General features: G+C 41.2%; 5 protein-coding genes, 1 long non-coding RNA gene and 1 pseudogene across 9 annotated transcripts; 3 read left to right on the forward strand and 4 right to left on the reverse strand.

The window, feature by feature from the left end:
• Positions 1 to 8,826: 8,826 nt before the first annotated feature.
• On the forward strand, positions 8,827 to 31,900 carry LOC111963072 (ensconsin-like). Its single transcript, XM_070443307.1, is given in 20 exon segments — positions 8,827 to 8,862; positions 10,877 to 10,937; positions 11,295 to 11,525; positions 15,064 to 15,285; positions 17,318 to 17,440; positions 18,092 to 18,166; positions 18,610 to 18,768; positions 18,995 to 19,158; positions 22,465 to 22,567; positions 22,927 to 23,046; positions 24,048 to 24,157; positions 24,372 to 24,435; positions 26,082 to 26,262; positions 26,482 to 26,780; positions 27,017 to 27,167; positions 27,626 to 27,791; positions 27,932 to 28,036; positions 28,384 to 28,437; positions 28,765 to 28,967; positions 30,716 to 31,900. Coding segments are annotated over 20 exon segments (2,757 nt in total). The 3' UTR covers positions 30,846 to 31,900.
• Positions 31,901 to 34,230: 2,330 nt separating this feature from the next.
• LOC111963058 (uncharacterized) lies at positions 34,231 to 41,636 on the reverse strand. Its single transcript, XM_023986278.2, has 13 exons — positions 41,233 to 41,636; positions 40,385 to 40,504; positions 40,199 to 40,318; positions 39,323 to 39,445; positions 38,858 to 38,940; positions 38,511 to 38,636; positions 38,173 to 38,218; positions 37,926 to 38,059; positions 37,591 to 37,719; positions 37,153 to 37,267; positions 36,939 to 37,073; positions 34,836 to 34,961; positions 34,231 to 34,515 (listed from the first exon to the last, which is right to left on the reverse strand). The coding sequence occupies exons 1-13, from the start codon at positions 41,450 to 41,452 to the stop codon at positions 34,394 to 34,396; spliced, it is 1,599 nt and encodes a 532-aa protein (XP_023842046.1). The 5' UTR covers positions 41,453 to 41,636; the 3' UTR covers positions 34,231 to 34,393.
• A 504-nt stretch (positions 41,637 to 42,140) lies between these two features.
• On the forward strand, positions 42,141 to 44,918 carry LOC139027643 (uncharacterized). 2 transcript variants are annotated; one of them, XR_011479764.1, is made up of 3 exons: positions 42,141 to 42,217; positions 42,994 to 43,614; positions 44,531 to 44,918. It is a non-coding gene; the product is annotated as an uncharacterized lncRNA (long non-coding RNA). The 2 variants fall into 2 exon arrangements; XR_011479763.1 differs by having other exon boundaries at positions 42,167 to 42,232.
• A 2,790-nt stretch (positions 44,919 to 47,708) lies between these two features.
• LOC111963064 (uncharacterized) lies at positions 47,709 to 50,069 on the forward strand. The gene is made up of 7 exons (XM_070443294.1): positions 47,709 to 47,811; positions 47,916 to 47,974; positions 48,164 to 48,232; positions 48,364 to 48,520; positions 48,600 to 48,694; positions 48,927 to 49,006; positions 49,646 to 50,069. Exons 1-7 carry the CDS (start codon positions 47,751 to 47,753, stop codon positions 49,833 to 49,835), a joined length of 711 nt encoding a protein of 236 aa, XP_070299395.1. The 5' UTR covers positions 47,709 to 47,750; the 3' UTR covers positions 49,836 to 50,069.
• A 6,816-nt stretch (positions 50,070 to 56,885) lies between these two features.
• On the reverse strand, positions 56,886 to 68,846 carry LOC111963507 (MFS-type transporter SLC18B1). Its single transcript, XM_023986994.2, has 14 exons — positions 68,478 to 68,846; positions 68,029 to 68,171; positions 64,180 to 64,275; positions 62,266 to 62,339; positions 61,899 to 62,046; positions 61,389 to 61,545; positions 61,012 to 61,148; positions 60,714 to 60,815; positions 58,254 to 58,345; positions 58,067 to 58,162; positions 57,845 to 57,919; positions 57,648 to 57,741; positions 57,225 to 57,274; positions 56,886 to 57,086 (listed from the first exon to the last, which is right to left on the reverse strand). The coding sequence occupies exons 1-14, from the start codon at positions 68,518 to 68,520 to the stop codon at positions 57,029 to 57,031; spliced, it is 1,365 nt and encodes a 454-aa protein (XP_023842762.1). The 5' UTR covers positions 68,521 to 68,846; the 3' UTR covers positions 56,886 to 57,028.
• Positions 68,847 to 70,292: 1,446 nt separating this feature from the next.
• On the reverse strand, positions 70,293 to 81,187 carry tulp4b (TUB like protein 4b). Of its 3 annotated transcripts, none has more exons than XM_023987000.2 (16): positions 81,099 to 81,187; positions 80,015 to 80,108; positions 79,323 to 79,592; positions 78,767 to 78,895; positions 78,380 to 78,541; positions 77,896 to 78,076; positions 77,498 to 77,605; positions 77,172 to 77,335; positions 76,617 to 76,841; positions 76,131 to 76,365; positions 75,811 to 75,955; positions 75,424 to 75,568; positions 75,103 to 75,196; positions 74,795 to 74,938; positions 71,001 to 74,659; positions 70,293 to 70,752 (listed from the first exon to the last, which is right to left on the reverse strand). In XM_023987000.2, exons 2-16 carry the CDS (start codon positions 80,030 to 80,032, stop codon positions 70,636 to 70,638), a joined length of 5,796 nt encoding a protein of 1,931 aa, XP_023842768.1. In that variant the 5' UTR covers positions 80,033 to 80,108; positions 81,099 to 81,187; the 3' UTR covers positions 70,293 to 70,635. The 3 variants fall into 3 exon arrangements, with proteins under 3 accessions (XP_023842768.1, XP_023842766.1, XP_070299539.1); XM_023986998.2 differs by having other exon boundaries at positions 76,110 to 76,365; XM_070443438.1 differs by lacking the exons at positions 78,767 to 78,895; positions 79,323 to 79,592; positions 80,015 to 80,108; positions 81,099 to 81,187 and having other exon boundaries at positions 76,110 to 76,365; positions 78,380 to 78,670.
• A 4,338-nt stretch (positions 81,188 to 85,525) lies between these two features.
• Positions 85,526 to 86,712, reverse strand: LOC111963074 (myc target protein 1 homolog; annotated as a pseudogene).
• Positions 86,713 to 107,956: the final 21,244 nt, after the last annotated feature.

Consider the following 107,956-nt stretch of genomic DNA (forward strand, 5'->3'; position numbering starts at 1 on the left):
TACTGGTATCGTTGGCTACAGTGGCTGGTAACCTGGATCATTGTTATAGCAATTCCGCGAGCGTCAAATAAGGCCCTCCCCGCCCTTTCGGAAAAGCTGACCAGACCTCCCATTTTTGTTGATCTCCAGCCTACAAACAGAAACTAAAACAACAGCTCCCGCGCTCAGGTCTGTCACGCTGGTGCGACCAATCTGATTCCACCTTCAAGACTGCTTCGATCACGCGGATCTTGGAATATGTTCCGCATTGCGTCAACAACAACCATTGAAGAATATGCTGATTCGGTGAGCGGTTCATTAGGAAGTGCATTGACGATTCGTAGCCCAGCAAACAGATTAAACATTCCCAAACCAGAAACCGTGGATTGACGGCACATTCGCGTGAAACTGAAAGCGCGAACCACTGCTTTTAACCAGGGAAGGTGAGGAAACATGACGAATACAAACAGTTAGCTATTCTCTTCCGCAAGGCAATCAAACAGGCTAAGTCCAGTAAGAGACAAAATAGAGTCGCAATTCAACAGCTCAGACACAAAGGTATGTGGCCAGGGTCTTACAGTCTATCACGGATTACAAAAGAAAAACCAGCCCGTCGGACGGCAGGATGTCTTGCTCCTAGACAGGCTAAATAATTTTTTGCCCGTTTGAGGAATCAGTGCCACTGACACGGCCGCTACCAAACCTGCGGGCTCTCCTTCACTGCAAGCCGAGTGAGTAAACATTTAAAGCGTGTTAACTTCGCAAGCTGCAGCCCAGACGGCATTCCCCCCGCGGTCCTCAGAGAATGCGCGAGACCAGCTGGCTGGTGTGTTTACGGACATATTCAATCAATCCTTATCCCAGTCTGCGTGTTCCACATGCTTCAAGAGGGCCACCATTGTTCCTGTTTCCAGAAAGCTAAAGGTAACTGAGCTAAAACGATACCGCCCCGTAGCACTCACTCCGTCATCATGAAAGTGCTTTGAGAGACTAGTCAAAGGACCATTCACTACCTACCTAACGGACACCTGAGACCTACACTATCTTACAACTATATGCTTACTGGCGAGCTGCCATATTATGGTCCACAGCACAGGACATTGCCTATATGGGAGTGCTTAATTACGCTCAAACTGGCGAGCTTTCGCCTCGCATATTCGCCATACTGGAAAGAGGAATATACACTATGGTGAAATATTGAATCTGTGTCTTACCATGTGTACGGGGACCGGACTACTAGCTAAGAGCAAGGTTTCACTATAAGACGACCTCTCGCATAATATAGCTCACGATGCATCATCAAACATCAGTGAGTCAATAATCAAATTGGAAAGCCGTTAGTATGAGAGGTATAATCCTGACGCCACATCCACCGAACGACAGACGCTGTGCTAAGAAAATAGAGAGGGCTCCTGACTCGGTTTATAGGTCCTATCGGGTTGTTCAGTTGTGAGCTTTAGAAAACCCCAGAGATGGTATGGGTAGTAATCATCTACCTACCGACCTCAAACACCTTCATCGCCGTCGAGCTTTCAGTCTCTAGAATCGCATCAATCAACTAGGGTGTGCCTATGCATAAAAGGCGTCGTAGTACAGTCTGAGCCCTGGCGGCATATCTATTCAAACTTTAAGGATAATGCCAGTGAACGCTAAGGTGGCCTCAAAAACAATGACGCACAATCATACTCAATTACGAATTTTCATGTTGTGCGAAGATGAGCCTACAGATTGGATCGCGAGATTGATTAACAAACAGCGAGAGTGCTACAGGGAGGGGTGAGGGGGCTCGGGACTCTGGGTAGCTCATTGATAAAAAATATATTGTAAACACCATCAATCAGCTCATTCAATTTCCAAGTCTTACCACAAAATATAAGAGTTTATGATTCTGATGGAGTATATACTAGGCGAGACCCAGAGAGGACGAGTGTGAAGGCTATCACGGCCACTCTCATAAATTCACATCGAGACACAGGGTAATCAGTTAGTTGCGAAGTATAAGAGTGATATAGACTAAATATAAGCATACAGGACAAGTTTGGTTAGAGTTACATCGCGCTTTGTAAATTCGATATCAAGGCAACACAGACTGAGAGTCTATATGAGGACCACCACAAGAGAAACGAGATATGGTGATGAATAAGAGTAGCAGTATGCAAACAGCATAGCAACATCACTCACAAGAATAGAGCTGCGAAGAGATGAAGCTGAAAGAATATCAGGTGGTACCAAAGGAAAGCTATTATTAAAACAACACTACGATTCTATCTAGTTGCATACACGCAAACGAATCTGAAGAGCATCTTACTTGTATTGGGTTTCACATCACCTGGGAGAGGTCAGGTCGAGAACTGGTAACGGTACATCTGGTTTAGTAAACGCCAATCAAGTAAAAACCTATATAATCACTGGTCTACAGAGCTGTGATAGAGGTCGTATCGGATACAAAAACACAGAGTTGAAGGGGAGCGCGCTTCAACGTAGTAGAGTGTTGGCATAACGAAGCGAACACTTAGGACGTAAAGAACACCAGACTTATCAAAAGGAGAAGGCCATAACAATAATAGAATTCGAAATCGAGAACAGTTAACACCGAACACAAAGGGAGACAACCCGTGTTGGTGAGTTGAAGCAGTACCAGATTCAAGTACATAACTCAGGAAGAGAATCTCGGAATATAGGCGAGGATCAATACAGAGAGTCGTGCAAAGATCAACAAGAAGGGAGGAAGGTTGGATGAACGAGTATGTAGAGAGTGAGTAGTACTTACATGCGACGTCAGATTCTCCTCACTATCGACCTCATCGTGCAAAAAGACAATACTCAACTCGAACGTAAGTAGCTCAGCTTTCAAGGACCAGCACCCATAACATTTGCGGGCTGGGACAGGCAGATGGAGACATGCGCTATGAAAACCGACTACAATCTTCGATACGCGCCATTAAAAAATATATGCGGAATTTTTGTATGGATTTATAAGTGTTAATAATAAATGTAAAAATGGGATTTTAAAAATGCCAACTGTAGCTTATTGGGTAATATATGATATCTTACCTTAGCAACGATACAACACATATCTCATATGTATAGGCTGATATGAATAGCCCTGTAGCCTGCATTATCTACTGATGAATGTGAGAATTGAGTGATGATATGTAGAATAGCATATAGTGATCTACTAGCTAGTCTCAACTAAATATGCTATTTAAGGAATGTATTTACGAATAGATTCTCTAAAAGGCAAATAATTGGAGTACTGCGATATGTCATCACGTGTCAATTAAACAAGTACTCATTAATACATCTTATTGCATTCTTGGCCTACAGTTGTTTAGTCTATGTGTAAGACAACAAAGACTACTCATCGCAATAATCTCATTACAAACAATTTATAATCTGATTTATAACAAGTATTTGTCTTTTAAAATCGTTATCACTTGTGTGTCATGAAAATTAATGAGGTAGATACAGCTTAATTGTGTGGAAGTCTGCGTTATATGGGATGTAGTTTAATCACAACTAAAAATATAGCTTTCTATACAATCTTCGAAATGTAACTAAATTGGAACAGCTCCAAGCATCAGAGAATTTAATATACTTAGGTGTGTAGTTGATAATTAAACCACAAATCAACTAATGGGAGCATTGTCATGTGGTGATGCTAAGGAGATGGCGGCAGAGTTGGTCTACTCTACTTGCATTTAATTATTTTCTAATGGAGGGTAAATATGGTTCGACATGTTAGATTTTGGATTGTAGTGATATAATGATGTAGTGTGGAGCTAAGCAGCACGACCAGCACACTCACTCGCTCATTGAGGAGCTCCATACCAGTATTTCTGATATGTGCTGTGAACCAGCAGTGGTTTGTGTATAAGGGCTTTCAATGTTGTGTTCAGAGGCGTGATGATGTGGAGGTATAATGTTTAAATGCTAATGAGAAGGATAGACTTATTGAAGAGGATGATGTTCTATTTATTGAGTTTTGATTTCATATTGAGTGCGACATAATGTTTTTATTGTATGGTGTTTGAGTGAAGAGCTCTAGTGGTAGTTTTAAAATAAATATTATCAGATTTTGGGATTGATATATTAATCATCTTGATATGAGAATTAACACTACTTTAGATATGTAGATAGTTTGATTGCCTATAATCCAATCTGATGGAAAACAGGTATCTACATACGTGTAACGCAAAGTAATAAACTCACAGGGCAATCCTGATATGGAAGTTCTTTCATTCTGAACAAACGTAATATGATCAACTGCAGGACAATTAACTATAAGAGAAGTTCGCTCTAGTATACTTATTAAGTTTTTTTATATTGGTCGGCTGGCCTGGTAACATAGTGATGGTACTAACAATGCGGTCGAGGATCTAAGAGAGAGCTAAGAGTCGACTGCCAGTCCAATCAAGAGAAGTTTGGAAGATACGCCTTTCTCGATGCACTCAAGAGGGTTTTTGTCTCTGCATCATATACTATAAGTCTCTAAAGGGATGACAGAATGATTTATTTTACATTGGTAAGAAGGATAATATCTCGTAGAGCGTGACTATATTACAAGAACTTAGAGAAAAAAGACAATGAGTACCATTAGCGGGAAATGGCCGTTTGTAGCGGTGGCGGCAATAGAATTAGTGCTTAACTACCATTAAAGATATTATTTTAGATCTGTATATTGAGCATTGGCAGTGGCAGTGACGTGGCACAATAGCGTTATGCAGTCACACACTGCTGGGAGTGGGTTTCACATCGTTCGGTTGAACATTGATATCGCATATTGAGGGACAACTCTCACTTTGGCATTTTCTAATCACTAATACTTTCGATAGACAGTTCTGAGTACAGCTCGTGGAGAGAGACATATATAACACAAGTTACAAGGTGTGTGAGCTGTGCTGTATGGAAGATGGTTTGGGAATTTTTTATGGATACATATACATGGTGGTCGTGATAGGTGGTGGTTGTTTTCAGAGTAAGGTGTTAACTTTAAGTCATTCATAAGTTCATCGAGCAAGGACATGCGTGACTAGATGGTCTAATTTATTTATTAATTGGACAGTAATTCTTGTAGGCCGTCTCATATGGAGCTTACAACTGTACATGCATCGTAAAATCAAGACTGGTTCTTGTAGATTTGGAGCTATGGGTAATGGTGGTACAACACATCAGTATTTGAAGAATGTGAGAACCCTATGGATTTATGTGGGGGAGCTAGTATGTTTAGAGTGGGTGTGTTTTGTAAGTGTTTATGAGTGAGTGAGTGGGTGTGCTCCTGTTGCGAGTGGAGTTACACAGAATGTTTTAGAACGATATGGAGAGTTGATTTCACAACAATTTGTTTGCTAATTGATAGATAAGTGTTTGCAAGATTCAGAAGGGTAATTGGTAATAGAGCGACTGTGAGAGGTAAAATGCCTTTTTGGAAATAATAAATATCTACAAGTATTAATAGCTAATTTATATGGAAAAACGGAAACAGGATATTTTGTAAATGAGTACTGGGTTAATCGAGTTTTGATGACTATATTAATGTATTACATAATCGGAGTGTGAGGGCGATGGAAATGAGTATTTTGGCAGTGTGATTATAGTTCTGTCGTGTTGCTATCATATGCTCTTATAGCTGAGAATGGATGCAGATCAGTCCTCTCTTAGACTGGATATTGAAGTATCCAAGCGCGGGTGGGTGGTCTGTAGGACAATTGTCGAGAATGAACAAAGTCCAGTACTCGGATGAAGAGGGCTTTTCAGCGGTGAATCCAGTGGGGCCAAATTGGGTTTATCTTGGTAGCAAATGACAATTAGTGGGGAGGACAAGCGATACTAGGAGACTCAATCATTCATTGTTACTTTTTAATGGTACGTTTATCAAAACAGATACTTTGGAATAAAATAGCAATTGAAAAAGTTAGTGGTCTCATTATTGGTAAGTGGTGAAAATAAGTACATAGCCAAGGTAATAAATATGGTAATGGTGCTGTAGCATGGAATAATATAGAGTAAGTCAGTAGTTTTATCTGTTGTAAAAGAGAATGAGTAAAATGTAGGATATCTGATTGTTCTACAGGGAAAAAACTAAACAATTTAGATTAAGATTTTTGTGGGAAAAGGACTGAAATAATATTTCCGTCCATGCAAAGAAATTCAAAAGGGATGATTGGTATTCATTAACAGTAATTTTGATCCGTAAATGGGCATAAGTATTGGTTCCCGAAATCAGATCATCAGGTGTAGTGATGGAGTTAATTTTAAATATGTTTATTTAATAAGCATGGCTGTAACAGAGACTCGATTGAGGGTAAAAAGGGGGAGCGTTGCGACCCGGAGGACTACCATGCCAATCGGAGACACGCGGTGGCAGTGTTGCTGTCTCAGAGTGACTGGTGCACTTTCCAAAATAGATGACATCATGGAGGTAGGAAAATGATTGGATATTAATTGTGAGCAACACTCTGAAGACATCAAGATCAGAAGTTAAGCTTGGTGCGCAAATGGTCTTCTCAAATGACAATGACCCCAAGCATTTTCAAGTTTTCGGCAAATGGCTTAACGACAAACAGTCTGGTATGGATTGGCATGACAAAAGCCCTTGACCTCAATCCCAATATTGAAATTGTGGAGCAGACACTGGATCAAAGAGCTTAAGTGCGAGCAAAGGAGGTCCTACAAAATCTGGACTCAGTTTTTACCAGCTCTGTCAGAGGAATGGGCCAAAATTCCACCAACGTTATTTTGAATTGTCTTGTGTGAAGTATGCTAAGTAGGATTGACCAAGTAAACTATTAAGCACTGCTACCGAAATACTGCAAGATTTGAGTGTATGGGGTAGAACTTCTGACTGCACTGGGATTGTGATGAAAGAAGTAAAGAGCGTGAATATAGTAATAATTCTTGAAACTATTATTCTGACATTTCACATTCTTAAAATAAAGTGGTGATCCTAACTGACCTTCTAGGTGTGTAATGTCAGGACATTGGTGAAAAACGAGTTAAATGTATTGGCGTAAGTGTATGTAAACTTCCGACGTTCAACCGTATATGTATGGGAATGGTACGTAGTATTGTATATGATTATATATATTTACCAAAAATATTTGGGAGGATGGAAATGATGCAGATCAATGTACATTTAATGGGAAGCACCCATCTTCCGCGAATATTGAGGTGACACCACTAGAATATTTTTACCAAAATATCAAATGAATAGCACAAAACAGTTTACTGTCAAATCAAAGGTTTTACAATAGTCAGGTCGAATGATCTTGACATATTTTTGGTTCAACAGTTAGAATTTCATCTGATCAGCATGACTAGGTCGACAGAGTTATATGGTATGAGTAAAGGCAAAATGGATAATAAGATTTTACTATTTTGTATTCCAATCATGAACATAGGAGGACGCAAACGTTTACCCAATACTCCTTTACTTAGCAATGCTAATGTCAAAGTATATAGTCGAAAATAATTTGGATCATGACTACAATTGTCTGATAATTATAGAGAGTCACACTACAGCAAATAGACTTTCCAATCACATTCATGTTCCCGAATACGGAACGGCCTAATTATGCAGCTAACAATGACTCTGCATAAGTCTAGGCGTTTAGTCACTATATTATGATCTCATGATTTACTGAGCAGGTCTTACAAGACTTCACAAAAATGACTGTGATAAAGTGATGGGGGAAACACAGTTACCTAGACTAGCTTATGTAGCGCGCTGCAAATTGACGCACATATTGGATCTATAACATCACCCCAAGTCAGAAAATGCAATTATCCATTTGGCTAAATATACAACTCACTCTTAAAATCAGATTTGTCCTGACAATTAGTACCGTAAGACACACAGCCTGAAATAAAAGAGAACAACACTAGCATAGAGGCTAAAAAAGCTCTGTGGATGCTGCTGTAGACAATTGAATGTGCCAGGGAACCATATTATGTGGAGCAGAAGGCTACAGCTCGCAGAGGACAGGTGGACGAGCTGAGTTAGCTAGCGCATGCTAGCTAGTCTAGCAAAAACTGTTGAAAAACGTGAAAACACACAAGTAACTCTAACATTAGCTGACACATACAATCAAAGACTTTAATTTTATGTTACACTTCAGTAGAAACCCAAGGATGATGTATTTAAAATTAAATAGCTAAATAATATATTGGAAATAATTGTTTAAAATCACCTGTTGGCGATGAACAAACTAGGTATTTTGTTGATCAACAATGGGGGCGAGAAAAAGGAGGGAATTTAACGCCAGAACTAAATTGTATGGAGCGGGTTTTGATGATGGTTTATCACTTACTGAGTAAAGGTCTAACTAATAGAGTAAAAGTGTAGTCATACGCTTGAGCAATTAACATCAGTTATACACTGACGCTATGGGTCATTGTGTGCACTGCAGTGCTAAAACACTCTATGGAGTCAATCTAACTTTGACACAGTGAATTAAACTGGGATTTACTGTGTGCATTAGTGATATGTAGCACGATGTATGTAATATTTGTGAGGTTCTCTCTCACCAATTGATGGCACAATGTACACACTATATTTTACGTTGTAAATGTGTGATATGTTAAAGACCTTTAATTCGACTTTACAGAAGAAAAACGTGTTAGTAAACAGATAGCAACACTGCAAGTGTTGCAACTGAGGCCTTGCTGTCGAAAGTAAGACACAGAGAGGTCCACGTTTCGTCTGTCGCAGATTGCACTGCCCCTGATCTTCACTCCTCGACTTTTGTGGTGCAGACGTTTGCTTCGGATCCTCTCTCCTCAAGACGACCAAAAGACACAGCCTATCTGGTGTGATCCACAGGTGTGTCGTGCAGTAACCTAACGAAGATGAGTGAGATGAAGTTCGGGGAGTGCATCGGGACAGTAAAGATGAACACTGTACATGAGTTTTCTATAAAAGGCTCCGATCAGGATAGTGGTCGCTTCTTCCTAAAAGTTAACAATGATATATTACAGTCAGCAACACAATGAAACATTGTTTCAGTCATCTCGACAGGAATGTGAGTGCAAGCATGATCTGGGTTGGGCTGGTCATGACTTCATGAGTTGTAAAGTTCCTTGAGGGTTTCAAGCTGTACTGTGTCATCCTAACACTCTGGTTCTACCTGGTTTAGTAAAGGCAGAGAGAGACAGAATCATTGTCATTAGGAGTCCATGTTTCTGACGTTACCTGGCTGAGAGAGGGATAGAGAGAGACAGTGTCTATTGTCATAGGACAATGTTAATGTCTGGTGTTAGTAAGGCTCCCTCATGGTAGTAACATGATATCCCTGAACAACTTTGATGGAAATTAACACACATATACAGTAGATTGTGCCTTTCCAGCTGCGAAACAATTTCCTGTGTAAGCAGATACACTGATATGGAAGTCTTTCATTCTGAAAACTAATATATGGCAATATACTGTATATGTTACTTATATGTTTTATATGGGCATGTATGGTATAAAACATACAGTACCAGTCAAAAGTTTGGACACACCTACTCATTCAAGGGTTTTTCTTAATTCTTTACTATTTTCTACATTGTAGAATAATAGTGAAGACATCAAAACTATGAAAAAACACATATGGAATCATGTAGTAACCAAAAAMGTGTTAAACAATTCAAAATATATTTTAGATTTTATATTCTTCAAAGTAGCCACCCTTTGCCTTGATGACAGCTTTGCACACTCTTGGCATTTTCTCAACCAACTTCATGAGCTAGTCACCTGGAAAGCATTTCAATTAACAGGTGTGCCTTGTTAAAAGTTAATTTGTGGAATTTACTTTTCAAAAGTAAATAAGAARAATGTGCTAAATGAACTAAAAGTAAAATACTAASACAATAATAACAATAACAAGGCTATATACAGGGGTTACTAGTACCGAGTCAATGTGCAGGTGTACAGGTTAGTCGAGGTAATTGAGGTAATATGTACATGTAGATAGGGGTAAAGTGACTATGCATAGATAATAAACAGAGAGTAGCAGCAGCGTATGTGAAGAGTGTGAAGGAATGTGAATGTGTGTGTATGTGGCGTCAATATGCGTGTGTGTGTTTGTGTGAGTGTGTCGTTCGAGTCCAGTGAGTGTACATCGAGCCCAGTGAGTGTACATCGAGCCAGTGAGTGTACATCGAGCCAGTGAGTGTACATCGAGCCAGTGAGTGTACATCGAGCCAGTGAGTGTACATCGAGNCCAGTGAGTGTACATCGAGCCAGTGAGTGTACATCGAGCCAGTGAGTGTACATCGAGCCAGTGAGTGTACATCGAGCCAGTGAGTGTACATCGAGCCAGTGCATTTTCCCCATGTGTGCAACTTCTGTAAGCGCCTCTACTCTGCTGCTCTATGCCACTATGCAAATGCGATGATATGCATGCAATGCTTTATTATATTGACACCTCAGAGCTTACCAGGTCATCCCCTCTTGTGCTCACTTTTGTTCCTGCACCTCCACATTTACAAATTAAACACTGAATATAGGTAGTATAGACCCTAGCTAAAAATATTCAGATACTAGCCAGCCAGCCATATATCAGTTAGAAGATGATGAATATTAGGCTATATTATGAAGCTATTATTTAAGAGCATTCGAAGATAAATCACAATCAGTAAAAATATAACTGAGCTAGCTAACTAGCAGATTTACATCAATCATCAACATCAATTATCAGCTGATAGCCTACCCTCTTTTCCCGATGTCAATCATGTCTTTAGGAGGCAATGTAACTGGCTTGGTTACAATTTGTGGTGAGTGTGTAGTGGCAGAAATACCTGTCCCCTTTCATTTTGAGCACCCGCCCTTTGAAAGGTCTGTGCACGGCCCTGCATTTACACTGAACAAAAATACGGCCTTATGAATTTACTTAAAATGTGACTGATTTSCTTCCAGCTCAGCCCCCCTGAACCACCACCCAGAGGCCGGCTGGAACAAAGACTGCGAGATGGGATTGGTCAAGCCCAGTGTCACGCCCTGACCTTAGTTCCTTTTTTATGTCTCTATTTTGGTTTGGTCAGGGCGTGAGTTGGGGTGGGCATTCTATGTCTGGTGTTCTATGTTGTCTATTTCTTTGTGTTTGGCCGTGTGTGGTTCTCAATCAGAGGCAGCTGTCTATCGTTGTCTCTGATTGAGAACCATACTTAGGTAGCCTCATCCCACCTGTGTTTTGTGGGTAGTTGTTTTCTGTTTTGTGTGTCTGCACCAGCCAGAACTGTTTCGGTCGTTATCTTTGTTATTTTTGTTATTTCAGTGTTCMTTTAATAAATATGGACACGTACCACGCTGCACCTTGGTTCTCTCCTTCCAACAGCCATTACACCCAGAGGACCAGGCAACACCAGCCCCTCTGATAGGACAGAAACGGCTCCCAGCCCCTCCCCTTCCACAGAGACAGAGACAGACATCAATACAGAGCAGGATCAGGAGTCCCTACCATCTCCATCTCCCTCCACCACGGACACAGACTCCAAGCTCTCTAGACACTCTAGGACCATAATGAACCAGCTTATCGAGGGCTATGAGACTGTAGACTCCACCACAAGTAGTGAGACCTCTGTCACACAACACTCCATAGACACAGTTCTGGCAAGGGCGGCAGGACTGTGGGCTCATGCTATACCSAGAATGGCTTGAATGGTACAGTGTAGGGTCCCAGACATTTAGGACCAGTTTCTCGGAGTAAACCCTGGACTAAACTTTCAATGGATATAAATCATGCCCAATGATACTAGCCTAGGATAGTGATGAAATGTTATGTATGCCCCATGTGGGAAAAAAGGTGCTCCGGTCTTTGCTAAATGTGATGATATTCAGTGATAAAGACAAGAGATTTTTCTCTGCTACAGAGAGTACATTGTCTCAGTTTGTGCACGTATGACTGTTATGATAACAACAACACAAAGTCAGACATTTACTTGTTGTAAGTTGAACAAGTTGTCATGTGCCGCTTGCTTTTTCATTTTCAACTTCATTGTGATTTCCCATTTATTGTGAAAAACAAACGTTTACAAAAATGTAGCATCCTGAATTGGCAATGTTCATCCCAGACTGAAGTGCAATAAAAACAATTTTAATATTATGAACATCTTACTTTGTATGAGTAATCAGTTGTAGATAGCTGTTAGGTGAAGTGGATACCTCAATTGAGATGGATTCCTTTCCTCCATGATGACTGATCCTGCATGATATAAGAGGGATCTTATCCAGTCCCTTAAATCAGTGATTGTGAAAGAAAGGAAACAAAGAAAGTAAACCAATGTAGAGTATTGAAACATCTCCCTGGATGTAAGGAGGCTGAAAGCTAAGTTGCTGTCCTAGAAGATGAAAGCTATGTTACTGTCCTAGAAGATGAAAGCTAAGCTACTGTCCTAGAAGATGAAAGCTAAGCTACTGTCCTAGAAGATGAAAGCTAAGTTACTGTCCTWGAAGATGAAAGCTAAGTTACTGTCCTAGAAGATGAAAGCTAAGTTACTGTCCTAGAAGATGAAAGCTAAGCTACTGTCCTAGAAGATGAAAGCTAAGCTACTGTCCTAGAGGMTCAAAGCTAAGCTACTGTCCTATAAAACAACAAAGTGGAAACACTTTGTTGCTTTGTTGGATTTTGTCTTGTTGCTATTTTGTGCTATGTTGCTCTGTCTGCATGCTATGTCTTGCGTGTCCAATGATGCTCTGCGTGTACTCACTCCTCATTGATTGTCTGTATTGTAATTGTTTTTAATAACCTGCCCTGGGACTGCGGTTGAAAATTAGCTGGCTGGCTAAAACAGGAACTTTTACTGAAATGTTGATTAATGTGCACTGTCCCTGTAAAAATAAAATAAACTCAAACTCACTCAATAAGATGAAAGCTAAGCTACTATCCTAGAGGCTCAAAGCTAAGACATTATAGGCGAAATGCTAAGCTACTGTCCTAGAGGCTAAATGCTAAGCTACTGTCCTCGAGGCTAAATGCTAAGCTACTGTCCTAGAGGCTGAACACTAAGCTAATGTAAACTCACCCTATTCCGTACAAATGTGCACAACCGCGACATTCAAACGAGGCTGCAAAGAAAACTAATGGGACTGTAGCGACTGTGTTGACTTCAAAATCTGGGGTGYGAACTACGTTTCTATTCAAGCATTGATCAACATGGTAATGGCTCTATAGTTTTGGAGAAAAGTTGAAAAAACGGACCCTCCGTTACATCGTGACGTGTCATATCGTAACGTACAGCACACATAAAGCAACTATTTATGTCTTACAAACTCTCTCCACCAGGTGTAGCACTTCTCTCATCGTTTAAAACAAGAAATGGACAATGACGGGGGTAAGGGGGGATACCTAGTCATTTTTTGCGTCATCACTGTAAGCGATCATGACTCTCAAAGCCGCTGTTTACTTCTGAAGATCACTTTAGCACCGCCCTAAAAACCCGATTCAAATTCGACACAAACCTTCAAATAGGTATGTAATGACACATTATATAGGAGATAAGGTGATAAGTTGGACAGATCGAGTGAAAAGTTTTCCCACACATCTCCTCTCCTTCTCAATACCACGCATTAGTKTGGCTTCCCCACCCGCCATTTTTAAAAAGACCCGACGGAGCTCATTGCCTTCTTGAATTATGCAGAAAGGGCTGCTTGGAGGTCATGTCATTAATTTTGTTGGAAAGGGGAGAAATTGTGCTTTACAATGGTATTGACATTACAGTTGATCTGGAAGTATTACGTTTTTGGGGCGCTAAAATAAGGTCAATTGTACGGACCAAGGCGATGTACAAAAGTGAGTGAGTTTACGTTACTGTCCTAGAGGCTAAATGCTAAGCTACTTTCCTAGAGGCTAAATGCTAAGCTACTGTCCTAGATGCTGACTCGCTGGCTGCCAGTCATCTCACTCACTATTCTTCTCTAGAATTGCTGTGTTTGAGGCTAGCCCATCACTAGCCAATAAGGAAAGACCTCCATCTAGTGGCTGATGATGTCGGTGACTCACCCAGATTAAAGTGAAGCATTGTGGGATTGCAGGGTATAAATATCCCTCCATCCCTTGTGTCAGATTCATACCGAAGACAGGGTGAGTTAATGTCCACTATGTCATTCTGTTGTATAGGCTACGTCCCAAATGGGACCCTATTACCTATGCAATGCACTACTTTTGACCAGAGCCCTACGGGTGAGCCCAGAGACCTACAGTGCACTGTATAKGGAATAGGATGCCCCGAAGGCATACAGTACAGTGGTGCACCACTGTTGTCCCGGCAACCATTCACAGAACAAGGCCAGACAGATTAATYTGCCTGCCAGTGACTGTCTTTGCCTCCCTCTTTCCCTCCGTCCCCTAATTCTCCTGCACTGAATATTTCTTATTCATTTAGCTGGCTCTGGTTCAGTCCCAAAAGGCACCMTAGTCCCTGTATAGTGCACGCACTAGTGTTGATCAGAGTCCTATAGGCCCTGGTCAAAAGTAGTGCACTACATAGGGAATTGGGTGCCATTTGGGACYCAGACWGGCTGCTTGCATTCAGCAGTGTGTAGTGTGGTGGTGGGTGGGTTGAATTAAAGTGACACAACTGCAGTACGTGCCACTCAGTAGCTAAAGAGAGCAGAGCAGCACTCCAGGGTCTGTGAGCTGTGAGAGACATTTAAAAGGGAAGTAACCGTTTCAGTAGAGCAACGAGCCACAGAGAGAGAGAGAGAGAGAGAGAGAGAGAGAGAGAGAGAGAGAGGAGGATAGAGCTTCTCACCATGCTGTAGAGCATCCATGTCTCTAATCTAGTTTATAAAGGATCCTGATAGGAACTGGGAGAGAGAAATGTGTTTTATATTCTCACAGATTTAACTCAGTGTGTTATTTTGGATTATGCATATCTGTGTTTTCCACTGCACTGGATCTGGATGCAGGATCTAGCCAGCCCAGAACTGCAGCAAGTCAGCTGGTTTTATCCATTTACCCCATATGGCTTTTTCCTCCCTTTTTCTCTTCTATTTGTTTGAATAGCGAAGATGAGCAAGAGGCAGTCGGTCAGCTGCACAGTGAGCACAGGGGAGCAGGAGGACACACAGAACAGTACAGGCATTTTGAAATAGAAATATAAAAGGAGGAGAGGAAGAGGAGGAGGAAGAGGAGAGTCTGTGTTGTGTGGCAGAGTTGTGGTGTGTTCCTTGCTCAGTGCCTAGCAGTAACATGGCTGTGATACAGAAGAAGGAACACAGGGAGACCCCCAGCAAGAAGACAGCACCCCAAGAAGACAGAAAGGGTCTTTCTACCAGAGATACTCTAGACAAGCAGAAAAAGGAGAGCAGAGCCGGGAGACGGGGAGGTGGGTACTGTAGCGTTGATATGGCTGTTTTTTTTACTGCAGGGGGGTACAGGGTGGTGGGTAACTGTAGCTTTGCTATGGTGAGGATGATAGCTTCGCTGTGGGCTGTTTACTGTGTTTATAGAATGACATGGAGGTCATTGACATGAGGTTGGTATTGTAGCTTTGCTTTGCCGTTTACTGTGTTTATATAAAGGACAGGCTGTCTGAAGCATAATCAGTCWGAATCAGCCTCTCTCTTCCAGTTTATCATCAGTGAGGATATGTTCCATCATGTATCTAGGCCACATAATAAAGTAATTATCTTATTTTAGATTTATTATCTGGCATTTATTCCTGACATGTACCAATGGATCAGATTATCTGATATTGCCTCATATCTGTAGATAGACGTTCATCCTATTAGCTACTGCCATTTTGTTTTGTAAACAGTGAGGTAATGAAGTAGCTTATTGAATCACCCTCTATCTCTGCTGTGGTAAACATCAACACGTATCATAGGCCTGATTCAGTAGGATGCATTGATGCCCATTATTATACTATCCATTAATATAACACCCATTATTATAATATCCATTATTATAACATCCATTATTATACTATCCATTATTATAACACCCATTATTATACTATCCATTATTATATCACCCATTATTATAACACCCATTATCACAACATCCATTATTATACTATCCATTATTATAACACCCACTATTATAACACCCATTATTATAATATCCATTATTATACTATTCAGTATTATAATATCCATTATTACATCACCCATTATTATAATATCCAGTATTATGACATCCATTATAATAATATCCATTATTATAACACCCATTATTATACTATCCATTATTATACTATCCATTAATATAATATCCATTATTATACTATCCATTATTATACTATCCATTATTATAATATCCATTATTATACTATCCATTATTATAACATCCATTATTATACTATCCATTAATATAACACCCATTATTATAACATCCATCATTATAATATCCATTATTATACTACCCATTATAATAATATCCATCATTATACTATCCATTATTATATCCATTATTATATCACCCATTATCACAGCATCCATTATTATAATATCCATTATTATACCATGGAGTGTGAAGGAAGATCATTTTTGTGTGTCTCTCATGCACAAGAAAGATAGTTTCTTATGTACGTCTCTTGCACCAACATGTTGAGAAGGCACTACTTATCACCGGTCTGTTATCGTAAATACTCCTTTGTACCAAATATCACTATTGATCACCCTCTTGTGAAGTATGTCTTTGTTCTTATCCTCTTCAGTCTTTATTTGTTTGTTTAATCTCCATGAGGTCAGGCGATGGCATTTGTTTATCCCTGCAAGGCACAACAGGATCAGGCACATTATAATCAAATTATCATTTGGTGTGTGCTTATATTTGTACTGTTTCACACATGTACTAATGTGTACTATACACGTGTGAAATGGAAATGTTTTTGTTGTTGTTGCATATCCCAACTCCCCCTGAGACACCCTCAGAGAGTGGGGTCACGGCCAGGGTCAGCCATTATCAATAGCAACCCTGGAGCAATTAAGGTTAAGTGCTTTGCTCAAGGGCACATCCATAGATTTTTTCACYTTGTCGGCTCAGGGATTCGAACYAGCACAACTGGCCCAACGCTCTAACCGCTAGGCTACCTGCCACTCTTTTATTAACAGCTAAAACATGTCATGGTTTAAGGCCTGTAYTAAGTACAACCGGTAGATTTTCTAGAAACTGGAATGATATGACCTATCTGGAATTAAACGTCTTATACTAAGATTCTAAGACATGTTTTTCTAAGGTAGTGTCTCAGACTTYGCTAGCAGGTATAAACCATAATGATGCTGTTATAATGTAAAACCTGTTATGAACTGGAAGACCACCTCATAATGATCCTGACTAAATAATTCATTTTGAGTCAGCTGAATGTCAGAGAGGCCTGAACATGATGTTCTCTTTTATTCTTTCTTTGGTATCAGAAAAAGGCAATGAAGACATAAAGCCCAATAAATCAGAGAAGAGGAGAGCAGTCATCTGTGTCCCTGCCTCCATCAAATCAGCTGTGATCAGTAACAACACAACCAGTCCTGTAAACGCAGCAGGTCTTACACCAGTGCTCTCCCTCCCTCTCTCTCTATCTCTACACTCTTAGAAAACAATTGTTCCATAAGGGTTCCAGGTAGAACCCTTTTGGGTTCCATGTAGAACCCTCTGTGGAAAGGATTCTAGATGGAACCCAAAAGGGTTCTACCTGGAACCATAAAGGGTTCTTCAATGTGTTCTCCTATGGGGACAGCTGAAGAACCCTTTTAGTTTCTAGATAGCACCTTTTTTTCTATGAGTGTTTCTCTATCTCTATCTCGCTCTCTCTGTGCCTGGAGTACTGCTTGTTATTTGTGTGTCAGTCGTCATGAGTTCTCTTCCTCTGAAGCTCACCACTGTTATCAAAACATGAAGTTCACGCTGTTATTGAAGGACAATTTGAGTATAAGCTGTCATTGCATCTTCATACAAACCTTTCCAATGTTATTTATTGTCTTATCTCTTTATTGAAACGTTAAAAAAATGTCCCTCAATTGTTAACCTRCTGTTATTCTGTCCAGAAGAATACAATTGTGTCTATGGAGCAGCTAGCTACAGTCAACCCATCTTAAATCCACTCATCATTACTGATGTTGATCACTGATGTCACCAACCCATACTCTATGCATCGTGACGTAGAGATGAATGTCACATCTTTTCTAATATTCCAGGGCCACAGGCGCTGAATGTTGATGACAGGCTGAGACTAGCGAAGGAGCGGAGGGAGGAGCATGAGAATCAGCTTGGTATGTGTAGCCACACATGATGACGACGGTACATGTAAAACACCTATGAGACCACTCAATTGTCAGTCACTTATTTTAGTCATTCCTTTCAGGTATTTTCCTAGCCTGGTCCCAGATCATTCCTCTCAGGTATTTTCCTAGCCTGGTCCTAGATCATTCCTCTCAGGTATTTTCCTAGCCTGGTGCCAGATCATTCCTTTCAGGTATTTTCCTAGCCTGGTCCCAGATCATTCCTTTCAGGTATTTTCCTAGCCTGGTCCCAGATCATTCCTTTCAGGTATTTTCCTAGTCTGGTCCCAGATCTATTTGTGCTGTCTTCTTCTTGCCAGCTCCCATGGTCACTGTCATGCTAAATTAGTTTATTAGTAGTTATCTACACAGCACAAAGATCTGGTACCAGGGTAGTATTTTGGTGGCTAGTAAGTCCCACAATGTGTTTGCAGTGTCCAGAGAGCTGGGCTGGTTGGCTCGAGAGGAGCGGGCCAGGCGTCTTTATGAGCAGCAGCTGGAGGTGAGGAAGAGGAGGCTACAGGAGCAGAGAGAGAAGGAGGAGAAGCGAAGGACAGCTCTTGAGCGGAGGGAGGAGCTTAAGAAACAGCTTGGTATGTAGCCACCACCCATGATGATGGTGGACCTCAACCTGAGGTACCCCTTGGGGGTACCTGGCCTATACCCAGGTGGTAATTCGGAAGACTCATAAGAACATAGGCATAATGATTTAAAAAAAATGTGATTTAGGGCTCCGTAATGAAAGGAGGTTGGGAACCACTGACCGATGATTTAGTAAAATAAATAAMCTAAACTAAACTCCACTAAATGTGTATGTAGTGTCCAGAGAGCTGGGCCGGTTGGCTCGAGAGGAGCGGGCCAGGCGTCTCCATGAACAGCACCTGGAGGAGAGGAAGAGGAGGCTGCAGGAGCAGAGAGAGAAGGAGGAGAGGAGGCGCACTGCCGTGGAGGAGAAGAGGAGGCAGAGGATGAAGGAGGAGACAGTGAGTTGTTGTGTCTGAGGGGTCAGATGGAGCAGTAGTTACTTCTGATTAGGTGTCTATTGTGGGCATCAGTGTTGCTTTACAGCTTTTTCCAGAAAATAAAATGCACTAGTTTAAGTTGAGGGTCGTTAGTACAGGTGGATGGATGGTTTCTGTAGGAGCAAGRACTGGATGGAGGCGGATAACTATTTAGCAGCTTTATTRAACAAGCCACATTGAACATCATCAGCTACCGGAACTAGAACTGTCTGTTAGTGATGGGTTGTTCGCGAACGAGTCGGCTCTAAGAGCCGGCTCTTGTAGGTGAATGTTGGGAGCCGGCTCGCATATCAGAAGAGACTCATCTATTTATACAAATATTAAAAAAAATTAAGATATGAATAATCAAAAGATTTAAATAAATAGAATTAACTAATTCAAAGAACGAAAAAATATTAATAATATAGGCCTAAATGCTCAAGCGCACACATTAGTTCTGACTGTCTGCTCAGACTAACAGCCTCACCTGTTGTTCCTGTCAATCAGAYACGCAGTGTCCGAGCCAACTCACTCACACACTTAGCAGCCGAGGAGAGAAAGGAAGGACAGCTGTGAAAACAAGCTGAAAAACATCTGAAAAATTTGTCGGAAGCACAGCAGCATTTGGATGCATTTTAACAATGCAGACAATTTTAGAGCACAGTGTAGAATTTGCCAAGACAAAATCTCATATAAAGCCAGTTCTACGCACAACCTACACCGGCAGATGCGAACTGTGCAYCCAACTGTGAAACTTGCTGCAGCGGAGCATCGAGAAACTAGTGGGCCTGCTAGTGATAGTGGTGGAGCCAGCATCTCGTATCCACTCAGTCAAGAAGGCGACCCACAGCAACCACAGTCTTCTATGGACCAGTTTATGCCAAAGTCTATGTCTGTAGCAAAACAAGGCCAAATTGATATTGCATTGGCTAAAATGATTGCCACAGATTTCCAGCCATTTTTGATCATGGAGGACAGAGGTTTAAGAAATTATAGCAATAGTCTAAATTCAATGTACACAATTCCAAGCAGGAAAACCCTTTTAAAATCACTTATTCCACAACTGTACGAGAGCACACAGGCTTCAGTGCGGGAAAGAGTCCAAAAAGCTACTGCAGTTTGCCTTACCACTGACTGCTGGACATCAAGGGTAACCACTTCTAACATGTCGGTTACATGCCACTTCATTGAMACTTTTTGGATGTCTAGCTGTCTTCTGGACACACCTCAGAGAACTTGGCTGAGAAACTGTTGAGAGTGGCCAGAGAATGGCAAGTAGATGGAAAAGTGGTCTGTTGTGTTAGCAACAATGCAGCTAACATAACCAAAGCCATGAAAATGTTTTAATGGACCAGTCATCCATGTCTTGCCCACACAATCAACCTGATTGTAAGAGATGCTCTGAAGGTGATGAAGCCCACTGTGGACAAAGTGAAAGCAGCTGTGGAATACTTCCACAGGAGCACAGTAGGTGCTGAAAAACTAAAGTGTACACAACGCCAGATGGGGATGCCTGAGCTGAGGCCTAAACAAGACTGCACTACAAGGTGGAATTCAACATTTTATATGTTGAAGCGGTTTCTTGAGTAAAAAGGATGCCATCATCTTTACCCTGGCCATTGTCAATCCACCTGTTGATGCTCTGACCCAAGAGGAATGGGAGGTGGCAGAGGAGGTGTAGAGTCCTGGAACCCTTTGAGCAGGTCACTGTGGAGATCAGTGGAGAGAGGTACAGTAAGCAGTTATTACTACATCATTATTTAATCCAGTATTATATATGTATATGAGCATTAGATGAGAATGTAGTATCAGTAGACAAAACATGAACCTGAACTAATAAGTTACTGTTCTCTTTTCAACTATGTGACAGCCTCAGAAATGATACTCCTGTGTAAGGGTCTGCAGCGAATCACAGCCAGCCACCAGAGAGAAGCAAATGTAACCACAGGACATGTGACAGAGTTGATGGACACCCTATGTTCATCAATGGACAGAAAGTTCCACAGATTAGAATGTAATCACTATCAGAAACCGCTGCACTTGACCCCAGGTTTAAGAAGTTAGCCTTCAGTGATGCCAGAGTGATTGATGAGGCTCTTCAAAGAATAACCTCAGCAGCAGGGAGGGACAGCCCCAGCAGTCAGCTGGCTCAGGCACCAAGGCAACAGGAAGAAGAGGGATCAGATGGAGCAGAAGCACCAGCAGTAGTGCCACAAACGTCTGCTGTTTGGATGCTGTTTGAGGAGGGAGCAACTGGGGATGCAGCACGAAGGAATCCCTCAGCAGATGCCATAATGGAGGTCCGATCCTAKTTGGAGGACAGGGAGACTCTGCATGGTGGCCACATCCGTTCCCTCTGAGAGAGTCTTCTCGAAAACGGGACAAATAATTACTGAGAGAAGAAACCGCATCAGCCCCTCAAAAGTGAGGCAGCTTGCATTTCTGAATGCAAATCTCTCATAAAAGCAAAATATGGTCAGCATTGCGGTGTGCTGCTGGTTATAACATGGCGATAAAGAAGAGAGAGAAAAGAGGGACCAGTTTAATGTTTTAAGTGGGATGCTGMAGTTGTGAAAATGATTTATTTGTCTTTGATATGGTGCAATATTCTATTTTACTGTTCAGAATGTATTCGTTTTGAATGGTTAGATTTATATGCACTTTGTTTATATACATTCAAAAGTTATACTTTAAATGCAAATGTTTAATAGCATTCTTTTTCATAACAAACCAATGCATTTTTAAATACATTGTGCTTAAGGTAGAGTAGAGATTTAATTTAATAATTTAATTAGAATTGTTTTAACACCAATCATAGTCAAACTATCGCAAACTGATTGACTTGAAAAAATACAAAACATATATTTTTGAAATATCCRTTTGGGAGCCAAAAGAGMCGGAATGCCCATCACTGCTGTCTGTCACTTCCTGTATCAATAAAGCATAACCCCACACAATTAAAGAATTGGCCAATAGGAAAATAAATATTTAGTTACCAGGTAAAGAAATAGGTAAACAGTTATTTCCTGTAACACAGATTCACAACATATGAGCAACGTCTATAACTGCCAAATAAATTAAATTATTACTCAGGAAATAATCCAGAAAACAGATACTGTTTTCAACGTTTTGTGTACATATCTGAAGCTAAGCGGTTTTAAGGCTCAATACGATGTAATGGATCTTGGACCAAGTCACTGAATTGCGTGTCTTGCTCGCCAAACTCATACAATGGATGTGAGAAGAGACTACTGTCTCACTGACACTGAGATTTGTTGTTGTCTGAAGGAGCGCTATGAGTCTGTGGTGAAGAAGACCTTAGAGAAGTGCCAGAGGGCCAAACAGAGACTGAGCCAGGGCTCTCGAGGAAGGAAGACCAACAACAAGAGCGGTAAATGAATAAAGGCTATTTCCTATATAGTGCACTACTTTTGAGTGTCTGTTTGACTTTGTTTCATCTTCTTAACCCTTCAGCTACCGAGCTTATTCTTTCACCCTGTAACATCTTTTGACCTTAACTTTCCTCTGATTTCCTACCCTTTCTTACTTGTATTGTCTATCTATCTCTGTCTTGTATTGTCTATCTATCTCTGTCTTGTATTGTCTATCTCTGTCTTGTATTGTCTATCTATCTCTGTTTGATTGTCTATCTCTGTCTTGTATTGTCTATCTCTGTCTTGTATTTTCTATGCTATTTTTTCTCTGTCCTTGTGCGTTGTCTTTTCTCCACTGTGCTTGGCTCTGCTGTAGCTCCTCGCAGCTCTCCCCTGACTGCCTGGGAGAGGGCTCTGGTCTGTCGCCTCCTCACCCCAACATGCTCCTACCTAGCCAGGAGAAGGAGTCATAGTTGTCAGTCAAGAGAAGAGGAAGGTACTTCCAAAAGCCTGTAGAATAACAGTTATACACTGAGTGTTCAAAATATTAGGAACACCTGCTCTTTCCATGACATAGACTGACCCTTATTGATGTCACTTGTTGAAACCACTTCAATCAGTGTAGATGAAGGGGAGGAGACAGGTTAAGTAAGGATTTTTAAGCCTTAAGACAATTGAGACATGGATTGTGTATGTGTGCCATTCAGAGGGTGAATGGGCAAGACAAAAGATCTAAGTGCCTTTGAACAGGGTATGATAGTAGGTGCCAGGTGCACCGGTTTGTGTCAAGAACTGCAACACTGCTGGGTTTTCCACGCTCAACAGTTTCCCGTTTGTATTAATAATGGTCCACCACCCAAAAGACATCCAGCCAACTTGATACAACTGTGGGAAGCTTTGGAGTCAACATGGGCCAGMATGTTGGACGCTTTCAACACCATGTAGAGTCCATGCTCCCACAACGAATTGAGGCTGTTCTGAGGGCAAAAAGGGGGGTGCAACTCAATATTAGGAAGGTGTTCCTAATGTTTGGTATACTCAGTGTACTCATACTCAGTGTATATAGTATAAAGACCAAATCAAAATCAAATGTATTTATAAAGCCCTTCTTACATCAGCTGATATCTCAAAGTGCTGTACAGAAACCCAGCCTGAAACCCCAAACAGCAAGCAATGCAGGTGTAGAAGACCAGATCTCAATCCAAGAAAAAGGACATAGCATCAATAAAGTGTATTTGGTTAAATGAATTGATTTTAGGGGAATTTACATTCCAATATGGATTTGGACAATGCTTACTTAATTACTTATTTACATGACCAGATTTCCCACCAAAATGAAAAGCTCAGTATCGCTATTAGCAAGCAAATGAACTACTGACTCTCTGCTTCCTTTCCTCTCCTTTTTTCAACCATTTCTGGGCACACTCACATTCTTTCACTGTATCACTTGCTAACCATCACCCCATTGCTCCACAACAATGAAACAAACTGGTTCAGTTGTCCATGTTTGTCCCCGTTCAGCTTCATGCCACTCCATACCTGCCACTGCCACCAACTGTCATAAATCACCACACCGCTCTGGCACACCTGACCACCACCGGGTGCAGGCAGGCCTCCAGGCAGACTACCGCTCTGGCACACCTGACCACCACCGGGTGCAGGCAGGCNCGCTCTGGCACACCTGACCACCACCGGGTGCAGGCAGGCCTCCAGGCAGACTACCGCTCTGGCACACCTGACCACCACCGGGTGCAGGCAGGCCTTCAGGCAGATTACCGCTCTGGCACACCTGACCACCACCGGGTGCAGGCAGACTTCCAGGCAAATCTCCGGGCAGACTACCGGTCCAACATCTGGGCAAACTACCAGGTAGCCACCTCCCTCAGTCCCAGCCWYACACTCTTAGAAAAAAGGGTTCCAAAAGGGTTCTTCAGCTGTCCCCATAGGAGAACCCTATTTGGTTCCAGGCAGAACCCTTTTGGGTTCGATGTAGAACCCTCTGTAGAAAGGGTTCTACCTGGAACCGAAAAGGGTTCTTCTAATAGTTCTCCTATGGGGACAGCCGAAGAACCCTTTTAGGTTCTGGATAGAACCTTTTTAGTGTGTAGCAGTGTAGCAGCAACTGATCCATCATCATGGCACAGGTAATATTACATCACAGGTAATATTACATCACAGGTAATATTACATCACAGGTAATATTACATCACAGGTTATATTACATCACAGGTAAKATTACATCACAGGTAATATTACATCACAGGTWATATTACATCACAGGTWATATTACATCACAGGTAATATTACATCACAGGTWATATTACATCACAGGTWATATTACATCACAGGTTATATWACATCACAGGTAATACCTGCTGGAAATGTAATTGTAAACATAGAGATAGATAGTTTAATCTCTTTGACTGTTATATGTCTGGGTCGACTGKGTTGGTGGGATGGTGTTGTTATTTTGTCTCCATGTAATGCACGAACTTGAGGGAAATTATTTCATTGGAGGAAGACAATAAACTCTATATTCTTTTCATTCATTCATTCATTCATTTTCTATTCTATTCATTCATCATGTATACTGGATTATTGGACGATATTCATTGTCATACTCTAACAGAGAGGCACACATTTCTATACATTTTTGAAGATACAACATATATTGGTTATAAGCCTAAATTACTTTGATGTCTTTCTGTCGCTCCCAAAATGACCGCAATAAAATGAGCTTGTAACATGGCTCCATTCCTTCTGTCTCATGTTTCTATAATATATATGCTGTATTGTTAGGTCGATCATATTAACTGTCATAATCTACAGAAGACACACTTTTGAAAGCTAAAAGACAAATGTCCCTTTTCTGGAAGCATTGTTTATTAATAATAAGCCTCAAACACTGCAGTAAAATGATCTGTTGATTTGGTATGAAGTTAACAGACTGCAGTAAAATGATCTGTTGATTTGGTATGAAGTTAACAGACTGCAGTAAAATGATCTGTTGATTTATTATGAAGCTAACAGACTGCAGTAAAATGATCTGTTGATTTGGTATGAAGTTAACTGACTGCAGTAAAATTATCTGTTGATTTGGTATGAAGTTATCAGACTGCAGTAAAATGATCTGTTGATTTATTATGAAGCTAACAGACTGCAGTAAAATGACTGTTGATTTGGTATGAAGTTAACTGACTGCAGTAAAATGATCTGTTGATTTATTATGAAGCTAACGACTGCAGTAAAATGATCTGTGATTTGGTATGAAGTTAACAGACTGCAGTAAAATGATCTGTTGATTTGGTATGAAGTTAACAGACTGCAGTAAAATGATCTGTTGATTTGGTATGAAGTTAACAGACTGCAGTAAAATTATCTGTTGATTTGGTATGAAGTTAACAGACTGCAGTAAAATTATCTGTTGATTTGGTAAGAAGTTAACAGACCGCAGTAAAATGATCTGTTGATTTGGTATGAAGTTAACAGACTGCAGTTAAACGATCTGTTGATTTGGTATGAAGCTAACAGACTGCAGTAAAACGATCTTGTAACATGTCTGTTGATTTATTATGAAGTTAAAAGCAGCACAGCAGAAGGAGAGTGAGAGGACGTTCAGGAGGAATAGACAGCAGCCTCACATACCCAATGCTCCCGTGAAAATGTTACCCACAAACATACAGAGCAGAGATGCAGTGCCCTCTCCAGAACGGTATGTGATTGTCCGTCTGCTACTATGTCTGGATGTTGTATCACTCAAACTACTTATCATGTACCTCATTTTTTTCATACAGTGAGAGCACTCTGTTGAGAATTGTTGTGTATAATTTAACCAACCACACGTCTTGTAGAATACGTCTAACCTGTCCAGTAAATTGGTGTTGTTTGCTTATTTATCTCAACAAAAGTATTCTCCTCTTCTTTTTTTCAGTAAACCTGTGATCAGACACAAACCTGTGATCAGACAGCCTCCATCACAGCAGGTTGGGCTGGAACTGTACCCTGTTCCGGAGGAGGATGGTCCTCCAGTCTCCAACCAAACCCTGTCCCCTGGGAACTCACGGCCCAGCCGGACCATCTCTCCTTGGGCTCCAGTCCCCAATCACACCCTCTCCCCCGGGAACTCACAACCAATCAGAATCTCAGCAGCAGCATGGGACCAGGTCCAACCATTCGTAGGCTCAGCAGAACCTCAGACAGTCCCCACACCTAGAACTGAGGGCGATACAGGTGAGAATGAGCATCTAAAAATGCAAGGCACTGCACCATCAACTAMTATTTATTTCTAGAATTCCCTAGATACATTTCAGATATTGTAATGTACAGTGTAGGGTTGTGGTCAATTCCATTTTAGTTCAGTCAATGCAGGAAGTCCAGTTCTACTCAWTGAAAAACAATCAGGAAATGTGGTTCAATGTGCATTTGGACTCTTATGGGTGACTCTTATGACATGTCCACCTCCTCAGGCCCCCTTCCTGGAGCCCCCTCCTGCYCCAGGCCGTCTGCTGGCACCATGGATCCAGAGGAGGCCTCATGTCTTCTGGCCGAGAAGAGAAGAGAGGCCCGTCTGAGGAGAGAGAGAGAGGAGGAAAGCCTGCGCAGGGAGGAGGTAGAGAGGTACGGACAGAGAGCCACCTTACATCTTCCCATCTCTCTTCTACTGACCCAACATTCATCTTCCCAGTAGGAAAAAAAACCTGAGTAATCATTTCCCCTAAAAGACAAAAATCTGGTTGTGAATAAAAAAAATKACGACTGACCTTCGGAGGTAGTCTAACGCAGGGTTTMCAAAAAATGGTCCTGCCCCCCCCCCCAGGTGCATGTTTTGGTTTTGTCCTAGCATTACACAGCTGTTTCAAATAACCAACTCATCAGCAAGCTTTGATTATCTGAATCAGCTGTGTAGTGCTCGGGCAAAAACCAAAACGTGCACCCAGGGGGGACCCTGGGACCGAGTTTGGGAAAACCTGGTCTAGGGGAGCGTTTCACATGTTCAGAGGATWGATTCATTTGTATGGTGATGTGCTGTGCTGTTATGCACATGTTACGTAATGTCATGTCATGTGGCATCACAGCAGAGGCAGAGAGGAGCTGGAGCGCAGGAGGGCAGAGGAGCGAGTACGGCTCGAGGCTGAGGCCCAGTGGCTGGTAGAGGAGAGGAGGGAGGAAGAGGRGCGGAGACATGCAGAGGAGGAGAGAGCCATCTGGGCCACACAGGAAGCTGCTCTCCTCCAGAAACAGGTGAGGGATGTGGTCTATTAATACACTTTTAGTAGAAGCCCAACTTCGTCCATTTATGTACGGTATATAAAGTTTACATCAGTGTTAATAATGTAGCATCTGGTTCCGTAATGGCTTTGGTTCTCTATGTCCTGTCCCAGAGAGAGGAGGAGGAGGCCCAGGTCAGGGACAAGGCAGAGCAGCAGAGGCTGCAGAGAGAGAAGCACTTCCAGAAGGAGGAGGAACAACGGCAGGAGAGGAAAAAGGTGACAATGGAAGGAAGACGTGAACTCTAGGCAGTTACGAGAAAYACCAGGGTCGTTATGTGCCATATTCTTATCATTCTGAAATTCTTCATAGGATATTCTAGCGGATCCAGATAGTGTAAAATTGACTACAAGAGAGCACCCMGGATCTTTATATATTGGCGCTCAACTTCAATACATGGGGTGGAGGGATGTTAGGGGTAATTGTTGTTGTGTTTCACAMAAAAAATAACATTATTTTTATAAGGGGGAAATGTTATGTTATTAAACATTAGTTTTGATAAGGGTGTTATGAAAGTCTAAATGAAAGCGTTCAAGACTTTTCACAGACTTCTTTTTGTTTTCAGCGACTGGAGTTGATCATGAGGAGGACTAGGAAGACCTCAACTGAAGACAAAAAAGTAAGTACACCAGCCTAGTTCAGAGGAACAGTACATTGCCCTGAAGCACTCAGGTTTTCTGCCACAAGTACCAAAGTTGACTTTTTTTGCTTAAGAGGTTAATTACCACCGTTTTTAAAAARCAAACTTGTCCTTGACCAAACTGCTAAAGTTGCTTTCATGCAGAAATCCATCTCAAAGGTAGTGGCTTTAGCTTAAAACTAAACAAAAAGCACGTGTACTTTCCTGCCCCAGATACCATCCTTGTTAACCATATTTTACTTTTTAAAAAAACAAACAGAACTTGCCCTTGCCTTGAAAAAAAATGACATGATTGTTTTCATGCAGACGCCTGTCCTGAATGGGAAGACAAACAGAAACCCCTCTCCAGAGGAAGCCCAACCAAAAAAGAACACTGAGCCTGTGAAGAACGGCAACGGCACTTTAGAAGAGGTCAACCTAGGGGTCGGGACGGGGACCAAGCCGACCAATCTAGGTCTGAGTGGCGTGGAAGACAACATGGTTCCTGTCGTGGCCTTCAAAGAACGCAGGTATACACACTCCCGTTCAAAAGTTTGGGGTCACTTAGAAATGTCCTTGTTTTTGTAAGAAAAGCAMAWWWTTTTGTCCATTAAAATAACTTCAAACCTCCAAAACACCAGTCTCAATGTCAACAGTGAAGAGGCGACTCCAGGATGCTGGCCTACTAGGCAGATTTGCAAAGAAAAAGTCATATCTCAGACWGGCCAATAAAAAGAAAAGATTAAGATGGGCAAAAGAACACAGACACTGGACAGASGAGCTCTGCCTAGAAGGCCAGCATCCCGGAACCGCCTCTTCACTGTTGACGTTGAGACTGGTGTTTTACAGGTATTCTTTAATGAAGCTGCCAGTTGAGGACTTGTGAGGCGTCTGTTTCTCAAACTAGACACTCTAATGTACTTGTCCTCTTGCTCAGTTGTGCATCGGGGACTCCCACTCYTCCTTCTATTCTGTCTAGAGACAGCTTGCGCTGTTCTGTGTAGGGAGTAGTACACAGATATTCAATTAAAAATCAGCCGTTTCCAGCTACAATAGTCATTTACAACATTAAYAATGTCTACACTGTATTTCTGATAAATGTTATTTATTTATTAAACCTTTATTTAACCAGGAAGGGCTCATTGAGATTTAAAATCTCCTTTTCAAGAGCGCCCTGGCCAAGATAGGCAGAACCAAGTCATTACACAATTACAGACAGACAACATGAAAAACTACAAGTAATCTAGTAAAAACATAGAATTCACAAGAGTATAACAAAATCATAAAACAGCAAATTAGAAACATTGACAGGTCAGGGAATCAGCCTCAAAATCCTTCATCAGTGATTTACATTTTTTTATTTTAATGGACAAAAAAATTGCTTTTCTTTCAAAAACAAGGACATTTCTAACTGACTCCAAACTTTTGAACGGTAGTGTATATACAGTTGAAGTCGGAAGTTTACGTACACTTAGGTTGAAGTCATTAAAACTTGTTTAAAACTTGTTAACAAATTTCTTGTTAACAAACTATAGTTTTGGCAAGCCTGTTAGGACATCTACTTTGTGCATGACACAAGTAATTTTTCCAACAATTGTTTACAGACATATTATTTCACTTATAATTCACTGTATCACAATTCCAGTGGGTCAGAAATTTACAAACACTACGTTGACTGTGCCTTTTAACAGCTTGGAAAATTCCAGAAAATTATKTCATGGCTTTAGAAGCTTCTGATAGGCTAATTRACATCATTTGAGTCAATTGGAGGTGTACCTGTGGATGTATTTCAAGGTATGCATTTCAATTTTTACTAGGATTAAATGTCAGGAATTGTGAAAAACTGAGTTTAAATGTATTTGGCTAAGGTGTATGTAAACTTCCGACTTCAACTATATATATATATATATAATACAACCCAAACCCTATATATATATATTTTAAATGTAACCTTATTTATTTAACTAGGCAAGTCAGTTAACGGCCTAGGAACAGTGGGTTAACTGCCTTGTTCAGGGGCAGAACAACAGACCTTTACCTTGTCAGCTCAGGGATTCGATCCAGCAACCTTTCGGTTACTGGCCCAACACTCTAACCACAAGGCTCTAACCACTAGACTACCTGCTGCCCCTAAACAGTATATTTATGTCTGTTTGATCATGTCTTATGATGTATGTTCTGTGATATGATATATAATGTTATCTGAAGTGATGTATTGTATGTTGCCAAGTAAATTTTCTTATGGAACATTAATGTATTAATTAATTTGYTCATTCAGGTCCCTGCTAACTCTGACCGGCATGGAGGAGATCCAGGCCCATCAGAGGGCAGGTGAGAGCTCATCACCACATCCTCCGTCAGCTCWTCTATACTCTCTATGCTATGTAGATATTACACTAGAGTCTTGAACACTAGAGCCCCCTCAAAAGTCCAAGATTTCTASCGCCAAGAGGTTATGGGCTCTCAATATTCAATGTGTGATTCGAACCCGGAAGCAGATTACATAGTTAMGGTCTCTCAATCATTTCTTTGTATGTGTCTCTAAGTCTAAAGATACTAATGTGAATCAAGTGAATCAACTGATTTTATGTTATTAACCCATTTCTATCACATACTCCTTAGAAGTTATCTGAGTATCGTACAGATCAGAGGGGAGACAACCCATCCACGAATATTTCCACAGCTGTGGCGTTTTTTYCCTTTTTTTGACAAAGAAAGGRATAACTGCAGCCTTTTTCCTGCCCTGCACKTTTAGAGAGAGTATGTGACRAGAAACAAACATTTCTCTGGAGGACTTTCTGATCTCGAAGGAGCACACCACCATTTGGTCACACTTCTCTTTAATCCAAAATGGCACRAGCTGCATTTGTCATCACCATCTACAACACCAGACAGGGGAGCTTGTTTGTCATTGGAACAACTCTGAACAATGTTTTATCTAGTCTGTAAATGAGGGTCCATGCCTCATAGCTGCAGATTTAAACTGATTAAATGAGTAGTTGGATATAATGGGCGTTAGATACACAATTTATTAATAAAAATATGTATTCTGTCARTACATTTTTAACTGTATTGGCACTGAATGTCTCCCAATCATGACTGATGTTTTTAGCCATGTGCTTKAGCTTTTCCTAACTRTGCTGCTATTTGAGCACTTTGCCTTCCAGTTAGTAGGATAGTGGTGTGCTAGTTTCAGAGCAAAAGCTTTTGTTTTGAGTTCAAATAAAGGCCACTTTCTGACTATAATCTAATAATATTTCTCAAAGCTGCTATGGAACTTGTGTGGTTTGTCGTTTTAGAGAACTATACTCACTTGAGGGTTGCCCACTTCCAAAGTATTTTGGCAGTTCCTTACTTGGAAATTGTGCAATCATTTTAGAACACAAATAAGAGTCTGAAGTGTAAAATGTAAGTCTGTCTTTTAAAGTGTAAAAACAAATAAAGCAATGCACTGATAAAACTATGTGATCTGGTATGAGTAGGTTGTCACTTGTTTCATACTCTGCACTCCTGTCCACATACAGCGCATTCTGAAAGCATTCAGACCCCTTGACTTTTTCCAAATTTTGCTACGTTACAGCCTTATTCTAAAATTGATTAAATTACATATTTTTTCTCAATCTACACACAATACCCCATAATGACAAAGCGAAAACAGTGTTGTATACATTTTTCTACATGTATTACAAATTTTTTAAAACAACTTATTTACATAAGTATTCAGACCCTTTGCTATGAGACTCAAAATTGACCTCAGGTGCATCCTGTTTACATTGATCATCCTTGAGATGTTTCTACAACTTGATTGGAGTCMACCTGTGGTAAATCCAATTGATTGGACAWGATTTGGAAAGGCACACACCTGTCTACATAAGGTTCCACAGTTGACAGTGAATGTCAGAGGAAAAACCAAGCCATGAGACTGAAGGACAGCTCTGAGACAGGATTGTGTTTCGAGGCACAGATCTGGGGAAGGGTACCAAAAAATGTCTGCAACATTGAAGGTCCCCAGGAACACAGTGGTCTCAATCATTCTTAAATGGAAGAAGTTTAAATGGAAGAACCACCAAGACTCTTCCTAGAGCTGGCCGCCCAGCAAAACTGAGCAATCGGGAAAAAGGCCTTGGTCAGTGAGGTGACCAAGAACCCGATGGTGACTCTAACAGAGCGCCTGAGTTCCTCTGTAAAAATGGGAGAACCTTCCAGAAGGACAACCATCTTTGCAGCACTCCACCAATTAGGCCTTTATGGTAGAGTGGCCACTCCTCAGTTAAAAGGCACGACAGCCTGCTTTGAGTTTGTCTGAGAGTCTTTAGGTACCTTTTGGCAATGAGAAACAAGATTCTCTGGTCTGATGAAACCAAGATTGAACTCTTTGGCCTGAACGCCAAGCGTCACATCTGGAAGAAACCTGGCACCATCCCTACGGTGAAGCATGGTGGTGGCAGCATCATGCTGTGGGGATGTTGTTCAGGGCAGGGACTAGGAGATTAGTCAGGATCGAGGGAAAGATGAATGGAGCAAAGTACAGAGAGATACTTGATGAAAAGMGCTCTGGAGCAGGTTAGGACCTCAGACTGGGGAGAAGGTTCACATCCAACAGGACAATGACCCTAAGCACACAGCCAAGACAACCAGGATTGGCTTCGGGACAAGTCTCTGAATGTCTGGGAGTGGCCCAGCCAGAGCCCGGACTTGAACCCGATCAAACAACTCTGGAGAGACTTGAAAATAGCTGTGCAGCGACACTCCCCATCCAACCTGACAGAGCTTGAGAAGATCTGCAGAGAATAGGAGAAACTCCACAAACACAGGTGTGCCAAGCTTGTAGCGTCATACCCAAGAAGACTAGAGGCTGTAATCGCTGCCAAAGGTACTTCAACAAAGTACTGAGTAAAGGGTCTGAATACTTATGTAAATGTGATCTTTTTTTCATACTATTGTGTGTAGGTTGAGGATCTTTTTTTATATTTTTTTACCCATTTTAGCATAAGGCTGTAACGTAACAAAATGTGAAAAAGTCAATGGGTCTGAATACTTTCCAAACACGCTGTATAAATGCCKCGTTCACGTGCTAGGAAACTGAAATGTTCGACTTGCTAACTGCTTGAACGCGGCACGTTCAGTTAGGAAGCTACAACCAGTTAGGAAGTCTGAAATGTAAAGTTTCCTAGTTCCGACTAGCACCTGAACGCGGCATTAAATAATGGTTTGTCAACTGTAAAAGCATTGAATCTGTATAAAAATGAAAATATAATAGACCTCTTTTCCCCCTGTTCACAAGTGCAATATGGATGTAAATGCTTAGAACACAACAATGTAATCACTCAGAAAATAAAATGCCTCATCAACATCATTAAACATATAATCACGACACAGTAATCATTGCTCAGGGCAAAAGGAATGGAAAGTCAGTTCAAACAGTGAATTGCATGTCCCACATCTCAGCCGTGTCCTGAAGCGGAGAGGTGTCAGCCCGTGTCCTGAAGCGGAGAGGTGTCAGCCCGTGTCCTGAAGCGGAGAGGTGTCAGCCCGTGTCCTGAAGCAGGAGGTGTCAGCCCGTGTCCTGAAGCAGAGAGGTGTCAGCCCGTGTCCTGAAGCAGGAGGTGTCAGCCCGTGTCCTGAAGCAGAGAGGTGTCAGCCCGTGTCCTGAAGCAGAGAGGTGCAGCCCGTGTCCTGAAGCAGAGAGGTGTCAGCCCGTGTCCTGAAGCAGAGAGGTGTCAGCCCGTGTCCTGAAGCAGAGAGGTGTCAGCCCGTGCCTGAAGCAGAGAGGGTGTCAGCCGTGTTCCTGAAGCAGAGAGGTGTCAGCCCGTGTCCTGAAGCAGAGAGGTTCAGCCCGTGTCCTGAAGCAGAGAGGTGTCAGCCCGTGTCCTGAAGCAGAGAGGTGTCAGCCCGTGTCCTGAAGCAGAGAGGTGTCAGCCCGTGTCCTGAAGCAGAGACAGCTCCAGTGGACAGGTCAGGAGGATGGAGGCATCTGAATCGCCTGCAGTAACTGCCTGGTCTGCTCCGTCTGTGCATGCACCCGTTTTAGCTGCTTCTCCAGCACACTACCACTCATCAGCACTGAAAACTCTCCGTCTGGAGAACAACATGACATAGCATAGCAGAGCAGGGCATTACATAGTATAACACAACAATACCACTCATCAGCACTGAAAACTCTCCGTCTGGAGAACAACATGACATAGCATAGCAGAGCAGGGCATTACATAGTATAACACAACAACAAGCCATTGACTATAACTGCATGTACCTGCCCTTATGTTAATGCACTTCAGTTTATGTTTCTCAGGATAACTGACTAGAAAGTAGTGCTATTGACATTAAGCACAGAAATTTGGTATTTTAGGCATAGACAGCATGACTGGTTAAAGTGTTGTTACAAAACCATGACCAACCATTCTTGAGGTTGCATAGAGTAACAATACTCAGCTGTTGGAATCGCACTTCCTGGTTCTTGAGGTACATCAGGAGATATTCAGAGATGGCAGCGTAATGTGGCGTCAGTAGTTGAATGACATGTTCTGTATGATATATGAGCAACAAGAAAAAGAATCCATGTACAGATCTAGGATCTTAATTTGTCCTCCAGTACCAGTCAAAAGTTTGGACACACCTGCTCATTCAAGGGTTTTTCTTTATTTTTACTATTTTCTACATTGTAGAATAATAGTGAAGACATCAAAACTATGAAATAACACATATGGAATCATGTAGTAACCCCCCCCCCAAAAGTGTTAAATCAAAATATATTCTATATTTGAGATTCTTCAAAGTAGCCACCCTTTGCCTTGATGACAGCTTTGCACACTCTTGGCATTCTCTCAACCAGCTTCATGAGGTAGTCATGAGGAATGCATTTCAATTAAGAGGTGTACCTTGTTAAAAGTTAATTTGTGGAATTTCTTTCCTTCTTAATGCGTCTGAGCCAAACAGTTGTGTTGTGACAAGGTAGGGGGTATACAAAAGATAGCCCTATTTGGTTAAATACCAAGTCCATATTATGGCAGCTCAAATAAGCAAAGAGAAACGACAGACCATCATTACTTTAAGACATGAAGGTCAGTCAATGCAGACATTTTCAAGAACTTTTAAAGTTTCTTCAATTGCTATCGCAAAAACCATCAAGCGCTATGATGAAACTGGCTCTCATGAGGACCGCCACAGGAAAGGAAGACCCAGAGCTACCTCTGCTGCAAAGGATACGTTCAAATAAATGCTTCACAGAGTTCAAGTAACAGACACATCAACTGTTCAGGGGAGACTACGTGAAATCAGGCTTTCATGGTCAAATTACTGCAAAGAAACAACTACTAAAAGTACACCAATAAGAAGAGACTTGCTTGGTCTAAGAAACATGAGCAATGGACATTAGACTGGTGGAAATCTGTCCTTTGGTTTGATGAGTCCAAATTTGAGGTTTTTGATTCTAACCGTCGTGTCTTTGTGAGACACAGAGTAGGTGAACGGATGATCTCCGCATGTGTGGTTCCCACCGTGAAGCATGGAAGAGGAGGTGTGGGGGTGCTTTGCTGGTGACACTGTCAGTGATTTATTTAGAATTCAAGGCACACTTAACCAGCATGGCTACCACAGCATTCTTCAGCGATACGCCATCCCATCTGCTTTGCACTTAGTGGAACTGTCATTTGTTTTTCAACAGGACAATGACCCAACACACCTCCAGGCTGTGCAAGGGCTATTTGACCAAGARGGAGAGTGATGGAGTGCTGCATCAGTTGACCTGGCCTCCACAATCACCCGACCTCAACCCAATTGAGATGGTTTGGGATGAGTTGGACCGCAGAGTGAAGGAAAAGCAGCCAACAAGTGTTCAGCATATGTGGGAACACCTTCAAGACTGTTGGAAAAGCATTCCAGGTGAAGCTGGTTGAGAGGAGACCGAGCAAGAGAGACACAGAGCGAGAAAGACAGAGCGAGAAAGACACAGAGCGAGAGAGTGTGCAAAGCTGTCATGGCAAAGGGTGGCTACTTTGAAGAATTTCAAATATATTTTGATTTGTTTAACACTTTTTGGGTTACTACATGATTTCATATGTGTTATTTCATAGTTTTGATTTCTTCACTATTATTCTACAATGTAGGAAATAGTAAAAAATAAAGAAAAATCCTTGAATGAGTAGGTGTCTAAACTTTTGTCTGGTACTGTATATTGTAAAAGCAAAATAATCCTGCAGCAACAGGATTTGAACATTTAGTCCATAATGTTGCTTGATCGGTGGTACGGCTTTTAGCTGGCCAAAAGTAGGCAACATGAMAAGTGCAATACTGTTAATATAACCGTGTGTGGGTTTTCASTGAATGTATGTACATCACAWAGCCCATCTGTATGAGCACACATGGGACAATCTTGCTGATACAGACAGTATAGCATTTAAGACAAAATATATTTATTATTGCAAGTATTACACTATCAATCATTGTGCTAGTCACAGATAAAATAAAGGGACTAGACAACAAACAAAATACATGCATATTACCGTTCATCTTTAGTTTGCTGATGATGGAAGCAGACCTATAGGACAGCTCTAGATTGTCCATTTGTGCAGAGAACTTCACCAGACTTGAAACATGTTCAGGAGTAATTTTTGTGGCCAAATGAGACTGAAGTAAGTCTGAAAAGGAAAGAGAAAAGTTGTAATAGAGGTGAGGTGACATAAATTAAACTGGTTTATGAATTGCTTGTATTCTCACCCCAGCTTGTCAGGTGATGTAAACAGGAAGTGACACACAGAACGGTCTCCTCTGAGGTCACACTGGACACAAGGGCCTTGAGAAGTCCCGTTACACACTCACTGTCCATAACAGCCTGTAGACAACACAAGGCTTGATCATCCCATGTCCACATAAATGAAAATGCATTTAAAATGGCTTCCAATGATCACTGCATTCATATGACATCACCAGGTCAGTGTCTCTATATTCATCTTAAAGGACCATTCTTGGTTTGATAAAAGTTAACATGTGACTGAACATATAGATGGAAACCACATCTCCATTCCAATGTCCATACTAGCAGACCAGTAAGAATGAAGCAATGTTATGGGCATGCGTTCTACGTCATATGGTAGTGTGGACATTGGAACAGAGCCTCATATTCTAGTGAGTGAACGACATGGCAGCCGTTATTACCTGCTGTCCCTCGCTGGTGCTGCTGAGGTTGGTGATGGTAACAACACTGTGGTTGATGATGGAGCTGGATCTGTGACAGAGGAGCAGCTGGCCTATCACCTGTACCAGGCCCTCATTCACCAGGCCATCCTATAGGGAAACACAATAAATGCGGATTGCTAACATCGGTACACATAACATAGATTGTAATCACCACCATCATTATATAATAGATAGAATCCTGTCAGATATGTCAAACCTGGGATTCGAACCAACAACCCTCCATATACTAGCCCACCTCTCTAACSTTTAAGCTACAGCTGCGCCCATCAACATCTAGTTTAAAAAAATCTCACTCTATTGGGTTGGTGTGTGGCTAGCTCAGACAGTAGTGCTATAGCAGACTCAGTCAGAGGGGGAGTAGCAGAGCACAGCAGGGCCTTCAGAGGCAACACACAGTTCAGGTACATCAGCTGCTCCTGGGTCACAACTACAAAACAAAGCACAACACGGCATCCAATCCACAAGGCTCTGTACAATCTGTGTTGAATATGTGCCTAAAACAATAACAGAGTGTGTTCTGTGGTTAAACGTTAGAATTACCATTCCCTGAAAGGATTTGGAGGCATCTGCAAGCTTGGGATGCATTCTAGAAATAAAATACAAACATTTGGCCTAAGGTTGAGTAAGAAAACATTTCATGACAGAATACATTTCAGTGTGAAAGTGTAACATCTGTTGGACATACTAGTAGATATTCCTAGACTTCCAGGCATTGCGTTAACTCCAGTTAGCATTGGCTGGTGAAACTACCTGTAACTTCCTTCATACTGGACACAGAGACATAAAAATGGTATCCAGGACTTCATCTGACTCTGTGTAAGTAGATACGGGGCCTGAATGCCAAAATCTCAAAGTATCCCTTTAAGACCAACCATTACCTTCTGCACTGATGAGGACATGAGTGTCAGCAGAGACTTCAACAAAAAACGGTCTCCAATGCCCAACATTTTGGGATGATGGCCCGGGACAGTGGCTATATTGCTCAGGGCAGAGCAGCTGTAGAACTAAAATACACACAGAATATCAGTTCAGTTCAGAGCACAATAGAAGTTCAGGCTGAAGACCACTGGGACAAAATAAGCACACGCTTGGTCATCATGCTATAACCGTACTATTGTTTTAAACAAATAACCACAAAAAACTGCAGCACATAGATACTTTGATGTGGTTWTAAAACAGCAATATTTGGCTTGAGGGCAAGAGACAGTGACAGTGGATGTTTTACCTGGACCTCATAGTTGGAGGACTGCAACAGAAGTGCCAGTACAGGAATGGCTCCTTCTTGACATAACACTCCCATCGTCCTCTCTAGAAAAAAGAGCAGCAATGAAGGTTAATGTAATGCAAGATTAATGGAAAGGTAAAAGAAGGCAGACAAAATAATGGTCAGATATGGAGACGTACAGTATGTCTAGAAATTAGTTATGAGGGTTATGTTGGGACCACATGAATAAACCAATCCATCTATCTATTCTTGATTGATCTCTATGGTTAAGTGACACGCGTCACTTGTTTTGAAATGTCAGCAAACAATTAGATCACAGCCAACTAATGTGTCATTTGAACKCCACCCACTGTGGTCATATCAATACAGCAACAACCCAGAATGTGGCAGCAACCTGAGATGTGTGCATAGTACAGGGTGTACAGTACATTATGTATTGGTGGACATAGTTCTGTGCAGACCTACCAGACTGTGTGAGGTTTAAAAGGGCCCAGACTGCATTCTGTTGGACTTGGGGATCGTAAGACTTGGCTAAAACCAGTAGTGGAATCACCCCTTCAGCTGACACGATAGCTTCCCGGTTTGAGTCTAAATAAATGTGAGGCAATAACAACAACAAAAAAATACTGATTAAATGTCATGTCTAGTTTGGACAACAGAGTCATGTTGAGTTAGAATGGAAGGTTGAGTTAGAATGGAATGTTGAGTTAGAATGGAATGTTGGGTTAGAATAGAATGTTGAGTTAGAATGGAAGGTTGAGTTAGAATGGAAGGTTGAGTTAATGGAAGGTTGAGTTAGAATGGAAGGTTGAGTTAGAATGGAAGGTTGAGTTAGAATAGAATGTTGGGTTAGAATAGAATGTTGGGTTAGAATAGAATGTTGGGTTAGAATAGAATGTTGGGTTAGAATAGAATGTTGGGTTAGAATACATGGAACATGACGTCCCACATGTGCCATGCCTTTCACCTTTCATTAACCAGCAAGAAGCCGTGTACATCTTTCAGCAGGGATATCATACATGTTGTGCTTAGCTTCTTATCTGAGAGTAAATCAGTTTGTGGGGAAAGCAAATGTAGAGAAACCTGATCCTATCGATTGTAAACAAGAAATTCATTGACAATAGCACCAGCACTTTGTTGCACTAATGTTGTAATGTGTCTGTCGTCGTGTGTAGTGGTGTTGTTATGTCTCAGCCAGCGATATCTAGTCACTGGCTGGGGATCAATAAAGTGTGTATGTCGTCATGTGTAGTGATGTTGTCATGTCTCAGCCAGTGACATCTAATTTTCTGTCTGGGGATCAATATAATTAAAATCAAAAGTAAACACTAGTCCACCAACCTGAGGAGGCCAGTGAGGCAATACATTGGCAGGAGTTACACTGGACAGTGGGGTCCCCAGACTGGAGCATCTCTAGCAGGGGCATCAGCATCCCTGTCTCAATCACCTGCTCCTTACTCACTGGAAGACAATAGTACAGTGTTCAACCTTGAGACAGTGCATGTGTGTGTGTCTGTGTGTACATACCTTTGTTCTTCACTAGCAGATGAACCAGGGACAGAGTGGTGATCCTCTGTACCTCCATGTCATTAGAGAGCAGTAGGGCTGTGTATGGCTCCAGGAGAGCAACAGGTAGAGGATAATCCACTGCAACAAGACAGGATGAGAGGCAATCATGTCACCAATCATGTTCTTTTATTTTCAACTACCTATAGAGAGTTATAGGCTGTACGGGATAGATTTCTGCCTACAGACCTATTGGCTTCCTCCATGTAACAGGGGGAATCCATTCTTATCTTCCTGCCCTCATGGAAAACATTTGGTCAGACATTTTCATAATACTGGTCACTTCTGTCACAAAGCATATCACTACAATAGAATAGATAAACTGATGGTAGACCTGTACTGCACAGCCACTACAAAACAGTATACTATTACAATGGAATAGAAATCTTTATAATAACAATCTGTCTCAAATATTAACATGACACAATATGCTACTTAAAATGACACTTAAACACAGTACACTGACCGAGGTGTGTTCGACTGACCTGTAATAAATGAATGCTGACCGGTGGAGGCTGCTGAGGGGAGGACGGCTCATAATAATGTCTGGAACGGMGCAAATRGAATGACATCAAACACGGAAATCACGTGTCTGATATATTTTATACCATTCCACYTATTCTGCTCCAGCCATTACCACGAGCCGTCCTCCCTAATTAAAGTGCCACCAACCTCCTGTGATGCTGACCCATGATTCCCAGATGCTCCTATGTATTTAATGCCTGTAGACAATACTGGGTTGAGCAGTGTAGTTAAAACTTTGATTCAACTGGTGTGCACGAGTACACATCCATTTAGAATAACTATACCTGTGTCCAGGTGGTYCAGTAGTGCACGAGCAGCCTGTCTCTCGTGCTGCTCTGAGATATAGGATGCAACAGTTGCTCTCTTCCTCCGCAGACAGCTACATCTTGACAGGTTCTTTATACACTCCGTTATCTTCTGTACAAGTTCAGATGGCAATCTCTTTACATAAGCAACGAAGTCCTTTAGCAGTTGTGCACACTTTTCACATATTCCGGTGGCCATCTCCAAAGCAAAGTGAAATCAACATTCATTCCACTATAGTATAACATATATATTGTTAATATACACGTTATATAGGCTATATGTTACTTATTCGTTGAATTCCAGTAGCAGTGCTCAGGTGGTAGTTTCTTCGCAAGCCATGTATTTGCGTGTCTCTGCTGGAACAAAGAAAGACATGCACCTGCCTGCCAGTGCCAAGGCATTACCTGTAATGTGCATGGAGAGTTTAAGACGCCACGTGACATAATTGTTCTCGCCCAGTGGACTGCACGTTCCTTTGTTTCATTCTGAGCATGTATATAAAACGAAATATGATTCAACATTCCTTAAAATACAAAATGATGAATACATAAAAGATAAATGCATATACGTTTTGCTATTAATTCATTGCTTTTTAAAGTAGAGTTCTGCAGAGTAGATTCAGAAATGGGTAATAATGGCTGATGAAAACGTGTAATAAATGTTGAAATGTATGYATGTAAATGTTAAATTGTCTATTGTTTTTGTCTATATATGTTTTTGTTTATTGTACAAGAAAAATAAAAACATATGTGTAATGTCTTGGATACATTTTCAAATGTAATCTCCAGGGAAACATTATATCTGAAAAAAAGTGACATTGTACWYATTTTTTWWTTTTTTTATTGTGAAATCAAATCAAAGACCATAACTGAAACGTCATCCACAAGATTTTTTTACTCGCTGTTGTTGTTTTGGAAACCATCGCAACGGAGCCGGTGGTCACAATCACTGTCGTTTACTCGCGTATGGTGGTCTATTGTATGTTTTACATGTTGTTGATGTTAGTTTACATGTCCATTCACTTAAATAAACAATATTGCAAGACACTGTAAAGCTTGGCATCATTGTGGTGACCCTTGTAGCTAGCCAGATTCATTTAGCTGATTAGCTAACGTTATCAGCTAGCTAACGTTAACTATACTGTAACGGTCAGCTAGCCAGCCAGTTAGCTACAGCTTTTTGCAAAGAAGATAACTAGCTAGCTATCTATGTTTGTCTTTCATCAGTTCAGTAGGCCTACCCTATGTGGTCAAGATGGACTGGCTAGGCAGATTGCAGGCTGGTCAAATACAAAGTTAGAAAACTTCCGTTGCTTGCAATCAGACCCATAACATTGCATTGTACCCTGTTAGCTAATTTATTACAGTAACTACCACATGAATGTATCTGATTAATCCGCTGCCTTGCATTTTTCAGGAGGAAACACTGCCTTGGGCCCTTTGCAAGCAGAATGAGTGTCACTTCAGAATGCCAGCCGGAGAGAGTGAAGCCTTGATGAGGWTTTTAAGATATACACTGACCTGGCTACATTCAGAGAAGAAGAAGAGTCCAGCTCAGCCAGAGCAGGAGAGTATTGTGGCAAGTTGGAATAGGTCAGATCGAGAATGCTTGGGGGCTGAAATCACTTTAAGTTTGATAATGTTGTAGCCTACAATATTTGTTGTGCATGGTACCTGTGAATTAACGTCCATGCACATACATCCTGTTCTCACCTTTGCATCCTCACTCCTATCTTTCAGCTCCAGACTTTGAAACATAACCTTGACCTTGTGAAAAGACACAGAGGACAATGAGACTATCCTCCAGAACACKTATGACCCTGACCAGGGCAGCCCTTGTTTCACCAAGAACAAGCTCAGGGAGAGGGAGGTAGCAGAGAAGGTCAACAACAACAACGGGAACCAGGACTAGGAGAAGGAGCAACCAACCAAAGRAAAGAGGAAGAGTGGAGGGAGCTGYGTCCAGCCTCAGTGCAGCAGGAGGACACTTATAACATTTAGATCGACCAGACTGACAATACTGCTGGAAATGCCAAAACAGCCAAATCCAAGGCCTCCTTGGAGTCGGAAGACCCTGGGAATATACATAGGAGAAAGAATAATAAAGGGAAGAGGAGAGGAGGAGGTGTCTGGGGCCCAGAGTGGGGCTGCGTTGGAACCCAAGGACGAGTTACTCCATGAGTACCAGTAGCAGATGACACAGGAAGAGGAGAGGGCTACCGTGAAGAAGACTGTACACAAGAAGTCAACAACGGACAAGACCAACGCTGCCCCTCAGGAAGCAGTAACATTAAAYAATGAAGGTGCAAAGAAGAAGAAGAACAAGCTGAGGTCGTCATTGGATTCTGAGAGGGAGACGAGGTGTGTAGAAGTCTTGCAGGATGAACTTTCATAACTCCAGTGAGGTTTGCATGAACCTGTAAGGAAGCAGTAAGGCAGGTATTCTCAACCTTTTTGGGGACGGGGACAACTTTTGTGATAGCAAATTCATCAGGGACCCCCTCATAATCAGAACACAACTCGAGTGAGATAAATACAAGGAGTTTTACTATGACTTCGRCAGTGCGTGGAACCAAGTCTCAGGCCCTGGGAAGGAAAATGTAGCGRTTTTCAAGCTAATTTCCTGTAATTCTACACATTTTGTCATGGGGCAGATAGATTTTTTTGTTGTTGCAGCTTTAACGCTAATATCCTGCAATTCTACAACTTTTTCCATGAGGCAGAGAGAAAACTGCAATTTTAAAGCTTAATATACAATGCATTTATAATAATTGGTACTGTGGATACCAATATCCCTGTGAGCATCCCAGGCCCATGTTGCCCAGGGTTAAGAACATATTAATTGTAAATTAATAATAATAATAATATATTTTATTGTATCACACACTCTAAACTTRTTCCACAGATCCATTGACCAAAATGTGTTGAATCTGTTGTTATTAGTAATATTCATWAAAATWAAWWAAAARTACCACTTTGAGAACTCCTGCTGTAAAAGACCTAGCATAGTCCCAGATATGTTTGTGCTATCTTAGCAAACCTTATGGTCAACCCTTATGGTCATATTTTTGGCATGACAATGTCCATAAGAGTTGACTATACAGCACAAACAGATCTGGGACCAGGCTATAGGCCTAAATGACTGGCTATTGCATTGTTGGGTTTTGAGTTAGCAAGAAAGGCATTTGTGCATGTGACATTAAAACTTGAAAGTTGAAACTAATACCATGGAAAATAAAGGTCATCTATTGATCATCTATTCTGTTTCGCTTTACAGTATGGTAGAAGATCTGCAGAGTCGCCAGTCCGAGGACATCACTGAGAGGATGAGGTCCAAGGAGAAGAGCCAAGAGAGCCACGATGAGGAGGACGGAGTAGAATCTTTAAAATCCAAAGGCAAAAAAAATAAGAAAATTAAACAAGGTGGATGAAAAGAGAAAACATTCACCGGGTTATACAACCTGCATTATCTGTTTCTACACCACCGTTCCCTGCAGCTTGTGGGTACTAACTGAGTGCGGGATGTCGACAGTAAACTGCATCCACAGCTGTTCTGTTCTCCTCCCCGGAGCAAGAGACGAGACCATGGAGGTGGTAGACTGCTGGAGGAGATACCCCCGTAACAGATACACATCCACCCTTTACATCACTGCAAAAGGCCTTAAACTACCCGATCATTGTACATACAGTGGGGAGAACAAGTATTTGATACATGCCGATTTTGCAGGTTTTCCTACTTACAAAGCATGTAGAGGTCTGTAATTTTTATCATAGTACACTTCAACTGTGAGAGACGGAATCTTAAAACAAAAATCCAGGAAATCACATTGTATGATTTTAAGGAAATTATTTGCATTTTATGCATGACATAAGTATTTGATACATCAGAAAAGCAGAACTAATATTTGGTACAGAAACCTTTGTTTGCAATTACAGAGATCATACGTTTCCTGTAGTCTTGACCAGGTTTGCACACACTACAGCAGGGATTTTGGCCCCACTCCTCCATACAGACCTTCTCCAGATCCTTCAGGTTTCGGGGCTGTCGCTGGGCAATACAGGACTTTCAGCTCCCTCCAAAGATATTCTATGGGTTCAGGTCTGGAGACTGGCTAGGCCACTCCAAGACCTTGAGATGCTTCTTACAGAGCCACTCCTTAGTTGCCCTGGCTGTTGTTTTCGGGTCGTTGTCTTGCTGGAAGACCCAGCCACGACCCATCTTCAATGCTCTTACTGAGGGAAGGAGGTTGTTGGCCAAGATCTCGCGATACATGGCCCCATCCATCCTCCCCTCAATACGGTGCAGTCGTCCTGTCCCCTTTGCAGAAAAGCATCCCCAAAGAATGATGTTTCCACCTCCATGCTTCACGGTTGGGATGGTGTTCTTAGAGTTGTACTCATCCTTCTTCCTCCAAACACGGCGAGTGGAGTTTTAGACCAAAAAGCTCTATTTTTGTCTCATCAGACCACATGACCTTCTCCATTCCTCCTCTGGATCATCCAGATGGTCATTGGCAAACTCAGACGGGCCTGGACATGCGCTGGCTTGAGCAGGGAGACCTTGCGTGCCCTGCAGGATTTTAATCCATGACGGCATAGTGTGTTACTAATGGTTTTCTTTGAGACTGTGGGTCCAGCTCTCTTCAGGTCATTGACCAGGTCCTGCCGTGTAGTTCTGGGCTGATCCCTCACCTTCCTCATGATCATTGATGCCCCACGAGGTGAGCTCTTGCATGGAGCCCCAGACCGAGGGTGATTGACCGTCATCTGTGAACTTCTTCCATTTTCTAATAATTGCGCCAACAGTTGTTGCCTTCTCACCAAGCTGCTTGCCTATTGTCCTGTAGCCCATCCCAGCCTTGTGCAGGTCTACAATTTTATCCCTGATGTCCTTACACAGCTCTCTGGTCTTGGCCATTGTGGAGAGGTTGGAGTCTGTTTGATTGGAGGGTGCTGAAAGTCCGTGTTGCCCAGCGACAGCCCGAAACCTGAAGGATCTGGAGAAGATCTGTGATGGAGGAGTGGGCCAAAATCCCTGCTGCGTGTGTGCAAACCTGGTCAAGAACTACAGAAACGTATGATCCTGTAATTGCAAACAAAGGTTTCTGTACCAAATATTAAGTTCTGCTTTTCTGATGTATCAAATACTTATGTCATGCAATAAAATGCAAATTAATTACTTTAAAATCATACAATTGTGATTTCTGGATTTTTGTTTTAGATCCGTCTTGCACAAGTTGAAGTGTACCTATGATAAAAATTACAGACCTTACATGCTTTGTAAGTAGGAAAACCTGCAAAATCAGCAGTGTATCAAATACTTGTTCTCCCCACTGTAGGTGTACAGAGGGCCATTATCATCAACCATCACTCCTGTGTTCCAATGGCACCGTTGTGGTAGCTAATCCATGTTTACACTTTAAAAGGCTAATTGATCATTAGAAAACCCTTTTGAAATTATGTTAGCACAGCTGAAAACTGTTGTTCTGATTAAAGAAGCAATAAAACTGGCTTTCTTTATACTAGTGAGTATCTGGCGCATCAGCATTTGTGGGTTCGATGACAGGCTCAAAATGGCCAGAAACAAACACTTTCTTCAGAAACTCGTCAGTCTATTCTTTTCTGAGAAATTAAAAGCTATTCCATGCTGAGAGAAAATTGACAAGAAACTGAAGATCTCGTTATAGCGCTGTGTTCTACTCCCTTCACACAGAACAGCGCATACTGGCTCTAACTAGAATAGAAAGAGAAGTGGGAGGCCCCGGTGCAACAACTGAGCAAGAGGACATGTACATTAGGATTTTGGAATGAGATGTTGACGAGCAGGTGCCCATACTCTTGTCATGTAGTGTATGTTGACACCCCACTTCATGCATTTACACCAAACAGAATTTGTTTCAGTGGTGCAGTTATGATGTTTTTTATGAAATATATTAAAAAGTCATGGACAATCAATTATTCTTATTTTTATTCTTCCAGATGGACCTGAACTCCCCTGCCTTCTTCGTCCCTCCTGCCACCACATTCCAAACTGCAGCTGTCTGGKTCCCTTGGAGCTCAGTTCATCCCCCAGTCAACCCTCACCTCCCAGAACCGTGAGYGGCTCCAGACAGGCCCTTTCTCTAAAAAGATCTGTCCACTCCTCACCTCCTGGCCTCCATTGCACTGATCCTTGATCTGAAAGTACTGAACAGGTGGAAGCCAGCCTAAAGAGGAGCTTCCACAATATTGTTTTCAACTGTCAAGTGTTTCCATGTCAATGCAGATGAAGCGGAAGAGACAGATTGTACTGCTACAGGTCTATGAATSTAAGCAGCTCTGTGAACTACTGTGTCGTCAATAATTTGTGACAATTGGGGTCAGTTTAACCAAATGAGCTTAAGACTAATTCTTGCAGAATGTGAGCTTTGGCCAGACATTCCAACAACAAGGGGAAGAATGAACAAAACGGAACATTTCCAGACTCACTAGASCTGTTAAGGACCTTACAGAGCAGCATGTACACTGTACATAAAGACCTAGATGGGCCTCTCCTTGTCTTCACCTGTGTCTGTAGCCGTAGGTGTTCACACCTCTACCATTTATGTATGCTTTGAGTTTTATCTAAGATTTAATATATTAATATGGCATAACTTTTTTCACTTTTTCTTCTCTGTTTGCAGCTGGTTTCAGCCCAGTGGGCGAGCGTCTAAGAAGAGCTCCATCTCGCAGGCTACAGACAGTAAGGCATTATTATAATGTTATATTTGGCAGCCATTCATGCTTTTCTCTTTGCTTCCTTTCATGTGTATTTTATTGGGTAACTTCATTGTAGTCTTATGGACTGAATATTTATCTTTTTGAAAGAGACAGTAATGCATGAAGTTTAATATGTAATTGAAGTCTATAAAAGCTCCCTTTTTTCCTTCAGAGCTTATCTGATCATCTGTCTACAGCCATTAGAGTAGAAKCAGATTCTTTGGTACCAGTTCATCAAACGGTAAGTTGATGTTTTTATTACAAGAACACACTGTGCCCAAAAATCAAATATGACAAATTAAACATAATCAGTTATTTTACCACCATGGTCAATAATTCTTAAATCCTTTWAAATTATTCTCTCTCTGTCAGGTTGTYTCTTTGTATGACTACRGTGCCCAMCGGTCAGATGAGTTAACTGTACCGTGTGGTGACGCCAYCCGTGTGCTCTACAAAGACAACAGGTGGTTTGGCCTGCTGGCTAACAGACAGCATGGATACCTCGCAGCTACCTATGTTGTGGAAGAGCGTAAGTAGAGTGTTATATCTGTTCTACATTTTWWWAAAGTATATGCACTCAGCAGACACTTTTTATCTCACAMTCCCAGGGAATTACAAGGAGGAGCTGTCTCATGCCCTAGAGGCACAGTCTGCCCTGTCTGAACGGACTGACCTATCAGATGAGAGGTTGACRCCTACCAAGGTAAGGAGACAGTGGGTTCTGTTTCAGCAATCGTTGTGTGATGTAGCTAAAGGGTCTCCTGGTTGTGATGTAGCAAGGTGATTRTTTTTTACAGACATCCCCTCCACCAATACAGTCCTCACTTCTGTGTGTTGTCTCGTTCCTCTCCATCGGGTAACAAAGGTTATATGAATTACTGGACTAATCATTTCCTTGTCCCCTCTCTTCTTATTTTCTATCCCTCCACTCACAGGTGTCTGCTACTGTTGTCTCTGGGGAACTCAAGTTCATTTCTGAGCTGGACACAGACCCTGAGCAGTCTGCTGCCACCAAGTAAGTCCTCTTCCTCACAGCAACAGTCCTCTTCCTCATAGCAACAGTCCTCTTCCGCACAGCCCTCTTCCTCACAGCAACAGTCCTCATAAGTCACAGCAACAGTCCTCTTCCTCACAGCAACAGTCCCCCTCTTCCTCACAGCAACAGTCCTCATAACAGTCCTCATAAGTTCAAGACAGACCTCTGGTCCTCTACATAGCAACGAGTCCTCTTCCCACAGCAACAGCCCCTCTTCCTCACAGCAACAGTCTCTAACAGTCCTCATAAGTCACAGCAACAGTCCCCCTCTTCCTCACAGCAACAGTCCTCATAACAGTCCTCGTAAGTCACAGCAACAGACCTCTTCCTCACAGCAACAGTCCCTCTTCCTCACAGCAACAGTCCTCATAGGTCACAGCAGTCCTTCTGATATCACCCTGTTGTTTAAATGTATTGTGTACACATCTTCTAACCACATAGTGAGAAAATGGGAAGAAAATGTACTTACTAGATATGTTATAGCTTAGTATGTTACACTAGATACATAATAGCTTATACGTTATTCTAGATAATTAAGGTTAAATACATAGTGTAAATGGTTTTAGTAATTGTTCAATCACTTTCAACATTTTCGGCTGTTGTCCGTGTATCTAAAAGAGTGAAGAAAACAAAAAAGTTAGTGAAGAAGTTCAAAGCTCCGTCATCCCCACCACCAGCCACATCCTCTGACCCCGATGTCCCAGAATCATCATCTACCAAGAGGAAAACCAAGGCTGCAGACAGCAAACCACTGACGCCCAGCCCCAGGAGAGGGCAGTCCAATAGCGCCTTCGAGCCTGATACCTAGACCCACTTCATCTATGGTTAATAGTACACTAATTTAACGCTAAATTCCTCTTTGAACAGAAGATAACAAGTATGTTTATAAAGGAAACTATCCTGTAAAGCTTAAACATATTGCTTTTTTCACTAATAATATATTTAAATTATGTCTGCATACAGTGCCTTCGGAAAGTATTCAGACCCCTTGACTTTTTGCACATTTTGTTACTTTACAGCCTTATTCTAAAATGTATTAAATCGTTTTTTMCCCCTCATCAATCTATACATGATACCCCATAATGACAAAGCAAAAACAGGTTTTTAAAAGTGTTTGCTAATTTATAAAAAATAATAAACTGAAATATCACATTTACATAAGTATTCAGACCCTTTACTCAATACTTTGTTGAAGCACCTTTGGCAGTGATTACATCCTCGAGTCTTCTTGGGTGTGATGCTACAAGCACTTCTCTGCGGATCCTCTCAAACTCTGTCAGGTTGGATGGGGAGCGTTGCTGCACAGCTATTTTCAGGTCTCTCCAGAGATATTCGACCGGGTTCAAGTCCGAGCTCTGGCTGGGCCACTCAAGGACATTCAGAGATTTGTCCCGAAGCCAATCCTGCATTGATTTGGCTGTGTGCTTAGGGTCATTGTCCTGTTGGAAGGTGAACCGGGACAAGTCTCTCTATGGCAAGACATTTTCAAGTCTTGCCATAGATTTTCAAGCCATTTAAGACAAAACTGTAACTAGGTCACTCAGGAACATTCAATGTCATCTTGGTAAGCAAYTCCAGTGTATATTTGGCGTTGTGTTTTAGGTTATTGTCCTGCTGAAAGGTACATTTGTCTCCCAGTGCCTGTTAGAAAGCAGACTGAACTTGTTTTAAAGTCACCATTGGCCTCATGGTGAAATCCCTGTAGTGACTGGGTATATTGATTTTATTTTTATTTAACTAGGCAAGTCAGTTAAGAACAAATTCTTATTTACAATGACAGCCTAGGAACAGTGGGTTAACTGCCTTGTTCAGTGGCAGAATGACAGTTTTACCTTGTCAGCTCAGTGATTCGAACTAGCAACATTTCAGTTACTGGCCCAACGCTCTAACCACTAGGCTACCTGCCACCCCCCACTTTGGATACGCCATCCAAAGTGTAATTAATAACTTCACCATGCTCAAAGGAATATACATTTTTACCCATCTACCAATAAGTGCCAAAAATTCCCAAAATAATGCTTGTTTTACCCCATTGTTTGTAAACAATGTAATYGTAAACAAACATTGTATATGGACGATCAGTCCTTGCATCCATAGATCTGTGTATGAATTTGAGAGTGTTTACATTTATCCAGGCCCATCCATCAGCGTTTTACCAAAACAGAGGTGGGGTGCCGCATTGYTTTTGTTTCAATAAAGGACTTTTTGTTACAGAGCTTAAGGATCCGCCCCTTTTKTTCAATTTTCGCCTAAAATGACATACCCACATCTAACTGCTTGTAGCTCAGGMCCTGAAGCAAGGATATGCATATTCTTGGTACCATTTGAAAGGAAACACTTTGAAGTTTGTGTAAATGTGAAAGGAATGTAGGATAATATAACACAATAGATCTGGTAAAAGATAATACAAAGAAAAAACCAACCATTCTTTTGTATTTTTTTTGTACCATCATCTTTGAAATGCAAGAGAAAGGCCATCATGTATTATTCCAGCCCAGCTGCAATTTAGATTTTGGCCACTTGATGTGTGCAAAGTTTTAGACTGATCCAATGAACCATTGCATTTCTGTTCAAAATTTTGTATGAAGACTGCCCAAATGTGCCTAATTTGTTTATTAATAACTTTTCATGTTCAAAACTGTGCACTCTCCTCAAACAATAGCATGGTATTATTTCACTGTAATAGCTACTGTAAATTGGACAGTGCAGTTAGATTAACAAGAATTTAAGCTTTCTGCCAATATAAGATATGTCTATGTCCTGAAAAATGTTCTTGTTACTTACAACCTCATGCTAATCGCATTAGCCTACATTAGCTCAACTGTCCCGTGGATGGGGCACAGAGTTCTTGTTCTTGAGCATTTCTGTTTTGAACTTATGCAATAAAAACTCAAGTTTGAATTGAGCCGCTGTACCTTGAAACCCCTCCTAGCTTTTGTCCGTGGTAGTGGCCTCTCCTAGGCTCTGCTACACAGGGCTATTCAACTATATAACTATATATAGCCATTTTTTTTGTCACACCCCCTTCTAATGAGTCTTAGCTTTCTTGGGAATGGGGTCATAATAGCTTAAAGCCCAAACGGTTCAAATGCTAGAGCCAAATTGAACATGCCACATTAGCTTCAGAAAACCGCCAGAAACTGCTCCATCCAGAAACTGCCTCCACTGTAGCTTCTGTTTACCACAGAGAGTTTGATTCTATCTGTTCTCCTCTACCTTTCCTGCCTGGMAAAGTACCAGCATTTTGTTTTGAATCTGAATTTAAAGCACTGAATTTGAAAACAGAATCTGAATGCACCTGAGAAGTTACATTTATGAAACTTTGGTAAACTTGAAATTATGAGGGGCCTCCCGTGCTAGAGGCGTCACTACACACCCGGGTTTGATCCCAGGCTGTCGCAGCCGGCCGCTACCGGAAGACCCATGAGGCGGCGCACAATTGGCCCGTCTGGGTTAGTGGAGGGTTTGGCCGGGGTGTTTTACCAGGCTCATTGAGCTCTAGCGGTTCCTAGTTGGATGGTGTTTCTTCCGACACATTGGTGCGGCTGGGTTCCGGGTTAAGCAAGCGGGTGTTAAGAAGTGCGGATATCCTTGTCCCATTGCACTCTAGCGACTTATTGTGGCAGACCGGGCGCATGCACGCTGACTTCGGTCGCCAGTTGTACGGACCCCGTACAACTGCAGCTGTCTTCCGGGTTTAAGCGAGCAGTGTATCAAGAATCAGTGCGGCTTGGCAGGGTCGTGTTTTGGAGGACGCATGTGTCACGCCCTGACCTTAGAGATCCTTTTTATGTCCCTATTTTGGTTTGTGAGTTGGGGTGGGCATTCTATGTTTTGTGTTCTATGTTTTCTATTTCTGTGTGTTTGGYCGGGTGTGGTTCTCAATCAGAGGCAGCTGTCTATCGTTGTCTCTGATTGAGAACCATACTTAGGTAGCCTTTTCCCACCTGTGTTTTGTGGGTAGATGTTTTCTGTCTTTGTGTCTGTACMAGACAGGACTGTTTCGTTTCATTCTCTTTGTTATTTTGTTTAGTGTTCTGTTTTAATAAATTAACATGAACACTTACCACGCTGCGCTTTGGTCCGATGATTCCTCATCTTCAGACGCCGAACGTTACAGCATGGCTCTCAACCTTCGCCTCCCCAAGTCCGTACGGGAGTTGCAGCGATGGGACAAGACTGTAACTACCAATTGGATATCACGAAAAAGGGGTAAAAGGTACACCAACAAAAACACTTGCAATTATGGTTTGTAAACTGAATACAGACAATGAATGCAATTGAAACTGAATATATAAATGTCATTTTAAAACTGAATGCAATATTCATTCAATTCAGTTTCAAATAATTAAATACAAGTTAAATTTGGCACAGATTCCGACCTGAATTAAGTACGTGTAAAGGGAACTTTATTCCCTTCTTATGCATCTCTCCCTATGCATATTCTGACCTTGAATTTAATCACGAGAATAGCATGTTATTCACCCTCTATTCGTTCAGGTGGAGATCTAAGAAATGAAGGAGTGGCGGAGGTGTGTCTACAGATAAACCCTATTCTGACCTTCACTTAATAACCTCATCATTCCACCACCTTTATGTACAAGGAAACCATGAATAAGGTCAAGCGAACCTGGAAAGTGGAAAAATTATCTCTGTGAATTTTTGGGAAATAGCAGCATTCTCCATGTGCGGCTAGGGATGCCGTCTGGGCCRGCAGCCTTGCGAGGGTTAACACGCTTAAATGTCTTACTCACGTTKGCTTCTCCGTGGCCGACCTGAGTAAGATATTTAAGTGTTAACCCTCGCAAGGCMGCCGGCTCAGATGTCATCCATAGTGGGGACCAGCTGGCTGGAGTGTTTACTGASAYATTCAATCTCTCCCTATCCCAGTCTGCTGTMCCCACTTGCTTCAAGATGTCCACCATTGTTCCTGTACCCAAGAAAGCAAAGGTATCGCCCAGTAGAACTCACTTCTGTCATCATGAAGTRCTTTGAGAGGCTAGTTAAGGATCATATCACCTCTACCTTACTTGACACCCTAGACCCACTTCAGTTKGCTTACCGCCCCAATAGATCCACAGACAATGCAATCGCCATCGCACTGCACACTGCCCTATCMCATYTGGACAAGAGGAATACCTATGTAAGAATGCTGTTCATTGACTATACTGTAGCTGAGCATTCAACACCATAGTACCCTCCAAGCTCATYATTAAGYTYGGGGCCTTGGGTCTGAACCCCGCCCTGTGCAACTGGGTCCTGGAGTTCCTGACGGGCCACCCCCCAGGTGGTGAAGGTAGGAAACAACACCTCCACTTCGCTTAATCTTCTTCTTCTTTAGAATGTTTTAATTCTTGCCTATGCCCAGGCTTTTCTCAGGTTTTATTTTACAATTTGTATCATGTTAAATACTAGCCACTATCGAGAGCCACGGTCAGTGAGACCCACGGTCAGTAAGACCCATATATATTTTAAACTGTCACTTTAGTGTTAGTTTTCTTCAAATTTGAAGCTTACCTTTTTCATCATTCCAGTTACCTTTCGTTCCTCTGTCACATCCGTGTCGWTGTTCCTGAGGGTCACTAGTGGATTATATTAGGCTAACGTTGTGTAGTAATTTAGGACATGTAGCCCATTTTGGATCAGTATGGAACTCAGACCACCACATAGCAGGTTAAACCTGGARCCTGGCTAACRGTTCACAACAACTGGARCGTTGCCATACAGGTCCATGATTGGTGAGAATTAGGGGAGATTTATAGAACTATTGTTCAACCCCYATTGAACACTTTTCTCTCCACCTTCCAATATTATATGGATTGTATCAAACCACTTTTTATTAATCAATATATTTCGTGCATAAAGGCTCTCCAAACATATTTTTTTATGATTCATGCTTACTTTCCTAACCCTAACATTTTCCTAAATAATCTACAAGATCAGAGCATCACTCCATCAGGCCTTTATGGTAAAGTGGCCAGACGGAAGCCACTCCTCAGCAAAAAGCATGACAGCCCGCTTGGAGTTTGCCAAAAGGCACCTAAAGGACTCTCAGACCATGAGAAACAAGATTCTCTGGTCTGATGAAACCAAGATTGAACTCTTTGGCCTGAATGTCAAGCATCATGTCTGGAGGAAATCTGGCACCATCCCTATGGTGAAGCATGGTGGTGGCAGCATCATGCTGTGGGGATGTTTTTCAGCGGCAGGGACTGTTAGACTAGTCAGGATTGAGGGAAAGATGAATGGAGCAAAGTACAGAGATCCTTGATGAAAACCTGCTCCAGGCTGCTCAGAACCACAGACTGGGGTGAAGGTTCACCTTCCAACAGGACAATGACCCTAAGCACACAGCCAAAGCAATGCAGGAGTGGCTTCGGGACAAGTCTCTGAAAGTCCTTGAGTGGCCCAGCCAGAGCCCGGACTTGAACCTGATCGAACATCTCTGGAGAGACCCGAAAATAGCTGTGCAGCGACGCTCCCCATCCAACCTGACAGAGCTTGACAGGATCTGCAGAGGAGAATGGGAGAAACTCCACAAATACAGATGTTCCAAGCTTGTAGCATCATACCCAAGAAGACTCAAAGCTGTAATTGCTGCCAAAGGTTCTTCAACAAAGTGCTGTAAAGCTTCTGAATACTTGTGTAAATGTTATTTCAGTTTTGTATTTTTGCAAAAATATATAAAAACCTGTTTTTGCTTTGTCATTATGGGGTATAGATGAGGGGGTAAAAAAACRATTGAATCAATTTTAGAATAAGGCTGTAACGTAAAATGTGGAAGTAGGGGTCTGAATGCACTGTAGATGGCATTCTTTCATTGATCCATGTACTCTATAGTCTGTCCACAAAATTCTAATTAAAAAAGGTACACCATATTTAAATGGAAGGCTTAAGATAAATGTACTTAAAACCCTATTGAATGTAAATTCCACCAAAAATCTGTTGGCCAGCAAGTGGGAAGTTTGTTAGCGGTTGAATTACATTGATTCAGCACACTCAAGGAGAACCACTCCTGCAAAGCCTTTTACCATCTTCATGAAGTAAGCCTGAATATCAACTACTGAGAAGTGCATTTGAAAGGCGTAATATCGGAAATCGGGCCCTTTGAATGATTACATTTGTGCATTACAAATGAAAAAATATTGAATATGYTAATTCAAAAATAATTTGTTGGCACTCCATGTATGGAGTTCTGACCCCACTGTTCAGACATCATCCATGTCGTAGAGATTGGCAAATKAAAGGCATTTACATAGTACTGCATTTCAATATCGGTACATATTTACATAACAGATACTGTTAAAACACCTTTTGAGTTGTCAAGTAAAAATTATTTTGTGAAACATTCTTCCGAAAGCAATGGTTTGGAAATAGTTGGCATGTAACTACAACAAARGACTAGGCTTATATTAGTTACATATTCAAATATTAGTGTCCTTGAATGAACTTAATTTTATATCACTTAATAAATGGACATACAATACTTGCTTGATTGGTCYATTTGAAAATATATATTTTTTTCTTGCCGTCACCGATATGGTCAATCTACATAACCTCCTTTATGGCTAACTGTTCAAACATATGTCAGGTGCTGTGAAGATTGGAGAATGAGAGGCATATTTAACATAGCCAACATCATTTTGTGAAACATTCACCTGTTCCGAAGTACATGGTGTTTTAAAATAGTTTGTTAAAAGCTAATTCAAATAGTTCCAAAGCTTTACCACGGCTTTTTGAGGTCCTTGACAGTTCAAGTAATTATATACACAGGTCTTATATGGTATTGGCATAATGCAAACGGAACTGCTTCTGTTATGATTGCTAATGCTATGACAACAAATGATAACTTGTGTAGTATCATCCTCTTAGGTTGTATATTTTAATACAAGTTACATTCCACGTTTAGCACCTATGTACATATACAGGTGTAGGATCTWAATTTGGCCAGTTTCTCACAGCAGAACATATAAATGATTGTTCCTGGTAGATGCTCGTTGTTCAGGTCAGAAGATGGGTAGCTTCATCGGAAGGTCTTTCCGTCTGGATTTGAGGAGCCCTTCAGATCCCAACAAATAAAAGCAAATTCAGGCACAAATACCAACTTCTCCGAACCTGTTACTCTTTTCAAATGGCTCTCTCAACAAATGTTTTACTTGTTTATGTAAATAAACTAAATCTATTATGGAATCATTACCTTTCTTGTCGTGTTCTTTGACAGAGAAAATATACACCAAGAAAAAAAGCCTGAGGAAACATTAGTCATATTCAGAAAGCACATTGAAGAAAATCCATATGACCTCAATCTTACTAACTAGCAGAAATAATGTGTTGATGTCCAAGTGAGCAATTTAGCAAAGACATTTGAGTTCCCCGTTTCTAGGGGTCAGGAGACAGCAGTCAGGAGTGTTCGGGGCAGGACTGACAGTATTGAAGTGTGCCTAAYAGGATTCATAAATGTCCAATCTGCCCTGCTGAACTGCCTCAACCATTCATCTGAAGCTGTGGGAGACCATGGGCCAAGAACTGCCAGAACCAAATGTCTGATTTGTTTTTCTAAAGTGTCAGATTCTTGTTGTAATGAAAAGCACTATATAAAATACATTATTATAATACATACGGCTAGAAAGGCCAGGCCTCCTTGAACAGAAGCAGCCCACTCAAAGCTCAGCTGTTGTGTGATGAAGCCACCGAGCGTTGGACCACAAAACATCCTGAACAAATAAAACACACCTTTGTTAAGAATTCATATCTCCGAACTCCAACTCTCAAATTGTGCCTCAGGGACTTAATATAACAAAGACTGCAAGTACACACCCAAAGGACCACACTGCTCCAAACAATCCAGACACCAGTCCAAGAGTGCTCAGACCCTCCTCAAATCCATTTTCACTGCCATTGGAAAATTATCAATATTATTTTGGATTCTGTACCTCGTGCATGATGATATCTGTTTTTCTAAGTGAAAATTGACATTGTAAATAGAGTATATTTGTATATGTGCGCAAATGCCATGGTGTATGTAAATGGTCAACTCACTATGCACAGTCGAGTATTTCAGGGAAGGTAGGGATGGCAGTCATGCTAAGAGAGAATCCTATGATACCCAGCATGAAAACCACCAGCCACAGCTGACTAGAGACAAAAAAAAGTATCATATTGGCTTCTAGTTAGCAATAATAGCAGGACAAGTAGTACATTCACACTGATAATAACAGATGCTGACCTCTTTATTTGCAGAATGGGGACAGGACCTAAGAACCAGAAGCCAGTCGCTGTAAACAAGCTTCCTAGCACCATGAACCACGGCCTCGTGGACTGCAAACACAACCAGAAGGTAAAATCACATTATTGTATATGTATAAAAGAGAAGTYGTGACTACAATACACCACTGGTATTGGTTGGTGTTGAATATAGTATATTATACAACGGGTGGGTCTAWTCCTGAATGCCGACTGGTTAAAACCACATTCCAGCCAGTGTCTATTCCACAAGTTACCACCGGCTAAATCTAYTATGTTAAAATGCCTATTTACTTTGTTCCATCTGACTGCGCAATCCAGTGTCTCATCAGCCCAGCCAGGCAATTTATAAACTTGATCTCAACTATAAAAAGCATCTAGACATTCTCACATTTCTTTTAGACTAACATTTAGTTTAACAGGAGATTTGTATAAACCTTGCTGTCTGTCTCTCCAACATTGTTTCAATATTCAAATTTGATCTCCAGCTGTACCATAGTAATGAACGTGTCGGGACGAGACAGGCAGGCAGTGTTTCTCAGCCAGTCGAAATCATGAATCAGCTAGCCTCAAGAAATGTCAATTGAAAAAAAGGTAAAACCAAACGAAGTGCAGCTAGTTTGCAGTCTTTCTATCTTCAGTTTGAAGTGATTGTGTTGCTGTGTTGTTGGATAGCTCCTCTGAACAACAGTGTCCTGATGAGAGAGCACATTTTCTATGCCAGGCGAAATCGCACCTCATTAGGTCATTATTATGGATGATTCCAAATAAATGTCACTAGAAAACAGCTTAAACAAATGCAAATGCAGCTACTTTGCTGTTATTCTGACTGCAGTGTTTGACGTGACTAAGTTAGCCGTAGTTGGCAAGCTAGCAAGCAAGGGATAAGAACGTTGCCAGCCAGTATGGCAATGTAACATTTAGAATGAAAGTTCTGTCCATAGATACAGAACAAAAAGACTGAAAGACTGGGTCGGGTCTCTGGCAACCGAACCGATAGAACGAATGACCAGCCAGCTTGGGTAGCAACCCTAGATTTGTGTCGGGATGAATAAATTCATCAAAATAACATTTCATGAMAATATGTCAATCACTATTTGAATATGCTGGTAACCAGTTGAATAAAAGTGATAATGCCATTGAAGTCGGTGTTTGGAGGATATGTTGGCACGGTTTCCCGGCACTGGACTTCTCRGGCCAAACAACACCTGTGCCAATATATCCCCCAAATACCGGCTTCTCGGGCATTATCACTTAAGTGTAGTATTGTGTAGTCTAGTATTGGGGTTTATAGTATTGTAGTGTATTTTGTTGTGGAGTGTTGTATAGTGTTTCATATTATAGTATTGTATAGTGCATAGTATGTTGTATAGTGTGTTGTGTAGTGGTGTATAGTATAGCACAGTCTTGTGTAGTGTTGTATACTACTGTAGTATACTGTAGTCTAGTCTGGTGTTGTGTAGTATAGTGCGGTATAGTGTCGTATACAATAGTGCGGTATAGTGTTGTATAGTATAATGTAGCATGGTGTTGTTTAGTATAGAGTAGGGTTGTATAGTGTAATATAGTATAATGGTGTATAATGTAGATAATGTACATAGTGTTGTATAGTRTAATGTAGTATAGTATAATGTAGCATAGTGTTGTTTAGTATAACGTAGCATTGTATAGTAGTGTTGTATAGTGTATAGTTGTATAGTATAATATAGTGTTGTATACTATAATGCATACTATAGTATACTATAATGTAACAMAGTGTTGYATAGTATAATGTAGTATAGTGTTTTTTAGCACAGTGTTGTAATATATTAAGACGCATTGTGTTATAGCATAGTGTTGTATAATGTAGTATAGTGTTTTATAGCGTATAGTTATACAGTATAATGTAGCATAGAGTTGTACAGTATAATGTAGCGTAGTGTAGTTGTACAGTATAATGTAGCACATTGTTGTATAATGTAGCATAGTGGTGTATAGTATAATGTTGTATAGTGTAGTATGGTATAATGTAGTATAGTGTTGTATAGTGTAGTATAATGTAGCATATTGTTGTATATTATAATGTAGTGTAGTGATGTATAGTATAATGTAGCATATTGTTGTATATTATAATGTAGTGTAGTGATGTATAGTATAATGTAGCATAGTGTAGCGTTGTATAGTGTAATGTGTATAGTGTAGTGTTGTTTAGTGTAGTATAGTATAATGTATCATAGTGTAGCATTGTATAGTATAATGTAGTATAGTGTTGATTAGTATAATGTTGTATAGAGTAATGTAGTATAGTATAATGTTGTATAGTGTAAATCAAATCAAATTGTATTTGTCACGTGCTGAAAACAGGAATGCTTACTTACACTACATTGTTGGTTAAGGGCTTGTATTATAGTATATATAATTATAGTAGTGTTGTATGGTGTAGTGTTGGGTTAACTGTACTCACAGGAAACCTGTCACWGATGATACCAAGCAGAGGTGAGGCTAGACAGTAAGGCAACGACAGACCAAGCAAGAGAAGACCCACATAACCTGGAGACAGGTCAAACTACATGGAAACAAAAACAGAAACATTAAATTACAGAGATCCATCCTACTGGACATAATCGTATTTTGAAACGTGACAAATACATTCTCAAATATGAGACTTTCAAGTATACCAGGGTTGGGGTATTTCAGTTCAGTCAATTTAGGAAGTAACTGAAATGGAATTCACCTCAACCCTTGTGTATGCTTTGCTTTACCGTATCAATGGCATATATGGACAAGGTCGCATCTAGAAAGCCAAGTCCACAACTCAGGGTGAATGTGGCAAAGCATATGAGGACTATCTTCAGACGCGTGAACAGCCTGAAGAAGGAGTCCTTGCTAGGATCAGCAGCTGAACAAGCAGAATAATATAACAGGAAATATCATCACAGGAATCATTTCATAATGACAAAGAGAAAACATTTGGTCTCAACACGTATCTTTTAGACTCAGATAACTTAAACATTTAGGTAAAACTTTACACAAGTTAACACTTTTCTTTAAAAAAAGTGGGGGACATAAGGTATTTAGAAATATATTACAGACGGCTAACTATTAGTTAAAAGTTCATAAACCATAAATAAACCRTTACCAAAGCTTGGTAAGATGTACATGTTGAAGGGGACCATGAGAAATAGGAAGCATCCCAGAGCCATGAAAGGAACATTGTATCCAAACGACTGATACAGCCATCCACCTATTGGTGGTCCCAGTATAAGACCCAGCCCTGTAAAGATCTCCAGACTACCCTAAGAAGACAACACAATATTCAACTAAGTAAATGTGCACATTCAGTTTTAACTCGTAACCACAGGCTTATATTTACAAAGTAGAAGGATCTGCCTTAAAATGTTGTTTGTATSGGTTCCAGTTCCAAATAGAATAGAATCCAATTGAATCATCATCATATTATTATGACCAAATAGAGGAACTAATTACAATGCTCATTGCTAAGGATGCTTTCAGACAGACGAATGGTGCCAAACTCTTGGGATACAAAACATTTTAACCTCAACCATAATGCTTTTTTGAACGAACATGGTATTTAATTCCRCCACATAACATACAGACTCTTACACAAGGGTTGGCTGACTAAACTCACCAGAACAGTTGCTATACTGTTTGGGAAAACTTTTGTTGAAACGGCAAAAGAAGAGGTCATTGCAGCACTGAAGCCCACAGCGTCAACAGACCTTATGATAAAGCACAGGATAATAAAAGTAGCTCCGTCAGGAACTTTGTCGAGTAAGCTGTAAAACAAGAACAGGAAAATAATTAGWTGACAATATGTATTTGTCCATGTTGGGTAAAAATTGTAGGAGGGCACTTAAAAAAATGGAAATAAAGTGTTCATGAGAACTTTGCCTGGAATCTGTTGATGGATAACTAACTTATTTAAGTAGTCATCTGCCATTAAATCACAATAGACAGTATGAGGTGCTTGCAGAACACTATCAAATCTCACTCACCCAAAGAGAATGGTGCACACTGACGACACAAATAAGCCTGAAATTAGCATGAACTTTGCCCCGATCTGAACAATCTGAAAGGAGAGAGAAGCATGTGTTGTGTGTGTGAAAAGTCATATTGCAAGCAGAGTAGTCTGATGACTAAACGTAGGATGCATCCCGAATGCCACCCTGTTCCCTATGAAGTGCATTACTTTTGACCAGAGCCCTATGGTAACTAATCAGAAGTACATAGGGAACAGGGTGAAAGTATTCACACCCCTTGACTTATTCCACATTTTGTTGTGTTACAGCCCGAATTTAAAATKGATTAAAATTGAGAATGTGTCTCACTGGCCTAAACACAATACCCCATAACGTCAAAGTGGAAATTGACAAATTATTTTTAAATGAAAAGCTGAAATGTCTTGAGTCAATAAGTATTCAGCCCCTTTGTTATGGCAAACCTAAATAAGTTCAGCAGAAAGAAATGTGTGCAATAAGTGTTTAACATGATTTGTGAATGACTACCTCATCTGTACCCCGCACATACAATTATCTGTGAAGTCCCGCAGTCGAGCAGTGAATTTCAAACACAGGTTCAACCACAAAGACCAGGGAGGTTTTCTAATGCCTCGCAAAGATGGGCTTATTTGAGCATGGTGAAGTTTTTGTGGTTTGTATATTACCCCCCTTTTTCTCCCCAATTGTGATCTTGTCTCATCGCTGCAACTCCCCAACGGGCTCCGAAACATGACCCGCCAAACAGCGCTTCTTAACACCCACCCGTTTAACCCGGAACCCAGCCGTACCAATGTGAGCTTGATAAGCCAAGTAAAACCCTCCGGCTAAACCCTCCCCTAACCCAGATGACGCTGGGCCAATTGTGTGCCGCCCTATGGGACTCCCGGTCACAGCTTGAGATCAAACCCGGGTCTGTAGTGACGCCTCAAGCACTGTGATGCAGTGCCTTAGACCGCTGCACCACTCAAGAGGCCATGGTGAAGTTATTAATTACACTTTGGATGGTGTATCAATACACCCAGTTACTACAAAGATACAGGCGTCCTTCCTAACTCAGTTGCCGGAGAGGAAGGAAACTGCTCAGGGGTTTCACCATGAGGCCAATGGTGACTTTAAACCAGTTACAGAGTTTAATGACTGTGATAAGAGAAAGGGATGGATCGACATTGTAGTTACTCCACAATACTAACCTAAATCACAGAGTGAAAAGAATGAAGCCTGTACAGAAACAAAAATATTCCAAAACATGCAACCTGATAGCAATAAGGCACTAAAGTAAAACTGCAAAAAATACTTCATGTCCTGAATACAGTGTTATGTTTGGGGAAAATATATTTTATAATATTAAGATTTTTWAAATTGTGATTTATCAGGGGTGCTGGGAGGAAAATTCTTCTTTCAGCAGGACAATAACCTAAAACACAAAACCAAATATATACACCGGAGTTGCTTACCAAGATCACATTGAATGTTCCTGAGTGGCCTAGTTACAGTTGACTTAAATCAACTTGAAAATCTATGGCAAGACTTGAAAATGACTGTTTAACAATTATCAACAACCAACTTGACAGAGCTTGAAGAATTTAAAAATTAACCATTTGCAAATATTGTACAATCCAGGTGCACAAAGATCTTATTAGACTTACCCAGAAAGCCTCACAGCTGTAATCACTGCTAAAGGTGATTCTAACATGTATTGACTCAGGGGTGTGAATGCTTATTTAAATGAGATATATGCTAACATTTCTAAAAACATGTTTTCACTTTCTCATTATGGGTATTGTGTGTAGATGGGTGAGAGTAAAACATTGAATCTATTTTGAATTCAGGCTGTAACAACAAAATGTGGAAGAAGTCAAGAGGTATGCATACTTTCTGAAGCCTAGTAGCCTAGTTATTCCAAATACTTACATATTTACCCAGTACTACGGAGCCCACCAGATTAAACAGAGCATAGCAGCCAAATATAAGGCCAATGACAGTCTGACTGGCTCCTTTTTTCACGGCCTGTATAGAGACAACATACATACAGTAAAGCTCCTGTATCTATCAATAAATTACTATATCAAACATACAGATACTGCAAAACACCAAAAAGCTTGGTGAAAAAGCTTCAGGTATGATTGTGTACAAGATATTGTTTTCCTTTTGGAAAGAGAAAGCATGTGCTTCACAAAATACTTTGGAAAACAGTCACAACAGTTAACTTTATAACAGTCTTGACTCAGTGTTTGTTTAGGTCAGCAACATTCACTCATCTATAGGTTGAGTTTCCCAAAAGCATAAAGATCATCTTTAGAAATGATATCAACTATCATCCTAAAAGTGCAATTCCACCAATTGTCAAGCTCATATTCATTATCTCCAGTCTACATATGTGAAAACAGCACATTTCTATGATCTGTGGTTAAAAAGATAAAGGGCCTAAAAAAAGGCTTCTGTGACATCACAGGGTAAGATATATATTTTTAAACAGTACAAAAAACAAACAAAAAAGATTTTCAAAACCTGCAAGGAGCTTCTAGCCAGAGGGTGGGTATTAAGATGGTCTTTGAAGAGGTAGGATTTCAGATGTTTTTGGAAAAGATGGGCAGGGACTCTGCTGTCCTAGCATCAGGGGGAAGCTCATTCCACCATTGGGGTGCCAGGACAGAAAAGAGCTTTGACTGGGCTGAGTGGGAGTTGACCTCCCGTAGGGTTGGGAGTACCAAGAGACCAGAGGTGGCAGAACAGAGAGCTCAGGTTGGGGTGTAGGCTTTGAGCATAGCCTGAAGGTAGTTCCTCTTGCTACTCCATAGCAAGCACCATAGTCTTGTAGTGGCTACGAACTTCGACTGGAAGCCAGTGGAGTGTGCGGAGGAGTGGGGTGACTYAGGAAGATTGAACACCAGGCGGGCTGCAGCGTTCTGGATAAATTGCAGGGGTTTGATGGCACAAGCAGGGAGCCCAGCCAACAGAGATCTGCAGTAGTCCAGACAGGAGAAGTGCCTGGATTAGGACCTGGGCCACTTTCTGTTATACTCTGTTGTAGAGCAGGGCTTTCCAACCCTGTTCCTGGAGAGCTACCGTCCTGTAGGTTCACTCCAACCCTAATCTAGCGCACCTGATTCTAATAATTAGCTGAATAAGGTTAGTTACAATTGGGGTTGGAGCAAAAACCTACAGGAGGGTTAGCTCTCCAGGAACAGGGTTGGAGAGCCCTGTCATAGAGCATGAACCTGCAGGAGTGAGTTTYTGCTTTGATGTTTGCATGAGTTGATGTGTGACTGAGTATCCATTGTATGCGTTGGTGCTTTCTCGTTTCCAACACATTATACAAATACAACCACTTGTCAGTCATGACATCTAGTCTGAACTGGTATCTTACATCCAACCAATACAATTAAGTGTACTTTACTATGGTACTGCTAAACATTATCTTAGTAATATTTAATTTCTAGAATCTGAATAAAGAAATCATGATTCTGCATAATAATTCCGCATTAACTCACAGTTTAGTATATTGTTCTCCAGCAAGAAAACCATATATCACTCAAACAGAAGGGGGAACTAACAAAGAGTCGCTGACAACCAAAACAAAACAGGTAGGGGTTTTAGGAGGGGTTCTGAAAGACACTCATGGGGGTGTCCACTGCAAGTTGCCTAGCAGAAACAACTGGAACCTAAAAGACACCACCATTAACACTAAATCTGCTCAAGAAGAGGCAAACAAAAGAAAAACCCCACACAACGTAAAGACAGGAAGCAAACCAAAACAGTGGCACAAAATGAAATCAAATAGGGAGCGCCAACTAAAGGTGTTGACCCTCCACATCTCTCAAGACAACTGATGATCGTGGACTTCAGGAAACAGCAGAGGGAGCACCCCCCCTATCCACATTGACAGGACAGCAGTGGAGAAGGTGGAAAGTTGTAAGTTCCTCGGCGTACAGATCACTGACAAACTGAAATGGTCCACCCACACAGACAGTGTGGTGAAGGCGGCGCAACAGCGCCTCTTCAACCTCAGGAGGCTTAAGAAGTGGCTCGTCACCTCAAACACTCAAACTTTTACAGATGCACAATTGAGAGCATCTTGTCGGGCTGTATCATCGCCTGGTACGGCAATTGCACCACCCCAGTGCTCTTCAGACAGTCGTGCAGTCTGCCCAATGCATCACCGGAGGCAAATAACCTGTGCTCCAGGACACCTACAGCACCCGATGTCACAGGAAGGCCCAAAAGATCATCAAGGACAACAACCACCCGAGCCACTGCCGCTATCATCCAGAACGCGAGATCAGTACAGGTGCATCAAAGCTGGGACTGAAAACAGCTATCTCAAGGCCATCAGACTGTTAAACAGCCATCACTAGTACAGAGAGGCTGCTACCTACATACAGACTTGAAATCATTGGCCATTTAATTGAAAATATATTATTTAACCTTTATTTAACTAGGCAAGTCAGTTAAGAACAAATTCTTATTTAAATGACAGCCTAGGGCCACTGGGTTAACTGCCTTGTTCAGGGGCAGAACAGATTTTTACCTTGTCAGCTTGGTGATTCGATCTAGCAACCTTCACGGTTACTGGCCCAACGCTCTAACCACTAGGCTACCTGCCTCCATTAATAAATGTTATACTAGTCAATTTATTAATGCCACTTTAATCATTTTTACATATCTTGCATTACTGATCTCATGTGTAYACTGTATTCTACACTATCTATTGCATCTTGCCTATGCCGCTCTGACATTGCTCATCCAATGACACATTCCATTTGTTGTGGAATTGTTAGATATTGCTGCACTGTCGGAACTAGAAGCACAAGCATTCCACTACACTCGCTATAACATCTGCTAACCATGTGTATGTGACCAATAACATTTGATTGGACTTGATTTGTGTGAAGGATGGTATTGTTCTCTTTTTAACAAAAATATATGCCTTATAGAAATAGGACATGTTAATCACAAAACATAGCGTGACTGCAGAAAAGCTGTTGTTAATCTRGGGTGTCGACTGTGCAAATCACAAGGTTGAGACAAGATGGGAAAATGCTGAATGACAAGAAAACAGGAATCGAGGAATGAGTAGAAACCAACAAATCAGTTCAATCTTCACAAACAACATTACGGACATTTGAATCCTGAGTACTGTGTCTGGACACCACCGATAGGCTAGCAAGTTTAAACCACGCTAAGCCTCTACTGTGACAGGCCAACTCTGAAKTTGGAACTACCACTGAAACAGTATAAAAGAAGATGTCTRTACTATTTCAGTCAGTTCCCTGCGTGGTGATACAGTGAACCCGTATATACGAAAATTGCATTTACCATTCTGAGCTTATGTTAAATAAAAATACTTAAAAGTATATTCGGTGACTTTGAATCACATTTTATCCTGATACCAGATTTGATTGACGCAACCTTTCACATTTGACAACAGGTGCACTGGGCCAGCCACTCGTAAATAGCACCTGGGCCAGCACAGGTGAAACGACTTCCCACTAACGAGATGGCAACCAGCACAGGTGTAACACATACTGACTAACGAGGTGACACCAATCGGTRATCCTCTTTCCGTCTCGCATAGTAGGTGGCCGATGCACAATAAATTGTGCGATATACCATAGAAGACACCAATCGGTGCGCCCTACGTGCTAACGAGCTATAAGGCTAAAGTCCAACCTCAAAACTTAAATCTGAAAAAACAAAACCTGTAACAATATTTCATACACAATGAGGAAGTAAAACTGTTGGTAGGCTATTGCACAATACCTCTTTGGGGAAGAATGGTCCCAGTATAGAGTAACAAATCATCGAGCTGAAGTTSACAGATGCGATTGATATCAATGTGAGGATCTGATGTCTTGTCATCCTTTGATTAGGAATACTTGTTGATTCTTCTACTGTGCTGTCATCTACAGAAATAATACAAATAAAAAAAACAGTGAACACAATTTGGGCATTAAAAAACAAGGAATCGTTTAATTAGAACATGACATACTTGCTGTCTGAGTAAGACTGTAACAACGTTTAGGCAACCAACAAGTGCATTCCTTAAATGTAGCTCATTTATAATATCTGTAGTGGTAGGACTTTCATTCGTTGAATTCGCCTACAAACTCTGAAGACATTTTAAAATAGACACTTGAGATGAACTGAGAAACAATGTTTTATTAGATTACATAGAAAAACGGCAATTTATATAATTTAATTTCACCGACCTGTTTGTTGAACTTCATGAGAATCCATATTGTTGTCATTCATAGATTATCCTACTAATCCGGATTGCTATTCAAATCACAAATGCCGATACTGAAATGTCTGTTACATGAATAACGTTAGATACTGCTTCATAAAGTTAGGGAAACCAAATGTGTCACAATGTGGCCTGTTAAATTCGTAAATGACTCTTCGGCGCCAGCGGACATCTCAGAAATATCGTGCCCTTGACTAAGGACTGGAGAAAGAGCACTATATTCGAGAATTCGCCAAAAACGCAAGTCTGGAGGAGGCCTGGGTTTTATTTATTACAACTATTCTGTTGATAAACGTTTCTTAAAAGGAACGAAACGTGTAGAGACCTAGCTGAATTTGTCCAATAGAAACTGTCGTTTTAGTTGCAAAACGAAACGTTTTGTAACTGTTTGGACTAATGCTTACACCCCTGACAAATCGATAGTTGTGAAACTAACATTTTGAGTAGGGGTGGCTTGGTGACGTTTGATACTACACACACACTGTGAATAGACTGGTGACGTTTGATAAATCCCGCCCCCGCCCCCGCCCCCTCACACACACACACACACACACACAGAAGAGACATAGATATGTGTCTTCAATGTTATACATTTTATTAAGTGTTTGGAAATCAGTTAGACCTATCTTTAATGATATATCTTCTGATATATATTCTGGACAAAAATCATTGTATACAATTGAAAAAAATTTAAGAAAAATCCATCTAGGCAATACAATAATATTAATTTAGGTGGTGATGACAATAACACAATGACCACACCACACACACTGTCTGTATTGTATAATATGCATTGAAGTCTTGCTGTATGACACAGTAGAGTAACAATGCTAAGCATTGAATAGTTGAATCATCACATAACTTGTCTACAATACCTTTTCAAATAAACCTGCAGATATACTTTAAAAAAAAGCAGCACCAGACATGTTAATTACTGAACAACATGTTCACAAATTAATCAGTCAATCAAAAATAAATTAAAATCTGAAAATATAAAAATGATAACTTCGATGTCTTCAATACCATGTGACACTATTAGCACTAATGCGGACAATCTCTATCAAAAAGCAGCAGCAACTCCAAGGAGGCAAAGCACTTCACATTCAAATGCAATGTTCAAGTAGCATCTTTAAACACCACCAGTGACTTTTTAAAACACCGAGCCAACCAAGTTTATACACCATAATGTTACATTAATTCAGAGGTTAGCTTGTCTTTTTGTTGTTGTATGATTTAACATGAGTTGACCGATCTGGCAGCAGGTGGGATTTCTACTGTATAAACTTTGTCCCAGATAACGTGATCCATGCATTTGATTTACACATGCGTTAAATTGTTGTTTTTCATAGGGTCTACTAAAAGTGATGATTGGCAGAAAGTTAGGTCTAACATTGATAATATACAGGTGTTACAATTTATTTATGAATGTGTTCCAATTAATGGTGTAGGGGAGTATGTGGTCATACAATAACATTTACATAATGGCTTGTCAATAATGGCACAACTTAGGGAAATGTGGATATTCCTATAGGATCACTTCATAGAAGTGATGTTATAAATAACTTCTAAATAAACTCTAATACCTCTAATTCCTTCAAACTCATCTTGTTGTCTTTCCACAATCAATATGGTCTCCTTTCTCACAATACATCATTTCAACACTTTTGTCCAGCACTGCACTTTTTCTTTAATCAGGTCTTTTAAAATTGCACTTCTCCACAGGGCAGTTTTTAAATCCGAAGCATAGATACAGTAAGTAAGAGCAACTTACCTTCTAAAATGTTTTTATATTAGGCCTACTAAAGTGTATTTCATAGCCAGTGATGTAGTTGTAAAAAACWAAATCGGTGGGTAAACGCTGAAGCACCCTATACTTTCAATGCATATTTCCGCTCGCGCAAAAGAAAGAAGGTGTGTAAACGGTGTTTACGTGCGTTTACCCTCCACTACACCACTGTTCATAGCCCCATAAACCGTGTTGTGCTTGCAAAGCACTAAATTGACAGTCCCATGTTACAGGACCCAGGAACATCATCTCTGATTATGTTGTCATTATGCACCAGTATAGGTTGGAAAAGATACATATGTATGACACATATGTGGCACTGGGTGAGAGCAGTCTCTCACTTCAGCCTTTGAGTAACATTGGCTAAGGCCACAGCAAAGGCCTGCACTGCTGAGAAAGGATACTGGAAATCCAGGATATAGGCGTTCCCATCGATTCTGCCAAACTGCATCACCTGTAGAAAGACAGGGGGAAAAATCTGGGAAACAGATATAACGCTTTGAGGAAGGCCTGTTTTCATCGCTCAATGTCTACCTGGAGCTCGATGGGTACTGACTCAGCTAAGCCATAAAGAGGTCAATGTGACAGTTGGTATTTTAAGCAACCACAATACTACACTGATTTTAGAATTCTAACTTATATACAACTGCCGTTATTAACAAATCATCCAGGTTTCTGTAAATAATAAAAGCAACATCTTACCTGTCTGCCATCCAACTCGATCTGAAAGTTCTTAGCAGACTCCTGAGTGACCCGTCCTCCGAAGTCCAGCTGGTAGACTTGTGTTGCCTCGTTCCAGAGTGGCTGCTTATTGGCCATGACGTAGACGAATCCCTGGCTGCCCAACCCGCGGTCCTCTCTCTCATTGGCCTTCCTGCACTTGATCTCTTCCAGTTCACTGGCCATCCTCAGGCTCCTCTTACTCTTCCAGCCCTTCTTGGAGCTCTGGCTCTGGTTCATCAGTTCGTCTCCACTGATGAAGAGCTCGGGCTCACTCTCAGAACTATCCTGGAACTCGTTGGTGGTACTTGTCCTGTTGAGCTTCTTGGTTTTGTTCAGCTGCTCCCTCTGGCCTTTGGGTTTCTTCTTCTCCCTGCCGCCCAGCCTGGGGCTGGAGATGAGGGAGTTGAAGTCGGAGAGGGCGCGCCCTTCCTTTTTGGATTTTCCCTCTGAGACGGTGGTCATGTTTGCCTCCTCAGCTCGGCTGTCCAGACGTTTACGGCTCTTCTTGCWGAACCTGTCAGTCCCCTGCCGGTCTGGAACAGGGCTTTCATTTAGAGAAGACGGCTCCTGGAAGCTACTGGCAGATTCCGTCAGCTCCTCTGTAGGGCTTTTGGGTTTTGGCAGCATGGTTGGTGGAGGAGGAGGAGGAAGTGAAGGAGGTGGGGGAGGAGGAACCGTAGGAGGAGATGGGGAGAGGACTGGCTTCTCTAACAGTTGATGAGACTTGCTGGGCAGGGTGGCAGAGCCTGAGGGGTCCTGCATGGGTAGGCTGTAGGGGTTCCAGGGGTGCAGGCTAACAGGTTGCAGCTGAAGCCCGGCACAGGAGCTAGCTCCTGGGTACATCGGTGGCAGAGGGCAGCAAGCCAGGTTGGCAAGGTTGGGAGGGTATCCAGGTGGCAAGACCAGGTTGGGGTCCTGCTGGGTGAACTGGGGAACTGGGGCAACTACTTCGTTGGGAGGGCAGGGTGGTGGAGGGCTCTGCATTGACTGGAGTGGGGGTCCACCCTGACCTCCCCCTGGAGGGAAAGGTGACAGGGAGATCTGGTAACCCGATGGGAAAGTAACAGTGCTTGGGCTGCTGGGGGGTTTTGTTGAGAGTAGGAAAGGCAGCCGCGTCATGTCCAGGTGCTGAGCATTGCTGAAGATGAGTGGGGGTGGGGGCTTGTGCGTTGGTGGTGGAGGGGGAGCTACGATAGTCTGTTCTTGAGGTATCCAGAACTCCTCTGCGGTGTTTGGGTCCCACTGGTATGGCGGAGGACGTTTCAGAGTCAAACTAACCTCCCCAAGAGTCAAGTGACGACACTGCTGACTTAATGCCTCGTCTTCGGTAAAGGCAGAGTTCACATACACAGTCCTATCCCTGCTGTTATCAACAGGACTCAGCAGATTGTACGATGACTGAGAAGCAAGAGGTGAAGTGCTTTTGGAGTGGACAATGATGGTGCTGTGATGAGCACCTTTTCCTGGTGGGAAATCCTGCCGCACCACAGTGCCTCCTGCTATGCCACTGCTGCTACTACCACCCCCGCTAACACTGACACTGGTGCTGCTGCTGTTGCTGCTGCACTGAGTGCAGGTATATAGAGCTGTTGGCACCCTCTGCTGGTAAGAGAGCGCTAGTGCAGCACTGTTGATCTTAGACTTGGACGGTAGAGTCCTTGAAGCATCAACCATCTGGGACACCTTCAAGCGGGATTCCCCATCTCGCCTGTCACGTCGCAAGGTAGCGTGAATCATGTGACTACTGTCCATGCGTTGGGGAGGGGGAAGTGTTGTCGTGTTAATGTTAACCTGATTGGCTGGATCTGGGTAGGGGGGCGGGTCTCCGCTGGGTATGGAGTATCGTGGCACCGAGAGGCGGCTTAGAGTCGCTGAGCTGTAAGGAAGATGGACTTTCTTACTGTCAGACGATGAGGTGACTTTMAGTGTGGCCGAACCTCCCATGCCTTGAACAGCGTAGGCGTTCTGGTTGCGTATGAGTCTTCTGCGAGGGCGACACACCTCCTCTACATTCCCACTGCTGTCAAAGGTCGTGATCCTCTCGTATCCCATCTGGTACTGGAGACCAACTGGGTGGAGTGAGAACTCGTCTTTCTTCAGACAAGGGTCTGCTGTGACCAGTATGTTGGGGTTGTCACAGTTGGTGATGAGGGTCTGAGGAGCGGTGGAGGTTGTGGCGGTGGCTGCAGACACGACGGTTCCTGGGTAGGGCGGGGGAGCGTTCACCTTCCTCATCTGGATCTCAAGGGAAGTCTCTGCATCGAGGAAGGAAGGAGGTCTAGACCGTAGTGTGTCTGTGTCTATGAATGAAAGAGTTCTAGATCGGGAGGAGTCCGCATCGAGGAAAGACGGGGGTCTAGATCGCAATGTACCGGTATCTACATCAATGAAAGAAGGAGGTCTAGTCCGTATTGTGTCTATGTCGATGAATGACGGCGGCCTAGATCTTGATGTGTCTGCTTCGAGGAAGGAAGGAGGTCTAGACCGTAAGCTGTCKACATCAATGAATGATGGAGGCCTGGAWCGCGGTAGACTTGGCCTGCYCAGAGTATGGCTCTGAGTATGGCCCTGCTGTCCTCTTTCTGGTCCCAACTCTGGACTGGGGTGGGGTACCTGAAACTGCTGCAAAGAGATGGTGGGGTAGCCAGTAGGCGGAGGGGGCAAGGTGATCTGCAGCTTCAGTTGCTGCTGCATTTGTTGGTGCTGCCTCTGCATCTGTTGGTGTTGCTGTTGTATCTGCTGATGCTGCTGCTGCAACTGCTGCTGTTGCTGCCTCATCTCTATAATCTGCTGTCGGATCTGCTGTTGTTGTTGCTGCATTTGTTGCTGCTGCTGATGCATTTGCTCGTGCTGCAGTTGCATCTGTTGGTGCTGCTGAGCGATTTGCTGCTGTTGCAAGTGTTGGTGCTGCTGTTGGATCTGCTGTTGTTGCTGTTGCAGTGCCGCCTGTTGTTGTTGGTACTGTTGTTGCAGTGCTTGGTGCTGCTGAGTCTGTTGCTGCTGCTGCTGTTGGATCTGCTGTATGTGAAGCTGTTGTAGGTGTTGATGATGTTGTGGAATCTGTGGTTGTTGGTGCTGTAGTTGTTGATGTTGCATCCTCTGTTGTTGCTGCTGCTGCTGCTGCTGCTGCTGCTGCTGCTGCTGCTGTTGCGTTTGTATCTGCTGTGGTTGTTTGGACTGCTGTTGTTGGTGCGTCTGTTGTGACTGAGGACGTTGTTGGTGAGGTTGTTGAGGGAGGTTATGTGGAGGCGGAGGTGGAGGTAACGTTCCAGCCAGGAGGGGACCCATCTCTAGCCCATTAAATATCACCTGTCCTGGGTTGGAGTACCTTCCTAGAGTCCCACTGTAATGTACTGCCACAGCATCCTGACCATGATCAGACCCCAGAACAGAGGCTGAGGCCGCTGCTGCTGCTGCTGCTGCTGCTGCTGCTGCTGCTGCTGCTGCTGCTGCTGCTGAAGCCGTAGCTGTGGGATTGGTCAGGACATCCAGCTGAATGTTCTGATTGGCCAGCAGGGACTGGACCAGACCAATGCTCTGAGTGGGGGACATGGCCTGGGCGGGGCTGTGGATGGGCGCGATGGGGATGTTGACCGTACATGGAGGGTTGTCACCTGTCACTCCAGATGGTCCCGTTACTGAAACACAAGTCAGGGACTCTTATGAATTACATCAACATACACATTGATCCACACAAATTTCAAATTCTGAAAATCCTGTATTTAATCATCCTGAAAAATCCAGTGAAATCCAATTCTTTCCTTCATTCATACCTGGCAAGTCATCCTCATCCTCACTGAAGACGTTGGGGTTAAAGACCGGCAGGCTCATGAAGTCAAGTGATATTCTCCGCACCTCTGGAAGGTAGATTGTCATCTGCCTTGGTTGTAGATGGAGCAAACTGGTCTTATAGATAACTGAAATGGAGAGAAACATGTCTTTGGTCAAATTTGACAGAAAAATGACAGAAAGGAAATAGCAGTCAAAATAAAGTAAAAACGTAAAAAGTTAAACACATTAAATTGGGCAATGTGTGATTTAATGTGTACATTTTGTTCTTCTCACATTGTAGTGATCTTACCTGCACCCAGATTAGCAGGTAAGAAAGAAGCAAGTCCCACAATTTTGAACTTAGTCCCCCAAATATTGGACGTGACTTGAGCCAGGTAATTATGCTGTGAAACCAGGCAAATAAAAAGGCAGATGGATTATTTGGTGWTTTTTTTTTTAACCAAATGAAAGATGATCTCAGAACCCAGAACCAAGTATCGTATGTGCTAGCTAGCTAGCTACCTGATTTACTTCCGGCTGTGGAAGTGGCAAAATCGAAACAAGCGAAAACAGCAGTTTCAGCCAATAGAATCACTATGAACTTTCCACATAACACATATTCAGATAATACCTCAGAGATTCCATCCATGGACATCTCTCGACGTGTCAGACTGGGAGAACGAATCAGAGGCTTCTTCGTTGGTAACCTTGGTGATCGAAGCCCTTCCTGACTAGTCCTAGACGTCTTGGGAGATTTTCTTGATTCAATGTTCCTTCTACGCCAGAAAACAACAAAACCAATGACAAATAAGAGCAAAATAGACTAATTTTAAATAATAAACACTGTCGTTACAACAAGTTAGAACAAATCAAATGATAAATATGACATTTAGGAAACTTGAGCTATTGAATTAGATGGATCAGCGACAGGCAATGTTTAGGATTAAAGTTGAATATGGTAAATAGAAATCTTATAATGTCATTCCTACAGAATCTAGACCACTGTAATGAAAGATACCTGGAATGCTTGGGAGACCTGTTTCCTCTGGATAGTTTAGGCGACTTCTTCCCGACCCACTCATCACTCAACTCAATGTCGCTGGAGTCGGAACAGTTACAGCTGTCAGTCATGTAGGAGATCATAGCATTCACACACACCTCGTCTGAAATAAACAAACAAACATACAAACAACAAATAAAAAAGGATCTATGACTCAACCTAAACAGGTCAGAACTGTAGAACTTCTGAAAAACAATAGTAGGGGTAGCTGTTTGTGTCTGACATACTATCTATTTTTTAAAAGCTCATTATAATACCTTTTCCTGTGCCAAGCCCACCTGCTTTGCTGTCTGTTTTGGGGTCCATGATGATGAACTCTGGGCGTAGYTTGCTGATGCGTCTRCCTTTGAGGATAGGCACCAGCCCCCCTAGGTGTTCMAGGTATAGGGTGTAACAGGGTCCCCCTGCCTCTGGGTTGTCCTCCGCTCGCTTCATGGTGCAGTGCAACCTTTCGTTGCCAGCCGTGGGGTAGCTGACAAAGTCCCGGATGTTGTTGGGATCAGGAATGGGAGGCTAGAGAAACAAGAGAAGAGCATTAACAGTTGGTTCCCAATTCGCACCCTACCCCTTCCCTTGGCCCCTTAGCCCTTTAGAGCTTTAGAGTCTGGATAGTTATAATCAGGGTATTGATGGAGCTTCCAGCACAGTTACAGATCTACAAACATTAAAGGGTTACGACCAAGGGGTGATGTGATTTTGAAATGAACAAGTCTTTGAGSTGAGATAATAGCCTACAGTAGCCGACTGAATAAATCTCCTTCTACCTTGATGGTGGGTATGAAGGCGGTGGTGACATAGGAGCAGAGTAAGGAAGGCATGTTGAGTTTGCCCACGTCCCTCTCCTCCCTCAGGGCGCTGGCGATGCCCTGTTGGCACAGCAGCTGCAGGCTGGCCACCCGGTGCTCCACTCGCACCACATACAGCGCCGGGCCACATGCCAGAAACAGACGAGAGTCTCTATGGCCCCAGCAGATGGTGGTGATGGGGCGCTGCAAGGCAAAGGTTGACAAGGCAGGTTTCCAGTCAGCCCTGTTGTATTCACATTGTATGGAACCTTGATTTCTGGTTTTCTCCATAGCCGACTGAACTGAACGAGACTTGGAAGTGTGGCAAGACAACATTTCATATTAAGTTTAATTCCTGTTAGCATTGTGGTTATTGGTTGRAGATTTCAGATGACCTATAGACTTTGACTTATATGTGTTAGAGGACCTACCCAGAAGGCAAAACTGGTTGAAATTATGCCATGCAAACAGATTACAACAAGTTKGTAAATATCACCCTAACGTTTCAGAGGATGAAATCAGAGGGGAGCTCACCTGGGCAGGTGTTTCTAATGTGTAGATATGTTCTCCTTGGACGTTGTAGAACTTGACCAGGGCGTTCCTCATGATAGAGCCAGMGGGGACTCCAGGGACACCATGTCTCTCCATCCCAGCTACTGCCAGGAGGTCCCCYTGCGAACACCACTGTACCTCCACATCTGAAGAGGAGAGGCTTCAGTCACATCACRTTCATACTGGAGAGTATCTATATATTACACAGTGGTGGGTTTCCCCAGTACATTATCGCTCTTAATGACARCAAACTACTTCACATTACGAATTTGGTTGGCTCACACACAGAAGATTGATAAAGTCAGTACCTTTGAGTCCTGAGCGGATGACGGTAGGAGCGAGGTCATCGTAGTTGTTCATCAAACTGATGTCTCCTGATATGAAGCTGACTGTCAGAACGGGCTTCAGGTTACGTACTAGGGGAGAGAAAAATATACACATTAGCCTCCTGGCCAATGTACTGTCGCCATCGTAGTGCACAATCATAGTGTTCAAATCAGTGGTAAAAAAAAAAAGTTAGCGGTACATTAGAGAGAGGTATAAAACAGGGATTCCCTTGTTCTTTGTTTTAGCGTTAAAACAATATGTTACCTTGAGGTGGGTTATTGTCATTAGAGTTAGTGTCGATATCGGTGCCCAAAAAAGCAGTGCTTACATTATCTAAATAAGCACACTATCTTACATAATAATTACTACATGATCTTACCTTGAGGTGTGTTATTGTCATCAGAGTCGGTGTCGCTCTCTGTGCTGTCCTCCACCAGGAAACAGGGACAGTTCCAGGACATGCCGACAATGCCATCTGACTCATGCAGGAGGACGTGGGCGATCATACGACCATGGCAGTCCATCACTATCACCTGACCATCAGCCGTACCAAACAACACCTGAAGTACAGTGGGCAGGAATCATTTTATGAGAGAAAGCCTATATGGAGCCAGTTTCCTGGACGTAGATTAAGCCTTTGACTAAGAACAAAATTTTCTCCATTATAGGGTGTAACAGGGTCCCATATTATTTTTAGTCCTGGACTAGACGTCATCTGTGTCCTGGAAACCAACAGATGATTTAATATATCAGGTGTATTTGTATCTGTATGTAAAAGTGTAATACATGTAACAATGTTTTGTTTAGGTGTGATAAGGGCTTTATTGATACATTTAATGCATTGATTGATTGAGGCGGTTTACCTGTTGGTCATCAGGTGTCCAGATGCCACAGGTGATCTGGCTCTCCAGGTTAATCTCTGAGGACCAGTGTCTCTGTCCGCTGACTGACCCCACCAGGACAAACCCATCCCGGTAGGCGATCAGGGCCTGGCTGCCATCATGAGACCATGTGAAGTCACTCACCTGATGGAGAAAGATGAGAGGTAAGAGTAAACATACATACATCAATACATGATATTTTCACAAATACAAAGAAATATGAACTTTTTTTAATCCTTGAACTAATATTCTTCCCATCAATTAATATATTACTCTGATGATGATGATGATGATTGTGCATTTCATATGATCAATGATAATGTGTGTGTGCTGATGACTTCAAACTTACCTGGGCAGGTACAAACTTACCTGGGCACCGCGGTCATTCACTAACTCCACAGACCACCGTCCCTCATATTGAATCCAAACAAAGATGCCTCCCTCCATGTCACACGTGGCCAGCTTCTGAAAGGGCTCATTCCAACGGACCAGCACTACCTTTAGAGAAAACACAATGCAACTGCTGTTACACTCCACCAACACAGGGGTCTGTCTAGGAATGTGAATGTGGAATACAGTTCAATATTCAACATGAAATAGGCCTCCACTGTCCTGATGGGAAAAAAAACAAAAAAGAGAGTGATGGGAAAAACAACAAAACTGTGAATTTCCTCCACCCCAGTTGCTGATGGTACAGTCAGCACAGATGTGAGCTCTTACAAAAGACTCAGTATAACCTAGAAGCTACACAATAATTGAAAGTTATCAGACGGTTTCAGAGAAAATATTGAATATGCATATATATATATATATATATATATACTATACATACTTCACACTAACACACATCAAATAATTTTCTAATGGTTGCCCTCTGCCTAATAAGATATTGAAAACACAAAAATGACAAAGCCGGCCCACACACCTCACTGTTGTGTCCTCGCAGGTTGAAGTTGATTCTCTGAGGGGTGTTCCTGTCTCTCCTGCAGTGGCTGGATGTGAACGTTACGCCCACCACCCCTCTCCCGTTCCCAGTGGCCAACCAGCCCTCCTCATAGTAGCGCCGCTGGCACACCGGTTTGTCCTTCTCGCTCTTGGGGACCCGGCCCTTCCAGGAGAGGCAGAGGATGTTGGAGTCGCTGCAGAGGATGGGACCATGTTCCACAGCAGCTAACATCCTTACTGAGTGACCAGGCTAGGAGGTAAACAGAGGACGAGAACATGGTAACCTTTATTTGTGTGTGTTTTTTGTGTTTCCTATGTTCTTGATTAAAGCATTTGTGTCTCTAACTTTTAATGTGTAATTGCTGCTGGTCTTGTAATGCACGATTCGCATAACAAGACTCACTGTTTAATGGGATTCACTGTTTAAATAAAATAAAAATAGTTTAATCGACTGACTTGCTTGATTCTTTGTTTGTTTTTTTTWGTTTTTTTTTAATACATCACACTTTATTCTAGGTCATTAGGTAGGCTAAAGTGCTTAGGTTATTTCTCCTATTAAACCATCCAATACAGTCAAGTCATAACTCAATATTACTCGGCTATATACGACCAGGTGATATAACATGTAGAATAGAATACAAAATAAACAAAAATTGCCCACATGTTACTCACCTCACAGTTCCTGGACATTGTTGACTACAATTCCTCCTCTGTAGGTGGTGTCCATGTTTCCATGCAGATGGTGCACTGAAGACCAAGAGAATTCCTAATGTCCGGAAAAGAGAAAATAATATATAAATGAAAGGTTTCACAGCATTCGGTTTACTACACCAAGACGGCTTGGGCCTCAGGTCTTGAAATGTCTATCCTGATTGGTACCCTATGACAGGGCCATTACATAGGCCTGTGTCTTCATGTGATTCCAATCAAGTGTCTGACAAAATACCTACAGTATGGGGCAATGCAGTTTGATGACTATTCAATGTCAAGAAAAAATGTAAAGTTAAAGAATGAATTAGGCTTAAGCCAATGTGTCTATTCCAATAATATCAATAGCCTGTACACACGCTATAGATTCAATCGAATAGGTGAAGTCTTTAAACAGGAAAATCACTGCCTTGTCCATTCAGTGCATCAACCTTGAAATGAATATTGCTCTCAGCTATTAAATGGAATGGCAAGCGAGAATCATGGTCTTTATGCAACACTGCATTGCACATTCTGAACCGAACACTCTTGCGTTCGTGTCTCCATAGGTACTGAGATCAGTCTGTTACGTCATTAACACGATACTGATTCAATAAAACTTGTAGATTTCAATTAATACACGGAAAAATAATAAAACCTTATGGAAAGCGAACGTTATATATATATATATATGGTGGGCTATTTCTTATATATATATATATATAACGTTATATATATATATATATATATATATGGTGGGCTATTTATATATATATATATCAGTAGGCGATCCATCGGCTATATTTTCCATATTTACAATAAGATGGATACTCAACGAATCAATCAAATCGCGCTATCACAGTGAATTAAGATAATGCATGGAAATGAAAGCCATCACCCTCATCCACCGCTTTTCGTTTAGATGGAATCAGAGATCTCGAGGAACCTGTATAAAACGGATGATTTCCCTCTTTCGTATTTCTTTATCTGACCAATTCCAATCGCAAAACTGACAACATGTACATGCCACATACACACACAACAAAAGAGCACACGATGCAGAACTCACTTTATCAAATATAAGGTCGCTGTCATATCCTTGATCTGTGCAGTACACCAAATACTTGTAATGATAAGGTGCAGTCGCGTTGCCAACAATAGTGTATATAAACCCTGGATTGCATTGCCATGTGTTGGCCATTGGGCGGCTTTGAAACCAATTGTCGGCCATATTGGCACTCCCTAGTAGGAGCAGTCCTGCATATCAAATCAAATCAAATTGTATTGGTCACATACACAAGGTTGGTAGATGTTATTGCGAGTGTAGCGAAATGCTTGGAATGAATGGAATTCTACAAAATGTCAATTTAATGATTAAAGAACAAAATTGCACATATTTAAGAATTTCTGTTGTAGTAGTGGGGACAGTAACAACAGTAATCTCTCAAATTATATTTAAGAGGAAAATGTATTTTTTTTATATAAACTCGGCAAAAAAAGAAACGTCTCTTTTTCAGGACCCTGTCTTACAAAGATAATTMGTAAAAATCCAAATAACTTCACAGATCTTAATTGGAAAGGGTTTAAAAACTGTTTCCCATGCTTGTTCAATGAACCATAAACAATTACTGAACATGCACCTGTGGAACGGTCGTGAATACACTAACAGCTTACAAACAGTAGGGAATTAAAGTCACAGTTATGAAAACTTAGGACACTAAAGAGGCATTTCTACGGACTCTGAAAAACAGCAAAAGAAAGATGCCCAGGATCCCTGCTCATCTGCGTGAACGTGCCTTAGGCATGCTGCAAGGAGGCATGAGGACTGCAGATGTGGCCAGGGCAATAAATTGCAATGTCCGTACTGTGAGACGCCTAAGACAGCGCTACAGGGAGACAGGACAGACAGCTGATCGTCCTCGCAGTGACAGACCACGTGTAACAACACCTGCACAGGATCGGTACATCCGAACATCACACCTGCGGGACAGGTACAGAATGGCAACAACAACTGCCCGAGTTACACCAGGAACGCACAATCCGTCCATCAGTGCTCAGACTGTCCGCAATAGGCTGAGAGAGGCTGGACTGAGGGCTTTTAGGCCTGTTGTAAGGCAGGTCCTCACCAGACATCAACGGCAACAACGTCGCCTATGGRCACAATCCTACCGCGTCGCTGTACTAAACAGGACTGGCAAAAATTGCTCTTCACTGACGAGTTGCGGTTTTGTCTCACCAGGGGTGATGGTCGGATTCRCGTTTATCGTCGAAGGAATGAGCGTTACACCGAGGCCTGTACTCTGGAGCAGGATCGATTTGGAGGTGGAGGGTCCGTCATGGTCTGGGGCGGTGTGTCACAGCATCATCGGACTGAGCTTGTTGTCATTGCAGGCAATCTCAACGCTGTGCGTTACAGGGAAGACATCCTCCTCCCTCATGTGGTAAACTTCCTGCAGGCTCATCCTGACATGACCCTCCAGCATGACAATGCCACCAACCATACTGCTCATTCTGTGCGTGATTTCCTGCAAGACAGGAATGCCAGTGTTCTGCCAAGGCCAGCGAAGAGCCCGGATCTCAATCCCATTGAGCACATCTGGGACCTGTTGGATCGGCRGGTGAGGGCTAGGGCCATTCCCCCCCAGAAATGTCCGGGAACTTGCAGGTGCCTTGGTGGAAGAGTGGGGTAACATCTCACAGCAAGAACAGGCAAATCTGGTCCAGTCCATGAGGAGGAGATGCCCTGCAGTACTTAATGCAGCTGGTGGCCACACCAAATACTGACTGTTACCTTTSATTTTAACCCCCTCTTTGTTCAGGAACACATTATTCCACTTCAGTTAGTCACATATCTGTGGAACTTGTTCAGTTTATGTCTCAGTTGTTGAATCTTGTTATGTTCATTCAAATATTTACACATGTTAAGTTTGCTGAAAATAAATGCAGTTGACAGTGAAAGGACGTTTCTTTTTTTGCTCAGTTTATATATTTATATATTTTTTTATGTTTAGCTCACATAATATAAATTAAAACTTTGCATTAATGTGTCTGTAATATAATCCATGTGGCAAAAACTAATGTAGAAATTAATAAATGCATTTCTATAGCTTCCAAAATATTTTTCACAACGGTGGGGGAGTGCCAAGATGGAGGTACGGTGGCTTCAACATAGAGACCCTTTTTCATCTAGTGTATATATAAATCATTCGTTGCCAAACTGTTTGAGCTGACGCTTGGCTCTCCTTTAATCCCAGTTGCCATGTAGGTTACATTGGGCACGTTCCAGGTCGTTTTTAATTGTAGTCGTGATGTGCGGATCATCAGCTCTCACAGAGCAGGGAGAGGTGTTTATACCGCTTAAGAATCGGACCCTTTTTTCAATTTTCGCCTAAAATGASTATCTTCCTGTAGCTCAGGACCTGAAGCAAGGATATGCACATTATTTATACCATTTGAAAGGAAACACTTTGAGGTTTGTGGAAATGTGAAATTAATTTAGGAGAATATAACACATTAGATCTGGTAAAAGATAATACAAAGAAAAAACATGCRGTTTTTTTGTACCACCATCTTTGAAATGCAAGAGAAAGGCCATAATGTATTATTCCAGCCCAGGTGCAGTTTAGATTTTGGCCACTAGATGGCAGCAGTGTATGTGCAACGTTTTAGACTGATCCAATGAACCATTGCAYATCTGTTCAAAATGTTGCAAGACTGCCCAAATGTGCCTAATTAGTTTATTAATACATTTTCAAGTTCATAATTGTGCACTCTCCTCAAACAATAGCATGGTATTCTTTCACTATAATAGCTACTGTAAATTGGACATTGCAGATAGATTAGCAAGAATTTAAGCTTTCTGCCCATATCAGATATGTTTATGTCCTGGGAATTTATTTTGTTACTTACAACCTCATGCTAATCACATTAGCCTATGTTAGCTCAACCGTCATGCTGGGAGGGGGGCACCGATCCGTAGAGATTTTAAGATCTCAGGAAACACATCAGTATGAAGGATGTAGCGATTCTCTAAGATCCCCAGTGTGAATACAATAATGATGACCTGGTACACAAAGAAAAACATGCAATTTTCAGAGAAAAATCAGTTGATAAGAAATAAAAATATCATATATCAATGTTGATCTCAGTGAGTCAACAGATKAAGATATTTTTCCAGCAATAATCTGAAATAATTTTGCAACAAAAACATACATGTGTTTTTAATAATATTGTAGCTTTTACGACCTGACGAAGAGCCTTGCAGGATCCAGACGTTGTTTATTAGGTAAGGTATGTGGAAGAGCTTATGAGTGTTCAGGTTCTATCTTTTTTTAAACCTACTTTTTCCGACCCTGCACCCCACTAAAATATATGTTTGATTCCACTTTACTGATGTTGCTTTCATGGAAACTCATCCCTCTGCACTACTGATATATCACAGAAACTCATCCCTCTGCACTACTGATATATCACAGTAACCCATCCCTCTGCACTACTGATATATCACAGTAACCCATCCCTCTGCACTACTGATATATCACAGTAATATCCTCTTCACTACTGATATATCACAGTAACCCATCCCTCTGCACTACTGATATATCACAGTAACCCATCCCTCTGCACTACAGACATATCACAGAAACTATCAGATGTATAGAATGGAGTTGTAGGCAAACAAGATTAGACTGGATCACAATAAAAACTTTATTAAGAACTTTATTATGAAATCACAGAAATATGGGCCATAAGGGACAATCCCCCTTCATCTTATTGCACATAGATTCCATTGGAATACAGTTCATAAAAAAAAACATGGGCTATAGTATGGTCAATCAGAGCACTATTTATTTATTTAAATCCATCTTTTGAAGTTCTCTTAGTTAGTAGACTGAAAAGAAGGCAGGATGGACGTTGGACCAAACGAGGGCCAAAAGGCCAAAGGGCACCTTATCCAAAACGGAATAGTTCTCTATAAACACAGGGCCCCTGTCTCTTCCAAAGACTGCCAGCAGTAAACCCTACTGTAATAATCACTTAACCTACAGTACCAGTCAAAAGTTTGGACACACCTACTCATTCAAGGGTTCTTCTTTATTTTTAATATTTTCTATATTGTAGAATAATAGTGAAGACATCAACACTATGAAATAACACATATGAAATCATGTAGTAACCAAAAAAGTGTTAAACAAATCAAAATATATTTTATATTTGAGATTGTTCAAAGTAGTCACCCTTTGCCTTGATGACAATAGTGTGCAAAGCTGTCATCAAGGCAAAGGGTGAYTACTTTGAAGAAGTATTTTATACTTTTTTWATTTGTTTAACACTTTTTTGGTTACTACATGATTCCATATGTGTTATTTCATAGTTTTGATGTCTTCACTATTATTCTACAATGTAGTAAATAAATAGTTAAAATAAAGAAAAGCCCTTGAATGAGTACACACTTTTGACTGGTACTGCATTTATTCACAGGCGGCATATGTGACATCATAAGGTGCATTCCTCTTGAAAGATGTGGATGACACTGTCATATGTGGGAGGAGGAGTCTGTGTGGACAGGATTCCTTTAAGACTGCTGTTACCCAACCAGAAAGATTTCCGTTGGGGTTGAGCTGGCATGAGGGAGGCAGTATCTGCTGCTGATGAATTGGTGGCAGTAGTGTCATGAAGGGGCAAGGTCATGAAGGGGCCCTTGGGCACTGGTCAGAATGTGGATGCTCCGGAGCTGGGTTTCTTCCTCAGTGGCTCAACYGGCTCCACCGATGGCTGTCTATAGAGGCTTATTTAGAATACCTCCTCCTCTGAGGCTGTTGTCGCTGCGTCGGTCGAACACTGTGCTCCGGTAGAGRCCCAGGCAGCTGGCCATGTGTGAGTGCTGGGAGGTGGCTGAGYGGTGCTGCTGTTTGGGGTGCCTGGTAATATTGGCAGAGCCTCTGCTTCTCAACAGCCATGTAAGGAGGATGTAGATCAGAGCTCCAAGCAGTACGCCCACCAGCATGGACAGACAGAAGGCTAGGACTAGGTTACCTGGAGGAAAAGATGGAAGATATTAGACAACTTTTCAAGACTTTCCCTAATGTAGCACGAATAGTCTAGACATAGACATGCCGCATGTCACACAAATTTAAAGTCAACAGATTTGAAGAGAACTGACACCAAGGGATGTGTGCTGGGATAGTGGGCAAAACTGGTTAAAATTACATCATTGCAACCAGTTTTGCCTGCTGGGGTTGATCAAAAAGGAGAGGCAAGGAACTCACTTGTTGTATAACTGAGTTATCAGATTCAAAATGTTAGTATAACTTCCTTGATAAATTGCAAATGATTGCTTCCATAGTCCACAATTGTAATGAGAACCTGAGTACTAAATTGACTAGTCAAAGATGGTCTCATATCACTTAAAGGACTGTCGGTTAAATTCAGACAATAACTTTCAGCATTAACATTTCACCTGACTAACGATTCCAGACTGATGTATTATATACAAGTATGTATTATAAGACCAAAATAACATAAGGTTGTACTGTAAAATGCATCCTATACAGAATACTAATGCAGGTAGCATTTCCTTAATGAAAAAAATACACATGTATTAATAAGGCAGGCTTAAAATTCTTGCCAATGTTAAATGATTGTAGTATATACAGAAATGGATTTTTCTCATTGAACGCCATTATAATACAGAAAATACAATTATTTGAACCCTGCAACACACTGAACTGGACTTTTTCAATTTTTTCTCTGTCTGTTTTGCTTGCAATAGCAGAAACTTTGCTTTCATGCTTCCTGCGCCTCTCTCTAGTTACATTTTTTTTGCTGGCGCTTTGCTTATCTATGTGGGACAGAACTCTGGGAAACAAGGCTGCTTCCACTGACAGAACTCTGGGAAACAAGGCTGCTTCCTCTGACAGAACTCTAGGAAACAAGGCTGCTTCCTCTGACAGAACTCTGGGAAACAAGGCTTGCCTTCCACTGACAGAACTCTGGGAAACAAGGCTGCTTCACTCTGACAGAAACTCTGGGAAACAAGGCTCTCCTCTGACAGAACTCTGGGAAACAAGGCTGCTTCCTCTGACAGAACTCTTGAACAAGGCTTTCTTCCTCTGACAGAACTCTGGGAAACAAGGCTGCTTCCCTGACAAACTCTGGAAACAAGGCTGCTTCCTCTGACAGAACTCTAGGAAACAAGGCTGCTTCCTCTGACAGAACTCTAGGGAAACAAGGCTGCTTCCTCTGACAGAACTCTTGGAAACAAGGCTGCTTCCTCTGACAGAACTCTGGGAACAAGGCTGCTTCCTCTGACAGAAACTCTGGGAAACAAGGCTGCTTCCTCTGACAGAACTCTGGGAAACAAGGCTGCTTCCTCTGACAGAACTCTTGGAAACAAGGCTGCTTCCTCTGACAGAACTCTGGGAAACAAGGCTGCTTCCTCTGACATAATTTCCTCTTGTGAACAATGGACTCTTGGCTCCATTATTCAAATATGGTGATTTACTTGTATGGCAACTATGTGATTTTTAGATTAAGAGCCTTTTTGATGTTCTATAAAGTGCTGCAAATGTATATTGTAATGTATAGGGATAGGGACTAGGGGGGTAGAGCGTACATAAATATAAACACAACACTCTGTTGTATACACTAACCTATTTGTTTCCAAGTGTCTTGCAAGTGTTTCACTAAGGTTATGATAGGCAAACCCACCAAGAAAACTCACTGTCCAAAAAAAGTCTGCAGTGCACACAATCAAGTATACAGTGTGGTGGGATTTACTTCAGTTGTTGTGCTACTCCCTCTTCCCTCCCTTGCTCCATTGGTTCCCATGTAGGCTGCAATAATGTATGGGCGCTGTCACTGAATTGCTGATATGAAGTGGTTGCCTAGAATCTAGATGTCAAATAGACATTGCTGAAYAAAAGTATATTGTAGCTAATTACTTGGCCTACTAAGATGCACTGTGTAGTTAGCACTGTGCCCACGTACATTGACTCTGTACAGGAACGCCCCGTATATAGCCACACTACTGTTATTTATTGTTTATTGTTGCTCCTTAATTATTAGTTATATTTCTAAATTGTATTTTTTTTTTCTTCTTAAAACTGCATTATTGGTTAAGAGGCTTGTAAATAAGCATTTCATTGTAAGGTCTACTACACCTGTTGTATTCGGCGCATGGGACAAATAAAATTTGATTTGTTTTGTAGACCCATACAGTACGGCAGACAAACTATACATTACTTCAAGGAACCAGAAGATGGCAGTGAATTCCAATGATAGACAGATTTACATTTTTTWAAAACATATGCTCATGAAACGTCTGATTGTAGGAAAGAAAGCTAAAGCTGATAAAATAAGATGATACAAACAGTACATGACTAACATATTTGTTGCAAAAGAATGTGCATAAGAAAATGTATACATGTCAATGTACACATGCCAATGGTTGAATGAAGCAATAACATGTTTCAAACTACACCCTATTTCTGTGACATCCACACACTGACACATTCACAGGCATCATCACCGGACACCAATAGAATGTAAAAAAAAAAAAAAACTGTAAAGGAAACCCACTGGGCACACATTGGTTGATCCAAAGTTGTTTCGACGTCATTTCAATTAAATGACCAACGTGGGATATAAATTGAATTGATGTCTGTGCCCAGTGGGAAGGAATGTTCCAATTCGACATGGCGCGTATAGCTAACTAGCGCGAGGATCATATTATCACGTTTTTTTATAACAAGAAACTACAAGCAACTGAAAGTGTATCTAATATTTCTACAATGTTGCACACTCAACACTATTGCTACAAACACTTAGGAAACCGCTACAACGTTTGATTGTTACCATTGGCAACATAGTAAAACATACACTTCCTGCCTAAAGTTGAGGCTGCAGGATTGGCTGCAGAATTGACAGTGAAGTGGTAAGAAACGGTTGAACACTGTATTTAGAACAACGTTTCTTAGTTACATTTATTTTACTAGATACATCAATTTGTATCAATTTGTTTTACTAATGTGTTACTAGTACTACAACTGCGTAGGCTATGTTCCTTTTTTTGTTTTGTTATTTCACCAAATGAGGGAAGGCATATTTCTCGTATAGCCTATATCTAATGGATGCAAAAGCGCGAGACAAGAACTCCTAATAGAGCCTACATTGAAGTGAGTGACTATGCAAAGTCTTTGTTGTTTGAAGTGCGGCTCAAAATTAACACTTGTTGACAGTTTATTCAGATGATGCACTGTAGGCTTACAGTAGACTTCATGTCACTTTTTCGTAGTATTTTCTGATGGCATGAYTTCAGTCCTATTTCATTTATACTGTATGCACTAGGGATTTTTGGTAATAATGCATTTTAAGCACATGTATAAAGGCTTATGAGCTATGTATTGTGAATTTGTTTATTTRATATTCATCTAAGAGTACATGCTTGTCAGTGCCTTCAGAAAGTATTCATACCCCATGACTTATTCCCCATTTAGTTGTATTACAGCCTGAATTMAAAAAAGATTACATTTTTACTGATTTATTTTCCCACGCATCTACACACAATACCCATAATGACAAAGTGAAAACATGTTTTTAGAAATGTTTTGCAAATGTATTGAAAATGAAATACAGAAATATCAAATTTACATACGTTTTTATTTATTTTTATTTTCACCTTTATATTTAATCAGGTAGGCCAGTTGAGGACAAGTTCTCATTTATAACTGCGACCTGGTCAAGATAAAGCAATAAATATTCACACCCCTGAGTCATACTTAGTAGAGTTGCCTTTGACAGTGATTACAGCTGTGAGTCTTTCTGGGGAAGTCTCTAAGAACTTTGCACACCTGAATTGTGCAACATTTGCCCATTATTCTTTTTAAAATTCTTCAAGCTCTGTCAAGTTGGTTGTTGATCATTGCTAGACAGCCATTTTCAAGTCTTGCCATAGATTTTCAAGACGATTTAGGTCAAAACTGTAACTAGGCCACTCAGGAACACTCAATGTCGTCTTGGTAAGTAACTCCAGTGTATGTTTGGTTTTGTGTTTTAGGTTATTGTCCTGCCGAAAGGTAAATTTGTATCCCAATGTTTGTTGGAAAGCAGAATGAACCAGGTTTTCCTCTAGGATKTTGCCTGTGCTTAGCTCTATAATCCTTGCCAATGACAAGCATACCCATAACATGTTGCAGCCACCACCATGCTTGAAAATATGAAGACTGGTACTCAGTTATGTGTTGTGTTGGATTTTCCCAAAACATTACACTTTGTATTCAGGACATAAAGTTAATTTCTTTGCCATATTTGTTGCAGTTCTACTGTAGTACCTTGTTGCAAACATGACACATTTTTGTTGAATATTTTTCTTCGATACAGTGACTGGCACACACTGACTGGCACACCTGTCTTCTCTCTCCTCTCTCCTCTCTAGACATTGAATGGAAGGACGACTGCCACTGGGTAGCAAAACTGCTCATCCCCCTATCTGAAACCTGAGATTTGAGTGGACCCCTCTGCTGCTTGAGAGAGAGAGAGACAGAGAGTGAGAGAAAGACAGAGACTAAGAGAGACAGAGAGAGACAGACAGAGGGAGAGATAGACAGAGAGACAGACAGAGACACAAAGAGACATACATAGAGACAGAGGGAGAGATAAGACAGAGAGAGAGAGACAAATAGACAGACAGAGAGAAGAGAGATACACAGTCAGAGAGAGGAGGGGCATGAGGGTTGCCCTTCTCAGAAAAGTAACGTGTTGTCTCATCTGCATCAGTGTATTACCTACTGTGGTCCAGTACAGTAGCAGAGAAACGACATGGCCTCACCATGGAAGTCCGGAAGAAACTCCAAGGACATTGCCAACGTGATGCAAAAACTGCAAGGTAGATCTCATTCAATTGGGTTCTATTGGGGTACTGATACTTTGGATGCGTACGAAATGGCACCCTATTCCCTGGCTTATATAGTGCACTACTTTTACATTTGGCCAGAGCTGTGACCAAACATAGTCCACTATATAGGGTATAGGATGCCATTTTAGACAAACCTTCTGTATATGTACTGTATGTATGCTGTGCCGCCTTGCTATTATTCTGATTCAATACCTTGGCTATGTGCCCGAATGTCGGGAGTTTGTTCAATACCTGGCTATGTGCCCGCATGTCTGGATTTGTTCATACCTTGCCTATGTGCCCGAATGTCGGGAGTTGTTCAATACCTTGGCTTGTGCCCGACATGTCGGAGTTTGGTTCAATACTTGTGCTATGTGCCGAAGATGTCTGGAGTTTGTTCAATACTTGGCTCTGTGCCCGAATGTCGGAGTTTGTTCAATACCTGGCTCTGTGCCCGAATGTCGGGAGTTTGTTTCAATACTTTGGCTATGTGCCCGAATGTCTGGAGTTTGTTCAATACCTGGCTCTGTGCCCGAATGTCGGGAGTTTGTTCAATACCTGGCTCTGTGCCCGCATGTCTGGAGTTTGTTCAATACCTTGCTCTGTGCCGAAATGTCTGGAGTTTGTTTCAATACCTTGGCTCTGTGCCGGAATGTCGGAGTTTGTTCAATACCTTGGCTCTGTGCCCGAATGTCGGGAGTTTGATTCAAATACCTTGGCTCTGTGCCCGAATGTCGGGAGTTTGTTCAATACCTTGGCTATGTGCCTGAATGTTTGGAGTTTGCCACGTTCCCCTGCATGGTAGAATGAACAATGCAGACTTTCCCAGACACACATACACAGACAAAGTTGTTGTACACTGTTCTATTCTGTTCTATATTATTCTATTATATTCTACTCTATTCTATTATACTCTATTCTACTATATTCTATTCTATTCCACTATATTCTATTCTACTTTATTCTATTCTATTCTATTTTAGTCTATTCTATGATATTCCGCTCTATTCTACTCTATTCTATTATATTATATTCTACTATATTCTATTCTATTCCACTATATTATATTATACTTTATTATATTCTATTCTATTTTACTCTATTCTATTATCTTCTACTCTATTCTACTATATTCTATTCTACTCTATTCTATTATCTTCTACTCTATTCTACTATATTCTATTCTACTCTATTCTACTGTATTCTATTCTATTATACTCTATTCTATCCTACTCTATTCTACTCTATTTTACTCTATTCTACTCTATTCTATTCTACTCTATACTACTCTACTCTATTTTATTCTACTCTACTCTATTCTACTCTATTCTATTATACTCAATTCAATTTTACTCTATTTAACTCTATTATACTCTATTCTATTCTACTCTATTCTATTCTACTCTATTCTATTCTACTCTTTTCTACTCTACTCTACTCTATTATACTCTATTCTATTCTACTCTATTCTATATTATATTCTACTCTATTCTATTCTAATCTACTATATGCGATTCTAATCTATTCTACTCTATTCTATATTCTACTCTATTCTACTCTATTCTATTCTAMTATATTATATTCTACTCGATTCTATTCTATATTCATTATTCTACTGTATTCTACTATATTCTATTATATTCTATTCCATTCCATTCTCTTCTATTCTACTATATTCTATTCTATTCCACTATATTCTATTCTACTTTATTATATTATATTCTATTATATTCTACTCTATTCTATTCTACTCTATTCTACTCTATTCTATTATTTTCTACTATATTATATTCTATTCCACGATATTCTATTCTATTCTACTTTGTTTTATTATATTCTACTTTATTCTATTATATTCTATTCTACTCTACTCCATTCTACTCTATTCTATTCTATTCTACTCTACTCCATTCTACTCTATTCTATTCTATTCTACTCTATTCTATTATATTCTACTCTATTCTACTCTATTTTATTATATTCTATTCTATTCGGACACATCTCAAACAATATGCGGGGGCAGGTTCATTAAATAGTACACGCAAAACACCAGTCTCAACATCAACAGTGAAGAGGTGACTCCGRGATGCTGKCCTTCTAGGCAGAGTTCCTCTGTCCAGTGTCTGTGTTCTTTTTCCCATCTTAATCTTTTCTTTTTATTGGCCAGTCTAAGATATGGCTTTTTCTTTGAAACTCTGCCTAGAAGGCCAGCATCGCGGAGTCGCCTCTTCACTGTTGACGTTGAGACTGGTGTTTTGCGGGTACTATTTAATGAAGCTGCCAGTTGAGGACTTGTGAGGCATCTGTTTCTCAAACTAGACCCTCTAATGTACTTGTCCTCTTGCTCAGTTGTGCACTGGGGCCTCCACTCCTCTTTCTATTCTGGTTAGAGCCAGTTTGCGCTGTTCTGTGAAGGGAGTTGTACAGCAGCGTGTACGAGATCTTCAGTTTTCTTGGAAATTTCTCGCATGGAATAGCCTTCATTTCTCAGAACAAGAATAGACTGACGAGTTTCAGAAGAAATTACTTTGTTTCTGGGCATTTTGAGCCTGTAGTTGAACCCACAAATGCTGATGCTCCAGATACACAACTAGTCTAAAGAAGGCCAGTTTTATTGCTTCTTTAATTGGAACAACAGTTTTCAGCTGTGCTAACATAATTGCAAAAGGGTTTTCTAATGAATCATTAGCCTTTTTAAAATTATAAACTTGTATTAGCTAACACAACTTTGCCATTGGACACAGGAGTGAATGGTTGCGGATAATGGGCCTCTGTACACCTTTGCAGATATTCCATAAAAAATCTGTAATTTCCAGCTACAATAGTCATTTACAACATTAACAATGTCTACACTGTATTTCTGATGAATTGTATGTTATTTTGATGGACATTTTTTTTTTGCTTTTCTTTCAAAAACAAGGACATTTCTAAGTGACCCAAACTTTTGAACGGTAGTGTATACTGTTTTAAATAGATATTTTTAAATATCTTCCTTCTCTATTATTTTCCCCTAACCCAACCACCCTCCCCTAATTGGAGTAAACTAATGGACAACAACACTTAGGCTTCTATGTCCACTTATACATACTATATACATTTTGTGGACACAGTGTATTTTATTATAGTTATCTTTTTTATAATATATTTGTCTTTAGCCCCACCCTTCAGCTACCCTCAACCCCTCCCATCTATCTTTGAAGACCATCCAGTTTTGATTTCTAATTGCCATAAATTTTCCAATTGTGGCTGTGATTTTTCACATAGCTCCTACAGATTGTAAATTAAAGATACATTTTTTTGCTAAGAGTAATATTATATTATTGATCGATTGACTATGACTTTTCAAATCACCCAGGAAACAATGTCTTGTTTGTAATGCACTGCACTGAAGTGCTGCCTGGGGGATAGGCTATGGCAGTCTTATTACATTGGAGAGAATGGCTTCCTATTCATTTCATCCCAAAACAGTGAATAAGGAACCTCTTGTGTTTCTTGTTGTTGTAGTCTTTTTGGGAACTAAAGTTAAAGTAATTGATAATTTCATTAAGGTAACTGATGAGATGCATTTAGAGAATTCCTGCAATAGAAGGAGTGGTCATCGAGCTACAAAGAGAAGCAGGGTTGTAGTTTGTCCCTAGATAAATGTAAAATATATATATATAATATATACAGTATATCATAAAAGTGCGTACACCCCTCACATTTTTGTAAATATTTGAGTATATCCTTTTCATGTGACAACACTGAAGAAATGACACTTTGCTACAATGTAAAGTAGTGAGTGTACAGCTTGTATAACAGTGCACATATTTGCTGTCCCCTCAAAATAACTCAACACACAGCCATTAATGTCTAAACCGCTGGCAACAAAAGTGAGTACACCCCTAAGTGAAAATGTCCAAATTGGCCAATTAGCCATTTTCCCAGTCATGTGACTGGTTAGTGTTACAAGGTCTCAGGTGTGAATGGGGAGCAGGTGTGTTAAATTTTGGTGTCATCGCTCTCACACTCCCTATACTGACTGGTCACTGGAAGTTCAACATGGCTCCTTATGGCAAAGAATCTCTGAGGATCTGAAAAAAAGAATTGTTGCTCTACATAAAGATGGCCTGGGCTATAAAAAGATTGCTAAGACCCTGAAACTGAGCTGCAGCACGGTGGCCAAGACCATACAGTGGTTTTAACTGGACAGGTTCCACTCAGAACAGGCCTCGCCATGGTCGACCAAAGAAGTTGAGTGCACGTGGTCAGCATCATATCCAGAGGTTGTCTTTGGGAATAGACGTATGAGTGCTGCAGCATTGCTACAGAGGTTGAAGGGGTGGGGGGGTCAGCCTGTCAGCACTCAGACCATACGCCGTACACTGCATCAAATTGGTCTGCATGGCTATCGTCCCAGAAGGAAGCTCCTTCTAAAGATTGATGCACAAGAAAGCCTGCAAACAGTTTGCTGAAGACAAGCAGACTAAGGACATGGATTACTGGAACCATGTCCTGTGGTCTGATGAGACCAAGATAAACTTATTTGGTTCAGATGGTGTCAAGCGTGTGTGGCGGCAACCAGGTGAGGAGTAAAAAGACAAGTGTGTCTTGCCTACAGTCAAGCATGGTGGTGGGAGTGTCATGGTCTGGGGCTGCATGAGTGCTGCCGGCACTGGGAGCTACAGTTCATTGAGGGAACCATGAATGCCAACATGTACTGTGACATACTGAAGCAAAGCATGATCCCCTCCCTTCGGAGACTGGGCCGCAGGGCAGTATTCCAACATGTAACGACCCCAAACACACCCTCCAAGACGACCACTGCCTTGCTAAAGAAGCTGAGGGTAAAGGTGATGGACTGGGCACAGCATGTCTCCAGACCTAAACCCTATTGAGCATCTGTGGGGCATCCTCAAACGGAAGGTGGAGGAGTGCAAGGTCTCTAACATCCACCAGCTCCGTGATGTCGTCATGGAGGAGTGGAGAGGACTCCAGTGGCAACTGTGAAGCTCTGGTGAACTCCATGCCAGAGTGTTAAGGCAGTGCTGGAAAATGATGGTGGCCACACAAAATATTGACACTTTGGGCCCAATTTGGACATTTTCACTTAGGGGTGTACTCACTGTTGTTGCCAGCAGTTTAGACCTTAATGGCTGTGTGTTGAGTTATTTTGAGGGGACAGCAAATTTACACTGTTATACAAGCTGTACACTCACTACTTTACATTGTAGCAAAGTGTCATTTCTTCAGTGTTGTCACATGAAGAGATATACTCAAATATTTACAAAAATGTGAGGGGTGTACTCACTTTTGTGATATACTGTATATATAGTGCAATAATATAGTGCAATAAGAATGGATTCTCAGAAATGTGGCAGTTGGTTTCCAGAGCCACAYATTACACATAGTTGGTGAGATTGATATAAAACACCATATCCTGTTTGCTCTAAACCACACAAAATGTTCACGACACTTCCTCACTATGTATACTGAACAAAAATATAAATGCAACATGCAGCAATTTCCATGATTTTACTGAGTTACAGTTCATATACGTAAATCAGTCTATCGAAATAAATTMATTAGGCCCTAATCTATGGATTTCACATGACTGGGCAGGAGTGCATAGGCCCACCCACCGTGGAGCCAGGCCCAGCCAATCAGAATTAGCTATTCCCCACAAAAAGGCTTTATTACAGACATAAATACTTCTCAGTTTCATCAGCTGTCCGGGTGGCTGGTCTCAGACGATCCCGCAGGGGAAGAAGCCGGATGTGGAGGTCCTGGGCTGACGTGGTCTGTGGTTATGAGGCCGGTTGGAYGAACTGCCAAATTATTTAAAAGAATGTTGGAGGTGGCTTATTGTAGAGAAATTAACATTGAATTCTCTGGCAACAGCTATGGTGGACATTCCCGCAGTCAGCATGCCAATTGCACGCTCCCTCAAAACTTGAGATATCTGTGCCATTGTGTTGTGTGAAACTGCACATTTTATAGTGGCCTTTTATTGCCCCCAGCACAAGGTGCACCTGTGTAATGATCATGCTGTTTAATAAGCTTCTTTATATGCCACACCTGACAGGTGGATGGATTATCTTGGCAAAGAAGAAATGCTCACTAACAGGGATGTAAACTAATTTGTGCACCAAATTTGAGAGAAATAAGCTTTTTGTGCATATGAAACATTTCTGGGATCATTTATTTCAGATCATGGAACATGGGGCCAACACTTTACATCTTGCGTTCATATTTTTATATAGTTCAGTATATAAAAATAAGTTMTTCTTAGTCACTGTCTTGTTTTCGAGAAGTAGAGCAATGCTACTTGGGAAAGTGATAAGGTTGTCAGTCATCTCACACTTTGGTTGCCATGGAGCCCAACACTTGCTGCAATGGAGCAATCATAGCTTGCTATTACTATTTGTTATCTGAACTTAATGATCAGCATTAAACACAGTTTGTAGGAGTTTGTTTTGTTGTTACTTTGTTGTTGTTRTTACATGCTTAAGTGCAAGTGTTTGTAGGTCAAATATGAATAATCCTAATTCAGCTCCGCTGCGTCTGCTGAAGGTTCTTAATATGGTTCCTCCTCCGCTCTTAAAGTTCCCTGGAGAACTCTTGCTCGAAAAATAGTTAAGTAGGGGGTTCTTGATGTGTCATCTACGGTTCTTCAGAATTCTAAAAGGTTCTTGAAATGTATGAAAGCCTGCAGACACACAGTAAATTGGCCAGTGTTACCTAATGTTGATTTTTTAGTGTAACATTTTGAGTGTTGATTAAGGATTTAAATTAACACTCTAAATAGTTAAATTAACACTCAGTGGTGTAGAATAACCTCAGTGTTGGTGTTAATAACCAGAGTTGAAGCAAAACCCTGCCTATCTGTCATTATCATATTTCTCAGCATGCTCTATTGCAGGTTGCTTTTTAGAATCGTTTGTTTCAATATCTATGTTTTTGCATGTACATTGATTGAGTCATTAATCTTATGCTACTCAAATATAAATAATGTACATTTTACTAAACTGATCCAATCTGTTACTTGGACTTATTTCACCCATTACTAGAATGGTTGTTCCAGTTCACATGCTTTAGGTAGTCTCATTTAGGTAGTCTTCCCAACCCTGGCAGTTATTTTTAATGCAGGGTAAAATTCCAAATGTTTGATATCCCCACTCTAATTGGATTCCAGTTGGAATTACACATCACTTTGCAAGCCAGCATAATGTGACTTGCAGACCTGATATGGCCTGTAAACCATGAGTTTCACGCCACTGTATTAGAGTAAAACTTGGCCACGGTTTCCCAAACTCGGTCCTCCAAGGGGTGCACATGTTGTTCTTTGCCCTAGCACTATAGAGCTGATTAAAACAATCAACTAATCATCCAGCTTTGATTTGACTCAGCTCTGTAGTGTTAGGGCAAAAACCCCACATTCACCCTTTGGGGTCCTGAGGACCGATTCTGGGAAACGCTGAACTAGGCCCACAAAATAMGGCCTTATGAAATAATGTACAGTATTGTCTTAAAGAATTACATTTTAATGATSACACACTCACTTAGGATCTCATTTGGTGAAGGCCACAGGACTGAAAATAAAKGAATGCACCAACCATGTCTTTGTCACTAGCAAGCACAGTCATGGGTGGTACTGGTAACACAAAAGGCACCCTGGGAAATATGCAAATAAGGCTCAACATCTTATTTCCATAAAATAAGGTGATGATTGTGTGTGGTTCTTCAAAGAACCATCCCTTTTAAGGTTCTTCAGAGAACCTCAAATGGTTCCCCTATGGCATCGCTCTGAAGAACCTTATTTGGTTCTAACTGGAACCCTTATTTTTAAGAGTGCATCAAAGCCAATCTTCAAATGAGAAATGTTTCTGCTCGCTGAAATGGAAGTCAACCCTAGGAAAGAGAAGAGATCAATACAGGGATTCTTTCCGTTGGTGTCCCCCCTGTCACAAGGGCATCAGGTCATCACCACCACCCCCTGATAGGGCCCATCCCTGAATTGAGAGTGTAGGTTTTCAGCTTGTAACTTGCACCTTCACCTGTGGGAGTTTTGTCCATAGAAATTCTAAATCCATCCCTGAATTGAGAGTGTGTGGTCCCAATTCTCTCCCTACCCCTTCCCCTTGGCCCCAACCCTTGGATGTTTGCAGATCTGAAGGGTCAAAAGCAGTGTAGTGATGGAACTCACAGGTCTCTGATAGTAGGCGGATGTGTGTGTGGCTCGTTACCATAGTTACTGTGTTATGAAACATCTCTGTGTGTTTGTACCACTTCTGCCTATTTCTATGTCTATTCGTTGTGTGTGTAGCTTGTTACCATAGTTACTGTGCTATGAAACACATGTGTGTGGTTGTGCCACATCTGCCCGATAACCAACTTCCTGCTCTTTAAGAGGATGATTTCCTGGGCGTCAGCTTTAGCTATTTCTAATCTATGTCAAATGTTGAAGCGATGAGTGCCAATAGGCCAGAACACCTGCCATTTGAGTGGGCAATGTAATCATCACAATATTTTTAGATAGAGATTCAGTCTTAAACTCTACAGAACAGTGTAGGTGCTGAGATGTAAAGTGCAAGGTTTGGTATTTTTATTAATTCATTTTTGTGAATAAATCATCATCTTTGAGAAAAATGTGATGGTGACTGAACACTAAAATGTTATTAAAGGCTATATGTAGTTGTAAAACTTTTTCATTTGTGCATGTGTGTGTGAGCGTGCATGTTTCAGTGCCCGTGTGTGCATGTGTGTTTGTGTTGAAACCTTACTCTCAAACTCTTTACTTAGGCATGCCCAAGCTTCAACTGGGCATGTGCTAACCTGGCTCAATGTAAGGTAAAGCTTACTACGTTTAGCCAATGACAACCTAGTGTGTGTACATCTTACCAAACAGTTGGCTATATGTTTGACATCCACATGAACGCTTGAGTATTTGACAGGTAAACTCAACAGTGAACAAACCCTATTCATGTAGGCTAGATTTAGAGAAGTGACACAAGATGTGGCTCCCCTTTGCATCTGTTTGCTGCTCCTTCCTCTTTTCCTGAATTTCTATGAATAATATTTTAGCCTCTCATATTTGTTAGAACCACCCAGTGGAGATTTTAGCATGTAAATCTTGGTGGGGCAAAAACAATAATAAGTGGAATGCATGCCAGCAAAGCCACTACACAACACAACACTAAACAATACATTAACTTCACTATAACGGTGACAAACGGTGCCCACAAACTGTTAGGGCCTACATAAAGCTGTCCCAACAGCAGTCCCAACATCTTACCACTGCTACACCTGGTCTGGCAGCAAAACATTATATATATATATATCTTTTAAAAATATATCTCCTTTATTATTTTCCGCTAACCCTACTACCCCTCCCCTAATTGTAGTAAACTAATGAACAACAACACTTAGGCTTTTACTTCCTGCTTATACACGCTATTGTAACGATTGTCGTCTTCTTCGGACGAGGAATAGGAAAGATCGGACCAAAATGCAGCATGGTACGTGTCCATGTAACATTTATTACAACTGAACACTGAATACAAAATARCAAAAGAGAAACAACGAAAATCRAAMCAGTCCTGCAAGGTGACACAACACAAAACAGGAAACAACTACCCACAAACACAGGTGGGAACAGGCTACTTAAGTATGGTTCTCAATCAGAGACAACGATTGACAGCTGCCTATGATTGGGAACCATACCAGGCCAAACACATAGAAATACAACACACAGAACAAAACATACAATGAAAAACATAGAATGCCCACCCCAACTCACGCCCTGACCAAACCAAAATAGAGACATAAAAAAGGAACTAAGGTCAGGACGTGACAGCTATAAACCTTTTACGGACACAATCTATGTTACAATGGTTATCTTTTGTTTGTTTTTAGTCCTGTCCTTYCTCTACGCTCAACCTCTCCCATCTATTTCTGATGTCCATCCAGTTCGATTTCTATTTGCCATATATTTTTTTACTTTGCTGTTTCACAAAAATTCTGAACCTACAGTATATACATTTTACAGACACAGTATATTTAATTTTTTTTATCTTGTTGTTATTAGTCCCACCCTTCAGCTCCATTCAACCCCTCCCATCTATCTCTTAACACCGTCCATATTGGATCCGGCATCGTTTTGCGTATCAGTTCATAAACCTTGTGCCATGGAATCGGTACATCGAAAATCTCTTCCCAACTATTTTGCAATCTATATTGCGCAGCTGTCAATTTTTTGGTCCTTAAATGAAACTGGTATATTTTTTGATTTATCAACATATTTCTTCAACCAATTTTGGTCTATAATGCAAGGCCGACAGACAAGTTCCTTACTTTTTCCCTCTTGCAGACATTTCCATATATTTTTGTTAGCTGCATGTGTGACATCACTCCACCAGTCCTATTTATGATATCTTTTACACACTAATTGATCAAAAATAATGTTTTTTTTATCAATTAGTGTGTTTGAGTTTAACCACAATGTTTAGTATATTATTTGTTCTGTATTTTCTGGTGGATTAAACTGAAATTGCAACCAAATTTCTATGGCTTGATAAAAAAATTACGATATTTTGGAGATTATTTCTTTTTCAAATAACCAAAAGCGAGGGGTTGTAATCTGAATAAAGGGAAAAAGGCCATTCTTGAACATGGGTTGAGACATTCTTATTTATTTGCCTGAGAACCAGTTCGAATTTAAGTATAACGTTTGTAAGACTGAAGCCTTTAGTCTAATGCTTTTGTCACGTTCCTGACCTGTTTTTGTATGTGTTTAGTCGGTCAGGGCGTGAGTTGGGGTGGGCATTCTATGTTATGTGTATCTATGTTGGTTAATGGGTTACCTGATATGGTTCTCAATTAGAGGCAGGTGTAATTCATTTCCTCTGATTGAGAACCATATTAAGGTAGGATGTTCTCACGGTTTGTTTGTGGGTGATTGTCTTCCGTGTCCGTGTTTGTCGCGCCACACGGGACTGTTTCKGTTTGTGTAGTCTATTCCTGTAGTCTATTCCTGTTCTGCKTGTTTATGTAAGTTTTTCCAGTTCAGGTCTGTCTACATCGTTTTGTTATTTTGTTTATTATCAAGTGTAGTTCGTTTTCGTCTTGTTTAATAAATTCATCATGTCTTCATTACCCGTTGCGTCTTGGTCCAATCTCTCTCCTCAAGACGATCGTTACAGCTTTAATATTTAATMATTTCTGCCCTCAGAAATTCATTTTCATTTTAGAAATAGGCCCTTTTAATTTTGTCTGGCTTGCCATTCCAAATAAAATGGAATATTCTTTGCTCATATAATTAAAAAAAAACAGGTCGCTAGGTGTAGGAAAGACCATAAGCAAATAGGTAAACTGGGTTATGACTAAAGAGTTAATCAGGGTGATTTTTCAACAAGTAGACAGGTATTTTCCTTTCCATGGTAGCAAGATCTTATCTATTTTTGTTWACTTTCTATTGAAATATATTGGAGTGAGATCTTTTATTTCTTGCAGGATATGTATACCGAGTATGTTCACATCCCCGTCAGACTATTGTATTGGTAAACTACACGATAATGTAAAAGATGTATTTTTTTGTGATCCAATACGCAATATAATAAATGTATCATCATTTGGTTGTAATCCAGAGAGGTTAGACAAATGATCTAGATCCTCTATGAGGCTGTGGTGGGATCCAAATTGTGGATTTGAAAGAAAACATGAATCATCAGCATAGAATGACACCTTTGTTTTTAAACTCTGGATTTTGGACCCCTTAATATTATTGTTGGATCTGATTTTAACAGCACATTTTTCATTGGCAATAATAAATAGATATGCCGATAGTGGACAACTTTGTTTTACTCCTCTTGACAGTTTAAAACTTTCTGAGAAATAGCCATTATTTACTATTTTACACATAGGGTTACTATACATAACTCTAACCCATTTTAYAAGAGATTCGCCCAAATTGATATATTTCAGGCATTTATATATAAACTCCAGTTGTACAGTACTTTATCAAATGCCCTTTCAAAGTCAGCTATAAATACCAGGCCTGGTTTCCCTGATTTTCCATAGTGTTCTATTGTTTCTAGTACTTGTCTTATATTATCTCCAATGTATCGTCCATGTTAAAACCCTGTCTGATTAGGATGAATAATATCCAACAATACCTTTTTTAATTCTATGCGCCATTCACTGTATTTTCACTGTATTTGCGTTTTACTGTTCCATAAGGGGTAATTTTACCTGTTTTTTAAAATCTGATTCTACTGCATCAGTTACCTGATGTATAATACAGTTCCATGTAGTCATGGCTCTATGTAGTACTGTGCGCCTCCCRTAGTCTGTTCTGGACTTGGGAACTGTGAAGAGACCTCTGGTGGGGAATGCATAGCTGTGTGCAAGTAATTTAAACAGACAGCTCGGTACATTCAGCTCGGTATATCAGCATTCAACAYCTCTCACAAAAACAAGTAGTGATGAAGTCAATCTCTCTTAGCTCTTCGTGTACTTGCTACCCTGTTCTGAGCCAACTGCAATTTTTCGAAATCCCTCTTTGTGGCAACTGACCACACGACTGAACAGTAGTCTASGTGCAACAAAACTAGGGCCTGTAGKACCTGCCTTGTTGATAGTGTTGTTAAGAAGGCAGAGCAGCGCTTTATTATGGACAAACTCTTAGCTACTGTTGTATCAATATGTTTTGACCATGACAGTTTACAATCCAGGGTTACGCCAAGCAGTTTAGTCACCTCAACTTCCAYATTATTCATTATGAGATGTAGTTGAGGTTTAGGGTTTAGTGAATGATTTGTCCCAAATACAATGYTTATAGTTTTGGAAATATTTAGGACTAACATATTCCTTGCTACCCATTCCGAAACGAACTGCATCTCTTTGTTAAGTATTACAGTAATTTTAGTTTTTGTAGTAGCTGACATGTATAGTGTTGAGTCATCAACATACATAGACACACTGGCTTTACTCAAAGCATGTCATTAGTAAAGATTTTAAAAAGTAAGGGGCCTAAACAGCTACCCTGGGGAATTCCTGATTCTACCTGGATTATGTTTGAGAGGCGTCCATTAAAGAACACCCTCTGTGTTCTGTTAGACAAGTAACTCTTTAKCCACATTACAGCAGGTGGTGTAAAGCCATAACACATACGTTTTTCCAGCAGCAGACTATAATTGATCAAAAGCTGCACTGAAGTCTAACAGACTTCAATCATTTTATCATCAATTTCTCTCAGCCAATCATCAGTAATTTGTTTAAGTACTGTGCTTGTTGAGTGTCCTTCCCTATAAGCGTGCTGAAAGTCTGTTGTCAATTTGTTTACTGTGAAATAGCATTGTATCTGGTCAAACACAATTTTGGTCGGCTATTTGAGCCAGTAAAGGAGGCTTTACTATTCTTGGGTAGCGGAATGACTTTAGCTTCCCTCCAGGCCTGAGGTCACACACTTTCTACTARGCTTAAATTGAAGATGTGGCAAATAGGAGTGGCATTAKCGTCCGCTATTATGGTCAGTAATTTTCCATCCAGATTGTCAGACCCCGGTGGCTTGTAATTGTTGATAGACAACAATACCTATTTCACCTTTTCACTGACTTTACGGAATTCAAAAGTACAATTCTTGTCTTTCATAATTTGGTCAGATATACTTGGATGTGTAGTGTCAGTGTTTGTTGCTGGCATGTCATCCCTAAGTTTGCTTATCTTGCCAATGAAAAAGTAATTAAAGTAGTTGGCAATGTCAGTGGGGTTTGTGATGGTTGAGCCATCTCATTCAATGAATGGAGTCGAGTTTGCCTTTTTTTCCCAAAATGTMATTTATGGTGCTCCAAAGCYTTTTACTATCATTCTTTATATAATTTGTTTTTGTTTCATTGTGTAATTTATTTTWWTTTTTATTTTGTTTAGTWACATGATTTCTTAATTTGCAGTACGTTTGCCAATCAGTTAGGCTGCCAGACTTTTGCCTCATCCATCTCAACYATACAAATGTTCAATTCCTCMTCAATCCAAGGGGATTTAACAGTTTTTACAGTCATTTTCATAGTGRGTGCGTGCTTATTAGTAACTGGAATAAGCAATTTCGTAAATGTGTCAAGTGCAGCATCTGGTTGCTCCTCATTACACACCACAGACCAGMAAATATTCTTTACATCATCAACATATGAATCACTACAAAACKTATTGTATGACCTCTTATACACTATATTAGGCCCAGCCTTTGGAACTTTGGTTTTCCTAGATATGGCTACTATATTGCGATCACTACATCCTACAGATTTGGATACTGCTTTAAAGCAAATTTCTGCAGCATTAGTAAAGATGTAATCAATACATGTTAATGATTTTATTCTTGTGCTGTTTGTAAATACCCTGATAGGTTTGACTGACAACCTGAACCAGGTTGCAGGCACTGGTTACAGTTTCTTGAGTGGGCAGCTTGATGAGAGCCAGTCAATATTTAAATCACCCAGAAAATATACTTCTCTGTTCATGATATCTTTATACATTATCAAGCATTTCACACATATTATCCAGATACTGTAGGCTACAACGCTACAGCACCATGTGAAGTAATACCAGGATTTATCCTCTAGTCTGCCCAGCTTCAGTCGTGGTTTAAAAGTTAGTGTTTCCTGTGTCAACATAAATTCTCTGTCACTTGCCTTTGTGAAACATTTAGACTCAGACATTGAGACTGCGTACCATTTACACACTAAGCGAGGCTGCCTGCCTTCGCCTGAAACATGTTTGTGAATGGTTAATGAATTAGTATTTCAATTGAACCTTCATAGTGCTTCCCATTTAATTTAATCCAAACATTTAGCAGAATCAATGCATTAGGTTAGACTAGAGCACCATAGAATCCACCCAGGCCAACAGATCCTCCACTTTATAAGGAGGGTGAAGATGACACCCAGTCTCCTCTGATGCTCTCATGTTATCACTGACTTTTACTGCCAGGAGAGATGGGAGAGGAGAATGGTGTAAATGACTAGCCCAGCCCGACATGGCCCAGATGCTCTCGGTTTCAGAATGACTGAGTCATTGTGGTTTCCGCTTTTATAGCTAGTGATGGTGTGTCTGGTCTGAGGAGGATGTGAAGAAACACTGCCAGTGAACGGTTTGTGGTGGGCATGTCGCGTGTGATCACYACCTTCCCTCACAGGAAGCACAGTGATAGGCATAGAGAGAGAACCCATCAGACCTCATTCTGGTCCGTCACAATCAGCATTAGCACAAACACATATGCAGTTTGCTCTGAGGATGTGTGAAGTGGCACTGATATGTGTATGTCATATATATAGAACTCTGTTGCCTTTTCTGAACAGGCAAGTCTTCTGTTACATTAATGTTCATTTATGAGGAAAGTTTTGCAGGCTATAGGCAGGATATGTAGGCTCACGTCTCCTCTGTACCTGTAAGAGAGTGGTCATTATTCTCAGTCTTCAGCCATGAGATTATATCGGTCTGTAAACTGTTAGCTGTTGATCATAGAGTCTGTGATCTGTGCCCTGAGTGCACGGGTCAGAGGGTCGAGTGGGTCGTGGGTCAGAAGTTTACATACACTAAGTTGACTGTTCTTTAACAGCTTGGAAATTTCCAGAAAATGATGTCATGGCTTTAGAAGCTTCTATAGGCTAATTTGAACATCATTTGAGTCAATTGGAGGTGTACCTGTTGATGTGTGTCACGTTCTGACATAGTTCTTGTGTGTTTAGCTTGTTTTTAGTGTTTGTGTCAGGACGTAAGCTGGGTGGGCATTCTATGTTGTGTGTCTAGTTTGTCTGTTTCTATGTTTGGCCTAATATGGTTCTCAATCAGAGGCAGATGTTTTGTGTTGTCTCTGATTGGGAATCATATATGGTGGCTTGTTTTGTGTTGGGGTTTATGGGGTGGTTGTTTCCTGTCTCTGTGTTTTCTCTGCACCAGTCGGACTGGTATCGGTTTGCCACATTTTGTTTTTTGTAATTGTTAAGTGTTCACTGTTTATCATTATTAATATGTTGAGCAACAACTACGCTGCGTCTTGGTCCGATCCCTGCTACACCTCCTCTTCTCTTGAAAGAAAGGAAGGCTGCCATTACAATGTGTTTCAAGCCTACCTTCAAACTCAGTGCCTCTTTGCTTGACATCATGGGAAAATCAAAAGAAATCAACCAAGACCTCAGAAAAAAATGATAGACTCCACAAGTCTGGTTCATCCTTGAGAGCAATTTCCAAACGCCTGAAGGTACCACGTTCATTCTGTACAAACAATAGTACGCAAGTATAAACACCATGGGACCACACAGCCATCATACTGCTCAGGAAGGAGAAGCGTTCTTTGGTGCGAAAAGTGCAAATCAATCCCAGAACAACAGCAAAGGACCTTGTGAAGATGCTGGAGGAACAGGTACAAAAGTATCTATATCCACAGTAAAATGAGTCCTATAGCGACATAACCTGACAGGGGCCGCTCAGCAAGGAAAGCCACTGCTCCAAAACCGCCATAGAAAAAAGCCAGACCACGGTTTTGCATCTGGACATATGGACAAAGATCGTACTTTTTGGAGAAATGTCCTCTGGTCTGATGAACAAAAATAGAACTGTTTGGCCATAATGACCATCGTTAACTTTGGAGGAAGAAGGGGGAGGCTTGCAAGCCGAAGAACACCATCCCAACTGTGAAGCACGGGGTGGCAGCATCATGTTGTGTGGATGCTTTGCTAACAGGAGGGACTGGTGCACTTCACAAAATAGATGGCATCATGAGGAGGGAAAATTATGTGGATATATTGAAGCAACATCTCTGATCTGAAAAAGTGTGTGTGAGCAAGGTGGCCTACAAACCTGACTCAGTTACACCAGCTCTGTCAGGAGAATGGGCCATAATTCACCCAACTTATTGTGGGAAGCTTGTGGAAGGCTACCAAAACGTTTGACTCAAGTTAAACAAATTAAAGGCAATGTCAAATACTAATTGAGTGTATGTAAACTTCTGACCCACTGGAATGTGATGAAGAAATAAAAGCTGAAGTAATATTCTCTCGTAC

This window comes from Salvelinus sp. IW2-2015, linkage group LG4q.2 (genome assembly GCF_002910315.2).
Source record: "Salvelinus sp. IW2-2015 linkage group LG4q.2, ASM291031v2, whole genome shotgun sequence".
Taxonomy (NCBI): domain Eukaryota; kingdom Metazoa; phylum Chordata; class Actinopteri; order Salmoniformes; family Salmonidae; genus Salvelinus; species Salvelinus sp. IW2-2015.